This window comes from Apodemus sylvaticus, chromosome 23, assembly GCF_947179515.1.
Source record: "Apodemus sylvaticus chromosome 23, mApoSyl1.1, whole genome shotgun sequence".
In the NCBI taxonomy this organism is placed as follows: domain Eukaryota; kingdom Metazoa; phylum Chordata; class Mammalia; order Rodentia; family Muridae; genus Apodemus; species Apodemus sylvaticus.
In genome coordinates this window covers 29,461,522-29,605,700 of record NC_067494.1, presented here as the reverse complement: position 1 = coordinate 29,605,700, position 144,179 = coordinate 29,461,522, and the positions used below count along the sequence as shown (strand labels likewise).

Here is a 144,179-nt window from a genome sequence, read left to right as displayed (position 1 = left end):
AGGACACATGCTCCACTATGTTCATAGCAGCCCTATTTGTAGTAGCCAGAAGCTGGAAAGAACCTAGATGTCCTTCAACAGAGGAATGGATACAAAAATGTGGTATATTTACACAATGGAGTACTATTCAGTCATTAGAACAATGAATTCATGAAATTCTTAGACAAATGGATGGAGCTGGAGAACATCATACTAAGTGAGGTAACCCAGTCTCAAAAGATCAATCATGGTATGCACTCACTAATAAGTGGATATTAGCCTAGAAACTTTGAATACCCAGGACACAATCCACAAATTAAATGATGTCCAAAAAGAATGGAGGAGTGGTCCCTGGTTCTGGAAAGATTCAGTGCAAGAGTATAGGGGAATTCCAGAACAGGGAAGTGGGAAGGGATGGATGGAAGAATAGGGGGACGGAAGAGGGCTTATGGGACTTGCGGGGAGTGGGGACCCAGAAAAGGGGAAATCATTTGCAATGTAAATAAAAAATAAAATAAAATAAAATAAAAAAGAAAATGTTTTCATGAGATCAAGGTTGTAGATAAGCCTTTCTTAAATAGTGATCAATGGGGGAGGGCCCAGTCCACTGTGGGTGGTGCTATCCCCTGGGCAGTTGGTAACTGGTTCTATAAGGATGCAGGGTGCGCAGACCATGAGGAGCAAGCCAGTAAGCAACATCCCTCCATGGGCTCTAGGCCAGCTTCTACCTTCAGGTTCATGCCCTGTTTGACTTTCTATCCTGACTTCCTTCAATGATGAGCAGTGCTCTGATAGTGTAAGCCAAATAAACCCTTTCCTCACCCACTTGCATTTAGGTTATGGTGTTTCACCACAGCACTAAAACCCCTAAGACAGCCTCTGTGGAAAAACATGTTTTTACCACATGTGGCTTGTCCTTATGACTGAACACTTTACTCATGTGATTCTTCTTAAGGCTCAGCGTATCCAGTGCCTGGTGCTCTAAATAAAATTGGCTATTGCATGAGACTTTAGCCCACCTCGTGTTTAGGTTCTGCTGTCCCAGGTTCATGCCACCAGCTACAGGGATAAGCAACTAACCATTACTGCAAGTTTGGTCACTTAATCCCATGCTAGAGACTGTCAAGTGGTCCTACAGTCTGTCATCACTAGATTCACAATCCCATGGTCTAAACCACCTCTGGCTCTTTAGTCATTTCTTTCAGTAAAAAAAAAAAAAAAAAAGTTATTTTGTCTTAAAAAAAAATCTAGTCATGACTAAAAACACTTCTGTCATTCAGAGTCCATCCTGCTTCTGGGCTTTGTTTTGTTTCTTAGGTGCTGAGAAGCAGAGAGGGGCTCGTTGGCGAGTTCTGATGAGCCAGAGCTGTGGATAGTAAAAGCAGAAGAGAAACAATATTCACTGTGAGGGAACACTTTGTCTATCAACGTGCAGAACACAGCAGTTCAGTTACCCTGGTGATGGAAGGATGGAAGACCATCTCTCCCACTGCCCCATACCTTTCACCCAGGACTAGCATGTTTCTTAAAGTCACCCAGAAATGCCAAGCCTGCCTCACCTAGCCTTCTAAATTACATTCCGTCTTGAATATATATGACTCGATTTATTAACCTGAAGGGAAGAACTTTCTGTCTCTTCCCTTTTAATTTTATCTTATTGGATTTCCTTGTCTTTTCATTCTATCCTTCCGAGAGGTCTTTGGGCCTCCCAGTGTGCAAATGTCTTCCCAGCTTCCTATCTGAAATTAGACTACTAATATATTTTCCACGTCATGCATTTTTTTTTTAAAAAAAAGGAGAGAAATAGAAGCTGAAGGAAGAAGATGTGTGGTATTTCCCTGGACATAAACTGCATTGCCACCCAGGTAATATTGTTCACTGATTACAGGCACAGCCTAACATTTTGTCTCATCGGCTTGTGTGTGTGTGCTTTTGTTTTTATTTTCACTTGTTGCCACAGAGCGTTCCATACACTGGACACGGTGAGGAGAAGAGCCAGGGGGAGCCAAGTCTCTACACTTATATGAGCCCTTCCTGAAAGGCCTCTGAAATTCAGACCCATTGACAGGACTCCTCTCACTAAGTCTCAGCTGTTCATTTCATTGTCAACTTGATTACAGCAAGCTGGTTAGGGTGTTTCCCTAGAACAGTGGTCTTCCACTTTCCTAATGCTCTGACCCTTTAATACCTATCCTCTTTCTGTGGTGACCTCTAATCATCAAATTATTTTATTAATGCTTCATAATGCTAATTTTGTAACTGTTATGAATAGTATTGTAACCATGGGGTATGTAGCATGTCTGATATGTGGCCCCTCCCCCAAAGCAACTTGACCCAGAGGCTGAGCTGTCTGAGAGGCTTAACAAAACAAGGAAGACCCACCTGGAATGTGGGCAGCAGCGTCCCATGTGCCAGGGTCCCAGACTGAATTCATGTCCCCTTTCACCTGCTCCCTGGTTAGTGCCACAGTCTAAGCTCTAACCACTGCCGTGCCTCTGATCATTATAGACTCTATTGTATTGAATGATAACCCCTAATAATTCTCTCATGTCTTAAACTGCTTCTTATCACCAACAAAATAGTAACCATTATACAGTATTCTCAACAACAAGAACAATCTTAGCAAATCCTCCAGAACCTCATAATGTTTTTTCATTTTATTCCAATTCTCAAAAATACCCTTCATATTCTCCTTCCATTGGTCTAGAATGGAAGTCAAATGTTTTAGTCAGGGTTTCTATTCCTGCACAAACATCATGACCAAGAAGCAAGTTGAGGAGGAAAGGGTTTATTCAGCTTACACTTCCACATTGCTGTTCATCATTAAAGGAAGTCAGGAGTGGAACTGAAACAGGTCAGGAAGCAGGAGCTGATGCAGAAGCCATGGAGGGATGTTTCTTACTGGCTTGCTTCCCCTGGCTTGCTCAGCTTGCTCTCTTATAGAGCCCAAGAGCACCAGCCCAGAGGCGGTATCACTCACAAGGGACCCTCCCACCTTAATCACTAATTGAGAAAATGCCCCACAGCTGGATCTCATGGAGGCACTTCCTCACCTGAAGTTCCTATCTCTGTGATAACTCCAGCCTGTGTCAAGTTGACACACAAAACCAACCAGTACATCAAGTTTTCATTTTTTTAGATTTACTTTTATCTTTTCATATATGCATATGCCTGGGGGTGGGTATATGATTGCACATACTTGCAGAGGCCAGAAAAGAGCACCCCATACCTGGGGCTTATAGTTGCGGTGCTTATAGTTGGAGTTATAGGCAGTTGTGAACTGCCTATATCGTGAGGGAACTCAGCTGCCTGAATTGAGTGCTGGGAACTGAATTCAGGTCCCTCAACGAGCACTATATGCTCTTAGCCCCTAGGTCATCTCTCCAGCTCCAAGTTCATCATTTTTCAGACTTCATTTACCAAACCTTGGAAATCATTCTTTCTTTTTAACCCACAAAGATATCACAATGATCAATGATAGTGAAGAAAAGCAACTTCCAAATGTTCTTCATAATATTAGATAATTCATTTCTATTAACTTGTTGAGTCAGATGGTATTGTAATCTCTTTCCTCTACAGAAAGTCCATGGGCAGATTTAAGAAACTTCATTAGCTTTAGAGAAAACACAGCACAACAGGCAATAAGCAAGCCTGCTGACAGTGCCTGAGGTCCACACCTCATGTTTTTATCCATGAGAGGCCATGCCTTTACTGTAGACTAACAATATTTACTAGAGCTTATATTTGGTATTTGGTAGCTCCGTGGAGCAGCTCTTGGGCACTGAGATACAATGGGCGACATTATCAATCCTTTTGCTCACAGAGATATAAAACAATAAGCTCTGGTGGCAGTGAACATCTATAACACGGAATAAAATATCAGCAAGACTGTGAATAGTATTTTTAAAACTGATAAAATTTCATTTTTTTTTTCCACCAGTAGCCTATGTTCACTTTGAGAAAAATTTCATCCAGGTTGAAGGCTGGCGATATTTTAGGCTGTCATCCAAACACAAAGAGATTTTCCTGCAGATTTAGTAGATAGCCCTGCAAACTCTAGACTGGGCATCATAAAGAATACGGGAGAAAGCGGATAATTATGTAAAGCCAACATTTGAATGCATTGTGTGTGGCTGGCAGCCTTCTCCCGCCTCGCATTAATATTCACACCGGGCAGTGTTTAATGACGCCATTCAGTGTGGGGATGTGGAGCAGGAAGAGGAATAGAGGCAATCAAAAAATAATTTATTGCAATAGAAATATTCCTCCTTTTGAGGCATCGTCTGAAAAAAATAAAAAGAGGCACTTTTTTTTCCCAGTTCCTAATTTCACTAAATAGATTCTCTTTCCTGTCAAATCCCTAAGGTTTCTTTATGAGAAATATGAAATTGGTATGATAAAAATTCCTACCCCACATGTATCTCACTCAGGTGCCTCCTGCACAAAAACTCTAAATCTACCAACTGCCTGAAACAGGTCTGCAAGCACTTTCTGCAGATTGCATGCTGCTTCCTCCATGTGTTTGCGACTTTGCCAGGTAACACCACAGGAACACACATACTTTCTCTGCTGTCTTTGCGTTGCCCGACTCCCTTTATCCATTTTCAGTTAACTTCTACTGAGAAATCAAGAGTCTTCCGTTGCTTTTCCTCATGGAATCTCAGGCTAAGCTTTGCTTTCTTAAGAACCCATAGGTAGTAATGGCAGCCATGTTGAGGAGAGGCGTTCTCTTCAGTGGTGTGACTACTGGTGTGTTGACTGCCCTCCTGTAAGTAACATCGTTCAACTCACGGTTCACCAAGTTCACACACCAGCCACCACACACACACACACACACACACACACACACGTAGAAAGAGGACTAGTTAAGAAAGAGAGTGTCAGAAGGACTCGGAGAGGACAAGAAAAGGAAATATAAAATATGTATAATCAAAATATATTATTTACACGTATGAAATGAAACTTGCTACTATGTATAATTAATATATACAGATAGGAAACATTTTAAAAACCTTCTTACGTAAATATTTCCTAAGTCCTTCCAAGGCCATTGTCTTCCCATTATTAGTAAAGAGTATATATAATCTCAGAAGTTTATTGCTTTATTAAACACCCCAGGAAGGACTGGAGAGGGAGAAGGTCAGAGAGGGGAATAGTAAGTCCTGAACAGTTTCAAAAGGCGAAAGAACCTTACAAGGCCTGTGCTGTCCTCACTCCCACTTTAGAAATCTATGAACTAAAAGGTTACATAAACGCCAAAGCTTATCTAAAATGCAGAGGAGAACATTTAATAACAAAGCTAAGCCTATTTACATATATAACAAGAAGTAGAAGCAGTAACAAAGATGTAGCTCAAGAAATATCCAGTAACTTTTGAGTGACCCGAGTTATTCCCTAGCAAAAAAAAAGTTGGAAGGGACTTAGATTCCAGGACTAAGGAGGGTCCTTCGGTAAGAAGATAGTTGAGTACAAGTCACACACAAAAGAATGACAATAACTTAAGTAAAGCAGGATTTAATGTTCTTACACACAGACATCTTGAGGCTGCTGCTTAGTAGCGTTGGTTTGAAGATGTCAAGAACAGATGAAACGGTAACCTGGCTGTTCACCTCGTGCCATACCAAAGCTGCAGTGACTCTAGCAGTCACACTACAACCCTGTGACACTGCAGCTGCCGAATGAACAACAGGAGTGCTAAAGCTTTCTCCAAACCACTCCCTTCCCCTCCTTAGATTTCTAGTTAGGTCAGAACCCACTCACAGACAAGTGGTGCCAAGGAAGCAAGCTAAAGAATAAGTAGCAGGATTGTCAGAACTGGATCTGACTCAGGACGAGCATAGAACTGAACTGAGCTCCCCACCCCATCCCCATAGCTCGAGCTGAGGCAGGATGCTGAGATCCAGTCAGCAACTAGATGTGGGGTTGCCATGGCAGCCACAGGGCCTTAGGTCAGTAAACTTCAGGAGGTTAAGCAGACAGGATAGATTTTAAGTTCTGAAGGTCATGAGGTCACTGCCACATATCCATCTATGTGTGGTGGAGAGAGGGAAAGGGAGAAGGAGAAGGGAGGGAGGGAGAGAGAGGCAGAGAGACAGAGAGAGAGAGAGACAGAGAGGGAGAGACAGAGAGAGACAGAGACACAGAGAGAGACAGAGACAGAATTCATGTACTTTCTATCTTTAAAAACACTTGTTTTGTAAGTTATCTTTAAATAGGACATGAATGGACTCTCTTCAATACTTTGTCAATCAACAGGATGCAGGTTATAGCTATGGACCCCTAGCCCTATACTGAAGGTATTTGTGAAACATCATTTCTCTACAACCATACTTTTATCTTCTCAAAAGAAGTACGACTACAAACCAGGAGAACCAGGCTCTTCGCCCAACTCCCCATCACTGAGAGACTTAGTAACTATTGAAAGTGGGTCTATTTTCCAGCCTCAGAGTGCCAAGGTAGAACTATAGTCCCCTCTTACACCAATACCCAGTGACCTGAACACTACAAAAGGGCACACCTCATAGAGATGGTTGGATGGAGGCACTGGCCATGCAAGCAGAAAGACCTGAGTTCAAATCCTAAGAAAGCAAGTAGAAGCCAGAGACAGAGCCAAATCTGAGATCCTATTGTTCCTGTAGGGAGATCGGAGCTGAGACAGGGGAGTCTCTGGGAGTTCTGGTGGCCACAAACAACAAAGAGATCTGACCTCCGAATAGCATGAAAGGGCAAGACCAACACCTGTAAATGTTCTCATGGCATTCACACCCCTCCATATTCCCCACCCCGACATGCACACAACCACTATTAGATATGGATTTGCCAATTTATAAATCCCATCTCTTCTTGGGCTCTCTTCATAACCTAGGCCTTTTTGCTTTAAAATTAAAGTGAAGTCTCTTATTGCTTCACAATAAGCAGGAATACTCCTTGAGCTCTGGAGCCTCTGGGTGTGTGGGAAGATGTTCCCACGTCTTGGGTGCAGGATCTGGTTAAGTGGGTGAGCACACTGAACCAGGACCTCCGACACTTCTGAGTACCCTGATACTCTTGGATCTTGCTTTTAAGTTAGTGGTAGCCTAGCTTGGATGATTTGGACTCTTATTTTGATTTCCAGAGTTGCAGAAATTTAAAATGCAAAACAAATTTACTTAAGGAGTAAAAAAGGAACAAAAACAAAAAATAAATTAAGTGAGTAAGCAAGTCTTTTGTTAAAATTCAACCTAATTAAAACACCCTAGGGGACAGCTTCCGGTTCCAGATCCTTCACTTTCCTAATGCAGTCCATTTTGGTTGAATTTACTGGCCCTTTGAGACCTGAGACTTTCAGATCCTCCAGGCACATTGCCATCAAAGTGACAAGGCTCAGACCTTATTTCCCACTTCATACTTTGTTTTCTTCAGAAGACTTGTTGCAAGCAAGTACAGAGTTCCGTGATTTCCTCCAGTGAAAGTGGCCCAACAGGAAGATCAGTCACGGAAATAGCAAAGATGGTATCAGGCGTCTTCATCTCTGCGGCCCGCAGCAGGCTCTGCAGGGGAGGGGCGGGACCCCGTAGTATTTACTACAGTTCAGTGCATGCCATGTGTCCCCCAAATCTGGAAATGCATTGCTTGTATTAAAGTCCTTGGACATTTGAATAATGAGTGTAGCATTGAAGGTGTTTGTCGTGTGTGGCTAGTTATTCAACAAGACCCTGCTATGTCCAAAGGGAAAAGCTGCAGAAGTAAGTATCAAGGTAAAGTAAACAAAAATGTTTTAGCGTGACTGTGGACACGTGAGGACTCCTCCTGGTTGTTGTTCTCCCCTTTCCCAGATCCTCGTTTATAAACTGTCACCTCATAGTCCTGGGTTGTTCATTAAGCTGGTCAGATTGCCTATTTAAGAATGTGGGCTCAGATTCAGGTAACCTGTGGTGAGCGTGGTCTTTCCTGAACTAGAGGTGTGGTTGGGCAGTCCTCTCCTGGCTCCGAGTCCTGAGCGGTAGAAAAAGAGCTGCTTCCGGGCAGCGCCGCATCCTCTGAGTCTCTGCAGCTCCGGAGTGCAGCCCTTCCTGACACCCACTGCCTTCCTCCCATTGACCTGGGGCTTGCAGTGAGCTCTCTTTGACGCTGAAGTGGACTCAGATTGTTCTCTGCAGTGTGCACAACGAAGTGAGGTAGGGAGAGTCCTGCTCATCCTGGGAGACGTTGCTTCCAGGAGAGCAAGAAGGGAAGGGTAAAAGAGAAGGTTGCAAGTATTCTTATCACAAAGCAGGTTATGTTAGTGAAAAGATAGATGCGTCAAGCAGCTTGAATTAATAGTTCTATGTGATCTTCCTAAGCGATAACATTTTAAACGGCATACCGTCAACTTAGATGATAAAGTCTACACAACTGGAAAAATTAGACTAAGTATTATTGATCCTGTGTCTTCATCCTGAAGCCCCCACATCCCTAGCCATGTCTCCTTTTTTTTTTCTCATATTCTTGTGAGTTGTTTTTATTAGGTCTGATATGTCTGGCTGGAAACAGCAAAACACTGACAGTAAACACACATATTGTCTCTTTGCAGGATGGTTTGCAAACTCATGGTCCTGTGCCACATTCCAAACCAACAATGTCCACGTTCCAGATTGGTTTCTTCATGATGCCCTGGATACCCTCTTTGCGGTCTCCCGCCTACTGTCTTTTGTCTAAGAGCCCCTTCGTTGCCTTATATGTGTGTGGTGGGTTCCAAGTTATGTGTTCATGTAGAAGCCAGAAGGGTGTTTCAGGCATTGTGCTTCAGGAGCCACCCACCTTGTTTTTTGAGGCAGAGTCTCTCACTGGTCGGGGACTCACCAAGTAGACAAGGCTAGCAAGCCAGCAAGCTGCAAAGATCTACTTTTCTCTGCCTTCTAAGCACTGGGATTTCAAGAGTGTACTACCCCATGTGGCTTTTACAAAACATGGCTTCTAGGAATCAAAATGAGGCCCTCATATATCTCATGCTTGTAACTGACTTCTATTGAGTTCATTCCTGTTCTCAGACTGTTACTGATGGGCTCAAGCCAGTCTTAAGTCTTTCAACTGAGCCAGAAAATAGCTTTGAGTTGGCCAGACAGAATGATGTCACTTGACCTCTATACGCCTCCTCTCACCCTCCAGGCTCAGGGTCCAGTGCCACTGTCCTCAGCTTCACGCCTTCTATTTCCGGCCTCCATCCTGATTGGCACACTGTTCCCTTCGTCTTCTGTCGAGTCCTTCCTGCATCCTTCCAACCTTGGGCGCCCACTGTTGCCGTCTTACTGCATGTCTGCTTCTTGTGAAACTTCTAGATTGTCCCCTCAGGTCTCTCTCCTTGTAGCCTGAGAAGTAAGCAGGCGTGTCTATGAAGCTCTGCTGAAGTGACGCCATTCTGTTTTGCTTCTGGCATTGGCACCGACTCACTCATTTAGCCTGACATCAGAGACCTCGTGTGATGACACACCAACACACATTGCCCAGTGCCTACAGGCTAGGAGGCTCATTCCCTACGGCTCTGCACATAAATGTGGGGGAGGGGAGAGGAAGAGAGGAGGAGGGAGGGAGGGAGGGAGGGGCATGAGTCTTTATTCTCTTGCTCTTTCTCCTTTTTATCTTCTAGTTCTTCTGGGTTTTGTTGTTGATTTGTTAAGACAGAATTTTACTCTGCAGCCAAGGTGGATCTTCAACTGGTAGCAATTCTCCTGCCTCTGACTCCTAAGTGCTGGGACTATAATCATAAAACTGCCACACCTCGCTTCTTGTGTGTCTCTACTAACTTTACACATACACACACACACACACACACACACACACACACACACACACAAGTCACGATGGCCACATCTCATCCACTTCTAAGGAAGTTTCCTTACTGTCTTCACAGCAGAGTTCCCTCTGGTGTGCTGTTCTCAACACAACCACTGGATAAAGTTCAAGGACAGCCAAGTCTCTCCAACAAGCTGCTTCCCGAAGGCACAGCCATGAGACTCTCCAGGATCCAACACACCGGTGAGAAATCTGTGCTCAGACGTCTCTTTCATGCAGTCTCCCCACATCCCTAGTATGACCCCCTCAATAATTTATCTCATGTATTTATTATTGCGGTCTTGAAACAGAACTAGTCATATCTGGCTCCTATCCTTCCCTCTATATATTCCTTGAAGGCACCCTTGCCCAGGCTTTGTATACAAAGTCAATAGGTCTTACAGAAACAAGAATGCAGGCCAACTGTGGACAAGCAGTACTGACAATAGAGTTCGGGAAAGAGGTCATGGCCGGCTTCCTGAGGGGTCTTCAGGAATGAGATGGACCCTATCCTGAGCAGATGAGAGACGGGGGTCCGTGGATAGGAGGTGAGGCAGAAGCGGAGGAGAACCGGGTTTGCAAGGCATCGCTCCTTCAGCACAGGCTGAGGAAAAGTGCCGGTGGTATAGACAGGGTTAGTTTGAAGGGAAAGGATCCGCAGGGTTTCCTGAGCAGAGGTTGAGCGGTACTGAGAAAGAACAGTGTGGCTGCTCTTTCCAGCCAGGGCTCCCATGGTTCCCAAGGCCAAACGCCAATGTTCAGTATAGTTTTGACTCAATATATTAAACTTCCTGTCGAAAATGTAACAATTCAAATGGTAATAATGTGTCTCCTGACCATAAAATTAGAAAATTACGTCGCTGAACTAGAAACCCAGAATCCCATTGTTTACCACAGAGGGTTTTTAAGACCCAGCCTCAGGGAGCAAGATGGTAGAACCCAGAGGACTTGAAATGATGCCACTGGGGTAATCACCACTAGGTGGCGCACTCCATTGTTTGTTTGTTAAGCCTCTGAATCTGAGTGAACCTCTCCAGACACCAGGAAAGGAAGATGCTCCCACTAGGTCCCTGGCCCATGAAGGGGACAAAGGGAGGAAGATGACGGTTCTTAGAAACTACTGAGGGCCGAAGTGGACCATCTCACCGCTGGTAACATTAAGGACAGGAAGTGGGAGACTTTTCTTGTCATCATCTGCAGCTTCGCGCAGCAGTATCTCGGAGTGTCTTACCTAAGTATGTCTTACAAATGGCCTATCGACCCAGGATCTGAACACAGAACTCAGCACTCACCGTTATTCCGGGTCAAGGAGTTTTTCATTTCCATCATGGTATGAAAACCAAACAACTCCATGTCTGCCTTTTTACCTTGGCTACTAGGTAGGAAATTAGATGCACGTGAAATGTTCTTTAAGTACTTAATTCATTCCAAGTACATAGTAATTTTCTAATTGTCTCATTGTAGAGTTCATATTTTTATGTTTTTTAAAAAGATACAATGAAGAAGGCTTCATCTTGGAATCATTTGAAATTATGCACCTTAATTTTAAGCTTAGTTTTATTCTTAACAGGGTCATACATGTATGTATTGATTTTTTATAATTTTTGCTCCCTAATACCATCTCTTAATCCCACCTCATTCTCCTTCAGAAACCCTTCCTGCAAATACATCTCATCTCACTGTTACCCGTCACCTTCCCAGGGATGCTTTCTCCTTGCAAGATAAGAAGTCATGTTAAAATAGGAATAATCCAATCAGCTGCACCAAAGACACTCGGTTCTTTGAAGAGATAACAGCCCAGGCGCAAGCATGTTGCTGGAGTGGTTTAGCAGCAGATGCGATGCTCGTGAGAATGAGCTTGGACAGTGTCTTTAACTATCTTTGTTGACTGTGCTCATGGGCGACACTGGCCCTGACGGGGTGACGTCACATGGGAAGATGGGAAATGAATGGGTCGCGAGCCTCGGCAGCTGCCCAGGCTGAAAAGATAAGCGTCAGATCCGGGTGCTGGTGGTACTGTCCACTCTGGGTCCCTTCCATCACGGCCGGGAAGACATGGCAACCGGCTGCTAGACAGTCTACAGCCAGGAAGCGTGGAGATGACACTGGTGCTCGGATTTCTTTTCCTTTTGCTCTGTCTTCCTCCATCACAGCCCAGTATGAGAGATGGCGCCATTTCCAAGTGAGCCTTTTATTAAAGCTCTCTTTGAACGCCTTCATGAACACTCAGGGAGGTTGATCTAGTTGACTCTAAACCCCTTCATGTCAACAACCACTGTCAACCACCGCACATCCCTTCACAACATGGCTGCCTGGAGGGCGTGGTCTCCCTGAGCCTCTGCACTCACCCCCCACCCCCGCTCCCGACTCTAGCAGTCCTGCTCTTTATGACTGGTCCTCTTTTGACATCCTATATCTGGACCACAGCTCCAGATACTCCTGCAGCTCCCACCAGCATCCTGAGTAAGCCCCGGGGCCCCAATTTTTCCACTTACCTCCTGCTAGTCCCTGGGAATCTGACGTGGATACGACCACTCTTTCTTAAGGGTTACCCATGTCCTTTCATGGGACAACCCCAGCACTGAGCCATTTCTTCATCACTGGGTTTAAATAAAGGCGTGTAGACAGAGATTTGTTCCCTCTGTCTACCGTATGTACGCTGATGTCTGAGCACTCAGATATATCTGAGGGATCTCTGTGCTCCCGTCCTGAAGCCTAGTGCCTAGAATATTACCAGCACTCAACGAATGTCTAAGAAGTTGTTACTATTATTTCACCTTCAGCCTTAGTTACACCAGTAACTCACCTAAAAAACAGAGATTATAGGGCTACCGGAAGGATTCAGTGAATATAAACATACTGGACAGAATGTTCTCCTATATTCTAAGCACTTGAGACAATTTAAGCTTGTTTATAGGCTAAATGAGTGTTGGAGTACTGATAGTCAGCATTAAAAAATCAAATTCTTCATTCACCTAGTGAGATTTCTTTTTCTTTTAAATAGTTTTGCATTCAATCCACATCAACAAACTAATGTGGTAAGTTGTAGCAAGAACAGATTGTTATTGCACAAGGCACCCACCAGTCACAGACAGACCTATGACATCACTAGACATATGTCATGTATGGAGGGGCAAGACCTAAATCCCCTTCCCGCTGGCCCTGGGCTCACTCCTAGAACCCAGGGCAGCACAGGGAGTTTTTAGTAAGTGATGTGGAGAAAGCGACCTCATTCGCAGATGTAACCCGGCATCTGTTTCCGGCATCTGTCAGAGCAATTCCAATTATCTTCCAGAACAGATACCACCAGAGCTGATGCTGCCCTTGGCATTTAAAGCAAGGGGAGGTGATTCTGCTTCATAAAGCCATGCTGGCCACTTAGATTGGAGAGTACACCACATTTGTGAAGACAAAAATGATATCATTATGCTCTAAGGGGAGTCTGCAAGTTATGTACCAATTCCAACGGTCAACGAGTCAGAAAACTTGTGTTTTTTTCCTCCCAGGCTGACTTGCAGTTTTTTGGGGGCCTGTTCATGACAGCCAATGCCAAAAATAGAACCAGACCAGAGGTTCTATTCCACAGAAGCTTCTGAGTGCTTCCCACCAAGCGTGTCAAGGTGGACAAAACTGTGGGAAAATAATTCTTCCTAACATTCAAGAACTATGTGGACCTCCTATTTGGAAAATGGCATCCTTTCAGACACATAATAGGATTCTCCAGGTAAATGGCTGTCTACCAGATACAACCTCACATCACTGAGATACACCAAAGCTGAGAGGAAGAAACCTCCTGGGGGTATGGCTCAAAGCTTTCCTGTTGGTCGAGCATAGTTGAAGCTTTGGGTTCTATCCCTAGATCCACAAAACAGAAAAGGGACAAAGAAAAAAAATCCCCAGGCTGAAAGATATAGATTCCTCTGATGATTTTTAACAAGCTCTATCAAATAGGGATTTATGTAACAGTAAAAAAACGAGACAACAAATGTTACCCACTTCTCTGTCTGCCACTGTACCTTCTGTTACAATACAGTAGCATGTGAACAGAATTCATCAGGTCAGAGAGCAACAGTGTGCGTGTGCGTGCGTGCGTGTGTGTGTGTGTGTGTGTGTGTGTGTGTGTGCGTGCACGTGCATGTGAGGGTGTAGGTGTGGGTGTGGGTGTGGGTGTGAGTGTTGCTATGCTTTTGCAGCAGAGAGCCCTGGAAAAAAGGGAGGGGAGTCATGCTTGAGCAGCCATTACATGCTGAACCCATACTCCTAGCTTTGATCGTTCTGTCCTTGTGGGCTTCACACGGCCACAGTCACTAGTAGCTCCACTGAGACGATTAAGCTCTGATAGGTTAAGGCGAAAGCCCAGCATCACACAGTCTACAAGGTTGCAAGACTTAAGCTCAACCAGTCCTCACACACCAGCCTTTGCAGCATTTTTCTTAACATCGAGCAAAGATTAAAAGTGCACCCTCCCATCTGCAATCGTGGAGTTCCAATGGCGACACTGCACGCTCTGGTACAATGCCTCTTCGCAGTTCATTGTTATCTATTCAAGAAACATCCAATTGCAGACACGTTCAGTCTACACCAAACACGTGCATCGGAGCCAATGTTTTCATGTCATTCTACTGACACACATTTCTGGCACATTTGGGAGAACTAAACATTTATCAATATTTGGGTTTCACCAGAGTAATATGCATGCAACAGCTTCCCTCATTTTTGGAAGGCTTTAATAAACAAGTTCATAGTCACGGATAGAATACTGAATAACCACCTTACATCTGATTGTTTTTTTTCCTCAACTTTATTTTCACGTTAGGAAAAACGAACACTTTCCCCCAAGTCCTAGAAAAACAGGCAACCAAAGGCACGGAATAAACCTCATCATTGATCTATTTTTAAGTTAATAAATATTTAAAGGCATACATTTGTTGAATCTAATCTTAAAAATCAGAGCTCTAATGTATTCCCATGGTGTGGGTAAAACCTAATTTTAAATCTCAACCAGCATTTAAAATCCAGAAATATAAATTGTAAAATCAGAAGCAGAGCCTGCTCTGCTTTATTTAACCGCATTTTAACATACTAATTTACAAGTATATTTTCAACCTGCTTAGCTTTTTAAAAATAATATATATATATAAATATTAAAGTGTAAAATCTTAAGTACACAGTTTGATAAATTACTATATATGCTATATACACATACTCATGCATTCAGTTCTCAAATGGACACAAAGAAAAGATAGAATATTTCATAAAGTTGTCTTTGGTCCCTTCCCAGGCAATACTGCCCCATCTGAACCCTTAACATCACCCATATTCTGTCTTCACAGTCATGGGATCATAAGAGTGCCTACTGTTTCTTTCTGAGATTCTTCTGTGTTGCTTCATGTGCCAATGGTAACTGATTTAACTTTTTACTTTCTTAGTCTTCTAAAAGCTGTCTTTCCTGTCCCGAGGCCATCTTCCCTGTCTCACAAACCCGGCCAAGCGTCCCCACCAGCATCCCATGCTTCAAGCATTTCTGAGTCTCCCCAGACCAAAGTGTTTAAAAATCCATTTGCTCTCTGCCTCTTGCATGCATTGCTGGTTCTGGGGAGGAACTTGCAAATGTTGATGCCTGCACAGCCATTGGATGCCAGGACAGAGGAAGCAGAGAGGACAGACAGCTACTGACACGATGGATGAATGCCGACCAAGAGGCAGGCGTGGAAGATAGAGCTAGGGAACAAATGATGGAGACAAAGACATTCATTCTCACGATGCTCTCCTCCTCCTCCTCCTCAGTTCTCCTCCTTCATTCCTGCTTTTCTTCTACTCTTCCACTGTCTTCCTTTCATCTTTTCCTCCTCCTGACCCCTTCTCCCATCCTGAACATCTCTTAACCTCACACTTTTCTCCCTTCTCCATTTTTCTCTTCTTGTATTAGTTTATCCACCTGACAAGTGCTTAATGGAATCCCAGGCTTCTGAGTTTCCCAAAGCATCCTTCTGTCCTTCGCAGAGAGAGCGGGTAGAGTGGTGCTGACTACACAGATGTAGTAGGAGGAATATGGGTGGGCTCTACGGCCAGTAGAGAAGAAGAGCTGTGTGTGGGTGTGTGTGTGTGGGGGGCGTGTTAGATGGACCTATGTGCTATGACTTGAATGTGCAATGTCTCCAGAGGCTCATGTGTTTGAGCACTTGGTCCCCAGGTTTCAAGAGCATGTATGTGAATGAGATTCCAGCTATAGATTTTCATAACCAAGCTGCAATTCTTCATGATCTCCAGGGAGTATGCTTCTATTAACTAACAAATTCAAACTGCAGCAAAGCTGAAGTACTCACTACCACTGTGCACACACAGACACACAGACACACAAACACACACATGCATGTGCACTCATGAGCGTGTATACACACACATACACACACACACACACACACATGCTGGAAGTTATAAGAGTTGCTCCTTGCATTCCTTGCTGGCTTCTGACCAGTATTCACTTGACTTTGATTCCAGGTCTTTCAGATCCCTGGCTTGCACCTTACTCTGAGAGTTTGTATCCACCACTCCAGAACTAGGCCTCTCTGCTTCTGAGTAAATGTCATGTTGTCTGTGGGCCCCAGACACTCTCTTCATCCAACTATTTGTAGAGGTTCTCATCTCAGGGCATCCTCTGAGATCTCCCACAAACCTGATCAGCATTTCTGTAGCCATGAGATACTGGAGGGCAGACTCTGCTAAAATGTGAGCTCCAGAATCTGGTCTGTCTCTTGGGACCAAGGCTGCTCACAGGCTCCAGGAGAGCCTGAGGTTGGATTTAAAACAATGATCTTGTGTTTGAATTACCAACGTGTTATATTGGAATCCTAGCATATCCAGCTAATATAGGCTCAAAAACTATTGGTGGATACAAATTTCCACCCCAATTTTTATATGTAACAGAGAGCCATGCGAAGGATGCTATAGAATTACATCCATGACCATAGTTCAATCCAACATTGTCCAGAACGACAAGTGCTGACCAGAACCCAGTCACTACACCAAAGCCTGTAATGTCTTTGAACATAGTCTTCAATGAGAGGAGATTTTTTTTCCTATTATTTTGCTCCAAAGGGGTAATCACCTAAGAATCATAGAAATTGCGATGGATGAGAAGCTTCAGGTATGCTATCCCTTTTTTCTTTTCTATGTGTTTGTCCACCAGGCGCATACATATGGAAATGTGGACCTGCACATACACAATGTGCCATGTATAACAAGAGATTGTGCCCAGCATGGTAACTATTTCATAAGTGAGAAAATGATGCTCCTAGTTTGGAGAGTACAGCATGCAGTCTGTATCCTCCTGCTTCGTGGGCGTGCCTTTCCAAGGAAAACACAGTTACAGTAGTGTTCACTCAGACTGGACTCTCAGAGAAACTAAATCTTAAAGTATCTAAGGAAAATAACCGCTTTATATGAAGCAAATTCCTTCCAACAGTGATGCAGTCAGCATGCTCTTCTCTATGCAGTCTAGCACACATATAGAGTTCTCCATGCAGTCTAATACACATGTAGAGTTCTCTATGCACTCTAGTGCACATATAGAGTTCCCTATGCAGTCTAGTGCACATATGGGGTTCTCTATGCAGTCTAGTACACATATAGAGTTCCCTATGCAGTCTAGTGCACATATAGAGTTCTCTATGCACTCTAGTGCACATATAGAGTTCTCTATACACTCTAGTGCATATATAGAGTTCTCTATGCACTCTAGTGCATATATAGAGTTCTCTATGCACTCTAGTGCACATATAGGGTTCTTTATGCAGTCTAGTGAATGTATAGAGTTCTTTATGCACTCTAGTGAACATATAGAGTCCCCTATGCAGTCTAGTGCACATATAGAGTTCTCTATGCAGTCTAGCACACATACAGAGTTCTCTATGCGGTCTAGTGCACATATAGAGTTCTCTATACAGTCTAGTGCATATATAGAGTTCTCTATGCACTCTAGTGCACATATAGGGTTCTTTATGCAGTCTAGTGAATGTATAGAGTTCTTTATGCACTCTAGTGAACATATAGAGTTCCCTATGAAGTCTAGTGCACATATAGAGTTCTCTATGCAGTCTAGCGCACATACAGAGCTCTCTATGCGATCTAGTGCACATATAGAGTTCTCTATACAGTCTAGTGCACATATAGAGTTCTCTATGCAGTCTAGTGCACATATAGAGTTCTCTATACAGTCTAGTGCACATATAGAGTTCTCTATACAGTCTAGTGCACATATAGAGTTCTCTATGCAGTCTAGCACACATATAGAGTTCTCTATGCGGTCTAGTGCACATATGGAATTCTCTATGTAGTTTAGCACACATAAAGAGTTCTCTATTTAGTCTAGTGCATATATCGATTTCTCTAGCACACACACAGAGCTCTGTCTTCAGAATTTGTTTGGGCTGTTGTAATGGAATACCAACCACACTCAGGATAGTTCTGACAACAAAAATGGATGCCTCACTGTGAGGAAGCCAAGTCCAAGACCAAGGCGAGCAGGCTTGGCTCCATTGGGGTCTGCGAGAGAAGGGTGCTTTCCACACCCCTCTCCATGGTTAGGACACGAGCAGGCATTTTCAAGGTCAATGTTCTCTCTGTAGGCACATTTATCTGCAAACTTCACTGATTTATATGGATCCAAGTCATTTTGATGAAAATAAGCTCATTTGAAATTGATAACTTCATAAAGACAAACTTGAAATAAGGTTGTAACCTGAGGTGCTGGGGTTCAGAGTTCAACATATAAATGCCCAATATAGGCTCAGCTGAAGCACTACCAGGAGGTTTAAAACATGATAGCTTTTAGAAGAAGCAGAAGGATACATGGTTTTCAACATAGCACTCTGGGATGCAGAAGTGAGTAGATCTGTGTGAATTCCAGGGCAGCCTGGTCTGCATAGTAAGTTCTGGGCCAACCAAGGCTATAAAGTGAGATCCTATCTCAAGAGGGTAAAAGTTGTTCTTAGCAATTGGCTAATGTTCATTTCTTGGTTTTCCCACCTGCAAAATGGGACAAACAAATATGACATAAGGATACAGTGAATATGTATTTGAATAAATCCATACAATACTATGTAATTTTTATGTCAATGCCAGCTTAGGTAGTACTTTATATCATTTACCTACTGTATCTATGCCCCAATTTTTAATTGTCTACTAACTAGGTCTTTGAAAATAGTAAATTAACCTATTACAAAGTCATCTAACACTTAAAATCATAAACAGATATATAAAACCACAGCACTAAAATGATATGAAGAAACGCATGTCTCAGGCCTACACAGTAACTATTGTGATCACATGTTTGTCTAGACCCAGCATGGCTGTGTTAATCACACTCAGGTATGCTTCATTTTGTTTTGAGTCTGAGGGAACCACTGTAACCTCTAGCACTGTGAAACAGAAAAGGGAAACCCGGGAGGGATCTAGGTAAGTCCTGTTGGAATAAAAGAGCACCAAATATCACCTGGCCTGATTTTCTGTACACACTGCCACAGGTCCACCCTATCTGTGTGCCACAGCAAAACCCTTGTTGCAGAGGCCCATCAGCCTACAGACAGCTTCTTCCTTTTCTTGCACAATTCTGTCTACCGGAACAAACAGAACTCACCTGATTCCTCTTTCAAATGCTTATCCTTCCATTTTCAAAATCAACTGATTACTCAAGCCTATGCCTAACAGAACTACTCCAGGCTGGCTAGGTCTCCATATATGCATGCAATATGGTTTGGCCATATACACCCAACTCCTCTCCATAATTCCTCTCAAATTTACCTCTGATTCCCCATCCCTTCCCAACTTCGATTCTTTTTTTTTAAAGTCTAATTTGTGTTGCTTATATATACAGGGGTGTGCTCAACATACTATGGTCCAGTCCCTTAAAAGAAAACTGACTCTCCTTCTCCTGGAAGCCATCTGTTTTCGGTACCTCCTCAGCTAGGATTGGAAACTCTTGGGACACATCCCAGATACTAGAATATTGACTGGCTCAGTCTTGTGCAGGTCTTGTACAGAAAACACAGCTGCTGTGGTAAACGCTGTCATAAATGCCCAGGTCCCATCAAGTCCAGAAGCCTCCCCCATACACTGGTTCTTAGATGTGCCTTTCTGCATGTGCCCTCTTCTATGACTGTCCCTATGGGGAAGGGTATGATAGAGATGTCCCTTTGTTGTTGAGTGTTCCACAGCACTAACTCTCTGCACACTGACTAGTTGTACCTTTCTGTGTTGACTGGTGTCTATTATACAAAGAAACTGTTCTCATGCAGTCTGAGAGCTGCCAGGAACTATGAACAGACAGGAGTTTGATACTCTGTCCATTTAGCAACATAATAGGACCAGCTTTACACCTGGGACCTATAATCTCCTCAACCACGGGTTCTTGGTTCTCATAGGTTCTTACGTGTAAAGTACCAGGCATGCATTTCCTCTATGGAGTGGGCCTTAAATCCAATAGAGTTTTAAAAAATGGATTAATGTTGTTAAAGTCAGATCTGGGGAAATGGCTGAGTCACTAAAGCTCTCGCCTCACAAGATTAAGACCTAAGTTCATATTTACAGAACACTTGTAGGAAGCCAAGCATTGCAGTGTCTGACTGTAACCCAGTGACAGGGAGAAGAGAGGGTGAGACAGAGGACCTCCCAAACTTTACCTAAAATTCTAGGCTACTGAGAGACCCTATCTCAAATGCAAAGTGGAAGGCATCTGAGGAACAACATACACACACACACATGCACACACACAAATACAACACACATGTACACAAACACAACACACATGTACACAAGCATACACACATGTACATCCATAGATGTGTACACATGCATGTACATATATACACATATACATTCACATACACATAGACATATATGTATATGCATATAAATACGCATATATAATACACATATATACATACAAATACACACACATATTCATTCACATACAAATACACATACATGAGTGGGCACACACACACACACACATACACACACACACACACATACACACACACACACACATGCTTAGGCACATATCCACACTTGAACACAACACTTGTACACACAGAGACACAAGAATAAAAATAAAAAATAAATATTTAAGGAGAGATTCTTTTCATCTTCCTCATTTTCTGTCCATTCTGTCACTTATTTGAAAGCCTAGAGATACTTATTTTCTAAGCAAACTGCATGATACTTTTAAGACCACACACATTACTGGCAGATTCTTCACCATCTTTCCTGCCAGAACATTTTATAAGGTTAAAATGCTGTTAAAAAAACAGCAATGTGAACACAACATTGACCTAGTACCGAACATGACACAGAAAGCAGAGACAGCTCGTAGAAATACCCCCTCATGTGTCTCCATTACCTCAGGAGGTCACTAGTCAGTGGCCACTCCCTCAGAGCTTTGGAAGTTCTTACTGGAAAGTATTTTAAGTTTCCTATTCTCCTTTTAAATTTCATTAAGAAAGGGAGCTAGACTGCTCTCTATGTTCTAGTTGTCCACAAGGCACACCCAGAAATTTCACTAACATCAGTGCGGGCATTCTAGGAGACTTCCCTGGGATGCTGCCTCTATAGTGTTCATAGGGGGCTATGCATTTAGTGAATTTGCCAATCCACTCTCTCCAATGCCATGAAGCTGGAGCTTCATTAAGTCCATCCATTAAGTGAATCAGAAGAATTCTTCCAACCATGCTGAGAAAAAGATCTTTGGCATTTCAAGGAAAAGATGAATCAAAGCCAGCTTCCCCACTTGAAACCCAGAGTTGAAATTGGATCTCCTGTCTAATGCTGCTGGCACAGTCCCCGGTGTGGAGAACTCTCCAGAACTGCCAACTAAAATCACCCACCTCCTGAAAGTGATTTTGTGAATGCACAGCATTTAACCTAGCAGGAGGAAACTCTCTCCTGGCTGGGGCCTGCATGGTGGGTGGAGGAACGGACACAGGTCCCTCTGGCTCCCGTAACAACAGCAGAACACTTTTGCTCACCTTTTCAGTCATATTCTTCGGGATCACTGGAACTCTATCTAGGAGAACTAGAAGGCAGCACTAAGAATAAGTTTTCACTGATCTAAACACTGACTCGAGCCATATGTCCTGATGTGTAAGCACTATTTAAAAGAAGAATGTCTCAGTCAATGCTCTATTGCTGTGAAGAGACATTATGACCACAGCTATTCTTATCAAAGAAAGCATTTAACTGGGGCTTGCCTATAGTTTCAGAGGAGATCTTAGTTCATTAACATCATCGTGGGGATCACGGTGGGACTCAGAAAGAAGTAACTGAGAGTTCTACATCTGGTGCCTCAGACAACAAGAAAAGTGATACTGGATCTGGCTTTTGCTTTTAGAAAAAAAATTTAAGTGTTAAATATTCTTTATTTGATATCATACACAAAACACAGTAAATGCCTTTCAGTGGTAAAGGGCAGCATCCTTGACATAGGAAATTCTAATTAAAACAGCGTTGTCAAGAATAGACAGTTGCTTCCTGATGTTTGACCATTGCCAGTGAGTCTGCCAGTAAGAGGCCAGTGAACACAAATTGAAACACAGGTGAGTCTTATTTCTGAGACAGTGATAGAATTTCCCCAGTATTTAAACATTTTCATATACCTGGTCATATAAATCTAAGTGTAAAGCCATTTAATGGGTTTGAGGAGACATCCCCATTTTTATGGAAAGTAAAACATTACTAATTAAATCTAATCTTATCTTGAGAAAGAGAGAGCAGAGATATCATGGGTACAACTGGAGCTGTTACTTTAGAAAGATTATATCCACTTTACAAGAAGTCAGTTTTATTTGGACTTTGTCAGGACTGTCCAACAAAAACACGATCAGCTATTAATGATCAGAATTTGGCATATTAATTAAATTGTGCTATATATGAAAAGCTATGAGACATTTATTTTACAATAAATATGACATTGGAATTACTCATTAGTAGCCATTTTAAGATAAGCTATTAGGTCTACCCTTTCCCCCTTCTTTTTAGTTCCAGCAAAGTTCATTTTTGTTCCAGGGATATAATTTTGGGATTCTCCAAATACTCCGTCAGGGCGTCCTCTCCCCAGGTGATGCCTTTGTTCCAGTTGGTGTCTGTGTAAGAGAATCCCGCAGCCTGGCTTGTCTTCCACAGACCGTGGAGATCTGATCCAGTCTTATGTTTGCCTCCCTTTCCCACAGCGTGGCACTGGGCACACTTCTGAACAAAAATCTTCTTGCCCTTTTCAACATCACCCACTTTTAATTCACTCCTGGTTGATCAACATCACACATGTGTGACCCGAAGAGAGACATCCTGACACACTTCTTTCAACAAAGCCACACCCACTTCAACAAGATCACACCTCCTAAACTGTCTCAAGTAGTTCCCCTCCCTGAAAACTAAGTGTTGAAATATATCAGGCTATAGGAGTCATCCATTCTCAAATCACCACAAATCAGGAAGTGATGGGGTTAGGATGGGAGGGAACACCAACTACTACACTTGCATAAAAAAGAAACCAGTTTGACACAACTCACTTTGGTAGTTTTGCAATTTCTCCAGTTGTTAGATTTAAAATAAAGTATTTTAAGCCAACTGCTATGGCCAATTCAGACACAAAACTCTGAGCTGGGGAGATGCCTAAGTAGGCAAAGCATGTGCTATGCAAGCATGAGGACCAGGATTCAGGTTTGGTGAGAAACTGTCTCAAAAGGAAAGTGAGCAGAAATAAAAGTGGATGCCCACGCTGACCTCTGGCCTCTACATATACATGAACAAGTGCACACAAAGCTGCCCACACACATTACACACACATAGCACACACCACACACACCTTAAAACTACTTGTGTATCCTCCTCAGTGAATGCAATCCACAACAATTACTAGACACTAGTAACTGCCAAACTTAGAAATGCATACAAGCACCCTGCCAAGATGTCAGTTCCTCCACCAACCTTCCACCTCCAAGTGAGGGAAACTTGTAACAAATGAGTGTTTCACTCATAAATATACTAAATATCAATCTACCAGAACTCACAGGAACACTTAGTGGAAAGGTGTTACTCAAGGAATTGGAAAACTCAAGTTTGACACCGGGATTCATCTGTATCTAGTCTTGTGATATTGAGTGAATGACATTCTCTGACTAGGCTCCCAGACAACCAGTGTGAGGGGGCCAGGCCCTGGCACTGGGAGATGTGGTGAGTGGGACACAGCATACCTCCTGTTCAAGCCCCCACCCCCAGCTTCTACACAACGTGTTACTGTCAGGCTCTAATGAGGACGAATTTAAACACTAACCTTACAGCTTACACTAAGGGTCCTCTCGGGAGAATGGATGCCTCTAAAACTACATCAAGTCAAAATGAGAAATCCAATGAAAAAAAGATCCATTTGTCAATAGATACCAAGATTAACATCTATGGATACCTCCAAGATCACAAAAATTATCACGCTAAAAATATTACATTCCCCTAGACAACACATCCAAGGCCCTAAAATATTAAATGAATTACCAACAGCAGACTTCACTTCATTCATCAACCCTTAAAAATAACGTCATTTCTGGCTGCAATCACCCAGTGCTAACTTCAGTGGCTCGTTATGATGTTATTCCAAAAAAAGACAAAGCGTACGATTGGTTTCCTTTTTAAAGGAACTCTCATCTCTTTGGTGTCATCTCTATTTTCACTGAGCTTTGAAATTCACAGTGATTTGCTGAGTCTAGATGTATGTCCGCATTCCTCCCTTCCTCGTTAAAGCTACTCTACTTCAAACCTATCTCCATTTCACAAGTTCTATTCTTTCACTGGGCCCCCACTTTCTAACTAACACATTGCATTTTAGCCCTTAATATTTCTCTTTTCTCTTTCCATTTTTAGCTATCTAACCCCTACTCTATTGAACAAGGAGATTTTGTAGCTGGATTTGCTTCCAAAGCAGCACTTCAGACTTTTCTACAATGTGGTACAATACAGTATAGATAATTTTTTAAAAAAAATTAATGTGACTTTTTCATGTCTCTCTCTGTGTACTTGCACACCCATGTGTGCCCATGTGTGAACATGTGTGTGTTTGTGTATTCACCTGTGCTGGTGAATGCAAAGAACCAGTGGCTTTCCTCTTTCACTCTATCTTTTATTTTTTTCATAAGACTTACTTATGTATATGTGTGAGTCATGTATATGTGTGAATATCTGCATGAATGTAGACGTATTACATGTGTACCTAGCACCTGTGGGCGCCAGATGTGGGTATTAGTTCTCCTGGAACTATAGTTAACAGATGGTTGTGATCCACCGTGTAGGTGATGGGAATTGAACCTGGGTCCTCTGCAAGAGTAGCAAGTACTCTTAGCCCACTGGGTCTTCTCTAGAGCCTCCATATATTAATTTTGAGACAAGGTCTCTCACTAAACTTGCACCTTCATGCTTCAGCTGGACTGTTGGCCAGCACCCTCCAGGAATCCTCCTGTCTCCACTCCTACAGTACTAGAAATCCAGATGGCCACTGCTACGCCAGGCTTTCTCATGGGACCTGGGTACCCAAACTCAGGTCCTTATTCTTACGTGATGACCATTTTATCCACTGAGCCATCGCCTCAGCCCCCTCCCAAAGGAACTTTAAAGGCAAGAATTAACAGCCCTATCTACAACCATAAACTTTTCCAGCCTAGATAGTCTATTCAGAGAATTGAAACTATTTCATCAAAACTGATGTGGTCTCATGGGGAAAAGAGGGCATTTTTAAAAAGATTCTGCAATCTTTAGCCTGTCCAATCTCGGATGGGAGTGGATGATATTTAAGGTGAGAGATTTTGCCAGTTTTCAAGCTGTTACACAGTTCTCAATCTGTACTGAGACATTTGTAAAATGCAGAATATACTGTCTTTGACAAAGTAAGAGAGCACAAGTGAAGGGAGGGGAGTGGGCTGCTGTAATGACGGGTGGCGTGGACAGCTGCTCCGGGCCTGTGGAGATGGCGCACCCGCTCCATTCTGCTCGGTCTACAGACCTTCCTTGAGGATAATTGAGTGCTAATTCGAGTGAATGAGGCAATGGACCAACATGGGTTTCATAAAATATGAATGTTCCCAAGCACACATTCCTTCCGGCAGCTGCTACTTCAGGACAGCCCTGGAACACATAATCACATTCACGCCGAAGTAAGCTTCGTCAAGCGTATTCATTGGCCAACAGCAAGCCAGGATTAACCCCTTTACCCCACTCGAGACAAGAGAAATAGTCATCTCAGAAAGAAAGAATGCCACCCCGTGCTCACTGCCTTCGGATTTCATGCCTTTTTGGTAGCAGTGCCACAGTTGAGGATTGTAATCTAGAATATGGTCATCTTCAAATAATAGGAGCATATAGCTATTTGTGAAAGTTTGAAGAGGGAACCCTCAAGACTTACTAAAGGTCTTGGCTCTACAGCAACATTAAATGGATGTCTATATGATGAAAAACCTAAGTCACAAGTTGCTTAACTACTAATCTTCCACTAAAATGACCAAGGTTAACAGGAGTTAGAGAGCTGTTCAGCCAGATGTTTGCATATAATCCTAACAGTTAAGAGGTCAAGGGTGGCTTGGTCTACACAGTGAGTTCCGGTCTAAGCTCTATAAGATCTTATAAACAAATAAATAAAATTAAAGCATTGTGCTGATCATAAAGAAACATGATGATCTAAAATCAGAATGAAATACTTTCCAGTCCCCATCCAAAAAAGAAAATATATGATTTATGGTGTTTAGGATACACACAATAATGGAAATTTATAACCTGAAAGTTTATATGGCAGGCATGGGAAGGTTGCTGTGATTTATTTAGTCTTGGATTCTCATTTTTTAGTGAATAGACTGCCATCGTGCCTGCTGTACACACCAGTCCAGAATAAGAGACAGATCGCAAGTAAAAAGCTCCTTTGGAAGAGTAGATAAACAAACTCATCTGCCCGGAGTCAGGCTGTACATCCCACATGAAACCCATGGAAGTCTAAAAATGGTGTCAACGGGCTCTCATGGTCTGTCACTCAGAACAGTCTTAGTTCAACTGCTTACAAGAAAAACTCACGTTTGCTTTTTGAAGATATACCAGTACTGTTAATATCTCCTTCTTACCCGGAACATTCTAACCTGCTAACCTCTCATTCTAACCTGGAACATACAACCTGTCTGCCCAGGGCACCGTTTACACACACAGTCCAGGGTGGAATTGCTTTGGCAGTGTCTGATTTCCCTACAGAATTCTCCTTCTGGGTGGGCTCGCCTCACCTCTGCCCTCACCTGTGGAAGCTGTGCTTTGTTTTCCCACGTCTTGATTCTTCCACGTCTCGCAAAGATGTCCTATCACTACCCGACAGAAGATAGAGACCTGCGATCAAGCCCTGACAAGCTTCAGCTCATTACAGCCTTTTTTTAATCATCAAGGGTGACAACCCATGATAAATTCTGTCAAAACACGGGATTCTAAATGAGGAGAGGGAAGGTGGGAAGAAAATGAAACACTCTGAGAATAGATAATGTTTCTTTGCCTCGGTTTTGAAATTAAAAAGAAAGAAAGGCAAACTGGGGGCAAAGAGTGCTCTGATCCGGGAGAGGGAACCGGCAAGGAGAGATGACATGGGTCCTGGGCGTTTCTCAGTCCTGTTTTTGACCTGTCTTTATTTAGTCAGAACAGAGAACTTGTCTGAAACTTCAAATATATAATAATAGTAATTATTATTATTATTATTATTATTATTATTATTATTATTATTATCATTATTATTATACAAAAGTCTGGATCTCATACTTTAGATAGCTATTATGGTCAAACGCTACACCAGCAAAACAGATGCAGAAATCCCAAACCCTGGATGCCTGGCCAGTCTTTATCCACAAACCTGCTGCCTCTCGGTGAACTCTCTAGAACTGAGCAGAGGTGAAAGCAGAGAGAAGTGGCAAAACAAGGATGAAGATGAACACTATGGGAGCCATTAGAGGCCATCGTGGAAGGGCATATTCACGCTCAGAAGGAAGCAGCTTCAGCACCGGTCCCACCCACAGGAACCTCTCCACAACCCGGAGCAAAAGACACAGCCGCAAAGAGTATCTGCGTGCCTGCTGACTGGACCTTTGTTCTCTGCTGGTTACAGCTTCCTGCCTCGCTAACAGTAGCCTTCAAAAGACTAGGTAGTAGAGAGCACAGGGTGGAAACCCTGAACGGGGCATGGAACTCCTGGTCTGAATATCACTCAGAGAAGGAGCCATGCTGGGGTCTGGCTGCTTCAGTGACGTTTTTATTAATAAACTACAATTTGAGTTTATTAAGAAAATGTCTGGATAAACGTATTAAGCATATGCTTTAGGAGAGAGGGAAAGGGACGTGCAAGGGAAGGAAACTGGCACCCATCTGAGGGGAGCTCGGGGTGTCTTGACGGAGAGTACTACACAAGTAGCCCTTTGAGGGAGCAGATGAAAGAAAGGCCAAAGCCCAGTTTGGTGTATATGATGGAGTCTTCAGCTTTGCCTGAAAGACAGGCAGCACTAGGCTCCTTACCGCAATACTTCAGTGAACACTGAAAATCAGCCCACAATAGACTCTTCTTACTGCTAGGCCCAACGCAGGAGGAAAATCTCTTAAGTTGCCTCAAAAAAAAAACAAAGCGTTTGGATTTGTACTTCCTGCTTCCTCGTGTATTTCTCTCATTAAAATACCAGGTTCCATCTAGAAAAGGAGATTTAAAAAACTGAACTTTCCCCTCCAACTCTGATGAATTATGTATTTACATTAGATTAAACTTGTATCTTCTTTGGTAATTAAAGCTGAGATAGTCAATCAACAATTTATACAATTTCAGAAACTCGTTGCGCTGCATGCTTTTAACTCTCATGCCTAGCAAAACTGTCTGAAATTTTCAAGATATCCAGCCCTCGTCATCTGCAAATATGAACTTTGTTAACCCTGAAGCATCTTCCCTTCAGAATCAGGCTGCCTTTAAGAAGTCCTATAATTCCCTCTTACTTACTTCTCAGTCCATAGCAACTGAGCATCCCTTGCCACAACATTATCAAAATCACCGATGTACCGGCCTTGCCCAATCAAAGAGACACTTCGAGTGCTTTGACAAAATTCCCCTTGGAATTGGACCACACCCCGTCCACATGGCTGTCTGTGGTTCCATCCCCTGACTGGATCACTTCTGCTGACCACATCTCCTTTACTGTGCTCTTGATTGACAGCACCCCACTCCCCTGAATTCCCTTGGTCCTCAGAGATTTTTCTTAGGCATTCTCCTCCTTATAAACACTCATTCTAGGAGCCGATTCATTCAGAATCTCTCTCCTTGACCTACCACATAGACATCTCTTTTCTCTTCTGGGCCTCTCCCCTCAGGTGATATAGCTGGGACACATCTTTAGTATATAAATCAAAAGAGTTTGATTTGAGAAGCACAGAAGGTCCAGTAACCAGAAAAGGAACAGGTGCTCTAATCAAATGTGCAGAAGAGAGTATTGGTAACTCTTCAGGGGACCCAGAGAATGGACTCCAGGAGTGGGGTGAAATGACTGGGTTGTGGTTAAGTCTCTCAAATACAATACCAAGCACATGCCCATCAAAGGCAGTCTCCTCATCCTTGTAAGGAATTTAAGACTGGGTAGATAGATGCGTCAGTCACAGCTTTTCTATTTCCAAAGTCTCTGGTCTCTGTGGTTTGTTGCTATACTATATCTCCCCCACCCTATTCCTCACATATTCACACACACACACACACACACACACACACACACACACACACACATAGTGTTATGGAGAGAAATATTCTCTCTTGCTTTAAAAAAGAAATTCAAGTTACAAGTAGGATGCTACCACATCAGTGGAAGGGTAAGACTGCATCTGGGGGAAGGGAAAGACATGCGGTATAATCCAGGTTAGGCAATATGGTGCCTAGGAGGCCTTAGGACCAGTGGCCCACAGGAAAGAGGCCCCACCTCAGTAGCATCTGAGTGACCAAAGAACAGGGCAACTTAGTCACGTACAGGGGAGGAAGTTACCCTAGAAGGTGTCAGTGACTCCTTGGAGAATTCCCAAGGAGAGTCAGTGGAAGACTGTCAAAGCTCCTGTTGGTTTGGAGCCTAAGACAGAAAAACGCAGGCTGCCCCATGATATGTTCTAAGACAGAACCCCCATCCCCCACTGTTTAGCTATGGAATTCCCTGTGTGGACCAGGATGGCCTCCAACTGCTGGTAATCCTCCTGCCTCTGCCTCCCAAATGCTAGTATTACAAGCATGCACCACCACACCTGCTGCCCCTGAAAGTTTTGTCCTGGAAAGTAATGACTCAGAAAGAAGTTGTGACATGTCTAATAATGAAACTGTTGCTATAATGTTCTTGCTTTACTACAGTAAACAAATCACATTTTATCACACGATGACTCTTGGCTTTCCAGCTACAATGTTTAATTTTATATGTACACATTCTCGCATAGTGAGGTGATAGTCTGGGAAGCTATTAAGATCTTCCCAAACATTCCCAATTCATGACAGAGAATGCCACACATTTGAATGGGAAGGATTACCTGAAATAATTACAAATAGATTTTTGCTCACAGCAAACTCACAACAGGGCTCTCTTAATAAATAATCTCTTTTTACTCCAGAGTTGACTTAGTGAAAGGGATTAACTCATGATCTGAAAACAGATCCTAGCAGGACTCAAAGGACAGTATCCCAACAGACATCTGGAGAAGCCCCTGATTAATGAATAAATTAATTAATCAGATAGCTATACTCTTAGGAGAGAATTTAATTGTTTGGATAAAGAATCCTATTAATTCAACCTAAAAATCACCAGTCACACAGCTGAAAAAGAAAGGCCGGGTTTTGTAAAGTGACATCGATACAATGAACAATGAACGCTTTTCTAGAACATTCTCTGAATGACTCAGCAATTGTAACCTAGGACACTGGGGCTGCCATGAATCAGGTGACATCCCAGCTGGCCAGGATGACCCAGAAACTCCACATCTTGACCCCTGACCTCCCACTATGACAACTGACATCATGAATACCTAGCACCGAGTTCTCAGATGTTATTCATTTAGAGCTTGAGACTCTAAAAATTAAGGTTTGAATAAAGTCTCTAAGCAAGCTGAGAGACATGTCACCCTCTGCTTATACAACGGGTCCACAAAATCCCTCTCACACCAAGGCGGAGCACACACACAGATCCTCCTCTCCAGCACCAGCTTAGCAGGTGGTAAAGACATAAGCAAACAAAAGTAAAGAATGAGGTTGTCAAGTGTATAAAATCATTTTAATAGGAAATGCCGCCAGGGCGAGGCTCTGTGCGTGCAGGAGGAGTAAGTATCTGTCATGTGAGCACGAGGATTGGTATTAATGTCAGCTGGCATTGAGGCCTCTTGCCACAGCATGAGGCGAGGGAGGTAGGGGAACATCTGAAGGTGACTAACTCCTCAAGCTCTGGGTCTCAGTGAGAGACCCCACTTCAGTATATAAGGTGAGGATCAATCAAGAAAGGAACACAATGTCAACCTCCGGTCTCTACCCCACCTATGCCCACACAAACATAACCATACAAACATATACACACAGGTGGGGGGGGAGAGGGAAAGAGAGGGGAGACTGTAATAATAATAAAATAAAAATAAAGTAAACCTAACACTGTTTATAACACGAAACATTCTTAAACCTTCACAAAGTTTTTTAATAACAGCTCATTAGTGATCAGGGAAAGGGAGAGATTATTCAGTAACTCAATATTCAAATCAATTTTTTTTAAAAAACAGCACTGTTGGAGCAATTAGGTAATCCTAGTTTTGTAGAAAATATCTTTTTATAAAATGAACATGATTTCCTCATAATCAGTTAATACACAGAAGCCAATAATCCAGATTTTACAGGCCAAAATTATCAAGCCAAAGTTTTTGTAGAGTGTCAACTAGGACCTTAACCACAGACTTGTGGTTTTAGTAAATCTGAAACTGGAAGTAAATTTCTAATCCACTGTTAAAATACTAAGTTGAAACTTTAACTAATGTATAAGAGCTACCCTGGTAAATATGCAGTGAATAAAGACACAGGTGTACCCATAATTCTGTTCACACTATGATATATTGCATGATAAAAGTTACAGAGACTGTTAATAAAAATAAGAAAAGAAAACCTTTGGGGAAAACCACACAAACAAAATCAGAATTCCCGCCAAGAGTGAAGAGTTTAGGAGGATAAAAGAAATAGTAAAATAATCTTGTTTTCGAGACAATTTTCAGTTTCTTTGCCATGATGATGTGTAGCATATTTAACTATGAGCCTGAAAAAATTTTTGGTCAGGTTATAGACAAACACATCATGGAAACCAAATAAGATTTCTTTGTTAACTTTGGTAAGCATGATACACTCTCCTAAACATCAGCAGCACAGTCGCTGTGTCTTGATACCAAGATCCTAGTGGACTGGTGGGGTAGCCTAATGGTCAGGTACTTGGCTAGCATGTAGAGAAGCATGGGTTTGATTCCTATCACTACAGAGACAAACAAGCAAATCGAAAGATAACTAAGCTGCGTAGAAAGTATAAACTATTGTTTTCCAGGTAACAATACTGAAGTCAAGGAATGTGGATGGCTTGCCTATGAAAAACACTTCAGTCATTCCTCCTGGCTGGTGGCGAGTGCAGGAGCCCAGCCAAGAATATCTTACCTCTGAGGGAGACAGAAGATCAAGTCGATGAAGTCTGGACAGGGACCAGAGTTAAAACCTAAATGTTGTTCATTCTTAGGGAAGTCACTTCAAGGTTCAGACTGGCACAGGGAGGAAGCAGAGGGCATTTGATTTTTTTCCACCCAATATTAAAATCAACAATGTCCGTTCCTGTCATCCTTTGAAAAGTAGATTCCATAGATGGGGCAGACATTCCAATGTTTTAAAGGGCAGCTGGGCGGAGCTGGCCTCGTTGCTGGCTCAATTCCCATGGAGACCTGGTCACCAGTTGCCTTCACCAGCGGGGCAGTTATGTGTCGGGTGGTTTACAAAAGTTATCCTACCATATAGGGTTAACAATGTCCCTGAGCTTCACTGTCAGAGCTAAGGCCAAGTCAGACTCAGGACAAGTCAGACTCAGACTCAGGCTGGAAAAGCAAGTCCGGGCTTAGTGAGTGTTACAGAAAAACACCAACATGAAGAAAACATGAATAAAAGACTTAACAGAATAACACCCAACGCTGAAATGACTTCAGCTTTCCTTGGGAGTCTCCAACAAACTGGCAGCATGGACCCTGACTTTCTTCATATGACCAAAGTTTGGAGAGATGGTTCACAGTGATTACTTTCACTGCTCCTCAGTGAAGACTGTTCCCAGCTGTCTTTCCCTAAGGCCAGTTGTTTGGATGGACCCTACACCGTGCCCTGCTTCCTGATTCGGCCTCTTTCTCTTTTGTTTGCAGTTCTGGGGACCAAATCTAGACCTTCACACCAGATGGCAAGTGTCCTACCCCAAAGCTAGTCCTGTCATTCAATACTGGAAAGAATCATGTATTTTCAACAATCATGTCTGTTCAACGATTCTCCTTAAAGTGGAAACAGATATTACCAACTTACACCTTGGCTGCAGAATTGGTCCAGTGAGAACTTGCACAAGCTCCATCTCGTTTAGCTTTGCAATTCAGAACTTGGTGTAATTAAAATAAGTGACATCTGTAAACTTCGCTTATAATCTCATTTTACTTTCGATATTTTATGCCACCAAAACCTACCGCAAGACATGTTAATAAAAAGAGTGGGACCAGTGCATGCTCCCATCTGCTCTTTCCTAACCTCTGATTGAGTCTTGACAAGCAAAGCAATGAACAAGAGCTGAGCAAGGGAGGGGGACAAGCCCCGGGAGTGCAGATAATTCACACACGGTCTAATTAAGTTATAATGAAAGTGCTGCTCGTGGTACTTCCCTCCTCTACTACTGTTGCTTTTTATTTTACAGTCAGGGGGTGAGTTTGTGGAGAAAGTTAGCAGGCCTCCTGCAATGGATGCTTGCCCTAGCCTACAGACACAGATGGAACTTGAGCACAAGAGATACTGAAGAAAAGAACAGAACATGGTCCAATATGGAGTGCACGCTTTTGCGGGTTTAATTCTGACGAAACCTGTGTCTGAGTTTTGTCAGCCTCCGAAAGACCTTCAGGTAAGACAGCCTGAGTGATGTTGCACTCAGCCAACCGCAAATGATGGGTAACTGGTGTTCTCACACAGCTCCGGGGCTCTGCTTGGTATTTTGAACACATTTGTTGTAAAGAACAGACCAAATATATTAAGCGAGCATTCTGTAGCATAGATAAAGAGCTGCTGAATTCATAAGTTTGGTGGTAAGGAGCTTTTCTTGGTCCTTCGGATTAAGGTAGGTCCCCTACCACCTTGCTTCATCACCTATTTTGGCTTTAACATATTGATCACATAGTAATTTGCATACTTATTGATATGTTTTCTGCCTCTCTGCTGAGCTGGCAGTTTTGCTGGGCCTGGAAGCCAAGTCAGATTTGTCTGGCACTATAAATCCAAGTGTTTTCCTAGAGCGTGATATGGAATAGATGTCGCTTTCAAATGTTCAAGAAAATGAATGAATTGATGAGAGAATGACAGTTGATAGACAATAGAGCATAATAATAGTAATAGATAGACCGACAGATAGACAGACAGCTATAGGAGCACATAGTACAGGAGTCCAGGCCCAGATGCTAACTTCTGTTGTGACTTATTGAAGCCACTACTCTATACAATATTTCTGTGTCTGCTACATGGAATCAAGCCCAACAGCACGTGGTTTTAATTACCTCCACAGTACTTGAGGATTATACTATATAGTTTGTTCTTTTAAATCAACCCTCGTTGAAGGAGGATCGAGGTCTCTCAGCAGTAAATGGATCTGCTGAGATGGATCCTGGGCACGGTCTGAGAAAGAGAGCAGTGCTCACACCTGTTACAGCATCCTTCCTGTGACAGCATCCATGACGGCCCATGTCATGCTTGCCACGGCTAGCAACTTTATTCATATTCTGTCTTGTTTCTCGAGCATCCATTTGGTATGGATGCTACTGGCTGCCTCGCAGATACACAAGCAGGTGCACAGAGAAGCTAGTGTAGTTGTTATCACTATCATCTTATCGCTGGGGACCACCAGTTCACGCATCCAAGCTTTGGAAGCTTGGAGAACAGAAGGGAATATTTGCTTGCCCCCATTTATTATGAGAAGAATGCATGGCTGAAGCTAGGGTTCCGGCCTAGCAAAAGAAGTTTATGAGTCAGAAAGTAGGGCAAGGCAGACATCAAGAGGACCTGAAATGGGGGAGGATATGGTGGTGGATGTGGGAGGCTGGGTTGGAGCCAGAAACAAGTGCAGAGCTATGGAAGTAAGCTGAGCTCAAGCCCCTGCACACCAGTTTTCAGCCGTCAGAGTAAGTCTCCTGTTTGGGCCTGTGCTTGCAACAGGGTCGCCTGTGCCTCATCCTCCAGAAACATCCCCCAAGCCCTGCAGGCAAATCAGGGAACAGCTGCTTCTCCGGAGTGCCACAGTGGCTCTTACTGCTTCCTTCCCTACTAGATACATGTCTTTATCACATGCAGGAGGAATCCACAGACCACTTTATCCAAGACCCAAGAGAAACCAGGGAAAAGAGCAAGTTCTGATGATGTAATCTGGTGCTTCAATATAAATGGGCCAGAGAGATGGAGAGGGAGAGAGAGGGGGAGAGGGTGACAGAGACAGAGATGGAGACGGAGACAGGGAGACAGACAGACAAAGACACAGAGACAAAGACAGAGGGACTCCAATGTTCCGGTGCTTACTGATATAAAGGTTCTTCAAGCAGCAGAGCTTCTGCTTGAGGAGAGGACAGACCTCTGGGTCAATCAGAGATGGCCCAGGGATTCTAAATTTCACACTCTTGAAACAGGTGCTGGCTAAAGGCTGGAGAGGTCTCTGCATAGTCAGCCACCTTCTTAGTGCAGCCTAAGTCACTTTCCAAAAGTGTCACAGCAGCACTCCTATTCTTATTCTAAGCATGACAAGTCAAATTAGTGAGAATGTCCTATTTTTAAATTAATACAATTTCCATTTCAATGGAAAAATCAGCGGCACGTTATCCAGATATATATGACTGGGCTGAATGTCCGTCTTTCTAGCAGAAATATCCAAATATGAGCTGATCAGAAAGAAATGTTCATACCTAGGAACAATGTGTCAAGGAGGCTGATTATTGCTAAAATGTTCTAATAAACAAGCAAAAGGAGGGAGGGAGGAAGGGAGGGGGAGACAGGGAGGGATAGAGTGAGGGAGGGAGGGAGGGGGACAGGGAAGAAGGGAGGGAGGGATAGACGAAGGGAGGGAAGAGGGAGGGAGGGAGAGAAAGAGACAGAGACAGAGACAGACAGACAGAAATCTGAATTCAAGCCCTGGTTAACCTCTCCTTCGTAGGTTAGATTCTCATTCAGCCCACGCACCCTAAGACTCTTGAGTCTCTCATTCATAAGAGACTTGTAAGGAATGTCAGACAGTCAGGTAGCTATCCACTACAAGAGTCCATTCTGCATAAGAGTTATACCTTCTTGTTAAGCCGTTTTCTCATGAGTAGAATATATTCCAAGTCATCTGGGGAAACAGAATAGCCTTTTTAAAGGTAAATACCCCCCTCCAGAAATATCCACAATATTTGGCACTATTAAGCCATCATAATTATGGTTCTCACTTCAAATAAACTGAAATAGTAAACCAGGCCTTGCTCATGTTTCTAATTTAGCAAAGTCTTTATATACACCCTGTAAGAACAAGTGAAGTTCATCTTTTCATCTTATTCGAAATGTAATGTGCTGGCACTTAGCGAGATCTCTCACTGCAGTCTGGCAGCCTGAACACTCTATCTGAAGATAAAAATCAGTGCTGCCTCCAAGTTTCTAATTCTGATCCCATGTAGACATACATAGGCATGCACGGGCTTAGAACGTTCCTGATGTACACATTATTGCTGGTGTTTGGAAGGGACACCTTAAGAGACGTGTTGGGTAATTGTTTGGCTCTCATTTGCAGAGTGCTAACTACATGATAATCACTGGTATTTATACTATATTCCACCCCCAGAGTTCTAATAACACTAGCTAACATTTACTGAGCAGTTTCCATGTGCAGAGCTTTAGTCTAAGAATTTTTATATTTGCCAGATCACGTGACTTTTCCAGTGCCTACAGTTAGAATGCATCTGGGCTTCTTCCTCCTGCAGTTGGGCAGTGGAGTGTGGGCCTGCATTAGTGCCTTTCCAAGAAGCACCAGCGCTGCCAGGGACAGATGAGGACACAGGGATTGAAGAGGCTGGATAGCTCAGACACGGTCACACAGCCAGCAAATGCCCAAGCTGGTATTTGGACCCAAGTGTCTGGCTCAACTCCCAGTCCTTTATATCTCATTGTGGCTGTGTTAGATTTATCAGCATCTGAGAAAAGCAATGGTGGGCAAACTGGAGAGAAACAAGTCAAGAGATATTCAAACTTTATGGACTGTGAGTGTTCTATGTATCTGGGATTCTTCCTCCTGACCAGAGAAATGAGTATACAAGCTTTCTGACTGTAAGCAGTGCCCCAAGGCAAAAAAAAAATAATATAAACTAAAAATGCAGAATTAAGTCAGGGATCTCTACCAGAACATCTCGCCTACACTTAAGTGAATCAAAGTACTTAAAGTATGAAAACTGAGTACTCAGCCCTGACCTCAGCTTCTCTACACTGCGTGATCTTAAATCGTTCAAGTGTTACATCGATTCCCAGGCTGCTAGAGTACTAGGACTTCCATATGCTATTTCTGTGTGGCACCATGATATAAGAAAACAAATTCATTCAGGAAATGGAAATGAGTCATTGAGGGTGGGCACTGTGATTCATAGAATGCATGTATAAAAATATTTGAAAGTAAATTAGATTCATATCCATGTTCCCACCAAGAGTTGTTTACTATCATTTGACTACTGCTGAGACTAAATACAAAAGAAAGAAACCTGCTTTACATTTTAGACTTTGCCCCTTGGCCTTTGATAGTCTCACATTATTGCCAATTTCCTCTTAATTTCTTTCCTTCTCTTGTGTAAACTTCACAAGAAAAAAAATCTTTCATTCTAAGTAGCCTTTGTGCGAAGTGAAGTTCTAGACTTAAGAGGTCCCCGGTTCAGTTTGAAAAGTGCAAGGCTTCCTGGAATAGCATCACAAATATCTGGAGAGCAGAGTACCCTTCAGATCAGCAAGTCCTCACAGACCTGCTCTGCCACTGCAGTGTTAGGTGTGCAGTTGAGGAGAGGGGCTAAGTGAAAGCCCAGGAGATATAAACAGTTGTTCTGGTGGAACAGAGGGCACACTGCGTCAGAGTGCTAAGGCCCAGAAGAAGAAATGTTCTATCAGGTTTCATGGTAGCAGAACTCATGCTGAAGTTTGGTTCTCAATGGCACTGTGCTAACAGTGGCACTACGTTGACAGACGAGTGGATCATAACGGATCTAGACCTACCAGTAGATTAACGACTTTTGGGAGAAACTGTGTTAGGTCTCCTGAGACTGGATCAGGTCTCCTGGGAGTGAATTGGATCACGCAGGTCTGGATTCATTGCATCTGAGAGCAGATCCTACCATCACCTCTTGGTCTTTCTTGGGAGAATCCCACCCAAATCCAAGGAAATGCTAGCGTTTGCTGACAGATCTGTAGAACTGTGAGCCAATCAAGCCCATTGTTTCTGTGTTATCAGCTTCAGCTATTCTGTTACAGTAATACAAAATGCACTAAGAATTAGATCTCGAAAAAACTGCACGACAAAAGGGTAGATAGACTCTGTAGCAGAGTAGTTCCAGAGTACATGTTCTTATTCTTATTCACGTATTAACATACTCACTATTGCATGATAGCAGGTAATCTTACATTCCTTATTTTGTGAAATTTTAGATTTATTCTACTATTTTATACACCGTATGTCATTAATAACCCTTGGGGATTATACTTGCTAAAAAGCAGTGTCGATGACATAGGCCTTACTCTCCTAAAGTCTTTAATAAAGTAAGGAAAACAAGGGTTAAACAAATGATCATGAAAACGAATGGATACACTGAACCTCCACAGTGGAACTAAGTAGAAAATGCCATCAGCTTTTAGCTAGAGACTTTACAATTAACTTTGTGGGGAAGTAGGTATTTTTCAAAGCTCAGAGTAATAGCCAATGCAGAAGAAGAGAGATAGAGTCTGCGTTACTATGGTTATCTGCTAATAAATGGTTGGTAGACACTTATCCTAAATTCTGCTCTTAAAAGACAGGCAAGGGGGCTAGAAAAAAAATGGGGTTATGCTAATGTGTGTTTTACTACAGTCTCGCTTTAACCACACCAATTGGCTTTTGCTATTTCAATGTTGTAGGCTCTCTTATGTAATCTACACATCTCTATATAATCTATAAATAAATTCCAATAACCAAGGCTTGAACCCCATGATCATGACAGAACGTGAAAAAGATTATAATTTTGGAAAAAAAAAGACTCTTGTCAATTTGGACTTAAAAAAAAATCATGCTATAGCTGGGTATGGTGATACCCATGTATGTAATCCCAGAATATGGGAAGGTGAGACAGGGGATTTATGACTTTTCAGGCTCAATTGATCTATAGAATGAGACCTTAATTAGAACAAGATAAAATAAAAAGATTATAAAATAGAACTCGTGGTTATGTTTTAGTTTAAATGTGGAGTTTAGATAGAAAGATTTTAGCTTCTCCATTTAAAAATTCCATGTTAAAACCTATATATCTCATTTGTATTAATGTCCACACAGCCATTTTTCTTTTTATAAGGCATTGACATTTTCATTAAATATTTACCTAAAGGTGAAGTTTTATAAGATTTGGTAATTTTGAATGTGCTCACAATAGATTTTTCTCCACACCCATTTGAAATAAGTAAAATATTTCTGTCTCCATAGCTTTCCAAATACACACTCTTGACAAATTGGTTAGTTATGATATGAGACTAGGCAGTTTGCCCATAATTGAAGACATTTTGCCAACAAGCCACAGCCTGCCAGGGGAAGCCTCTCTGCGCTCTGAATATGAGAAGATGATCCCTCTGTAAATATCCAGGCTCTCTGCCCTTTCAAAGCAATGATTCCAGCCCACATGATTGGCAGATGCCTTAATTAATCATGGCGCCATGTGATGGCCACCCTTAAGGATAACAGCTAACTGAGATCTGAGCTCTTGCTCGTGCCTGGCCATTTTTTATTATGACCCCATTTCTTTTTTTGTCACAACCACGTTACTCAGAACAGAGACACAGAGAAGTTTTGATTTCATTCACAACTCATTTCTCCCACAGTCCATTTGATTAAATGGTTACTGCTTCCCTAGCTGTGCTCAGCCTTCTCAATGTGAACATTCTCAGCCTAATGTCCAGACAGCATTAGGACTTCTGAAAACCAAAGGTCTCTAGGAATTCAAATAACGTTATTCATATGCAGATAATGAAAAAAACAGACTGAGAATGCTGATACAATCTATAAAGAAAGCAGATTTTAAGAACTATGTTACGAAGTCTCTGGTCTAGCTAAGAAGGGAGTAAATTGCCACTCCTTGGGAATACTTTCTTGGGCCTTTTAGGAATGATTTGATTTCTTATGCTACAGTTGTAATTTATTAAGTGAATTCCTAGCAGTAAAACACAACTAATGCAACTGCAGGAGCTACTGAGCAGAAACACTTGGTTGTATCTCATTATGAGCTCCCGCACATTCCATAAAGTTCACCAGAGGCCCATCACTGCTCTTAAGACCAAATATTACTCTCTTTGGCAAGATTAATTATTGACATTAGGGGCATATATTCTGACTTAGCAGTCACTAGGAAAGAGCTTGTAGGCTACGTCTGCTGGCTGTACCTTTTCCCACCTCTGATTCCTCTGCTGATACTGATAGTAGCATTTAGGGTTATCTCCACAGTTACACATCTGAACCTGTCAAAGTTCAAAAATCATCCACTGGTCTCCATCCTTCTCCAGAACAGATCTTCCATCTAGGCACAGCTGTGACTGTCATCTACCTCAACTCGCATCCACCAGAGGGCCTTATGCAAGTTCCTGGGGCTTTGGGGATTGAGAGAAAGCACAGTAAGTAGGACTGTGTACAAATCTTAGATACACTCCCTTCGTCAAAGCCGTCATGTGTACTCATAAAGCCGCATGCTCTAAAGTATTAAGAGATATTGGTTGGTTACATCTATTTTTAGCCATGGTTGCTTTTGCTACGCCATAGTGATTTCTCTTTCATGGTTTCCTTCCTTCCAGTCGTATTTTCAGTAAGGCTTTTATGGCTGGTGTCATATCTGCCAAGAATGACACACAGGTGCATCTTGCCAGGCACTCATAGATCTACACCAATTATTTCTTTGAAATGCATTAAAAAGAAATGTAGACTCCCCATTTAGTTTTTCTAAGAAGGTTCATCATGCCAACAAAATGTGGACACAATTTTAATGGAGCAATGAAGCCACAGTGATGAAAGGCTGTGTAGTGGCTGACTCAAGACAAGGCAAGGGAAAGTGGGGGGAGGGGAGGGGCGGATGACGCCAGAAATGATGCTATCCAGGGCTCCAGGACTAGGGATCCTGAGAGGAAACATGTACAGAGATGAGTTAGAGACTAGATAGAAGCAGTAAAGTTACCTTACCAATAGAGTATCATGTGAAAGCAAAAGTCAGCTAAACAGTTGACGGATGCGCATGACTCCAGCACTGAAGAGTTGCTTGTTTGTTGGCTTGTGTCTTCATAATCGTGGAATGCCTGAAGGATGCCAGCCCTCCATAATAAAGGGAAAATGATAAAAGGACTGTGGGATTCCAATTAGAGAAAAGAATGGCTAACATGCCACATTTAACTTCCCAGTGTTTTCCCACCCCGTATATCTACAATAAAGTCAACACTTTCTAAAATAAGAGTACTTTAAGCCTTTTTAAAACATAGCAATATAAATGACTATTTTAAAGAATATTTTAGAAGTGGAGGAACACTAGATTGAATTGTGCTATGTATCAAAATCAAGTTCTCTTTTCCTTAAAAATATGTGTGTGTGTGTGTGTGTGTGTGTGTGTGTGTGTGCATGCGTGCGTGTGCGCGCACATATCTGGGTACACATGTGTGGGGATATCTATCTGTAGGGACAGGAGGTAAAGGCTGAGCATCTTCCTAAATCGCTTTCCACCTTACTCTTGGAGCATGGTCTCTCATTGAATCTGGGGTTCACTAGCTTGGCTAGATTGACTGGCCATCACACCCCAGGAATCCCCCATCTGCCTCCCCAGAGCTAGGATTAGAGGTACAAACTGCATTTTAGGTGCTGGTCAACTGAACCCAAGTTGTCATAATTTGAGCAGCCAACACTTTACCAAATGAGCCATCTCTCTATCCTCATCAATAAACCATTAAGGTAAATTACCAAGCTTTTATGAAGGTGTATGCTTTTTTTTTTTAATTCTATTTTTAGCATTATTTTCAAATATATTATTCTAAGCTGATGGAATCCTACAGATTTCTCCCACCCATCATTTTGCTGCTGGAGGGCAGAAGGGCACGTTGCTCTGACATGGCTCTGGTGAGAAGGTTTTCATTTCAGCATAGAGGGTCCCTGTATAGAACTCCCTGCAACTTGCAGGACCCTTCATTCAGGAGGATACTTCTGATTGAATATGCTAGCTCAGGCACATCGGAGTGAGCTGAGAGTAGGTATCATGTGTGTCGGCTCTTTCTCCTAAATGATAATGCTGTACTTCAAACAATTGGCTGCCACAATGACAACTGATTATAGCAAAAACAAAGAGGGCTTTTTTTCTGTGTGTGTGATGGGTCTTTAATAGGTTTTAAATAATAAAAATCACAATGTGGCAAGCTCAGAAGCACAGCAATTTCATTTCCCTTATTTAGAATGTAATCCAAGTTCCCACATTAATTCCATGCTGGGTGTTTAAATTTTAGCTAGCTGAGACTTACTGATTAGATCTGATACATCGTGTCATAGTATTTCCTTCTGTATCAAGATAACTATGGCTTAGGATTTAGCAACAATTCCCTTCAGAGCCTGATGTGGCATCTGGAGAAACAGCTGCTTGGCTTCATATTAGAGAAATATTCATGCAATGAAATGTGTATCCTTAAAACTAGATATGGATATTACACATCCTATTGTTGCTTAATGAAAGGGCATGCGACTTTAAGAAATCATTAACAATTCCAGTGTTTAGTTACATTTTCATTTTGCATAAAGAGACTCCTTCAGACATTGCTACCACACACATACTATCACTCACAGCTTGCCTGAGGCAAATGTGTCTTTTCTAGCACCTGCGAAGGTCATCTATCAGCTGCACAGGATGGCAATGCCAGCGTCACACACAGCAAGCTCCACACAGGCAGATGTTGCTAACTACAGAAGGCGGGGCCTATGATCACGGTTCTGGGCCAACTGCAAGCGTCACTCACTGCTGTGGCTAGGTACCTTTGACACCCAAAGGTCATGTTTTCACAAGGTTTGTCTCAAATTAGAACTGTGCAGCTGCGATAGAAACTGAAAAAAAAAAATCAAAATCGCTACGCTGTCTTTCTGCCTCCGTTCGAGAGGGACCTTTAAAGTAAACTTCCTTTCTATTGCAGAGCCTTCAAGCTGCTGCCAAGACCTTTCAAAGTAACACTGGACAGGTTGCTGTAGGGATGCACCAACCAGATGCACAGGTGACTTGAATGGGAAATCCCTTCACAAGGATGTTTGTATTCATTCACATAGAAAAGTCAGGTGCAGAGCTGGCTTGAGGAAAGCCAAGCACACACAGCACCTTTCTCAACTGCCATCTCCTGAACCTTTGGACAGCTGCCACCTTTCATCCTTAGACTGTACGACCACGCCTCCTCAGCCTAAACCTGGGACCTTCCTAGCTTATCCGACATCCGGACCCTGATGTCCTTTCTTTCTTGGTGATTGGCCCTTAGTGATTCTACTCACTCCTTCATCTTCAACCTTGGCCCATCAGCCCTCTCCTTGACACCCATCGCTTCCATTTGACTCTAGCCAACGTTCTACAAAGTTCTACACACACACCCCCCCACACACATCTGCAAGCCCTTTCCAGCTGTGGCCAGCCCAGCTCTCTTCCCTGCGTACTCATATGTTCTGAGCTGTGGTCTTTCTTTCCTCACGGTCCCCGCACCCAGGAAAGACTGTCACCTGTTGCCACTGAAACCACTCTCTCCGGGACCTCTAGTTTTCATATGGAACGCCATGTAATGTGCACTTCACTGCCTCCCATGACCTGTGACACTGCTGGCTGTCCTGTAATATGGGCTTGGTTTTCTCCCTTTATTTTTCATGATTGCCACATCTTGGTTCTGGTCTGTCTCCATCAAGAAGTATTGTTGTTAGGGCCCATTATATCCATTCCTGTTGTTTATATTAGTGTGTGACTGTGGATCCTCACTATGCACACACACACACACACTATAGACACATACACAACACACCCACATGCATGCACACACATGTGCGCCTCCAGTGTGAATCTTTCTCTAGAAATACAGGTATCTAAGGCATATCTCTTCAGAAAAAACTCAAACTCAACATGTTAAAAAAAATGAGTACATGACCCCTGTGTTTTCACATGCACAATTTATGACCAAAGAGCACTGTCTCGGAGTGCCCTGTGCCAAGTCATGTATCTCTGTTTCTCTCTCTTTATCTAAACCAGCACTGTCAAACAGGAGTCTGTGAGGAAGAAATGTGCCACTTGTCAAGGCTGTTCCACTACATCTAGAGCACCTCTCCTCTGAAGTTCTTAACCCAGGAAGTCCATTTGGAGAAGGGAAGAGGTCAAAAGTTAAAAAACAAAAAACAAACAAAAAACAAAACAAAACAAAACAAAACAAAAAAACAAAAACAACAACAACAAAAAAAAAAAACCAACATTCTCTCTCTAGGGTGAAGAATAGGAATAACCAAAAGCCACAGCAGGGATTTAGCATTAAGAGAGCATCTTCTTCCTGACCTCCTCTACAACTCACAATTAGCACATGGTACAGCCACATCTCACTCCTAGATCTAGTACAGAATTTGAAAAAAATCAGTTTAAAGCCAGATGTGGTAGTGCACACCTGAGAGTCCAGCACTCAGGAGGCTGGTCTGGTATGCAGGAACTTTCAGATTACACAGAGAGGCCTTGCTGAAAAAAAAAAGTTCAGTTTAGTGCAAAAAGGAATTTCATGCATTTTTAGGAACTAGAATAATTGGATATAAGAATTCACCAAGCCTATGTTTGTCAAGAAAATAGAATATACACTGAACTGGATACTTTCTATGAATGCCTAGACCTGTACTATCTCATGCATGGAACACATGGCTATTTGAATTAACTAAAATTACAAGACTGGATTTCTTAGCCAAAATGTGCTAAGTAGCCACAGTGCCAATCCCAGTGGACAGAGGACAGCACTATTACCATTGCACTAAGTCATACTTGGTGGTGCTGGCCAAGATAAGGAGCAATAGAAAATCAGAAGAGTAGCAATTAGCATGAACAAGAAACAGGTTAGAACAAGAGAAGGAAGGCAGTGGTGAGTTTTCAGAGAAGTGGATGACTTAGGGACTTTATGGTATAATTGATGAGATCACAAGGAACTTTAAGGAGGTCTCAGCAAATGTAGCCAACCACTGGCTAGTATGAGCATAGAATTCAGAGACAATTGAGTCAGTTTACCCTCTCGTGCATGCCTAAACTATACCATGATCCTCCCCAGTGCTGGCAATGACACAACCAAAAGAGTTGTGGCCCAAGAATACTAAGGAGGTAGTTTGTTAATGATTTACTCTTTTGTGCAGGAGGATCTCCCTATCATAACCTGATGACCTCGAACTTGCATTGTAAGATCCCTTCATGAGGAGAAGTAACCAGGTCCAAGCTGACACACCCATAAGATGGCAGATGCAAGGTATCATTTATCTTAATGGATATGGCGGTGTTTCGTATACTCAGGACATAAAAAATATGTTGGTTCCATGAATGTCATCAGTTGTAAACTTAAGTTGGTCTGGTATTGCTCTGTATTCTAATGCTAAATTCTGTACCCCAAGATCTGGTTACTCATGATGAGGAGATCCTCAAGTGTCCTTTACTGGGGAACTAAATGATGTAAGGGAAGGTAGCAACTCCCAAATAATTTACCACAATACCTAAAAGATGGTTTGGAAATAGGCAGTTTTGAAATTCGATGTTCTCTTTTACTATCTGTAGCATTTATGAATCTGAGTCCTGCTTCACAGAGATGGTAGACATGTTTCTTTTCTTCATCCTTTCCTCCTTGGTAGAGAACCATCAGACGCAAACACTGTGCACCCCTGGCCAAGGGCAAAGGGCCTCATCTCTGAATCTCTCCTCGCTTCACGTTACTCCCACCTCCTGGTCATCAAAATTATCCCTGCTATTTGCGAGTGGAAGACACATCACTTTACTTCCTCAGCACATACCACAAATTTGACTCAAACACCATTCTGTTCCGATGAAGATTGCCTTCTTCTCTGAACGTCTCGTCCACACAGCACTTGGTTTTCACTCCCCCTGATGTTTCCTTGTAGCCTACTGTAATCCCTGTAGTATGCACAGTTGAAGACGTTCTCTATGTGTGTGGTTTAGTCATGAATTTGTGCTTTTGAAAATCATCCTACAATCTCAGTAGCATGATTATAAATATGGAAATGAATATTTTAGTGGTAGCAAATAATCACTGGACATATATAATATATGGAGAGAGCTAGGCAAAACATTCACATAGACTTAAGATAGCTAAGGTATAGATATAAGGTATAGAGTATAAAATATACCCTAGGCAAGCCAGGCAACAATATCTTAGTAGTTTTTCTTCCTTTTTATTGATGGACTATTTTATCATATTTAATAAGTATGGTCTGGGTCTATACCATGTTGCATGTATTATTCTTGATGCTACATATAAAATATCAAGCATTATTACCCACATAACTTTCTGCCTCTGCCAATTATATTGTCCTATGTCTACTAGAACCAACTCAACCATCAAAGGGAAAGTATATTAATCTTTTTGTAAAAGTATATAATCTCTCAGAATGTTGTTTATATTACAGAAGAAACTCATTTGAAGAAAATTCCTTTCAATGATCAAGGTCTTATGAAGGTATACTTTGAAAGGGAGAAGATATGATATTGGTTGGAATTAATTAGTGGGTAAAGTCCTTATACAACTACGAAGGACTCAGTTTGTTTCCCTAGCACCTACACGAAAGCTAAGCAAGCTAACACATATCTGTTATCCCAGTGACTGGAAGTAGAAACCTAGAATCTACTGGACAGGCTATCTAGACAACTGCTAAATTCCAAGTTTTAAGACCCTGTCTTAAAAACTAAGGTGAAGGGCTTTCACTAGGCTTGTGTGGGAACAGGTCCATTGGTAGTCAAGCATGGATAGAGAGAACCAGAGGCCACACACCTCACGGTTCAGCTATTTCGTTTTAATAGAATCAGAAAAAGGGACAGGGCCTCTGTGTTATGTATGCATTAGTGACCCCGCTGGGCTTCATTGAGCACTTTCAATCTAATCAACATGCAGAATGTTCTAGTTAAAATAAGTGGATCACGAAACAAAATGAAACATCATAAATCTGGGAGAGGGAGCAAGAGAAAGGAGTGGGGGTCAATTGGGTTGGGGGAGGACAGTGAGAAAGTGTAGGGGAGAGAGGGGCCAGGATGACTTTATATGTATATAAATTGCCAAAGACAAAACGTAATTAAAAAGTAATAAAGTAGTATGCAAATCAAACAATTATTCTAACTCTGCACTGAATATGAACAGCTCCCTGATATTATACAAAAACTGATTAAATACAGCTGTGTTCAACTTACTATGATTTTAAATTTTACCTTATTATTGTGTGTAGAAAAGTGATTAAAGGCATTGTACCCAAATAACTGTCATTTTTTAAATGAAACATTGTGATTCATTTTTTGTTTCTCAGATAACTCAGCTCATTAAGCAAATTTAAAGGTATATATATATATACATATATATATATACATACATATATGCTGAACCACCAACTTCTATATAAGCATACACACACACACACACACACACATACATACATCTACACATTGGGAGAAGAAAGCCATCCCTTATTAAAAAGACATATTCCAATGAAACTTATTGTGGCAGGATTAAAAGCCTCATTGTGATCTATAGAGGTAAAATCAGGAGCATCACACAGAACAAGCTGCTATTGCAACGCAAGCATCGTTTTCTTTGAGGAAGTAGTAATGGCTATGGGGGCATATATCATAGATGCATACAAGCATATGCATATATAGAAATATAAAACCTATTTTAGTTTTCATTGGATATAATATAAATGGAGCGGTATGAGATATTCTAATAACAATAAAACTAGGTAGGTTTTATATCAAATAAAAGATTAAGCAATTAATAATGACCAGTTAAAAAATTCAGAGGCAGAACCTCCCAAACATTATAAAAAACAAGAGAATGCTCTCTTCTGAGAAACAGGAGATGAACTGCATAGCTCCTCTACTTCTCCACCAATGCCCGTCTCAAGTGAGCTTTGTAAATGCATTTCAAACTCTCCTCCATGTTTGGCAGAATCAGAAAGTTCCCTTTGTTCTAAAATTGCAATAGCACATCTATATTTTGATAGACTGGGCCTTTGTAATAGTATACTTGATGCTAGATTATAGTTTTCATCAACTTATTCTTTTTCAATTATTGGTTAAGATTACACACTGGCTTGTATTATGAATGTACTGTACATTAGCTTTACACATATAGTCAGTTGCTATGCGCCTTTCAGAAAACACAATCACTGAAATTATATACAACTTAGCTGTTTCCTGTCCTGAAAATGGTTACTTTGGTTCACATCAATTTTTTCTCTATAGATTTAAATGTAAATATAGACTTAATTTTTCATTCAGAAATCACTTTTTGGCTAACACTTTCTTTGTACCTCCCAAACCAGGAAAAGTGCCAACGTTTTTAGGCTTGCTTATTCTTCAACTGTTCTTGGAAGAAGATTAAAGCATGGCAAAGGGAAAGCAGATGAACAAAGTTTATAGGGTAAATGAGATATATTCAATTCATTTCACCATTAGTTCTAAGAAAGTTTAAAAAGAGAACAAGAAAGGAAGGAGGGAAGGAAGAAAGGAAGGCAGGAAGGTAAACATCAGGCAGGAATGCTAAAAACTTGAGGCAATAATTTCAAAGTTCCACAAATTGAAGCTTTCATTGTACTTATTGAATAATTGCATTAACATCTAACATGTAATGCTGCTGTGCTCTGAATGTGATGTGCACAATGAAATAAATGACTCTCAAGCAGTAGTTTAACATGGGCATTGAGGTGGAAGAGGTCAAGAAGCAATGGAAGTCGCATTTTGTTATGGAACTAACTGAATGGTTACTGGTTCTGGGCTACACAGAGCATACTGTAAGACTAGAAAACCTTGGGTATGAGTATGAAACTCTCTGTTGGCTTTGCTGTCCTAGAAAATATTACTACTAGGTGTGGTGGTACAGAGTTTTAATCCCAGCACTCAGGAGAAGAGGCATGAAGATCTCTGGGTGCTCAAGGCCATCTAGTGCTACACAATGAGATGAGACCCTGCTTCTCTCTCTCTCTCCCTCTCCCTTCTTCCCTTCTCATTCATGTGTGTGTGTGTATGTGTGTGTTATTAATTGGTATTATTAATTGGTATAATACAGAGAATTAAAGAAACTTTCTTGTTAGAATTACAACTTCCAAGAGAAATTAGTTTTCTCTTGGAACTAGTAAGGCACCATTTCTAATGGAGATTTAACAATGTTCCTTGGAGAACAGAGAAGAGCAGTTAAGAACAATATCATAACTGAGATTCCATTTCAGTCCCCAGTCAGAGTTAGTGTGTTTCATCTAGAATACCGCTAATCTAGTAAGGCTTCTTCTTATCAACACAAAGACTATCAAGACCAAGAGGTGAGTGATGTCAGTTCCCACCAGGACTTAAATTCTGGCCATTCATTGACTCACCTGCATAAAACCTCCCCAAGAATGGATGGACACTTTGCTGGGGTTGTTAGAAGAATTAAATGGAATCCTATATAGCTCATTCTTAATAATAAAAGCACAACCCCTTTCCCCTTCGAATGCAGAGTTCAGGACCTATCTCCCTCATCTCATAGCCCCTCCCCTTTTCTGCTCTCCCACACACATTCTGAGCGTCCCAGACAGAAAAGTGTTTCTGAAGGTATTTTAAAACTTTCCAGTGTTTTAACAGACCTCCAATACTTAAAGTCAAGCTGGTAAAGTTGCAGCTGCTCCTTGAGATAATATGTATTATACAGACATATAAATTACACACAGAGATATAAATATGTGCATGTATGTGTACAGTTTCTTATGCTGAGCAAGTAGTAAAAAAAAAAAAAAATCCCTGTTCTAGAGAGGGCAGATATACAGGCATTAGAGGGCTCAGCTAACATTGGGCATTGTTATTAAAAACAAAAACACTCAAGTAAGAAATTATTATTGTTCCACAGGGGAGTGTGTGTGTTAAATTCTATAAAGAGATATTTAAATCATTGCTTAAAGACTCTCTGTGAGCCAGGGGTCTCCATAAAACACAGAAGCATGGCAGTAAGCCAAACATTATCAATACGAATTATACCTCTATGGGGTAAATCATATCTGAAACACACTATGGACTGTTAGCACCGGCGCAACTTCCAACAGAAGCAAAAAGTTATTTTTTTAAAGCTCATGGCAAAATTATGAATACATCTCCATTGGCATAGACAAGGATGAGTAAAGAAAAATCACGTAGTTGGTCAACGTTCCTTGTAACTTAGCAGACAAGGATAACTCATTGCTGTGCATGCACACATTTCAACATTTTAAAAGCTGGAGGAACAATAGAAAACCACAGTCCATTTTCTTTTTTTTTTCTTTTCTTTCTTTTTTTAATGTCCTGGGGATTATGGGCAGGGTCTTATGAATGTCACACAGGCAGTCTGCATCTGTAGCACAACATAGTCTGTTTTGAATATGATTTTACCTTATGCATGTCAGCAATGTCATAATGTCATTGTCATGTCTGGTAACGCAACTGCAGAGCCACAAGCTCATAATACTTCAGTCAACAAGTCATGTAAAAGCCACTTGAGGAATGAATGGGTTGCTGTTCAAAAACCTTCTGCAGTCAGCCATGAGTAGGCTCAAGAATGTCCCAACATCTAAACTCAGAAGGGTTTGGGTTGAATCCAGGGCCATAGACCCCCATAAGTGTTCTGTAGCAGCATATGTGAGGGTCAGAGAACTTCTGAGGCCATCAGCGTCATAGATAAACATGAGCCAGGATTGATTCACACACACACACACACACACACACACACACACACACACACACACACACACACAAATGTTGGCATAATCACCATGCATTTACTTAGTTTTATGTTTATTAGTGATTATGAAAAACTAGTCAAGGAGAGAAACAAGCATCTCCAACTCAGAAGAGCAATGCTACAGAATCCATGAGGGCTGGGTGCCTGGGCGCTTGAGTGTCCCAGCCCTGAACCAGCATGTACAAACAGTAGAACATACAGTGTAAAAGGCTGACTCTATCACCTTAAGGTTTAATGATGGCCTTGCTGTGTTTTGGCCTTACTGGGGACCTGTTGCTCACTTTTTTCATTCTGATTGTTTCCTTTTGGAATAGGACTATTATTCCGTGGTACTTTGAATGGAAATGACCCAATAGTCTCATGTAGTTGAATGTTTGCTTCCCAGTTGAACTTTTCAGGAAGGATTAGAAGTGTGACCTTGTTGGAAGAGGTGTGTCACTGCGAATGGGCATATATATCAGTCAATCAGTCAGTCAGTCTCAGTCTATCTATCTATCTATCTATCTATCTATCTATCTATCTATCTATCTATACTATACTATATATCATCTATCTACCTATCTATTATTTATCTACCTATTTTTCTATCTTGTAGGCAAGATATGAGCGCTCAGCTACTGCTTCAATGATATGCCTACTTCCTTGTCTACCACCATGTTCCCCATCATGAAGTTCATGGGCAAATGCTCTCAAGCTCTAAGCAAGTCTTCAGTTTAATGTTTTCTTGTATAAGTTGCCATGGTCATAATGTCTCTTCACAGTAATAGAACAGTGACTAAGACATTCTATGCCTGTCTTATCACTGAATTTTGAAAACAGATGTTTCACATCAAGTTTACAGTTGAGGAGCATCTGGCTTCAGTATAAAGCCCATCTTTGAATCTCATATCTGATTAAAATTATGAAAATGACTCCAGGCTTAGACATTTGAGTTGGGATAAGTTAAGACTATGAGAGCTACTGGGATGGAATATACCTCACATATTCTTCATATAAGTTGAAGTGGATTTGGAAACGTTTCAAGCAGAAAGCAGTGCTTTGACTGTATGCCCTCCAAAACTCATATTGCCAACAAAATTATATTAAGAGGTAAGAACTTCTGGAAGAAACCGTCTCAGGGACTTAGCTCTTGTAAATGAGATTAAGACCCTCACAAGGGCAGTGGTGGCCTTTAATCCCAGCACTTCGGAGGCAGAAGCAGGTGGATTTCTGAATTCAAGGCCAGCCTGATCTACAGAGTGAATTCCAGGATAACCAGGGCTACACAGAGAAACCCTGTCTCGAAAAACCTAAAAAAAAAAAAAAAAAAAAAAAATCACAGGAGGCTTCCCATCTCCTTCACTTTCTTCCCATTCTGCCTTCAGCCATGGGAGGTCATGGCTCGGCATGACCTTAGCATCCCCACGGATAGTGCTACTCTCACCCACAATTAAACCTGCCAACACTTTGGTCTTGGGCTTCCTAGCTGCCAGAGCCTTGCAAAAATAAATGACCAAGACTTAGGTATTCTTTTACAGCAAAATGGACTAGGCAACATCTTTAGTGGATCTTCTCACACCTGAAACATCCGGCACCCCTCTTTTGTTCCAGGTAATTCTTTCCAATCTGGTCTCTCTTGGTTGCTTGGTAGAATAGTGTTTATATTTGATTCTCGCAATAATTTTCACTTCCATGGACACATAAAGGTCAAGAAGGCAGACTCAAAGTGACCCTATGGGAACTTAAATTTCAGACTCTTGGTTATTAGACATGTGGCTTTGGATAAGTTACCAAAGATTCCTATTGATCTCAGTTTCTTCAGCTATAGAAGGGGTATAATTCATAGAAGAAAAACGCCTTTGCATAGTCATTGTGAAGATTATGTCAAGGGTTTAGTTGTTCTGCAACTGACTTATGAACACAAGCATCTTCTCTAACATATATTCAAACAGTTTTTAATTCATAAGACATAAACTTCCCTTTTAGGATCCCTACCTGTGTATCTTTCATGTATCAACAATGCTTAACTTCTATTTGCATCTTCCCTAAGTAAAAGATCTTCTACTAATAGGAGTATATGGTGTTTTAAGGACATAACCTGACTTTCAAGTGTTAGAACAGACTTAGTGACTTGTCTAAGGTCACTGGGATTTGTGAACCCAAAGGCTTGAGACCTTCCCCTTTCTTGCATGTAATCTGTACAATATAAAAGGATGTAAGAAAGCAGACATATAATCACTGCTGAATGCCATGATCACTTGAAATCAAGTCATCATAATTATCAGTAGCTCTGAAGGGCACAAACTCAGGTCTGAACAACTACTCCTAAGTACTCACCTTTCTGTTGGTAGGAAGCCATGGTAATCTTATGGAAAAATAACCTTTTAAATGGACAAAGCTATAAAGAACAAATCAGAGTGTATCCAAAATGCTAAGAGGATTTTATCCTTCAAAACATTTTTTGTAACCAAGCTGTGGTGGCGCAAGCCTTTAATCCCAGCACTTGGGAAACAGAGGCAGGCAGATTTCTGAGTTCGAGGCCAGTCTGGTCTACAGAGTGAGTTCCAGGACAGCCAGGGCTACATAGAGAAACCCTGTCTGGAAAAAACAAGAACAAAAATAAAACAAAACATCTTTTGTGTTCATTATGGTTTCTATTATTCTAAAGAGACACCATATCTTTAGTAACTTTTATAAGGGAAAACGTTTAATTGGAATTTGCTTACAGTTCAGAGGCTTAGTCCATTTTTGTCATGGAGGGAAGCAATGGCAGCATAAAGGCACACTTGATGCTGGAGAGGTGGCTAGGAGATGTACATGTCGATCCACAGGCAGCAGAAGGTGACTGTGAGCCACACTGGGCATAGCTTGAGCATAGGAGACCTCAAAGCCTGCCCCCCACCGTGACACACTTCCTCCAACAAGGTCACACCTACTCCAACAAGGCAATATCTCCTAATAGTGCTACTCTCTATGCATTCAAATACATGAGTCTATGGGGCCGTAACATTTCAAACAGCCAGATATTTTTATTTTGTCCAACAGAAACCATAGATTAACATGTCACAGGCAATAACCACAGTGTGACCAGTTTTCATTACAGGAGTGGATTGACCCTCAGTTTTAGTTGTAGGAATAGAAGACATTCTTCTGACAATTCAAAGATGAAAACTACCAAGAAAATAAAACCCTGATTTTAATAATGTCATTTTATTAATTGATGTCTCATCATCAGTTATTTGATAGGGAATATACAATTTTAATTGGTAAACCATTGAAACATGATTTTTTTATATGTAAGAAAACTGGAAATTTAGAAAGCCTGAATAACAATGGAGCCATGCAAGGTAAATGTCTAATAATGGGAAATGTAGTTGTCCGAATCTGAAGGTAAATCTGTCCTGCAAATACAGAAGGCTCAACGTTCTGCAAGTTTTTTGAAAGCAGGAAATGCCCTAGTAAAACCAACTTATTGACTCCAGAGTTCAGTTTCTTTCAGCATGTGAGTTCATTAATTCATTCACTCACTCACTCAGTAACATTACCAAGAGCCTACATGGTACCAAAATGTAGAGCAGAATGCGAGGAAGCACCACGTTTGATCAAGCTTAGTTGAGACTAAGCAGACATGGCGGAGGTCCCCAAAGATCTCAGGCAATGTCACTTCATTATTTCCTCCTATAGACCTCCTGCTACTCACTTACCATCTGTTTCTCAAATCTTTCCCGGGGAATGTTTGGCTCTTCTCTTCCTAGAATGCTTTCACAGATGGGAGAGAGAAGGCGGAAGAGGAAGTGACCTAGACGACTCTACTCACCAGGAAAGCCAAGACTGGATTTGGGCTTTCTGATTTATAGACAAAAGATTTAGGACAAAATTAAATGCTTGTTCTTCTTCCCAAGGGACTATTTTGTGACTGTTCTGGGAAGACTGCTGAACTTTCAGAAAGAAGTTCAAGTTAAATTGATTGAACTGATAGAGATATGAAAGACTGCTCACTGAACACAGAGTTCACAATCAATGCTCATTACTCAACCAAGAAGCAGATGAGATTCCACAGACATCCTGTTTTTGGTGCAAGAATGTATTTTAATATAGAAGATGCTAGCCAAAAAAGATGTCCATAATTACATGAATCTACTCTGTCTTCAGGGGGAGGGGATAAGTCTAGGAGGGAGCAATGGTAACTTCTTCATTTAAAATTGTTTAAGATTTCTCTTTTAAATTAGCAAAAATTCTCTGTGGGGCACCAGATGGCCTGGAATCAAACGAGGGGCACTCATTATCCAGATTCAGATGAAAGACTTTTTAGAAGCTGCCTGATGTGAAATGTTTTTCACTAATGACATAAACCATTTATTCTCTCTAAAACTCCATCGGTGAGCTTTGCTGCGTGCATGCAGCTTTCTAACTTAAAATAAAGGTGTTTCAATGTTGTCCATCAAGATCATGAACTTTTCTAAATATGCTTATGAAATCAAAGAAGACTTGGATGTGAAATATTGGGTTTCTTAGCCTACTCCTGATTCCTGGAGAGCCCTGGGACTAAATGGACAAGTACTAAGGCTAAGTCGTGAACCCATGGTCTAAGATCAAACTCAGTGCATTGTTCAAACTCAGTGAACTCTAGAAAAATGGGTCATTTTTAAAGATGTCATAACACTCTTTAATTATATGTACTGGAACCTACATTGGACAAAAAAGCCAAGAGTAGGAGACTTGGGAAAAAACAAACTACATCTTTACATTAAATTTGCTTTCATCTCATATTCAATGTAAATAAAAACAATGACTAGAAATTACTAAGGCACATATAACCCTAAGCACTGCCACTAAACTTCAAACTAATGTTTGGGGCCTATGATAAGCAAATAATATAATTATTCTGCTGGTCTAAGGTCCTCAAGTCCTAAAGCAATCATGTTTGGGTCTGAATTCAGGAGTCACAGTCTGGTGCTGTCTCTATGACACGGCTTATCTGCAGGTGAATTGCAACAGACCTCAAGTGGATGCAGGGCTCTAGGAGTTCCAGCAGGTTCACATGCAGAGAAACTGCTGCAGGACCCTTTCTGCCAATCAACACATCCCACCACTCCTGGTGAGGAAGCCTTTATGAATACTTAACAGTACACAAACAAAGGTTACTCTGTTCACATATAACCTTCCCACAAATCTACCTGAGCTCTTACGATGACGGACTTACTTGTGGTTTTACATGCACTGTAGGTGACTTGCTTTGCAGCTGGATTCTCCGTGCTGACCATCATGCAATTGATCATAGCATAAGCATTCATATATTACCAGTTTAAACAATGTACATGTTGTTGCCTTCATCAGAATGTAAAAGACTACAAAAGAGGCCAAGCTGGAACCGCTGTGAAAGCCATGACATTTATTGAAGGGGAAACATATGTTTGCAAATCACAATGATGCATACATCATATGGTTCACAGCAATGTCCCAATTATGCTCTTCCCAGACTTGCCACATACAGTCCCTCCATAGAAAAGAAAGAAAGAAAGAAAGAAAGAAAGAAAGAAAGAAAGAAAGAAAGAAAGAAAGAAAGAAAGAAAGAAAGAAAGAAAGAAAGAAAGAAAGGAAGGAAGGAAGGAAGGAAGGAAGGAAGGAAGGAAGGAAGGAAGAAAGAAAGAAAGAAAGAAAGAAAGAAAGAAAGAAAGAAAGAAAGAAAGAAAGAAAGAAAGAGGGAAAAAGGTTATTTTGTCATTATGTTTACAAATCCAGATGGTAGTTTTTCAGTCAGAAAGTCTGCTTGATCCCTTATCTCAACTTGTCACGAGCTCTTCGCAGGTCTAAGGACCCTTTCACAGCGCTAGCATATCAGATACCCAGCACATCAGATAGTTATAGTATGATTCATAACAGTAGTAAAATAACTGTTTTAAAGTAGCAACCAAGGCAATTTTATGGTTGGGGGCCATCACAACATTAAAATAAGCCTGCATTAAAGGGTCACAGCATTAGGAAGGCTGAGAACCACTGACGGAGAAGAACATGTTGACATCTCAGCCCCTCCACAAACCTCTGTATAGGGACAACTTTTCAGTGGAAGATTTGAATAACCCAGCTTGCATCTCATCACATGTTCAGCCAATGAAGCAGCAACTGCAAAAAACCGCAGTCTGTCTGACGTCCATCTTATTTAATATGCCACCTTGCTTTTGAGACTTAATACAGCATTTCATTTTTGGAATAAGAAAAAAAAGCCACCTAATAAAAGATATTACACAGTCTATATCTATGAAAACGTTCAGTTTAAACAGAATATTCTAGAAACCAGAGCCTAATGTTCAGAAGTTCATGAATTGCATTTTGGCCCAATGGAAGAAATTTGAGGAAAACTGTAAAAAGAAAAAAAAAAACTTTTTTTTAACAAGAATCAATAAGATGAAACTTTATTTCTAGAACTTAAACAGATTTTAAAAAGAAAATATCTATTTTGATAAGTAAAAAAAGGGAAAAGAAGGTTGATCATTTTACTAAGCTACCTGCCTTTTTCGCCCCCTTTGCAAGTAAGTGATAGAAATTTCTAAACTTTTGCTTTTTGATTGTGCAAGGAAGTTACTGGATTTTATCGCATTAGAACATAATAAAGCCAAAGCAGTAGAGGATTTTAAAATTAAGAATCTGATACTGTAGAGAATCTGATGTAAGAATATGTAATTAATGGTAAGACTCACTATAAGAGTGAAATCAGAATATTCTAGAAACCAAAGCCTAATGTGGTTTTGCTCTGAGCAATCTGTGGCTTAGCAAAGAGTCTATGTATGCACGCCTGTGGTTCTATTCTGTGTTATTAGCTTATCTCATGGATGAATTTTCCAATCCTTGGCACTTGGTTGGGACCAAGACTTGTCCATTGGAGACTGGGTCTTCGTTTCATTTTTGTGTCCCAGGCTCCAATACTCCATTTTATTCTCTTGGATCCTTGAAAGTGTGTGGAATAGCTCATCAGCCTGGACAAGTAACTTTTGCACCAACTTAGATATTCCCCATGGTAGATATGAATGAAGCATTCCCCCACATTTTGTTTTCTTCAACTCAAGAGACCCATTCGCAATACTCAATGATTAAAAATATTCAGACATGATGGAGTCAGTTCTGAGGCAGGGGTCCCTGCTCACTGGTATGATGCTTTCTTTTCACAGCTTAGAAAAGGGCTGACTGAGTCCTTGTCATCTGCATCATTGCTTGGCCAGATTCATTGCAGATGCAGATGCGGTGACAAGGGAAGTCACTTGCGCTCTTACCTTGTGCAATACAGGGCCATACACATCTACCCCACTCACTCTCTGAATGTATATATCTGATGTTATGGAAGAAGGAACACTAAGAAAATATCTACATGTGTGCCATATGACAACTTTTCCAGATAAGAAACGTGCTGGTCTTTATAAATATGATCACTTTTTTGTTGGGGGTGTCAGGGGGTTGTGGGGATAGGGGTGTTGTTGTTGTTGTTGTTGGTGGTGGTGGTGGTGGTGGTGGTGGTGGTGTGTGTGTGTGTGTGTGTGTGTGTGTGTAGGCCAGAAGACAACCTCAGATGTTGTCCCTCAGATGCCATCCACCTTAGGTGTGTGAAAGAAAGACAGGGTCTCTCATCAAGTAGACCAGGCTAGCTCCAGGGATCCAACTATCCTCACCTTCGTAGCACTGGATTACAAGTACTTGCCACTGTGTTATTCTTTATAAATGAAGATTCTTGGGTCTAATTTAGCCCTGTGTGCTTGCCAGGACAGCATCTCCCTGGCTGAGCCACCTCCCTAGCCTATTGTAGTTAAGCCAAATTCTCTTCATTCAGCTGCTAATCATTCACTGAACTCCTATTGTGACCCGCACAAGGTAGCTTTTCTGAGCTCAAAAGAAAGCAAAAGTCCCTATTTACTGGACAGCCAGCGGCAGGACGTGTCAATATATGCTTGAATTCTCTAGTTAGTCTTAAAGTAATCTCTTCCACATAAGAGGAAATGAATAAGTAACTGAAATTCAGGAAGGGAGTTGGGGAGAGACAGGGAGCGCCTGCTAATGCATTGCCTAAGCCAAAGACTGAGAATAGATATAAGCTGGAGACCACTTAAGCCTCTTAAGAAGTAGAGGAGTTACTTATTTTTGCCATTTCTGGATGAGAGAAAAGAAGCTTTAAGTTTCGGAATTATTGCAATGATTCCTCAAGCTGTACTCCAGCTTGGGTACCTAGCAGCGTCACCACAGGAAAACAGTCCTGAGGTAGTTCTAGGATGTCAGCTGCAATCTGTATAATTTCAAAGGAAAAACTTAATGCTCATTGTCTTCCTTCAGATAAAATTATCAACCACGTTGCAAACTTTTCTAAGAAATTGCTTGATCTGAACTGAGAAACTATATTGTAGCCAAAAGTTCAGGGTGTTTTTTTTCCTGAGATTTCTGGCTTTATTCTCCCTTAAATTGCTATTTTTCTATGTCTAGAAATCTATCTGTCCCCTTCCTCCATTATTGTGTGAATGTGTGTGTGTGTATGTGTGTGATTTTGTATGTGTGTGTGTGTCTGTGTGTGTGTCTATGTGTGTGCACGTGGAGGCCAGAGATGTCCTCTGCAAGCAGACCTTGATTTGGTTTCTTTGTTTTCATTGTTTCGACACAGGTCTCTCACTGGCCTATAACTCACCAAATAGACTAGGCAGCTTTCTAGCAATCCATGGGACCTTGCTCTCTCTTCCTCCCCACTGTGGACAATCTACCTGCATGTCACCACACCTGGCTTTTTTATGTGGGGTCTGGGGTTCAAACACTGGTCTCTAGGCTTGCATGGTACAAACTTGACCAACTAAGCTATCTCCATAGACCCACCCTCCTGTTTGATTTGCTTACTGAGACAGACTCTGATTACATAACCTAGGCTAGCCTTGAACTTGGAATTCTTCTGGGATTATGAATGTGTACCACCATACTGGGCAAAGCAACATTTTGCAGAAGTGAATATCTTCATACACTCCTTTTTTTTTGCTATTATTTTCTAAACCTCTCAACATTATAAACTAATGTCACTTGACTTAATTTTCTGGAAACTATGAATCTTTGACATGATCAAGATTTGCGTCTTTCTGTTATCTTTTCATCATCACATTTAGATATTAAGGAAATCACCAGTGCTTAGATAAATGGGGGAAACAAAAAAAAAACACAATGAGAAATTGACTCTTGAAGATAAGTCCCTATAGATGCAATTCAAGGTCAGAACTCCTGTGATGTCTTCTCACTTCATGTGGATTCAGTACAAAGGAGTTACCAAACTTCTTTTCATTGCTTCTCTTCCCGAGTTTTATTCTTCTAGCTTTACCTAAGACATCTTTCTGAGCCACTGGCTATTCCACTATCCTAAATTGTGACTCCTAACTTAGGCGGATTATTGTTAATTTCAAATTCTAATAGTGGCATAGAGACAAGATTTAGATTTAGCCAAATAATTGAAGTCCGACATCATTCAAATTGAAAATAAAGCTTGAAAGTACCCAAAGGCCCTTTTTGGTTGCAGAAGATTTTATTCTATTGCCTCTGGGGAAAATAATAGATTTTTTTCAGAAATTGGGTCCTTGCTAGCCACAGTTCAACAAATGCATACAAATGCACATCTGCGAAATAAATCTGCCACAGATGTGGCACCTGGAAATGAGGTCTCAACCAGGAAGCCATTTATTATCACAATAAATCATATCAGTAATCTATGCAGACACCCACACCTTTTTTTAAAAATCTAACAGGTATTTTACAGATCAGCTTATTTGCAAAGGTGACGAGCACTTGATTGTACCTCATAAGGGACAACTCACATATGCTCTTAGAACTTAATTTCCTTACATTTGTATTTAAGCCTAAAAAAGGCTTTGCACAGTGCCTAAATTCATCTCTGAAGGCAGCTCAAGTGGTTAAACTTTAGATTTGAAAGAGAAAAAAAAAGTTTCATGCCATGAGTGCCTCTGGAGATGTAATCCCTTCTTAATTGTCTACCTATTTCTAGAGACAAAGTGAATATCAATCTCTTGCCTTTAAGAGTTTCCTGTTCATGAACATAATTATACTGAGGCAAGCTTGTGTCTTTGCTGTACTTCTGCGTGGTGAAAGGATGGTTCCACAGTAAAATACAGCTGAGGGTCTCTCCAGACTTGCCAGCCTCAGATGCTTGTTAACATTGTTAAAATCGCCGGGAGCCTTTCCTCAACGAAGTTTAGACCCCATCATCATGGTTGTATTTTCTTAGCAGAAAAGTAGACTACCAACACCCAGAGAAAATAATGATGAAAAAGAAAAATATAACACTCCAGGTTTCCTTTCCCTTTCCTACCCCTTTCCTTTTATTTTCTGTGCATACAGATGTGCAGACAAGGCTCCTTTTGCTCACGGCCTTGGACCACGGCCCTGCCCACCTCCTGGTATCAGAAACATGTTGAGGGGGTATGGGATGGGAGGAGGCAACTTGGGAAGTTGGGCAAGAGCAAAGAAGACTATAAACAGCTGACATGTATCAGGACATGGTACTTCTGATGTAGCAGTCATCCCTCCACCAAATTACATCTAAAAAGTCAGAAAATAATTTCTTCCTTAAACTGTCAGTTATGGTTATACTTCTATGTGAAATCACTATATAAAGTACCTAAAGTAAGAGTTCCTTCACCAAACTAGTTTACATAGAATTATATGGAATAGTGTAACTTAGTGAAAACAAGGCCTTATAAAGTAAAATAACATGTATGTTAAGAGAAAAAATGAAAGATACTTTTCTCGAGATAGAGGCTAATTTGAAAGCTATACAATTAAGTAGCTATTGTAAGAAACCTGCTTTTATGTAGTATACTCGAAATTAGTAAATTCCCCATGAGTCTTAGTCAATCCTATCTATGAGGATGGAAATTTCAAAGAGCAAAGGAGAGAAATTCCAAGAGATGTATCGGACTTCTTCCCACATGCAGTGTCCATTGAAAAGCACGTTCAATATATTTCCAAAGGCGGTCGTCACTGCCTTACTCCTGACTACAAGTGAATTACTCGGCTTACTAAGTTGATAATTCCAGAATTTTCCGAGCAAAAAGTTAAGCTCATGAGTGCTTGCAGAGTCACCATCCAGTTCCCTTTGTGAAAGAAGGTTCTAAATACGCCCCTGTCCAGTCTTCAGCACCGCATCAGTCCGCCACGGGCTCTCAAAAATGATATTTAGCGGTTCTGTGATGACTTCGGCCAATTCATTAAGTACTCTAGGATGCCAGCCATTGGGACCTGTGGATTTGAACATATCTGGGTTACTGAGGATATGTTTTACCCCTTCTTCCCCAAGTCCAGCTCGGATGACTGCTCCTGTCTTCAAACCAGGCTTGCACCTTTCTGGTTACCATGCAGACTTTTGAGAAACATCTTTTAGCACCTCTTCTTTTTATGAATTCACTCTCTCCTTTAAGCTAATAACGGAAGAACAACACATTATATTTTCTTAAGCCTTTGGTTTACTTTTAAATGGTCTCCTTTTTCTCCTCCCCTCTGTGTGTCCCTTGTAAGAAAAGGAAAATGAAAATCTCACATCTACCTTATAGTAGTTCAGATTTCTCAAGTGCATGATTCAATAACGCATTAGTAACTTTTAATAACAGAGCCTTAGTCAACATTGTTCAAAAAGGCTCCAAATATAAATGGCTGCCTATCTCACGTGCAAACGCAACTTTTTAATTCAACTTGTAACTGTAGGCACTAGTGTTAATTCCGAATGCATCTTCCAAAATAAGGATGATTCACAATCATCTTTAGTCATTATCATTTGTATTCATAAACAATGATTTCTTCTGCAAGGCATTTCAGAACTGTAAGCTAGACGGAGACAAATAAGGATTTCTGTGAAAGCAGTAGCAGAGCAAAATACTTTAGCTGTGCAGTCATTGGTGTCCAGGGACTCCGGTTTACATTGCATTAATCATCTCTAAGGTCTTACAGGTGCTGATAGTTTTAACCCCTTTATTGTCACACTGACTTCTCTGAAACTGAAAGGCAGGCACAGATGACAGGTTTGTGCCCATCTGTTATATGCTGAGAATCCCCTGACAGGCTCCGGATGGACAAAGAGGAACAGGAAGGAAGGAGCGGTTAAAGAGACAAAGACACCCGACACTTGTCTCTCTCTGGTTTTCCTGTTTCTTGGATCCAACATGGGGTTTGGGGTTGTTGGTCTGTTTGTTTGCCTTGTGTTTAATGTTATTAGAAATAGTTCTTTGGGGGAAAGGTTAAATGTGTGCTTATTTTGCTTTGTTTCCTCCTCTATCTCAGTTCACCCTTAAACTGAGGTTTATTCTTTGAAATGTAACAAGTCCGCTCGAACGCAAATCATTTTGCAGATTCCACAAAGCCTCTTTTAAAGAATGAGTCTACACATCTCTCTAAGATCTCTCAGATCTTTCTCCCCCTTGCTCTTACAATGGCTGCCTGCTGACTGTAACTCATAGCTAATATGCCATTAACTATTAGCGCAGGAAACACTATAATCAGGCAATCTAAGCGGGTAGGAAGCATTCCTGGCCAAGCTCAATCATTTTCCTTCCCAGAGAGAAAACTATTTATAGTCCTCTGGTTTGGTATTTGGCTCTCACTTAAGAAACCTTACTAATAATTAATATATTCAAAAAGTCACCTTTAAAACAATCTAACTTAATTCAATGCCTCTGTTAAAAGCACTTCCTGTTACCATCTGTGATCAAGCAATGTTTAATCTGTCTGGACAGGCAGAGTTGTTGGGATGCTCTGGAGCGGTATAGGGGCATATGGTGAAGTCCTGAAGAGGAGAGATTAGTGAAACACACAGAAGTTAAAATTGCTTCATTTTTTTTAATGCTGTCGTATACAAATAAATTACAGGGTATTAACAACAACTATCATATTTACTGTGTTGCACAAGGTAACTAGCTGTTAGTATTAGGAAGAAAGCAAGCTGTCAGAGCCTCAAGTTAGAATGTAAGCAGTCATGAGGAGAAAGGAAGACCTGGCTGAGAAAGGAAACGTTCATCATACACCTACCCGGGGGCGAGGCAGAACTCAGAATGAAGTCAGCTGAATGGCCTTCATGCCCTCGCATGCTCCACAGTCACGTGGAGAGGGTCAAACCTGTAGACAGTTTATCGTGCTTCAGATACTGACACCCTCCACATTAAACTCGTCTGGAGACTAGAAGCGTGAACTCACTTCACAAATCTAACCCCAATCCAACAACCTCCAACATCTCTCCTGTTCTTGGTTCCACAGAGCAAAGCAAATTCATCCAACAAGCCCAGTCTTGCCGTTCGCTCTTTCTCATTCCCAAGGGAAGGGGGTAGGAGGCAGACAAACGGGCTTTCCACAACTGGGGCATGAAGAGTTGCAAGTTGGGAGAGCTGTAGTAATTAGAAGAGCCAGTGTTGCCTCACGACCTGGGAAATGTTAAGATTCTCCCTGTTACTGATGCTGTCTGGGCCGATAGACACTAATATCCTGCAGCCTCGTCCTCACAGGTCCCGCTCAAGTGGAATAAACACTAGTAGACTCAGAATCTTGACAAGCTAAGCAAAAGATTAAGACCTCACTCGGCAGGTGGATTTCTGAGTTCGAGGCCAGCTTGGTCTACAGAGTGAGTTCCAGGACAGCCAGGGCTATATAGTGAAACCCTGTCTCAAAAAACAAAACAAACAAACAAACTAGAACAAAACCAAACCAAGACCTCTTAGAGTCAAACATGCATTCAGGGGGTATAGCTCTCTCTTTCTTTTTTTTTTTTAATAGCACATTTTCCCCTAAATTACCTGGCATTCTGATACAAGACAAATGGGTCACTTTTCACTCCAGCAAGGAAAGTATCAATATAGTCACAATCGTTTAGGACTTCTTCCTTGGTAGTGAGCAAGTGGACCTAACAGGCCAGAAGGTGAGATGAAGATGTATCTCCACGGTGGGTGGAGAGCTCACCTAACATTTAAGAGGTCTAGCCTTCTATTTTCAGTACAAGAAGGGTTGAGATCGGGGAGGGGCAGGAGGAGAGGGGGAGGAAAAATGAAAAGAAGACCCATGAAAGTAATAGTGTACCTGGTGGCCTCTCAAACGTCTTCAAATCCAATCTTGGGATGAATGAGTACTACATTGGTCTCAGGCCTTAAAACAGCTGGAGCTTTCTTGTGTTTAAGGACCAGATGTGCCGAAAGATTAAAAGAATGGCACGAAGTCAAGTGGGGTGGCACACGCCTGTCCTCCCAGCTCTCAAAATTGGACAGAGGACATTCGGAAGATCAAGGCCATCCTCAGTTACATTGTGAGCTGGAGACCAGACTGGCTACAACAGACCTTATCTCAGAGAATGGGGGAGACATCGAGAGAGAGGGGAAGGGAGGGAGGGAAGGAGGGAGAGAGGGAGGGAAGAAGAGAGGGATGGGGAAAGAGGAATATTAAGTTTCCTGATGGGCATGGTTTCATACATCCATATTCTCAGTATTTGGAAAACAGATGCAGACTAATTTCTATAAAATGGAGACTTGACCCCAACCATAAAATCATTTTGTTGTTACTTCATAACTGTAATTTTGCTACAGTTATGAATCATAATGTAATATCTGATATATAGGATATCTGGTATGTAATCCCTTTGGGGTTAAGAACCCCTGTTCTAAGCAAAGTCCTGGCTTTCCCAGTCCAGTAATAACAGGAGATATGGCATGGTTGAATATCAAAACCTTAGCTTTAGTAGGTCATGAAGCTTTAAAAAAAAATGTCACCAACTACCTAAGGTTTTCCAACTTTGGTTGTCTCCTTTTATCATGTAGGAGACAGTATCAAATTCCTTATAAGTTTTTCTGGGAGACAGCTGCCACCCCTGTTCACTCCCCAGTATGTGGAAAGTACAGGGATACTTAATTGTTCAGGAGGACCACTTTTTTTGTACTTGAAAAACTAAACATGGAGACTGTGTGACTTTGGATTTGCATTTGTGGTTGTTCTTTTGAGTAATGCCAACGTGGAAAGCTCTGGTTGCCTGTAATAAGGGGAAGAACCACAAGCTCAAAAGAACAACAGACGTGAAGCTGCCTACAAATCAGAATAATCAATTGGGGAAAGTAAGATCTCAAGAAATCTGGATTTATAAGTGGATTTATAAGTTCTTTGTGGTTTGGACTGTGACTCCTGCCCTCTCCCCTAAACCTCCTTTCTCAGATTAGGGTTATAGCATTGGTAGAGATTGCCAGAACTCTCTATAGTATATCATCCTGACATATAAATTCTCATCAAAATAAGCTCTTCTTAGGTAATTTTAATCTAGAAAGTTACTTTCCTTCACCTGTACAGAAAAAAAGTGTCATGGCTCACTAAGCTCCTATGGGTCCTGATGGTCATTTTTAGTTTTTCCCTTCAACCTGCTGCTTGAGAAATGCTCAGACTCACCTCTGGCCCCAACAGGAAAGAAGAAGTGATTTAATACTGTACAAAGAACTGATATATAAAACATCTTTACCTGTCTTCTATTTTAGGGAGACTTACAGAATAGACTTCCTTAGTCTATTCTATAGACTAGAATAATGCCTTCTTTTCCTTTAGAAACAAATATGTAAAATGTCCTCTTTCAAATGAAGAACAGGTCTTGTTGATTATCCAATCTGTCTCCATCCCTGTTGATTTAATGTTCCCTTTCTGGAGCAAATTAAGTAGATTAGCAGGAACAGCCTCTCCATGCCTCCTCTGGACACGCATGCATTTCTAATCTTCACTTCCCGACTTATCTACAGCTTTTCAGCAAATGCAAACTCTCCTAGAGAGGCTGCCGAGGAATTTTCCTACATGCTTATTATTCATAAAATTCTCAGAAACACACTCGGAGGTTAAAAAAGCAAAAACATCTTTGTCTATGTTATCCTCGGGGCATTAACTGATGTTATAATTTTTCCAACTGAACAGTTATGTAAATTCACAACTTAAAAAGCTGCTTTGCAGACCTCATCCCCGAGCACTCTGACTGAGAGGACTTCCCACACACAGAAGAAACACCCAAAGGCCTGTGGCCAGCCAGGGACAGCCAGTACTGCAGGAGCTTCTAGAGGCCTGGAGTCAGAGCCTCATCTGAGCTCCACCATCAGCAACAAAGGCTCAGGAATGTAACTTCGGGGGAGATTCAGCCTGGAGCTTTCAGTTGATCTGTAATAATTAACAGCCAGTCAGAACAGGAACCCAAGGTTAGGTCATCTCTCTTTTCAGAGCTTTAATAGTACGGCTGAGAATGTGAAAAGGAAGTGAGTTCAGAAGAGACAAGGAGCTTAGCCACAGTTCCAGACAGTGGTGGGGGGACAGTAGGGGTAGGGGATGGGGGGAGAAGGGATCCCATGGTGTTGACCCAAGGTGATAAGGACTGCTGAGATCAAGATTGATAATGGGAGTGGTGGGGGATGGAGAAGAGGTTCTAGAGGGAAACTGGGTCACACCTCAGGAAGACTCAAGAGACAAATGACCAGAAGAGCGCTGAGACTGGCACACCCGAGGTCAGGAGAGAGACAGCTCATGAGTGAGGCTCTGCTTCCTTCTGTAGCAGAGGCAGGCCAAGGCTGGCTGCAGGAAAGGCAGTTGGGGTAAGAACTCGAAGGAGATTGTCACAAGACTGAAGTCCATCCTCCCAGACCACTTCAGTGGGGACACTGGTCTCTTATAAGAAAGCTAGTCAGGTGGGATGGCACAGTGCCAGGGCTTTTGGAGTTTCTCTCCACACTGTGATGCCACACCTCCAAACACCATCCAAAACATGATCAAAGCCCTAGCCTGTGAGTACGACACCAAAGACTGGAAATTCCAGGATGCACGGTTTCGAGTGGTTGGCCCTCTAGTGAAGTCTTTTGAAACCCAATTACTTGGTGACTCCAATAAAAGCTGCTGGTGATGTTGGTCTCTATGCAGTGCTCTGGGCCCCTCACCCTCTTACTCCTCTTTACCTATCCCTGTCTCATTTTCTTACTTGTAGTAACTTCATGTCATCTGTTACTATTAATTAACAATCTTTGAAATCACAGTTAGCATTAGTGTCTGTTTTCTCTTACTCCACTGATCACAAATATATTTGTCACAACGGTAAGTACCTAGCACATACTAGGAGAGCTATTATCCACTGCTCCACAATAGTAAATACACTATTACTATTTACTGGGGGAAATTTCCCTACAGCAGGCACCGCGTCAAAAATGTGTATTTGCATATAATCTCTCCTGCTCGCCCCACATCAACTTGATAGTGAGCCAGAACCTAATCAATGAATAAAGAAGCTGAGGCTTTGGGGTACAGATACTGCTCTGGGAAAGCTGCTAATCTACGGCAGAACAGTTCTGCCCCATGGCAAGGTCCACCTTACCAAATGACATACATTCAGGGCATTCAAGTTTGCCACCCATAGTTAGTTGAGAAGCATCCCTAAAGCGGAAGCTCAACGGGAAACTGGGTGTTCTATAGTTGGAACTTATCACAGATCTGCGTTGAACTCATTGGAGTTTTAAGGTAGGCCTGAAACCCCATTTCCTGGTGAACTCATATGAAGGAGCGAGGAAGTAGAGACATACTAAAAAGAAGACCACATGAAGGGAGAAGCAGGGATAGGAATGGACCACGATAAATCCACCATAAATTCAGAGAGCCTAAAATGGCCATCAGGTCCAGAAGAGCAAGGAAGGATACTCCCTTCTGAGTCTTTAGAGGGATCCAGGCTCCTGGCACCATGACCTTTTACTGCAGGCCTCTAGAAGCAGGACGGAAAGGTTCTCTGTCACTTTAAGCCACCAGCTAGTGATAGCTGTTACCTCATCCTTAGGGGATAAATGGAGAGGACCTTTCACCAATAGACATGATTTGTAAAGTGATGTTAGGGTTGTAACTGCTTTGTTGTTTTTAGAAGCATATGCAAATGTGATTTTTACTGAACAGGAATTTTATTTTCATACAGAATATATAATGTGATGCAAAACGCCTATTTTGTTTTTCCACCACTATATATATATAAAACTTTGACCTCTTCCTATTCTACACTTGATATAAACTGCTTGAATTATGTAAATCACATTTATAAGACAACATTAAGGACTGTAATATATATATATACATATATATACATATAATATATATCACATGGTAATACATCTCATTAAAGAAAAAACACTAGGAACTATCAAGAGACAGTTTTCTAGATTTTGCCTTTTGTCATTAACAATAAATATTGTCTTTGTTTCTCTTGAAGTATGGGGTTCAGGGGCTAGAGAGATGAGTCAGGAGTTAAGAGCAGTGGATCCATCAGTGTCCTATAGCCACACGGCTGCTCACAATTGCCTGTGACTCCAGCGCCATGGAATCTGACACCCTCTTCAGGGTTCTGCGCACACACACACACACACACACACACACACCAGTGCAATGGAATCTGACACCCTTTTCAGGATTCTGCACAAACACACACCACACACACACACACACACACACACCAGAGCAATGGAATCTGACACCCTCTTTAGGATTCTGCACACACACACACACACACACACACACACACACCCCAGCGCCATGGAATCTGACACCCTCTCCAGGATGCTGCACATACACACACACACACACACACACACACATACATGCACACATGCACGCACACATACATGCTTGATCTAACACACACACACTTGTTCTGATACATACACACATATATGCTCATTCTCACACAATCACATACCCTCCCATACACACACATATAAAATTTTTAAATTTCTTTTTGAAAGAAAAGGAAAATACTGGATTCAATACTATTTCAAGTAGTCTTCTAAATCCCCCACCGTGGATACTTCTGGCTCACCCACAGTAGCTCCCTCCAGTGAGAATGGCACTACATGGAAAACAACGTTCAGTAAGAACAACAGACAGCACCGTTGTCTGCCAGGGACACAGGTCCGTCCACATTTCCAGTGCCCACAGAAGAGTGCCACATACTTCCACGCTGTCATTCAGAACTCAGAAAAACAAAACAAGTACACCCAAGCTGAGATTACGTGAAATCGTTATTAATTCTATTGCTTCAACGAGGCTCTAATGATGGAGAATGGTTTCTTAGGGATTGTGGCAGTGTGGAGGTCAGGGGTAAAGTACGGAGACAGACTAGCATTCATGAGGCAGCATTTGTGCCCACCATTTCTCTGCCAACAGTGCACACATCTACACATGGCATTCTTGTGACATCATATCTCAAAGCCTCCTGGAGGGAAGCCTCGGGGGTCTCCAGACCACACTTTGAGACCCCCTGTGCTGCTTCATTCCTAGACACCAAGACCAGAGGGATCACAAACACAACAAGTCTCAGACCAAGTCCTGAGTCTGGAATAGTTTATCCTTTCACAAGACAGCACCTCCTGAACAATCACCGCACACCCTTCTAGCCTCCCTCCCACGTGGCTTAGTCCCACGTGACCTGGGACCTTCCTGTCTTGAAGGTGAACTGACCTTTCCTGTCTGGTGAGAGGATTTGCAAAGATGGCTGCTCTGCTCACAAACGCCTGCCTCTCTTGGGGGGTGGGGGTGGGGGCTTAGCTTGCCAGCTTTGAAAGTAGCAAGCACTTTTGAAGTGACTCGGGCATTTCTGAACACAGGCAGCCTCCGTTATCAAAATTACCCATGCTCTCCTACCACCAGACTCAGCCCCCCTCAACCCCCCAAATACTGAAGCGTGACCTCTGATAGGCCTTGACCTCACCTGCCAAATTGAAATGGGCAGGGAAGCAAGGCAAGTGTCATAATCCTCTTTAGCAATTCCATCCCGGGCATATTTGCATGTTTAGTGGCAGCCTGAGGCCAGCACTGGGGGCGGGGGCATCGTTTTCCACTGCTCTCTTTGTCTCTGATTTTTGGCAGGGCAAAGGAGACCCTTCAGACAATAGCATGCTCTCATGGACTAGCAGCCTGGGCCTGTAATAGAGCAGCGGGTACAAAGTCAACGGAACCACCCTCAAAGGGCTGACCTCACCTAAATGAACTTTGAGGAGGTGTGAATGGACACCTGCAACAGCCAAAGATGTAAATCAGGCCGTCTTTCATCAAGCCCCAGAGGTCTCACCCGTGCACACTTTCAGCTAAGACAGTGATGGTACCCAAAAGAAGTGGGAGCAGAAGGTGAAATGGGCAGCTTCTCCGATAGCTCAAGTCCCTGTGCGCTCACAGTGGGCGCCACACAGAGCATGCGCGGAGATGTTCTGATGTGAACGCGGAAGCAGAGCAGATAGAGGACCGGGAACAGTGTGCTTCAATGGCCAATCAACTTCTAGGTAGTTCTAGAACCATCTTATCCTTTCCTTACAGAGCAGTTGTGAGACCCCCCTGGTGGGGGAGGGGGGAGTCTGGATACAACCTGTCACTTCCTAGATGAATGGTCTGCGTCCAGCCATCCAACCTCAGCACTCTTTCGGCTTACTCTGTCACCTAGGAACACCACTGTGTGCACACATCTTTGCGGGGCTGCGGCAAGTTTCGTCCAGAACAATATCTACCATCATGTAATCGTCTTCCCTATACAGAAACATGCAATTATGCATTTTTGTTCAATCACTAAGGAATGTAAACTCACCCTTAAGGAATAATTGATTCCCAGGCACATCTTCCGAACAGAACCGTAATGAGCGCTCAGCAACATTATTGAGTTAGTCACCCACAAACGTTATTAAAATAGATCATGAGTGATGCGCATGCTTAAAGCACTGTTTAGCCATTAACTTTTAAAAATTTTCATTTAGCTTTGTGAAGCATGCCCTATAGAACATATCTGTCACAGACATAGTCCTCAGCTTGTTGAAGCAGAAAGATCTCTTTAATTGTTTTAAAAACATAGACTTTCCCTCCAGGTACACGGGTGTATGCACATGCGCACATACGCACATTATAACACAATATATGTATTTCCCCCCTATGGTCTTTTTTATTGAGAAAAAAAATATTGTTTTAGAACTGACCAGGGATTCATGAACTTCAAATACATTTATGTAAAACATGATGTTTATGGAGCACGTTGGTACCAAACAGGTTTGAGATCTCTTATATTAACTTAAGCCTCTGCTGCCTTTACATTGGGAACACTTTCCTAGTAGAATGGAATCATTATCCACTAAAAATGGGTTCTTAAAAAAGAAATGCAGATTTTTCTAAATTAGCAAAAAGGTTAGATAAATGAAAGCCATGTCCCAGAATTTTAACCTCAAATATGACATGAGTGGTCTCTCTCTACTTGTACAGGATAGTATATATCAGACAGGAGCGTTCTACACTGATACTTGAAGGAGCTAACATTTTTCTTTTAATACAGAGTGGTTGGCTTGATCCCACCCATTCTTCCCCAGCGGGGTCTGGAAATATCATTGTTTGCCCCTTCAGTAATCTGCCCCACTGCAGCAAAGACATTAAATAGAGCTGCCGGTAATCCCTGATCAGCCCTTTGGAAACAGATTCCAGACATGAAATAGAAAGTCCCGGCATCTCCTTGAACCAGGGAAATGTCCCCAAACAAAAACACAGCCCAGAAGGCTGGATACATTTCAGAAAATTTACAGTAGGATGAAAGGATTTTAGAACCTCCCTTGTCTGTGTATCACAGGATCCAACCCTGAGCATTGGCTTTTGTTTATCAGAAATGTACATTCGTGTACATGTGTGTGTGTGTGTGTGTATGTGTGTGTGTGCTCACATGCATACACACCCCTGCTGTGATCACATGTATTAACACTTTGTTTCTATGTTTTTCATTCCTGTTGAAACTAAATATAAAGTAACCTTTCTCATGAAAGAAGCTGTTTTTATATCTTCAGACATGATGTGCGAAATCATGCTACTTAACACTACATTACATTTGCAGATCATGCAAGTTAAATAAAGACACCTTGCAGGCTTCTTAATATAGACTCTGCTAAGATTAGTTAAGCATCTGACACCTTAACATTCAGACTGGGGTGCAGGGGGAAAAAGCCTCAGTTAGAAATCACACTTGCATTGCAAGTACTTAGAATTTCATGGTTCACTTAAGAGCATCACAATCAGGAATTTAATTATGTCAAAAAGGGAACGGTATCTTTCTAACAGTTCAGATCTGTTCCTCTTTAGTCTTTTCCCTACACCACAAAATGAACCAGTCCTTTTAATCTCCATGGACCCCTTTCCTGATATATGAAATAAAGAGGTGATTTGAAAATACCCTCTGTCCTCCCATGCTGTGACTTTCAAGTTTTCAAGGACAGAAGAGGAAGGAGAGGAGGGCCAGAGCCAAGGAATTACTGGAACATAGGCAGGTCCATCCGTAAATTAAACAGTGTTTACTGTGATTCTCTCCCAAACAAACAAACAAACAAAAAATGGTTCTAACTCCAAGCTGAAGAGGAACGAAGTGTTTTAGGATAACAAGACTGCCAAACCCCTTGTGCTTTAACAGTTCAGATTTTTCTAATGTTCTGCTTAAAAAGAACATTAGAAAACATTAGTCCCACTCTAACCACTTGGGTTGGGGATGTAGTTTAGTTGGTACAATGCTTTTCTGGAATACACTAAATACAGGGTTCAGTCTCCAATACTGCATAAAACTGGGCAGAGCAGCACACACTGTAACCCCAGTAGCCAGAAGATAGAAGAAGGAGAATCTGAAGTTCAAAGTTATTCTAGTTCAAAGTTCTAGTTATTCTACACAACTTGAGACCTCAAGGCCTGGCTGCATCTTAGAAAGCTTATCTCAAACCAGCAAATATAGGTTCCACCCAACTAAGACTAATGTGTTATGTCATGAATATACTATGATTGCGTGTCCAAGGCAAGGAAGTGACATAGGTCAGAATCAACAAATCTAGTAAAAAAAAAATAACTTCTAATTAGTTATTTCTAATTAAAATAGTCATATTCTGGAGCTACTGCAAATACACAGTATGATCATTTACTCGACAGAGCTACAGGAATAATTCTCTGTGGTGATAAGGCACTGCTGTGACTGGCTCCATTGACGTGGAATCTAATAGAAGGTTGGTTTTATTCCTCTAGGAAGCAAAGCCTGAGACAAAGGTCTGCAGGCAGGGGTTTGGGAGTACAACCCCTGAGCAAAGGAGGGGGAAGAGGAAGAATGAAACAATAAAGAGAAAGCCAATACAGGTTGCAGGAGGGAATGAGCCACTTGACTCCGTGTTGCCCAATTGCAGGACCTTTTCCAAAAGCATTAGCAAACACATCTCAGAATACAGAATACGGCATGACCAAAGTAAGGAGGGAACCATTTCTCCACTGCTCCCCTCACCCACTTATCGAAGCCATCCTTGGTAAGTATTAATGTCCTTGCACTTCCTGTTTATCCTTGTGAGTGCTCAGTCAGCTCCTGCAGGGGGTGCTTGACAGAGTGAGTGAGGCTGACGTGAGTCACCACTGCTGGAACTAAAGCTCATCAAGAAAGCACAGGCCTAAACCAATGAGCTGTCAACTGGTACCTAGGTGATGTCAGCTGAAGTAGGTGTGAAATCGCTTGCTCAGCAGTGGCTAGACCAAGACTTAAGGCCACGATCTTCTGAAGTGATGCGCACAGGCGCCAGGCCATCTGTATCAGTCAGGGTAGTCCAATTATGCTGCAGTAACAAATGACCCAGCATTTCAATAGTTTGCAACAAAGGCTTATTTCTCACTCATATTATTTCTCCCCAGTCTACTCAGGGTCAGCTATAGTTCTGCGCCGCTTTCTTTGCTGAGGTTCAGAGCTGACCAAACCAACTCTATCAGGAATATAGCCACGACTGAGATTGAGGGAAAAAGATTTAAATTATGACCTTCTCGAAGGTTTGTAAAGATGCTGCTTAGGATAAACCCAAATCATTTCACCATACCTTTTCCTTAACCAAAGCATGTCATAGTGTAAAGGGTAAGTAAGGGCTCTTACCAGCCCCTTCAGGGACAGTGAGGGTGCAGTGATAGAACACCCCACATTTAGACTGGAGAGGAGGCTCAGTGGTGAAAAGCTTTCTGTATGTGCATGAAGGCCTGAGTCTGGATGCCCGGCACCACACGAAAAGCTGGCATGTGGGGCTGCTCTGTAAACCCAGTGTGGGTGGGCAGCTCTAGGCCATTCAATAGCGGCCCAGCTAGCTGAACTATCAAACACCAGGTTCAGTCTCAGGGCTGATCTCAAAATATAAGATGGACAGAATTAGAGGAAAAATGTAGATGTCTGGACATAAACACACACAAACATATACAAAACACACAGACACACACAGACACACACATATATATTTATACAGGTAAACACATACACATACAAACACACACAAACATATACAAAACACACATACATATATATATATATATATATACATAGGTAAACACATACACATACAAACACACACACACACACCACACATACAACAAACACACACACACATGAAATGTGCCATACTGTGCCTTCATTTGGGGAGAAGAAAGCAGAGAATAGGAAAACAATTAGTTCTGGGACCCGCGTGAAAGCTTACTCATGGTATCATGTTTTTTCTTTGAGCACAGAGCTCAAAGGAATGTTTTTAACTTAGAAATTTAAAAAAAAAAATCCTAAAACACACATGTTTCAAAAATATAAGCTGCTTATAAAAGAAAACAGATCGCCGGGCAGTGGTGGTACACACCTTTAATTCCAGCACTTGGGAGGCAGAGGCAGGCAGATTTCTGAGTTCGAGGCTAGCCTGGTCTGCAGAGTGAGTTCCAGGTCAGACAGGGCTATACAGAGAGACTCTGTCTCAAAAAAAGAAAAAAAGAAAGAAAGTAAAAAAGAAAAAGAAAACAGATCAATTCCACTAGATTCTGTTTCCAATGAGATAATAAGGCATGAGAATACCTTAGAGGGGTATCTGAACTCATTTAAATACTACATGTAAATTTAAATATTTTATAGCTGTTTAGTCAGCCTTGGTTCCTAGAAATCACAAATGAAGTAACATTGAAGCAAGTTAAAAACAGAACTTGGACAGGACTCGGATCTCCGTATTCCCTGCCAGGGTGCGGGTGGTAGCCAACATAGCACTTATCACGTTATATTCTAGTCCGATATAGACAGCAAGCAATTAGACATGTTAGCAACTGAGATAACTTCAAACTCTTGTCATTTCTGTAAAAATCTGTAAGAAGTGACGCAACAGGGAGAGATTGGGTCAGTTCACAAGAAACGATCTCTTTGAGGAGACAGCATATACGAAAACCATTAACCTTATGCGTAAAAACAAAACATGTTTTCTGATATTAGTTAGAAGCACTATCCTCCACTCTAGAGGACATTGTTACTCTCTTGTGATAACACCCTCTGCTTCATTTTCAATCTGCACTCCTCGTCAAATGAATCCCTTTTCATTCTCTCTGTGTGTATATGTGTATGTGTATATATTTTTCCAAATATACATATATACATGTTTCATACATACATATATTTCTTATTGTGCTTATTAAGTGAAATCTTATCAAAATTGTTGGTAATTTTAAATCTGCTCAAATTATTTTATATGACATTAATTGTTTCTTGTTTTGAGTTCTGTTGGTGGGTGTTGGTTTGCTTGGTTTGGGGTGTTTTGGGGGGGGGGTCAATTTCGGTGTTTTCTGTGGACCAAAACCAAAATTTATCCTTTCTCCCAATCAACTTCAAAGACTCCCACAACTAATGTTTGTTGAATTTCTTTTTCAATCTGCACTTGGGCAGAAGATACACAGGGCTCCACAGAGCAAGCATTTGTCCTTCCTAACTTGTTCTAGGGAAATGTGTGGTAGACAGGGTTCACTGGCAGACCCTCTGATTTTTGCCGTTGAAGCTTTTGTCCTTCCTAAGTAAGTGTAAGAAGGACTTGGGAATGCCCAGTGAGGTGTTCGCCCAGAAGATGATTACAGTGTATGAGAACAAGAAAAATCACAAGGGTTAGCCTAATCTAATACTGTTAATTCTTCAACTTGTTCCTCTTGCTGGAAATTGGGAAATGAGCTTGAAAAGTCAGCTTACCATTGCTATTTTGACCCCAGTGGAGGCCACGGGAAAGGGAAAGGAGCCAGCTGCTCTATACAGAGTGTACTGTGCTATCAGCCAGCAAAGCATAGGGAGCTCACATCTACAGCAGCAAGCAACTGAATTCATCTGAAAACCTAAATGAGTTTGGAGGAACAGATTTCTTCAGCACCTCCATCAGAGTCCAATCTAGCTGATGCCTTGAATCTCACTCTGAACAGGGAACTCGATCAAGCTCTGAGCTTGCCCAGAATTTTAACCTACAAAACTATAAGATGATAAATGGGTATTATTTTTAGCCACTAAGTTTGTGGTAATTAATTATGCAGTAATAGAAAAGGAATACAACATGTAACTGGATTTATCAACTTCAGTGTTCTGTTAAACAGCTAAATAATGACTCTTTCCCCTCTTTTGAATGTGCACCATTAATTCTCCTGAAAGGAAGGAATTCACCTGGGACAGAGTAAGGAGGTCAGTGATGAAGAGGCTGGACCCAACGTGGGACAGACTAATTGGAAACATCATCAGCCCACTGAGCCAGGTACACTTAGGGGGTGCAGCCAATGACTGTAAAGAAAGACTCAAAAAAAAAAAAAGACCAGGATAAATGACCATATACCAAGCTACAGTGATAGGAATCGGAGAAAAACCAACTGATTTTCTTTCCATTAATTAGCATGTGGGTCGGGAGTAGCAGGGAGATCATATAATAAAGATGTCACATATTCATGATATTTTCTTCATTGTGAATTCATGAGATTATAGGCTGATATTTCAGAAGCATTTACATAATGAAAGACATGAAAAAGCATGTCCATCTGATAGTGTTTTATCTCCCCTTTCTCTGCAAAGAAAGACTTTTAGTTTCTAGCCTCACTTACCAATAGATGCAGGCCCATGAATGGAGTTACGGTCTAAGAGATGCAGTTAGAAATAACCAGTTTCATCCAGCCTTACTCTTAAAAAACAAACAAACAAAAAAACCCCACAAAAAAAACAAACAAACAAAAAAACAACAAAAAACCCCACCATAGGCCAATAGTTCTGGATAAGACAGTGTTGAGATGATAGGTCACAGAAGAGAGGCCACATGAATTCCAGAGCCAAAAGATAGGAAAAAAAAGCCTTCTCAGATGCCAGCCCAGGTCTCTGTCCAGCTCCAGATGAGTATTTGACATGCTACGGTTTTAGAGATGGAAGAAGGACCAGGTGTTTTCTCATTAAAGCGGAGCCTGGCTTCTCCTGAATACTCATAAATCTTCTCCACTGTGTCCTCCACAGCTTGATAGAGTCTGTTTTCTTCAGATCTTTTTCTTCATTTAGTGTAATGCCTAAGCACCAAAGAGGAGCTCGTATATCAAATTTAGTTAGTCAGTACTGCAAGTTCTAGGCCAAGCATGGGGATGCATACCTTTAATTCCAGCAAAACTAGGAGGGGAAAGCAAATTGATCTCTGTGAGTTTGATACCAGCCTCATCCGCATAGTAAGTCCCAGAAACCCCTATTCTGCTTCATCTTTATAACTAACGTGAATTTTTCTTATATACAACTCTAAGAAGCATATAAATCCCATTTTTTTTTAATTTTCTATATTCTTTGTTTACATTCCATATGATTTTCCCTTTCCCGGTTCCCCCCCCCATAAGTCCCATAAGCCCTCTTCCCTCCACCCATTCCCCTGCCCTCCCCCACCCCCCAGCAAACCCCTCCCACTTCTCTGTCTTGGCAATCCCCTACAATGCTGCATCAAGCCTGTCTAGGACCAGGGAGGGCCCTCTTCTTCCTTCTTGGGAATCATTTGATATGTTAATTGTGTCTTGGGTATTCAGAACTTCTGGGCTAATATCCACTTATCAGTGACTGCATTCCATGTGTGTTCTTTTGTGAATGAGTTACCTCACTTAGGATGATAGTTTCCAGTTCCAACCATTTGCCTAAGAATTTCATGAATTCATTGTTTTTAATTGCTGAGTAGTATTCCATTGTGTAAATATACCACATTTTCTGTATCCATTCCTCCATTGAGGGATATCTGGGTTCTTTCCAGTTTCTGGCTATTATAAATAAGGCTGCTATGAACATAGTGGAGCATGTGTCCTTATTGCATGCTGGGGAATGAATAGCCATTGAACTGAGCACAGGGTCCCCAGTGGGGGAGCTTGAGAAAAGACCCAAGGAGCGGAAGGAGTTTGCAGCACTATAGGAGGAACAACAATATGAGCCACCCAGTACTCCCAGAGCTCCCAGGGAGAAAACCATCAACCAAAAAGTACACGTGGAGGGACCCATGGCTCCAGACACATAGACAGCAGAGAATGGCCTTGTTGGACATCAAAGGGAGGAGAGGCCCTTGGCCCTGGGAAAGCTTGATGCTGCAGTGTAGGGGAATGCCAGGACAGGGAAGCAGGAGAGGATTGATTGGGGAACAGGGGAGGGGGGAAAGGAGGATGATAGGTTATGGGAATTTCGGGGGGGGGGAACCAGGAAAGGGAACAACATTTGAAATGTAAATAAAGAATATATCTAATAGAAAAAGATAAAAATAAAAAAAATCCCATTTTCATATGTATGTAAATGAACTTTTAAATCAGTACATGATTGCTAAGCATAAGAACACTAACTAGCTTCCTCCAGGAAAACCAAAGAAATGTACTTATATCCAAGAACGTTTCCCTCCCCACTGCTTCCATCCCAATAGAGGAGTCTCATTTAAGGAAGGTTAGCATGGAAGTACAACATATCACAATTACAAGCAGCATTCGCTTAGCATGGTAAAGACCCATGGCGAAAGGTTAAGATTGTTTTCATGAACAGTCACAAAGCACGTTCACTGTTTGCAAACCAGGAGGCAGCAATGAGCAGCCCAGGCTCTCGGGTTCTCTCACCCACTTTCCCCATTCACTTGAAATGAATTTCCAAAACCCTAAGAAGAGACAAAGGGCTAATACGTATTCTTTAATGTACAAGATTATAATTAACCTAACGTCTGTTTCAAATTTACTATTATCTATTAAGAAATAAATAATTTTACAGCCCTCTAATGTAGCTCTTAAGCTTTAAATCACTGACCATAACTAATAAGCAGTTAATAGCAAGAATAGACTAAACAGAGCCACAGACCACAGTTTCTCTGGGCATAAATCATCATCATTTTTAATGCAGAGGCAACAGCAAATCTCTGTAATTACTGGGTGCATTTTGAATCATTTTTATTATTACTGCACTGGTCCCATTAAAAATCCAAAACACTGAACTGCATGGAATATAAAACTGGAATTATGATACACTACAAACTCTAATTGAAATCCATAAATTTCCTACTAGTATTCAGAATTATTTTGTGGCCAAAAGAATTCCAACTCCGCCAAATTAGAGAATTAACTTTGAAAGCGTTTGCTCGTTCTGCAGCAACAAGTAAGAACATTTCATACTGCAAGATTTGAGGTGGGGGGGTCCATTTTGGAGCAAAACTATCATGAGATCTACTTCCTAGTCACTCCAGATTTTATATTTCTAAAACCAATATTGCTATACAAAAAAAATGAAATAGAATTAAAGAATTTAATACAATATACTTTATGCATCAAAGGTCACCAACAAACCCAGCTTGCCTATCACAGGCAACTCTAAAAGATCCTGCAGTATCAGCACCCAAATCCTCTCTGTGAGAATAATGAAGGCTTGGCACTAACTGCAGAAGGGGAACAAATACATCATGGCATCTCTCTTATTTATGTGAATGGCAGAAATGAGAATGCACGGTGCATACTAAAGCCATTGTGATGGGCAGCCATGCTCCAAATATAACTTTAATGGCTAATAACAATAACAGACTCATAAAGCATCGTAATACCCCTCTGATAAACATTTTTGATAACTATGGGCCAAGTTGTTTCACTAGGCGTATGAATTTGTGCAAGTCTGTTTCCACAGAATAGTTGCTTAGGCAGGAAAAGCTGGTGCCTCAAAACTGTAAAAAAAAACCCTGTCTGGTTCTGCTTTGGACCAGGTTTCAGATCATTGGGGCAGGGGCTTTTGAACATTTCCATATAAAGGGTGGAGATAGCTTGATGCAGGGAACCTGAGTTTGAACTACACAGGAAGTTTATTTGCTTTGTATATTTACCTCACACACATCACCTGAAGGAGACTTTACCCAATATTTTTTCACATGAATCAGTTTTATAGTGTGGAAGTTTTCACTTCCGCTGCTACTCCAAAACCTTCAGATTTAGGAGAAGCTCGGGCTTTTGACTTTTGGATGGCAGATGCTTTACTTGCATATCTTTTAGACAGGTAAATAAATACTCACTCAGTGCTGGTACTTAGATAAATATATGTGCATATATTATTTCTATCACATGATGATCTTGAAATACAAGTCATCTTATTAAAATGCAAACTTCCTAGCCAGGTGTAGTGGTGCATACCTGTAATCCTAATACTGGAGAGGCAAAGGCCAGATGTCCAAAGTAGTTCTTAGTTCATGACCACCCTGGACTATATGAGACCCTTACTCAAATAAAGCAAAAGAAAAATAACAGACTTTGGAAGAATTGATAACTACAAAGAATTGGCAAAGTATTTGTACCCCCTACTCTCATCTGTTAATCTCGCCACTAATCAGACAGAATTCTCAAGGTCATCGCCTTAAGTTGATCTTAAATCATGCAGTAAATATTTCAAATTCCTCTCCTTTGTTTTTGTCAACTGTCAGCTCATCACAGGGTTATTCTTTGTGTAGGGAGACAAAGAAAATTGTGCAGAATTCTAAATGCTTATCTGTCACTTATATAATGTAAGACCTATATGTCCTTCCTCAAGTTATTTAAACTTAAATATTGTGAATTCTACTGACTATACTCTGTGTTGCTTCATGCACTTCAAACATGCCAGCACTAATATGAACTATCTGGACGTTTCAATAGTGAATTTTTTGAATGTTAGGTGTTTCTCACTGTTACATAAATTCAGCTAAGTTCTAATTCTGACGTCAGTATCATGAGAGTGTTCCTCAGCCTTGATTACTCCATGGAATCATTTTAAGTTGTATTAATATCTCTAGGGGTCAGAATGGGGGGCTTTGTTTAAGCAAACCAACACAATAAAAACTACTAAAGGAATGAATGAACGAATGAATCAATCAATCAATCAATAAAAGATGAGGGGGGACATGACTTCAAGTCTCGTTTTTTGTCATTCTATGATCTCGAAAGTCATTAGTTCAGTGGTGTGGCATAAGACTGACACTATCCAGTGGTTTTCAGACCAGATAACTCAAGGTGGTTTGTTTTTTGCTGCTTATCTCAAACATACATTTAGATAAACAGCTGTTCACTGTTGGGGACAGACAGATTTCTCAGTAACTTTTTTTCCACAGGACTTACATAAGGGAAAATAACAACAATACAATCAGTCCGTTTGCCCCTGGCAGGCTAGTTCTCTGAAAATGTTCCCACTTTATGTGGGAGAAGTCAGGCTTGAGAGAAAAAGCTGTCCCCTCCCCCCAGACTGAAAACTGGAACAGCCAGCAGCATCTGAGTGGCCATCTCAAATGCTACCTCAGCTGCTGTTCCACCCCTCCATTCTAGGCACCAGAAGCTGTTGCCACACTAGGTGACACAGAAGGTGACATCCACACAGCCTAGGCCACGATAGTAGATTCTGTTAATCTAGATGTCTCTATGAAATACTGTCAATGTGATTAGCATGCAAATGGTACATTTTAGTTGGTTTCCTATGTTGCTTTGCCTGATTCTCCACCCCCGTACCCCCCCCCCACACACACACTTCTATTCTTTCCTCTCTCCCTGGCCCTCACCCCTATGCCCTCAGGATCTAGGATTCTCTCTTCTGCCTTCTTACTATATGTGTTCTACTACCTTAATGATGTAGGGAAAATGCTAGAAGGACACCTAACACTAAAAAGTAAAACAAAACAGTTGTTAAGTGTTGGGCTGTGCTTTCTCAGTGGCAGAGTGTTTGCTCAGCACACACAAGACACTGTCCTTAGTCTCAGCGCCGAGAAGAAGGGGGAGAGCCTAGGCAAGTATGTTAGAGGCGAGTAATTATCCGCATATATAATAATATGAGCAGGCTTCATCCAGTCAACTGAAGGCCTTAGAGAAAACAAAGTTCTCCCTGAAAGAGGGAATCCTGCTCCGAGGCCGCCTTCAGACTCACATTGCAATGTCAGCTTTTCCTCGAGTCTCAGACTGTTGGTCTAGGCCTCAGTTGTATGACACAATCGCTTAAGAAGAGGCACACAGACATTCTGTGGTTGCTTATCTAATACACTGTTGGTCATCCTGCCAGAGTTATGGGGACCCTCCTCCAGTTGTCTCCTGTCACCACTGATGAGCACGCAGTGCTATTTAACTTTATGAAGAAATACGGCAAGCTGGCTTTCTTCAGTGTTTTCTAAGCTGATAGGAAGCTGAGCCAGCCGTGAAGTTTTAGTCTCGTGGGCTGCTGCCCATACATATCCTTGATCTAACTTTGACTTCTTTTCCTTAAAGGTTTTTTAAGCATCACTCCCCAGAATCCTGCTTTCCATGGGCTCAAGACTGGTCTGAGTCCAAGCTTCTATCATATCTGAAATTCTCATGTACCGACAAGGCCCTTTTTTGTCCAAGAACACTGATGACTTCTGGGTCCTGGTTGCATTTCTTCACTCAAGTTTGACAACAAAGAAGTCAAAAGCAGTGACTGCCACAATATGAACCCTGGTGTGTGTGTGTGTGTGTGTGTATACATGTGTATATGTCTATATATGTGTATATGTGTGTGAATGTGTGTGTATTATATATGTATTGTCTGTGTGTATGTGTGGTATTTGTGTATGTGTGTACTGTGTGTATATGTGTGTATATGTATGTGCATATGTGTTTGTGTCTGTGTGTATATATGCATGTATATATGTGTTTGTATGTAAATGTGTATATATATATGTGTCTGTGTATGTGTGGTGTGTGTATGTGTGTATATGTATGTGTGTATATGTTTTCATGTGTATATGTATGTGTATATATGTGTGTATGCATGTAAGTATGCATATGTGTGTATGTATGTATATATGTATATGTATGTGTGTATGTGTTCATATATGTCTGTGTGTGTGGTATTGGTGTGTGTGATGTTTGTGTGTGTGTGGTGTGTGTGTGTGTGTGTGTGTGTGTGTATTTACTAGCTTGAAGAGGAAAACTGACCCACTGCACACACACAAGGTGCCCAGCAGGCTGTTTTGCTTGGGTTCAGCTGACAGCGTGGCTAAGCCACAGGGCTGCCTTCACATCTTATGGAAATAAGACGACTTAAAACAACAATTATCCTGATAATAATCTAAGATTACAATTAAACACTGTCATTTCAGGCAGGGTATTTTAAATGCCTATTTAGATCTCTCCTACAATTTACATAATCACAACTGATCATTATGGCTTTAGTGTAATTTCATATGTGGACTGGACTTGATTCACATAAACAAGAGTAAAGCATTCTTCTGAAAAATTAGAAGAAAAACTGACAACACTCTGAAGCCTACAAAAGTTATCTTAACTCTAAAATTGGACAGAAATAAAAAAGAAATGTTTTTTGTTTTTTCGGTTTTTGGTTTTTGGTTGTTTTTTGTTTTTTTTTTTTTTTAATTTTAAAGGTTTGAATGTTCTGAAATAAATGAAATTGCTATTCTGGCTTTATTATCCAAACTTCTCAAACCAGAAAGGATCTGGGAGAAGGCAGTCCAGGTTTTATAAACAGGATATTATTTCATAGGCTACAGTCAAGACAGTAGTTTATATTTTTAAACAAGGCTAATTCTAAATGAAACCAGGTCAAGTTCAGAGGTTAATGTGGATTAACCTGGATCTGCATCTCATGATTTTGCAGTTCTCAGAATAACACATTAAGACATCAAATAGAAACCACAGAGAAGGTTGATTATGCAAAACGCCTCAGGCTCAGCACCCAGAATGTTCCTGTTCCGCCATCGGGTGCCACTGCCCTGGCCACACTAATTCATCAACTCCACTCCCAGGAGGCTCTGCGAGCCAGCTCACCTCCTTTCAGCTGGTGTCTTTTTAGCAATTACAAGAACTCTCCCACTTGCAAGGTTTGCCCCTTACTGCTGTTCTGCTTATTAAATTAATTGCAGGGATCTCTATAAGGGCTGCAAGACTCAAAACAAAACAGCAGCCCATTTGAAAGTAGGGAGGCAGAGGATGGGCGGGGTAGCTTGTCCCTGGGATGCCAAGGGAAGGAAGGAGCTGGTCGGCCCCAGAAGGCACTGCAGGCTGCCTCCTTCTTGCTTCTCAGCTCAGGGGAAATGAGAACTGACATGCCCTATCACCAAAGGGGGAGAGCGCCCTCCGCACCTGCCTCCTGAAGGCTCCACACAGACCTTGCTCCTCCAAGGAAAATGTTAATAATAAGTGCAGGAACTTGCAGCCTGTGAGTCAGTATGCATGCTGTACATGCATGCATACACTTACACAGCATGGCGGTCTTCTCCTGAACCACCGAGATGCATTCCTCCTTGGATTCCTGTCCATACTGCCTCTACTTATAGCTAAATGTGCAAGGCTAATTAATACTGAACAGAAATCAACTATACCAGTAATTTTCTTACTGAGATAAAACCTAATTCATTTATTTGATAGTTCTGTTGCTGGGGTGGAAAATATACTTTTGATGCCAGAGAATTAGATTTCCCATATACAATTAGGGCTAAGCCATTCTGAAGGAAATAGAAATACAATGATTATTCTAAGAAAAAGTGACTGAAGATTTACAGCATACATATATGAATATATATATATTCTCCCAAACCAGACCTAAAATAAGAAAGCCCTGTTCTACTAACATTATTCTTTTACACTTTTAAGACTTATTTATGTGCTTGTGTGTACATGTGCAGAGGTGTCTGTAGAGACCAGAAGTTGGAGTTACATACAGGTAACCTCAAGCCTCCTGACAGGAGCATTGGAAACAGAACTCTGGCCCTTTGCGTGAGCAGTATGGATTGAACCATCTCCCCAGCTACTTAAGTTTATTCTTTTAAACATACTACAAAAGTGCATGCATTTTAGTGACACTGTAAACTGAGGAAAGTCTGAAATTATAATATTTTATATGCTTTGTGTTATAAAATATTTCAACGTACCCAACCCAATTTTAATGAATTATCTTAATATTTTGGAACTTGTATTCCTGTGTATGTGGTAGGTATGCAGGGGCCTGTACCAGTGCTTATAGAGGCTAAGCAAGGTCATCAGAAACACAGGAGCTGCTGTCACAGGCAGGAATGGCCCACCTGATGTGGGTGCTAGGAACAGAACTCACGCCTCTCTGTAAGAGCAGCACATATTCTTAACTACTGGGCCAAGCCCCTGCCCCTGAAGATTTTTAATGTCCTAAAAATGAGCATTAAACTAGCAAAATACTGTATGAAAACCATCGGTGGTAAAATGGCGGCTTTTCTTTGAAGTAAGACGGAGTCAGAAACTAAAGACTCAGCATTTTCTACAACTGGTACACTTCTCTTACGTAAATCTTGTGCCAGGCTTCCGATGAAGGCATCGATAGTGAAATGAGAGGGGCGTCTGATTGTCCTGTGTCTGGACAAGACAAAGAGATACTTTAATTGTTTCATAAAACAAATAGGTTTGGGTAACTCTTCAGATCTGACAGGTGCCTAGTCCTTAGAAGAAATTCTAAACTCATTAGGAATATGAGAAGCCTCCCAACAGCCCCTCTCCCTGACATTTGGTCCCAGAGTATCCCCCAAATTCTCATGTTAAAGGTTTGGTCTCCAGGTAGGACAGCTAGTGCCAGTAGGGGCTTGAGACATTAGGAAGTGTGGTCTGGAAGAATTAGTCATGGTGAGGTGTATTTAAAGGGTATGATGGAAGCCTGGCTCATACCCCTCCTCCTTTCTCATCCAGGGAGGGAAGATGCAAGCAGCTCTGAACTTTACCCATGATGCTCTGCTTCACCACCTGCCCGAACCAACAGGTCAAGTAACCATGGATTGAAATCTCTGAGTCGTGAGCCGAAATCAACTGCCCCTCCCTTTACAATATTGATCTCAACGTGTTGCCCCAGTGACAGGAAGCAGGCACACAGCCCACATTGGTACTGCTTCTCATGTCATCGAGCTAATATGTTTCTCTGCCACCACAAAGGAGGCCACTCACCCCTCTAAATCGAAATCTTGCCATTGCTTTTGGAGACTCTTTCGACACTCATCTTCAGCAAAGTGCTTAACAAACATACAAGGAGCAGCATACAAAATAGACAAGCTCTGCACGCAATCCACAGCCTTGCCTACAGTGTCTAGTGCCTAGGCCACACTACAGCTCCCCAAGTGAGATCTGTTACCTATTCTGTACATTACAGTTCCGATCCAAAGAGTCTTCAAATCACAGCCAAAATGAACAAGTCTCTCCTTGGCACTCCCATAGAACTCTGTTTATATTTCTTCTTGGCATTCACATCACAGTAAAATGGTATGCTTATATATGAATGGATTTTATACATATGCATATCTACGCATGCCTATCTTCCTCCAGATTATCAATTCTCTTAGGGAAGAGTTAGACCACAGCCTTTTCTGAGTTCTCCCACAGAACACCTAACAGTGCTTTGCGTAATGCAATATAATAAATATCCGTACATGTACTGAATGCAATCTTCAGTATTAACAATAACCAGATAATTTGCTAAGGGTGATAGGAAGCAGATGTATCCAAGCCTGAAGAACCCCAGACTTACACAGAACTTTCCCTGGATCATAGTTGTCCCTGCATCCTCTGCACGTGTCCATGCTTTTTAATTAAAGCCACCAAGTTCGCTATCCATGCTCTGTCCCAGAGATTAATTTCTGGCAGTCTATTGGAACAGAACCTGTGAGTGGCATTGATAAACTAGCAAGAAGCTGTCGGGTGTTGTCTCTGGATCTGTGACTCTGTCCCTGCTTTGGGAACTTAAGACTGGTTTAGAGGTGATGTCTTATGACTACCATACAAACATCTTCTTTCCAGGACACAGATTGACTTTCTCAGGGGTGTTTTTCTACTTGCACATGGCCAACAGACCAATCCTGCTCAAGAAGCAGAATCTGTCCAGTACAGTCAGGGTTTGTGGACAGTAAACAGTTGTTGTGGAGTGGATCTAATGCTACTTGTATTAATTAGGCTCCCCAAATTACGCAGGGAACCACAGGACTGCCTGTAAGACACTGAGGGTCCCTGTCCCCAGTTGCTTCTGATTCGTAAGAAAAGTTGCCGGCAGCCAATGGCTGGGCAGGAAGACAGAGGCAGGAACTTTCAGATACTTGGGCATGGATGTGTACCAAAGAAGATGGATTTAGAATCGCCTTGCCAGGAAAGGAATAGGATGCCGGTTTGAGAGCTGCAGAAGACAATATTGCAAATCATGTAGAGCCAGGGCAGAGTGGACCCAGCCTTTTCCCCAGCTCCCACACTGGGTTTAGGGCAAAAAAGATGGAATAGATTACTAAAAAAATAGATTTTAGTAAGTAACAATTCAGGAGTATCAGAGGGAGGTTTTAGCAACATGGAATTTTGGAGTGCTGCAGTCATTAAGCTAATTTAGGCATATTAAATATAAGGCTGGGGGGGCGCGTGCATGTGCGTGCGTGCGTGTACGTGTGCGTGTGTGTGTGTGTGTGTGTGTGTATCATTCAAGTATACAGATCATTTGGGCAGGCAGGGAGGAACTCGTGAAGCCACCACAGGGGGGATTAGAGCAGATTAACATACCACCGCTACAAACATTGTTTTCCTCTGACTTCTTCATTAGACTGTAATATAGACATTGCCAGTATTGATCCCACAGTAACCAACCATATGGTTTATGCCTTAATTAAAATCTACAGTACTCTCTTTAAAAAGCTTTGGTTTACATTCGACCTTCCACAATGCCAAGACACAAATGGGAAAAAGCCAGACTCACACTCTTTGTGTTCTCGGCTATCAATAAACTGATTCCATGCAAGCTTTCCCATTGTGTATTAGTGTTCCACCGGTGTTTATTTTTTCCTTTAGTTTCAAATACACACACATGCATGCATGTGCACATGCATATGAATGTCCATGCACACACACACACACAATGTGTGATATATATATATATATATATATATATATATATATATATATATATATATTCTTTTTTCCCTGTTATCCTGTCTCATCCTCCCCCCCCCCCCCAACCCTTTCTTCCACTGAAACCCTTCTTTCCAAGTTCACTTCCAACTTTCATGTGTGTGAGACTCAGAATTTAAAGAGTCGCTTGCATGGGCATGGGTAGGAGGTTATTTACTGACACAGGAGCAGATTAACCATGGTGGCCCCACAGTACTTATCACAGTAGATGCAGTGCCTGTGACGTTGTCTGTTTCCCAGTGAGTCTAGGAGGGTGCAGGCTGAAGTCTCAACTTTGCAGTAACTCTACCACATCACAACTAGGAAAAAAAAACTGCTGACAAAAAATGTTAAATGAAGGCAGAAACGAGATCACTCAACAACATAAACATCAATTTAAATTTTTTTTAAAGATTTATTGATTTATTTTATGTATGTGCATAAACTGTCGCTCTCTTCAGACACCCCAGAAGAAGACATCAGATTCCATCAGATGGTTGTGAGCCACCATGTGGTTGCTGGGATTTGAACTCAGGACCTTCAGAAGAGCAGTCAGTGCTCTTAACCCCTGAGCCATCTCTCCAGCCCCCCAATTTAAAATTTTAATAGCAATATTCTCCAAAGTCTTTTGCACTGGGCCTCAATAACACATAGTGATATAATATGCCTGTCTCATGTCAAATAGAAATGAAAGCGACTTCCACGTGACAGACACATTGAGTATTTACTGTGTTCTAGGCGTTTTTAGGTACTCCATTCAAATTAGTATTTTTATATATAGGAAAGCAAAGGTAATCAGAAAATGTTCAATGCTACCAGACAGCACAGCATCATTATAAGCAGAAACTACTAACAGTTTTTACATTTTCATTTTAATTAGGGATTTTATGATGGTTTTTGTATGTTCTTCTACAGCTTTATGTCTTTGTACAGGCTTTTAAAAAAAAGTAACCTACGTATGATTGTTTATTCTTTAAAGTGAATTTGAACAAAAGCATGTGGTCATATTACCATCACCATAATCAAGCTGTGTTATCACTGGCATCTCAAATATCTGCCCTGGGCCCCTTTGTAGTCCATTCCTTCCTTCCATCCTGGTCCAGAGCAGACACTGATCCACATTCAGTACAGTTTCCTCTAGAATGCCACCTAAGTGGAATCGGATGCAATCTTTTGTGTGTGGCTTATTTCATTTGATGCAGTGATGTGGGGTTTACCTATGTTGCTGGAGGCACTGGGCAATGTGATTCTTTATATTACTGAGTTTATTCCACACCAAGAGTACATGGCTATCTGGATTTTTGTACTATCAAGTACATGAGCATTTGCGTTGCTTCCGCTTTGGAGATATTTTAAGTAAAGCTCTTGTACATATTCATAGATAGGGTTCTAAAGGCCTCTGTTTTGATGGCTCTTGGGGAAATGGCCAAAAATGGGGTGCTGCTTGGTTGATTGAGGGATTTATGCTCAACTTTGTAAGAAACTACACTACCCTCCAAAATGGTTGACATTTTAAACTAGTATCTTCCATTTTTATTTTTAGCTTCCATATTAAAATTTGTATATATAATTCCAACTTTTCAACTACTTCCATGTCTAGTTATGTTAACCTTTTTCTTTGTAGCTCAAATCTTCTTATTTTCTATCTCATAATTTTTGATTGAATGCAAAATATTTTATGAAAAGAATAGCCAAGCCTTATATAAACTGCATCTATTTCTTAAACATGCCTGTTTCTTCTGCTGGCTATTATTGGGGTGCCTTATTCAAAGTGTGGCTGTATGGCCACATCCAAAGAGTGGTGGGAAGGCTAGCGATGTATCTATGTTAGCAGAATGCTTATTTGGCCTACACAACATCCATGGACCAATCCCCAGATCCATGCAGATGAGGCATGTTGGATCATGCCTGCAATTCCAACACATGGGAGAAAGAAGCAGGAGGAGCAGAAATTCAAGATCACCCTTGTTACATTCAGTAGTGACTTGTTCAGTCTTCACGAGTATGCATACTTTCTGTTGTCAATAGCCAGGTTTAATCCATGGTTGTCAGACAGGGTATAGGGTGTATCTGTTGAGACTTGCTTTATTTTAGTTTCATGGAAAATTCCATGAGCTGCTGCGAAAGAAAGCATATTCTTTTGTATTTGGTACAGTGTTCTGTAAATACCTTCCAGGTCCACTTGATTTATAACATTGCTTAACACCAGCATTTATCTGTTTAGTTTTTGCCTGGGTGATTTGTCTATTGGCAAGAGTTGGGTATTAAAGTCACCCACAATCACTGCAAGGGTCAGTATCTGATTTTCCGCTGTAGTAGTATTTCTTTTAAGAACTTGGATACCTTTGTGTTTTGTGCAAAAATGTTTAGAATTGTTAATATCCTCTTTGATAAGTATATACATCCTTACATATCTCTTCTGATTAATTTTAGTTTTAAGTCTATTTTTTTCGTATGTTTACTGTTGTGATTCTTATGTGTTGTGGCCATTTCTTTTCTGGTCTTGTGTATTTGGTGTTTTTTACACAACTTGTAGCTATGTGTACCTTGATAGCCAACTCTTTCTTTAAGTTAGGGAAATCTTCTATGATTTTTGTTAAAAAATACTTTCTGAGTTTCTTCTGGATTTTGTCTCCTTGCTTTCTTCTTACTGTTCATAGCTTTGGTCTCTTCATGATGTCCCAGATTTCTTAGCTGCTTTGTGTCTGGATTAGTTTTTGTTTTTTCCCTTTCTTAGATTTATCATTTTCTTTGACTAAGGACTCTGTTTCTTCTTCTTTGTCTTCCATGCTCCATGCCTACGATTCTCAATTCTATGCCATGTCCTTTGTTGATGAGGCTTACCTCAGAGGTTTTTATTTGCTTCTTACATTTTTCATTTCTGGCTTTGTTTCAGTTTGGGTCTTCGTTGGATATTCTATTTCTACTTTCATATCTCAAACTGTTTTATTATTTTAGTCAACTGTCTTTTTTAGGTTTCATAGTTATCACTAAGTGATTAACCTATATTCTCTTTAAAGTTTTTGAATATACTCAGAATTGCTGTTTTGACCTTCTTGTCTTGTGCTTTGGTTATGTTGTATCTCTCTAGGCCTACTGGAGTTAGGGGTATTGGGTTCTGATGGAGGCATATTGTCTTGGCTGTTCAGAGTTAACATGATTGACACATTTCTAGGTGTTGTTATCTACTCTTGTCTTTCTTGGGGGAGCATCCAGTTCTTTGGTTGCTGACCTTAGCCAAGTGTGACAGCTATAGAGAGTGCTTCTGCAGGTCAATGGGTGGCAGAGAACACTAAAAAAAGTCTAGGAGAAAGGGACTATTGGAAAGAGTTAGGGGAATCTGGTCCATACCAAAAGGAGGAGACCTTGGGGAATGGAATGCTGGGAGAAGGGACTCCTGAAAGTAGGTTGCAAATCATGTCTGGAGAAATGGAGATGAAAGGGTTAGTGGAATCCTGGGTCTTTACTAAGAGGTAGAGTCTCCAGTGAATGGAGGTAGGTCAGGAGGAAGGACAACTTTAAGTAGGTTTCTACAATACCAAGATCTTAATGAAGGACAGAAAAGATAGTGAAAATCACCTACTTGACTGTGAGACCAATGTGGTTACTACTCAGCAGAGGGCACATGGTCAAAAGTTTGGTAGTAGCCTAAATTTATTTCACAGATAAAATTTAGGCCAAGTCTCATCAGAGCTATTTAACATAACAACTAGCAATTTGGTTCAGCTTACATCTCCCTTACATAAAGCCAAGGGGGAGAGCCTGTTTCCCAAGTTCCTAAGAGAGTCTAATGGAATTTCAAATATTTACTCTCATGATTATTCAAAAGCATGACGGTATAAATTAGCTGCTTATTAGAAAATGTTAGGTATATTTCAAAGCAGATAAATAAACAAATGTATATGCCAAAATGAATTCTTTCAAAGTAATTTTTACTGAGAGACCATAGTCATGCCAACAGTAATGTTTACTCATAGGATCAGGACAGAAGAATAATTCCCTTGTGGATGTCCACTCCTCATAAAACCAGACTAGATAATTTACAACTTGCTTTTTTATCTTACTGTTTACTTAATTGTTGGGATTGGGATCTTATAAGGAAACTACCCACCAGCTAATTTTTCTACCATAATGACTATCAAGTGTTTCCAAATTTTACCCCAAATGCCAAACAGCCATTCTGGATACTCAAAACTGTAATGTGTATTATAACAGCAGCCCAATTAATGTCTAGGACTGGCCTACAAAAAGCATTATTTGACTAAATGACTGCTGACTTCATATTATTTTATGTATTATCAAAAGGAAGGAAAGCCTTGGATCTTAGGAGTGGGTGATCAACTAACATAGAAAAGCCTGGCTTTAGCAGTCTCTGACATGATTAGATCTACCACAGTTCTGAGCTTTGCTAAGAAAGATAATGTTTTGCTCTTTGTATGACCCAGTCACAACCATATATAGGTAGTAAAGACAACCTCTTCACATAAGAGAACATGGAACAAGATTTAAAAAACCCAAATTTAGCAGGAACTTTTCTTATCAAGTTGCTGTGATTTAACTTACACATCAGTTTTTCCTGTTGTCTATCATATCTAAAACATGATTTGAATCAATAAAAGAATCATATGCTACGTCAAACATAAAGCATGGCTCATTCTATTATATCACAGAAATTTGCTTAACATATTACTAAGCTCTTTTAAAAACATTAAAACCTATAGGCTATATCCACTCTCTTCCCATGCCTCAATAGACTGAGAACATAGTCAAATCCCACAATGCAATGCTTTCAAGCAGAATTGCCGTCATGGGCTCTGATGTCAGTACATGGCTTTCAGGTGAATTTGCTGATTGTATGTCTTTTGCATATTTCACTCAAGCTCTTTAACCTTCGTTTTGTTCATCCAGAAAATAAAAACAACCAAAATAAGCTTCTGCCCCAGAGGCTTGTCATGATATTTGAATCAAGCAATGCTCTACAGTTCTCCCCTGAATAACAACAGCTACAACTGATAGTACAGTTATGCCCTGGTTTATCCCCAGCCCACTGTCTTAGTTGTACAAGGGTGACTTACAAAGCAGATCAAGGTGGGACTTGAAAATAGCCTTTTGGTTTTCCAAATTCATGAGGTTAGAGAGGAAAGGAATACAAACTTTCCCTCCAGATATGAGGAGGAAAAACAAATATATTCATAACTGATTAACATATGGTCAGATGAAGAATAAGTCTAATTATCACAATACATAAAATCAAAACCCAATGCAAACATCTTCAGAGAACACCTTTAGGTAACTGGAGAGCTCTGGCTTTTCAGTATACCTGCCGACAAATACTATCATCATCTTCTCCCTTCCTTCTAAGATCTTTTTAAGAACAATTTAGCATATGGCTTCCAAAACAGCTTTCTTAGGTGTGACTACAAATATCAAGATGGTTGTTTTATTTTTGGACGCAAGGTCTCTTGTAGCCCATACCAGCCTGGAAGTTGTTACATAGCTAAGTACAGTGAACTCCTGATTCTCCTGTCTCTACCTCCCAAATATTGACTAATAGGCGTTCCCAACCACAAGATGTGAGGGATCAAACCTACCAAGTGAACTACTTCTCCAAGCCTGGTTAGACACTTCTTGTGTCTAACCTAACATGGCCCAGCAGTTCACGAGTGTCCACCATGTTTTAATAAGTTATCAGAAGATAGAAGATGCAATTCAACACATTTCCAGGGTAAGTGTATCCATTCAAGGATCCCATTAACAGAGATCTAGCTCTGGCCCAAATTGCTATGCCAAAAGCAGCAGTAAAAACTCTTGATTTAAAATGACACAGCAATAAAACCAAGCGTGAACATGGCCAATCTAATGGCAACTCTCCACCGCCTCTCTGTAATGAAGTAGGTCTCCAAGAGTGAATTACTTTGCATACCCTCTGGCTCCATTCTAACGTATAATGGATGCAAGAGGCTTCTCCTGACCTGTTTCCTTGGCCACAAACCGAAGCAAGTAGTGATGCAGTGCAGTCTGTCATCCCAGGTGGTGACTAATCCCATTCTCTCTTCAGATGCCTACAGATGACAGGCTCTTGGATGTAATTAACGACTTATCAAATTATCAGCTTCCACATTAGCTGGAGCTACTTCGCACCTTAACCTAATCCTGTAGGAAGCACGTCCCAAGCACTGCTCTGGGGGGTTTTATGTCAAATATTTTCTTTTCACGGAGCTCGTGTATAGCTTTATTACTTTCTGGCCATGAAAATATTGCTACTACTTAAAGCAGTACTATTTTTGTCAATCAAGAGCTTCCCAGAGGAGTGCTTCATAACACAGCGGGGTTGCATTCTGCCGCGTTGATACATGGGTCCTTTAAAGTGGCTATATCTTTATTGTGTGATTGATGGCTAGCGTGGGGAGTGTTGGGTGTATCCATTTTTGCAAACTCAGCTGACTTCAGCTCCTGATTTACACATCTTCTCCACAAACAGAACATTCCTAGGCTCCATTTTTAATCCTTGCTTCACTGACTTTTATTTTTTATAAAGCATATCTATCCATTTGACCTTTCAGTAAAAGTTTAAATAGAAATCGAGGTGTGTTAAATTGGTATTCCTTGGAGAGTTTTCCAATTCTACCTTTGTTACACATTGAGCTGTTACTGCTACGCAAAGCCAAATATTTAAATTAAAATGAATGCCCCTTCCATTTTCCTTATAAGGGTTTTCAATTTAACATAGCATCTGGCAAGAAGCCCCAGCCTGTATCTTCCACTAAAAGGCCTGGGTGTTAGCTGGGAACAGAAAAGGGCAGAGGGGCATGGGAGCAAAGACAGAGTGGATGGCGGCGGGGGGTGAAGGGGACATATTTCCAGAGCCTGGAAGGAATTTCCTTAACTACATAGAGCAAAAAGAAAAAACAAAAGCATTTCTTACTATGAAAAAATATCCAGTGCCTCTCACCAGAGTCTCTGCTTTTTGGTTCAAAACAATATTACTGTGGAAGCCAAAAATAGCTAGTTATCACTTATACCCCCTAAACAGACTTCACTATTTAAAAAAAAACCCACTATTGTCATAAAGTCAAATATGACAACATCATGACAATGGTTGTTGAGGGCATCAAATGTCTAAAGATGAATACCAAGCATTACTCACACAAAAAAAGATACTATCGAAAAAATTCCATAAAGACCGGATAACAAGATTCTTATTAATTCTGTATCTCACACCCTGATTGCTTCAAATGACACTTATGTCATTACTCAAAAAGCTATGTAAGACTGCTTCCACATTGGGAAGATTGTTAGTTGAATACTTTCTCAACATGGATCCCAATAAGAAAAAGAAAGGCTTAGCTATTTTTAATTTGTTTTCTATGTGTGTGTGTGTGTGTGTGTGTGTGTGTTTGATAAACTGAGGCCAATGCAATAACACTAGAAAAAAAATTGAGAGGTGTAATTTCAATAAATAGGTGAGACAATGGTGTGCCTAACATAAATTATAAATGGAAGTAGCATATTACATCCTATCATGAACCAAGATAAAATTCAGACAAAGTAGGCAGTTTTAAGGAAATCAAGAAAGGTGTTTATATGCATGCTCACTGACAATGGAGTTGAACAGAAGTTTTCTAAGGATGAAAACAGTCACAGAAAGTAAGGTTGGTTCTCTTTATCCATGCAAAAGAAAGTATATAAGGCAATTGAAAATCAAGTAAGGCAATAGCTTCAGCAGCTGTAACAGGATCAAAAGTTCGTTTTGGTTGGCTTCATTTTTGGTTTGGTTTAGTTTAGGTTTCAGAAATATTTCCCTGAGTTTTTGTGTTTCTCTTTGTTTTGTTTGAGACAGGGTCTATGCACCCAGGATGGCCTAAATCCCTCTATGTAGATAGACTGAGGTCCTTGAACCATCCTTCTTTCAATTCCCCAGTTGGATCACAGGGTACGTTTTGAGTTGAGAATGGTCTTGCTATGTTGCCGAGGCCAGCTTGGAACTCCTGTGCAGCCTGGGCTGAGCTCAAACTTGCGTTCTTCCCCTCTAAGACTCCTGAGTGCTGGGCATCATAGTCAACAAGTTGATCTTGTTACAGATTTAAAAAAAAACAAATTAATTTTAACTCTGAAGGAATGATCTTTTCTCAACAGAATGGCAAAGAGATAAATAACTAAAAAAATGACCTTAGGATTAAGAATAATTTACAATTGTTAAATTATGTATAACAATAAAAAATAGCCAGTTGTTTTGAATGACTACCATGTTAGGTATCATAAGGCCCTTTTCATATAATATATTTCATTCACTCATTACAGAAGCTTGATAAGTGAGTGAGATGATAGCCATTTTGTGAATAGGATTCAGTAGACCAAAACTACGCCTCCAAATAAATAATAAATAAAATATTTTAATATATACTTCCTGGATTCTTTCAGCTTAGAAAAATAGCTTTAAAATTACACATAAGAAATTTAAATCCATGGGCACATAAAAAAATCTATAAAATTGTAAACAAACACATTCTTACATTTGCAAAAAAAAAAAGTATTTACAACTTCTATTAGAGCATGATTCACATCCTTGATATATAGAAAGCACCAGGAATATAACCAGAAAAGGGGAAAAAAGTGTTGAGAGTAGGAAATACATAGCTGTAATTATAGGAAAACCACAAATATAAAGGGGTATAATCTGTAATTGAAGAAATACAACCTAGAGAGTGGGAAAATGGCATTGCCAAATAACAAAGATTATAAAAGTAACAATACCCACAGGTGTCAGAACAGTAAGAGAGAGAATGTCACAGTCAAGAATGACCAACTGAAGACATGACATGTTTGGTATTAAAGTCACTTTTGAAGTAGGGCATAACTGGGAATATGTTGGTTAAAAAGGTATGAAGTTTCAATTAGGATAAATTGTAGAAATCTATTAGGCAGTACAGTAATTAGTTAATATTAATGTTTTGTATGTGTAATAATTGCTAGGAGATTAGCTATTCAATGTATTTATCACAAAGACACGATATATAAGGGATATGACGAGAAAACTTAACCGAGAGAATCATTTCAGAATGAACTCACATATAAAAATACCACACTGCACACTATAAATACATCCAATTTTGTCAGCTGTATCTTCACAATGCAACATAATATTAGTTTTCACATGATACTTGCTGACCAATTTTGTGTGTTTTATACAAACCAGGCATTCCTACACCTTGTATTAGCTGATTTTGTGGGTCAACTTGGCACAAGTTAGAATCATCAGAGCAGACGGAGCCTCACCTGAGAAAATGCCTCTGACATTCAGCTGTAAGGTATTTTCTCAATTAGTGATCAATTGCAGGGGCGGGGTGGGTGGTGAGCAGCCCCTTGTAGGTGACGCCATGCCTAGGCCGGAGATCCTGGGTTCTATAGAACCCAGGAAGCAGGCTGAGGCAGCTAGGGGAGCAAGCCAGTGAGCAGCATCCCTCCATGGCCTCTGCATCAGCTCCTGCCTCCAAGTTCTAGCCCCATTTTAGTTCTTATCCTGATTTCCTTCTGTGATGAACATCATTGTGGAAGTGTAAGCTAAATAATCCCCCTCCCCGCCCCCCCTGCAATTTGCTTTTGGGTCATGGTGTTTCATCATACCAAGGAAAACCGTAAGACATATATGGTTTTAAACATGAAATTTAATTTAAATACAGTATCATGCTAGACATGTGAATACATGCTATTTACAAATTCCCTTGATCTGTCCACCCCATTGTTCTCCAAATTTCCTCAGTACAGTGGCTCTACTCTTCAACATTTAAAAATAAATCCCTGTAAGCAGAGTGATTTACATTGCCAATAAGAACACCTTAAATCTGTAAGGCTCATTAATATTTACAGAGTAGCCTCACATATATCATATTGCTGAGTTAATGCTGCAAGTCTATGAGATGGATATGGGAATCATTTTCAGCAGAAATAATTCTTTTAAAGTCATCAGGATTTTTATACTTTACACCAATATGGAAACGTGCATCTCAGTTGCTGCCTGTAGGTGTCATTGAGAACAAAATGACTTCCCAATGGGAACCAAGAGGTGGCTCCGTGGATAACAGAGTTTACTACACAAGAATGAGGACTTGAGTTCATATCTCCAGCACTCATGAAGAAAGCCAAGTACAGCTATGCACACATGTAACCCCACAATGGGGAGGAGGGAGGGAGGAGGATCACTAGGGAGTACTTGCTACCAGCCTAGGTGTGGGTGCAGTAAGAAACACTGTATCAAAGGACGTAGAGAGGAGAGGAGTGCAAGACACCCACATGTCCTCCTCTGATTTTCATAGACACACACATGTATGTTTACATCACATAGCTATACCACACTCACACACGTATACCCCTACATGAGAAAGCACATGTCCTACCAATAATCCTTAGCAGTATCAGGGATAAGATATTTCTTCCAGGCAGGGTTGAGGGGACTTATGTGGAGCTTCAGGGGTCTGCAAAAACATCAAGTTCATAGCTCCTAGCCTATGTCTTTGTGGTCTACATGAATTATGGGATGCACACACTCGCAGTTACACAGTTGACCCCACACTCACAGAGTGACTCTGAGAGTCCTTTAAGGAAAGAAAACTTGGGGTATCACACCTGCATTGTAGCACCACACACTCCCAAGAAAAACAGTCAATCCAAAACTGTAGCAATAGTTGCAGGATGTATAAAAGCTAAACAGTAACACATGAGCTACTTCAACTCTATTATTCCTATTACTTCAACCCTATTGGTCCTATGTGGCCACTTGGAGTTTATGTATTAAAATTTTTAAAGAGTAAACCAGAATAAAAAGTGCAAGCTGGAGTAGCGAGGTGGAAAATCTACTCAATAGATGGCATGTTTCCCTTAAATTTGAACACTTTAAAATTAAATTATTTCATTTTAATTTTTAATTGTTTTAAAATTAAATTATCTCATTTTAATTATTAATTGTTTTGATAATTAATTGTTAGATAAAATAATAGTGAATTAGTGCATGACTCATACTTAAAATAACTTGTCAGATAAAGATGAAATATTGAATAATGATTTACCGGCACCAAGCACGGTAGGTGCAGCTTTAGTCTATGTTCTTAAAAGAAAAAAAAATCTTAGAACTCGTCATCACTGTTCATTATGAGTTTGGTTAGTAGAGAAGGCATACCAATTATTTTTCTTGTCTTTCCGACCTGTTTGGAATGAAGTAGAACTCATTTTGTTTATGTTTGTAACATTATGGAAATTTAACAGTAAGATTTTTAGAGCTCCTCAGACCATTTATTTCAATTAGAAGTGGTAATGAGATCTCTTTAAACTATTAGATGTCACTTAGTCTTTATGGAAGACAAATTGTACGCTTAATGCCTCTTGGCATGCTCCACACTCACTGGTCTTTAATAGTTTCTATATTGACTGAAAACAAATATCGTTTTATTTCCTCTCCTATTTTTCCCCAAGCCTGAATCAGTGATCAATTTAAAGGGCCACATTTCATAAAATGTAGGAAAGAATTGATAAAATCCATTCACCTCAATACCAGGAGTGGTAAGCAGAGGTCAGCCAGGGGATACATGTGGCGTTGAGCATTATCCAGACTATGGGGTCAAGAAGCTACGAGCACCGCAGTCCCTAATGCACTACTCTTCACCTCAGTAAATACTCTTCCAAGTTTCCCCGCGTACCACTTGCTATTTTAAGAGCCAGTCCCAGTCTTCATCATGTGCCAGACCTTGAGGAAAATAATCACTTCATAGCATGCCTTACCATGTAAGAGCAGACACAAGTCTCGCTTTGTGACAGGGCACCCTGGATTATCTTCCTTTGCCTTTAGCGCCATTTTTCCCCTACTCATGCGAAAGAAGAGCAAGTTGAACACTGTTACGACTTGACTTGGAAGCAGCAGGAAGGAATTTGCAAGAACATAAAAATAAGCAAATGCCAAGCCCTCAGGATACTGTGGCACCATCTGAATCCAGATGAATCTATAAAGAGCAGCACAGTTAATGGATTTCTCTGCAGTCCACCGCAGTCTACCCTTGTGCACCACTGACACCTTTACCGTAATTACCTTGTGGTGATTTTTTTTTTTTATTTGAAAATGCCATGCAACTGTTATGGGCTACAAATCCTTCAGAAAAGCTTCCATATTGGTAAGCAAGAATTCACACTAAGGGCATGTTTCTTGTCACAAAAATAAAAAAAAAAAGGGGGGGAAGGGGGGTTATAAATGCCATGCATTCTAAAAGCCACTTTATACATCACAGCAAAATTACATTATTTTGCTGACAGATTCTGCTTCCATCTCACAGTTTATTAATTATCGTCCTCTTAATTGCCTGATTTGGTTCCAGTTACAGGAGATATTTACCCCAAATCAGATCTACCTGAGAAGAATCAGAGCTTGCCACCGCAAAAGACCATCCCAAAGCGTGTTTGTGCCTGTGGAGTGCAAGAAGTTCTTCAGATACCTGGCAATACTATAATCTTCCAAGTGAATCATTTGAAGATCACAACCCCAATTTTCAATAGTTTTATTTTTAAGAAATGATTTTCCAGATAAATGGGTATTACCAAATCCCCCTACCTTTGGTGTCAGGAAGCCATTCCATACACAGAGCTTCAGAATTCAGTGGCATATAGTTCTCTGTGTGCATTATACACCATAAGGAACCTGAGCAAACCTTGATAGAAGAGCAGCTAGGGATGACTTAACCAAACATTCACCATAAGTCATGCTCTTCATCTGCCAAACACTCTCCTGAATGTCTGCTAATACAGCTCACCAGAAGCATTTTGATATCAGCTAGCAGCACCAGCACCATACCTTCATTGCCTGACCTAAAATCAAATGTGTGCTTCTCTAGCCAGATGTGACGATTCGTGCCTGTAATCCCAGCGCTCAAGACATGGAAGCAGGCAGATTCTCTCCAAGTTCTGTGTTGGCTTGAGCTACAGAACATCCCTTCTCAAAAAACTAAAAATTAAAAATAAATTGTATGATTTAATTTTCCTGTTTGTACGATACTAGGGTATAAGTTTGATGGGTTCCTTTAACAAATATTACAGAACTTAAACCATTCTTCAAAAGTAAAAGAATAGCATCTGTTGAAGGCATGGAGCATTTAAGTTCCTGAAGTGAGGAACCAACTCTAAGATCTATGGGGGTGCCAGCAGAAAACTCAAGTGTGAGTAAGGACTGTCTAAGATGAAACAGAAAAATTAACCTCTCGCCTAAGAGTTCAAGGCCCGTGGTTTCTAAACTAGATTTCCAAGACAGATACAATTGCTTTAGCTTTGGCTTTACCCAGACAACCGAAAGGAGGTCACAACTATGCTGAGTGAATTGTCACCTGAACTTCCCAATTACCACAGCCTTGACTGTGAAGCCAGATGGGTGGTTTGCTACCAAAGGCTCAGACAGGTGATAAGCTCACTTGTGACTATAAAACTACACCTAGATCAGAACAGGGATCCTAAGAACAAAGCTCACAGCCAGACTCAACACCCTACTTCATATGACTTGGCAACTGGAACAATCACAGGAAGAGAGGACAACCAGCTGCCACTGAAGGGGAATCGGGGGCACCGAGCCAAGCCATGTCTAAGGTTTGGACCCCTCTGAGTCGTTTGTGAACTGGAGATTTATAGGAATCGATTACTTCTCAAAGATAAAGTTTTTCTTGGCTAAAGTAACAAATGAATCTGTGGCCCATGGGATTCCTTTTCCTATTCAAGGATTTTATGGTCACAGAAGCTAATGTTTGTTTATTGATAATTATTATCCCTCTTATTAAAATTCTCTCTCTCACACACACACCCTCAATCTATATATCACAATTTATTTAACAGAGATCTTGATCACGTATCTCTTCCATCTTACCTCGCACTGTTCCTGGACCTTAATGGCTTGGACAAGTGAGCAAGATAGAAACAATTACTCCAAACCCCCTGGTAATACATTTGCAGATCAGAAGGTGCAAGACAAATCTGACAAAAAATATGCAGAAGGCTTTAGTCTCAGGAAATGTTCCGTTTGGGATGGTGCTTAATAAAGTACCTCTTTAGACAAGGAGGATAAGTTGTAGCAGCATGTGTCCTCCCACAACCGAGAAAGAGGCATAGTGTGTAATGCCCAAAGTGCTTCTCTGCAAATGAGGCTGCATTTGGGTAGGCCCCTCCAGCCTGTTAGGATGCAACCTGAGAAGCTGCTAGTTAGAAGTCCCCAAACAACAGAAGGTCTCCAGCATCTCCAGTCTAGAGTTAAGTCACTCAGTCACTTTGGCCATGTGATCTGATGGTTGCTTGGAGTGCTGAGGGCGGACAATGAGAAACTGTCTGGAGCCCTTGGCAAGACCTTGTTAGGTGAATCACACTGTGAGCCCTTAGGATTTTTCAAGCGACGTCATGCTACTCCCTCAGTCTTGAACGTGTAGCCTCCAGAACTGTCAGAGAACAAATTTGCATTGTCTTCAACACCAAACACCCTGTGTGTGGTATTTGCTGGAGCAGCTCTAGACAGACACGATGTTGATCTCATAAGTTCAGGACCTTGAGCTCCTCGAATCCACCTAACAACCCATGAGGCAGTCAATCCCATTGCTTTTTCCTGCAGTGCTGCCAAAGGTGACCTAGCACAGACTAGAACTGGGACTTAAAATTAGCATCTAGTTTGAGCCTGGGTTCATAACCATTATACTACAGTGTCCACCATGGGATAGAAAGGCACAGTACTGTTCTCTCCCGGGGAACCCCAAAGGCCATATAACTCACGGAAACCATATGCTGGTGACATTTGGGGGAGCAATGTCAGGACATTACTTCCAGAGCAGATAATAAGTGATGGAAGACAGAAGCCTCTTTAGTGGTGGCTCAAGTGCTCGCCATGCCTGCTTACACTTGATAGTTCATAAGGAATTGATTTTGATTCTAGTGGCCGGTACTCCAGGAAGACCCTGGAAACGAGCACCTCCTTAAACCAGACACAGTGAGGAACCCACATAATTCCTCTAATCCTCTCCCCACTATATAACTCTCTTTCTTCATGTTCTACAGGGCCAGCGTTTTAATTCCTGATGCTTCTTCAGTATTTCTTAAGAAATAAACTCTTGTTTTTTTTAATGCCATCATTAGATACACTCTCCTTTTCACCACAACTGATTCTTTTGGTCACCGAAATAAACACAGGCATAAAATTCTCTGATGTCTAATGTTTATAAAAATAGCACTGATCTTTGATACGGTACAACTACCATATATCAGGTACTGTGCTCAGCACTGCAAATACAAGCAAAGATCATTTCTATGTAGCATACTGTCATCCTAGGCATAGGGACTAAGTTATGGTATGCATTCGATATTGGTTAAATGAAAGAAGGATGGGTAGGTGGGTGAGTAGAGGAACAAACAAACAGTTTAAAGAAGGCAAGGATGGATGGATGGATGGATGGATGGATGGATGGATGGGTGGATGGATGGGTGGATGGATGAGTGGATGGGTGGATGGATGGGTGGATGGATGGATGGATGGGTGGATGGATGGGTGGGTGGATGGGTGGATGGATGGGTGGATGGATGGATGGATTGATGGATGGATGGATGGATGGATGGGTGGATGGATGGGTGGATGGATGGGTGGATGGATGGATGGGTGGATGGATGGGTGGATGGGTGGGTGGGTGGATGGGTGGATGGATGGATGGGTGGATGGATGGATGGGTGGATGGATGGATGGATGGGTGGGTGGATGGGTGGATGGATGGGTGGGTGGATGGTTGAGTGGATAGATGGATAGATGGATAGACGGATGGATGGATTAATAGATAGATAGATGGATGCATGGATGGATGGATGGATGGATGGATGGATGGATGGATGGATGGATGGATAGATGGATAGACAGATGGATGGATTAATAGATAGATAGATGGATGCATGGATGGATGGATGGATGGATGGATGGATGGATGGATGGGTGGTTGAGTGGATAGATGGATAGATGGATAGACGGATGGATAGATTAATGGATAGATGGATGGATGGATGGATGGATGGATGGATGGGTGGATGGGTGGGTGGATGGGTGGGTGGATGGATGGATGGGTGGATGGATGGGTGGATGGATGAGTGGATGGGTGGGTGGATGGGTGGATGGATGGATGGGTGGATAGATGGATGGGTGGATGGATGGATGGATGGGTGGATGGATGGATGGGTGGATGGATGGGTGGATGGGTGGGTGGGTGGATGGGTGGATGGATGGATGGGTGGATGGATGGATGGGTGGATGGATAGATGGGTGGATGGATGGATGGATGGATGGGTGGGTAGATGGGTGGATGGATGGGTGGGTGGGTGGTTGAGTGGATAGATGGATAGATGGATAGACAGATGGATGGATTAATGGATAGATGGATGGATGGATGCATGGATGGATGGATACATGGATGGATGCATGCATGGATAGATATAACAAATGCACAGGTGGGTGGACAGCGGAGAGCTCACTTACTTGAGGACTCTACAGATCATAAACTGTCAAGAGCATGAAGAAAACATCAGCTCTTGTTTTTCCCCATATCTCCTTCCCACAGTGTTCCAATTAGACTGAAAGAAAAAGAAAAACCTCGAAGGATCTAGACTGAGGATATTTGAGGATATTAGTTGAACTGGAAAAACTAAAGTTTGCCAGTTTCCAGTCTGTCCTGGTAATGTCACACAGGCAGAAGGAATTCTTGGGAGGAACAATATTTATTGTCATATCAGCTTCTGCCAAGACCCCAGGCAAAATTCCAAAGGACACAGCATGTCTTCGCCAAGATCTCGTTCTTTCTAATACTCTGTGCCCTCCACACACACACAGAGGTCTTCATGGCAACTTTGCCTTTCCAAATTCCTTCATCTAAGGCTACCTCCTCTGAGAATACCTCACAGCCTTATTACCACAGAGCCTTGTTAATTTAATTTATACTAACATGTGAATGACAATTATCACCCCTACAACATTATTAAATAAGGCTATTCTAATTCAAATAGCTTCTTCCACTGGTAGAGAAGACATTTTCCAGGGACGAGCTATAGTAGAAGTCTATCCAGAAGATGGCTCAGAAGGTGTGGGAGGTCACTGAGCAAACCTGATGACCTAACTTCAAACCCAAATAAAAGCTGAGGAGGAGAGCCAACCCCAAAGCTTCTGATCTTCACACATGTGCTATGGCACATGCAACACTCTCTTAGGCACATGTCATATACAGAGTGACAATAATGAACTAAAAACTTAAAAGAGCTCTATGCCCCATTAGTATCCTACCTGGCTGCAATATCCAGTTTCTCTGCATTGAAACATTATGACTTCTAGTGTTTTCCAGAATTCTGCTCCCTCCTCTGTCTCTGCTAACATGCCCCATGTTCCCAGTTCATGAAAAATAGCTCATGGCATCCTGCTCTTGGAATAAAAACAATGCTACAGTTATTATTGTGGATGGTATTGTATGTCTTTTCTGCTAGGACCCCCCCCCCCACAGTCTTGGAGGAAAAGATGCCTGTATCCTTTTAATCACAGTAAGCTGGAACCTAAGTAAGGTATGGGGTAGAAAAGATTGGTCACAAAAAAAGTTATATGCATAAAAATGCACATGAAAACTATATTCATTTATACTTGCATATTTGTGCATGTAAGTATAGCCCATTATAGAGGTAGGGATCACAGCAATGAAAAACTCTAAGAGGAGGCGCCAAGGGACTCATCTGTGTCTTCTGACTGAGGCCTGTTATCCCCAATTTCTTGGCTTTCCAATAGGAAGGAAAAACAAGAAAACCTTTCTTTTGACTTAGAGTTTAGTTCACTGATCAGGAAACCTGGGGTGTTTTCCTGATGCAAGTCCTACAGTCCTTTCAGGCCATTCTTGAGAGAATTCCTCAACTCACAATTCTCTGCAGAAGCTTCACTAACCCCACCATGACCACCTTTGGCATGATGATCTAAGCCACACAGTATTTTCATTGCAGCACAATGTCCCAAGGATTGGCCATGCTTGTGACTGCCAGGAGGAGTGAGCTGAATTCCCAATCTACGTAATGAGCAGTGTACATTCTGACCATGACCATGATAGAGCCAATGCATGGAAGAAAATCAGAACTAGAAAGTGATTACATTTTAAAGAAAGGGTCCCCCAGCTCTGTTCATGGGAGAAATAGTTGAATCAGAAAACAAATTCCCACACAACAGAAAATCTAGAACTTCAAGAGGCCATCATATATAAATAGCAAATTCCAAAGAAACAACATGACCTGTTACTTAATTGTGTATTTAGTTTTATATGCATTAATTATGCTTTAATTCCTATGTTAATATGTGCTCTTCTTTCATACAATGAAGTTCTTCAAACCCATTCATTTGATCCCCAGAAGGAGCACCTCGAAGAGGGTAATGAAAATATTACTGGCCCTAATTGGTTCTTCGATCAGTTAAAGAAGGAAAACTAAGTACATATAGAAAGCAAAATCAGCTGGGTGGTGGTGGCATATGCTTTTAATCCCAGCACTCAGAAGGTAGATTCAGGCAGATCTCTGTGAGTTCAAGGCCAACCTGGTGTACAGAGCTAGTTCTAGGACAGCCAGTGCTACACAAAGAAACCTGTCTTTAAAAAAAAAAAAACCAAACAGGACAACAACAAAAAGGAAGTAAAAGCGGGCAAGTTTTATTGTTAAGCATTATTGTAATGGGATATTTAGGTAAATGGGATATTTAGGTAATAGGTGGCACACACCTATACCTAGTACTTTGGGAGACAGAGGTAGGATTGTAAGTTTGAAGACAGTTTAAGGTAATGGCTTAACTAAATAAAGTTGACAGAAGTAACTCTTTACACGGAAAATAAACAATGTCAATGCAAGCTGAAACTTTTTATACAAATCTACAAAATGTGTTGCCATTAGGTGTGCTGTTGGTCACACCTGTGATCCCAGCGCTCAAGAGACAGAGACAGGAGGATCAGGAGTTCAAGTCCAGCCCCAGCTATACAACGGGCTCCTAAGCTACAAGAGATCCTGCCCAAGAAAGACAGGGAAATGCACTGCCACGTGACTTATTGATCTGAGCAGGGATCGCAGCCCAAAGCCTCTGCTCAAACATTGCATCTGTGCTTTAAACACTTTCCGGCTTGTAAAACTGATGTTTGTTGGGGCTTGTCTGGTTTTGCCTTGTAAGAAGAGAACCAAATGCATTGTTTTAATGACGTCTACTCTCATGCCCGTCCCACGCTCACGCATCCTCTTAGCAACACTGCACTACAGTACTCCTGAAGATTAAACCGGCCCTAGCTAGTACCTGCCTTCTTTTTGTTCAGGGTTTGAACTGAGCCTTCCCACGTGCTTGGTAACGCATCTCTTGGTGCAAGCTTTCTTTACTTTCTGGTATGTTAGGACCGAACGTCGAGCTGGCCTCCTGCTCCTTTGGTACTGGACTAAATTTCAGTCCCGCCGACCGTGATCCTTCTAGCCACGCTGGACATCCTCAGGCTAGTACAGCATCTGATTGAGCTTCTCCTGGTCCTAGCACCCATCGATGGTCCTGTCAGAGCAGGTGGCTGGGACGCAAGCTTGAGGACAATCTTCTTCCTAACCTATCCTCCTTATAAAAGCAATTTGTATTTCCAGGCAGGTGATCGCAGTGGCCCACCCCCACCAACCACCACCTGCAGGTGGGTAATATTAAACGGCTATTTCCTCTTTCTGTGTCGACTTTGTGCACCAGTAACCCTTGAACTCCTTCCATTAGGCATTAAGACCTTCCGTTGAGCCCTCTGGGGCTAATGTCACCCACACAACATTTAGACCAGGTATTTCCTCCTGTGGCATTGTGTTAGCACTCCGAGCCTGCTGTATGCACTCCGAGCCTGCTGTATGCGCTTCTGACAGCTTTTCAACTAGGCTTCTCCAGGCCTCTTGTTTTCAGGCTGAGATGCTCATTTTTCTGTAAGTTCCGGGCTATGCCAGCCAGATGTTACCTGTGCTGTCAGCGTCTCTGCCAAGTTGGCACTCTCTAGGAGGGCAGCGTCAGAAACTAAGCCAAACCAATTCACTTCACTAAGCCAAACCAATGCCCTTGAAGCTAGAGACCCAAGCTCTGGTGCGAAAACGCACTTTCTGGTACTTAATTGTTCAAACCCCACGCCACGTGTCTGCCCACCTCACAGAGCAGCCATGAGGACTTGTAGCCTGCTCTCATGTGTGAAAATTTCTTTCTAGGCACTGAAATGTCACTTCCTCCTGTTCTTCCTTACACATGTCCACTTGGAGTTTTGAGAAAACTCTACCTTCCTTTCATCGGATTCAGTAAGTCGAACTAGTGATACCACGAACCCCAAATTACCCCATTTGCTTAGCATCTCATTACCTTGGAATCCTTAAGCTTTGGGGACCTCTCTTCTGTGAATAGGCACGTGTTTTGTGTTTAGTACCCCCCCCCACACACACACAGGTTCATGTTAATGGTACACGTCTTCAAAACATGGAAGAGAGAACCCCAGGCCCTGAATTCTCCTACTCCTTTGGCAATAGTCACCCACTCCTCTTGGAAGTTTCTCAAAACTCAGAAGGAAAAAAAGTAAAGAAAACGAGGAAGGTTGAAAATCAGGCAGATGTGACCCATCTTTTTGGCATTCTTCCAAGCCAGACACTACTAGAAGCATTAGGATTTCCAGATGGCCACCACAAGCAAGCACCCATTGCCCAGAACCTGACAATCGAGCCCCTATGCCAGGGTGCTGTATACCGGTTAAGTAAGAGTTGTCTACATGCAAAATCAGAATGAGCAGCTATTATTAGTGACGCCAGTTAGGAAGGAATACATAGATAACGCAGAAAACTGGAGAACCAGATACCTCCAACACCCTGGTTTCTCAATTGTCACCTAGACTGACTGCTGAGCCACTGCAGAAGCGCCAGGCCTGGTCCCCTCCCGCCGTGCCCAAGGTCGCCCTGGCGGCGCCTCCTTACCTTGCGCGAGTATGGGGGCTTGCTTAGGTGGATGCCATCGCGAACCAGCTTATCCCGGATCATGATCTTCAGTTTCAGCTTAGGGTAGCTCACCAGCTCCCTGCTGCGGGGAGCGCTCGACTGGCCACGGGGGTCCCCGCGAGTGCCCTGGGCTGAGCCGCCACATGGCTCCCCCCGGCGGCCTGGGGGCACCGCTTCCAGCAGCGGTGCGGGTGGCACCGGCTGCGGTTCGAGTGTGAAGTAGAGGCCGGCAGCGGCCGCGTCCTGTTCCCGCAGCCGGTGCACAGCCTCCAGGATGCGCCGGCGGTGCGCGGGAGCCAGCACCCCGATGGCGTCCAGGTCCGGGTCTCCGATCTGCTTGCACACTTCCAGGTCATCGTAGCCATTATCCACGAAGGATTCAGCGTACTGAGGAAGCTGTAACGCTTTCAGCCACTCGTAAACTATGTTGGTGCACATGGCTGAGACTCGGAACTCGCCGGCGAGTACCCAAGTGACACGGGCGGCACCAGTTCTTGCAACTTTTAATCCTCTCCTGGAAGGGGGTGGGAAGAAGAAACCGCAGGAAAAGTTTCTCCGTTAGTGGTTAGGCTCCGGCCGCAGAGTCAAAGCCATAGGAAGCAGCCGGGGAGGAATCGAGAGTGAGCGAGGAGCGTCTAGCAGCGAAGTGGATTCCCCGAGCAGGCGCGGCGCTCGCGGGCACTGGCGGCTGGGCGAGCGGCTCGGCTCTGCGCCGCCCCTGGATGCGCGGCCACCGCGGGGAGGGGCGCGCAGGCGGGGCCGGGCACACCCCTCGCACCCGCGCGGGTCACCGTCGCGCCGTGCAGCCCAGGAGGTTCCCCAGCTGGGGCAGTCCGGGGGCTGCACGCTGCATGTCGCTTTCTGGCGGCCTCCGTGGACGTCTGCACCCGGGTCCCACGCCGTGGAGGCGGCACCGCCGGGCAAACCCGTAGATGATGGCGAGCGCCTGGTCTGTGCGCTTGTCAGTCACTGTTGTTCCCGGGGTCACGGTGACCTGGTGTCTAGTAAGCTTCCGGACTCCGGTGGCTGCCCTGGATATCTTTCTGCATTTCTTTTGAATCCGATTTCTCCAAAGTCCGAGATTTTTCTTCGCTCAGTTCCCAAGCCAGTGGTGGCTCTCGCCTGGCTGTCCAAGGGCAGGACCCTGTCACCCCACTGGTCTGAGCGAAGCTGTTGAGTCCAGTGTCCCTTCTCCTTTCCCGATGCACGTAGAATGTCCCTTCAAAGGAGCGGGCTGCTAAGTCTACACAGGCACGGCGTGTCTGCTTCTGTGGTCCTGCGCTCTGTGCCCCCAAGCAGCTGCGTTTTGGCAGCAGGGTGGGCGCGACGTGTGGACTGTCCAGCCTGATAGGCACGAGGCCCCTCCTCGCTACAGCTAGTCACGCCGGGTGAGCGTCGGGAGGGGCACGGCTGCTCCCGATGGCCTCTCTCTCTTCCAAGGCCGTCTGATCTGCGAAAGTTTGGGGTGGGTTGTTACTTTCTCCTCGGCCAGCGCATCCCTACCTGATCGGCATCCCTCCCCACCCCCACCTTCCTTCCCGCCACACAAGCACACCGCGTTGTATCAGATCCCCTCAATCTCTCCCAGCCTTTTGCTTTCTATGCACCTTTTATCACCGTCCTTCTGTCCCGGGTGGCTCCATGCCCAGCGACAAGAGAGGTTTTCTGCCTCCGAGACAGGGATCACAAGAGACTCCCGGTCTCTGCCCCAGGTTCGCGTGTTAATCGATACACCACCATGCAGCTTGTGTTAAAGAGAACCTGGGGCATGTAGCACTTCTGCCTAGATGAGAGTAACAAAATTAACCGAGATTCCCCCGGTGTCCATGTCCCCGCTTTGAATGGGGGGTGGGGGGAAGACGACGACCAGAGCTCCTGGGCCTCATTTCCCTGCGTGTGATCTTTTTTACGGAAGATGAAAGAACCTCAAGAAACCTTGCAGACAGCAACAATTTCCCTTTTCACAAAAGTAACATTTAGCTTCACTCAGGAGCTAGACCTAGCCAATGCCTTTCCTGAAAGAGTCCTTCTGGGGCTGTACCTGTCTCTAGTTGTGACCCTGATGATGACACTACCCTACCCATCAGTGGTTTTAGAGTCCTTCCCCCTGGCTCCAGGACCTTTGGTTGTGGGTAAAGGACTCTCTGGGCTACGTTTCCTCTAAATGAGGGGAGCTTAAGACCCTCTTGGGACAGACACTGAGAATCAAATTCTCTCTCTCTCTCTCTCCTCCCCTTCTCCGTCCCTCCCTCCTTTATGATCTGGAAAATACCTGATATGGGCGCACCCAAAATGCTTCCCTATTTCTACAGTTGGGGGGGAGGGGGCTGGTTCCTGAGTCCCAAGCTCCTGGATCCAAAAGTCTCACATTGAAAAATAGCTGCCAGGAAGAACCTTCTATTTGGGAAGAAGACAAATGCAACGCGGGCAGTGGTGGAGCTGTGTCTGCCCGCAGTCCTAGATCACCTTTTCCAGAGCCTAGGTCATGGTTCTAGTCCTGGGGCAATGCTTGGGTTACCCTAGACGCTCCCTACCTAGCACAGATTGTAACTAGTCCTCTGTTCCTTGCCAAAGCAAGCTCACAGTGCCCTCTAGTGTTCAAGTGATGGAATTTTAAGGCGTTGCCCAAGTCCCAAACTTGTTTTGTTCAGCTGAAGGAAGAGGGCTTTGTGGTTCCTATTCGCCTTCTTATAGTACAGATAATGTCCTCACGTGTACCTTTCTGTCTCAGTGCTTTCTCATGAAAAGCTTTTTGGAGAGGTGGATATTCTAGTACTTTCAAAATAATTATGCTGCAAGGGAACAGAAGTTCTCCAAAAATACTTCATCTCTTCGGAAGTTAGTATTGTATGCCAGGCCTCTCCATTTATGTTCAAATATATGTGGCTATTGGTAGTATTATCCGCTATCTTACAGAAAAAGGAGATACATCTGCGAAGCATTCTCTCCTCATCTGCACACTGTAGTGGAATGGGTGGAGAACTAGGAGGAAAGCAACCCAGAGCCAGGCTTCCTGCTACGGGGTTTCCAGCTTCCTGGCAGGTGCTAGAGGGACCAGCAGGGAACCTTGGGCTGGTTATAAAACCCGAGTCTCTTATTTATTTCTGCTGTTTGGATGGTTAGAAAAGGAAGCTTAAAGCTCTTGAGTTTATTGCCCCGGTTTTTCTTTCCCAAGTTGTTTGAAAAGTCCAATAACACTACTTAATAGTCCTTTGCTTTCTCAAACGCAGTCTCTTCCCCTCCGGGAGCTTCGGGACATTCATTTTGTCTCGGTAATCTTCAGCAAGCCAGTGAGTATTTTTATTTCCATTTTACAATTAAGGAAACTGTATTGGAGGAAGATGAATGGCTTGCCCAAGGTCATATGGTAAATCAGGATAGGGACAAGAACAAACCTGTCTTGTTGAAGCCCCTCCTCTGCCGTAGGCAACAGGGATTCTCCCTTATTTATGATCCAGGCACTGTCCAATTAGGAACTAAAGCGTCCTGTGTTCTCGGGAGGGAACAGCTTTTATGAATTAATCATTTGTTAATCAGTCATAAATACGGTCTCCCTTTTGACCTCTCCTTTTCCTCTCATACACAGTTCCCAGGCCTGTTCAAGTGATGGAATTTCTCTGTGTGAAACGGCGGCTCCCAATAGACTTCATGTATTTGTGAAGTCCCAAATACAGAGCTCCTATGGTCTATACTTGTCTCTGCTTCCTACGGAGGCACCTGACTATAGTCCAGAATGAAAAGGCAAAAATAGTGATGGGAGGGTGGAGAGTACACAACTCGGTGAACCGAGTAACTTGCTGCATGGAGTCTAGATCCTGGCTCCAGATATCCCTGGTCTTAACTAAAAGGAGTTAGACTGGATTCGGGGTCCTGTGCTGGGGAATGGGGAGGTATCAGAGTCAGGTAGATCCCGGGCAAAGTCCAGGTTCAATAAGAGACCCTTGCTTGGTAGCGATCTGTGAAGTCTCTAGATGCTGATTTATGGTCTCCACACATGTGCACACAGCCAGTCACCATGTACACACACACACACACACACACACACACATACAGAGTGAGTAATTTTAAGATTTAGAAGCCTTCAGGAGCTACAAGGCCGTTCCACAGCAATTGCAGCATCCGAATTTACATAGAGAAAATAGAGGTTCAGGAAACTCACGTTTGCATATGTGACAGAGCCCAGATCGCTTCCTCTTGGGCATTATCTTCTTTGATGTAGCTATTGTCAAAATTGTATGTATTCATCTGATGTTCATGGAGGAGACAGTGTCAAACACCGAAGCAAAAACCAAGCATACGGTGTTTCCTCATTGATGGGAAATAGAGAGATCTCACCATACAGAAATTTAACTGGTAGGGTTTAAAAGTTTGCTTGTCTTGCTTTGTTTTGTTTTATTTTGTTTATATATGTGTTCTCCCATTCAAGTACTAACCAGGTCTGACCCAGCTTAGCTTCCAAGGTCAAACGCACCCAGAGAGTGTGAAACTGGAACTTGGCATTGGGAATCCCTCTCACACACTTTGGTTTTTAAAGTGGCTATTATACTCCTAGTCTTAGCCTTAAAGCACTAAGATAATTTACCTCACAAACCTTGACAAATACCTTTACTTTTTGCAATAGATAATGCTTTCTTAGACTTTATTTTTTTCATTAAAGAAAAAATTTCAAAAAGTAAACTCTACTGATTATTATTTAATATATTAAGGTTTGAACTCTTTTTGTTTGATTGATTCATTGGTTTAACCTGGTTTTGTTTTTATTTGAAGCAGTAACTCCTCTTTAAATTAAAGTCACTAGTAAAATAGATTGTGGAGAAAGTTTCTATTTAAATATCACTTCAGAACTATTTTGCAATGATAATAACTATGGAACATGCAAAGTTAACACTGACATTCTCAGTGTAATTAGTGATAATTATATTCAGGTTTTAAAGTCTAAATACCAAAAAGCAGCTTTTCTGCTCCGTTACTAGATTTAAGGTTGCCAGATGAAAAAAAAAATTAATTTGTTTTGAAATCTTCCTGGTGTTACATAAGGTTCCATACTCTTTTACTTAGAAGATAAATGTTCAAACCTAATGTGTATAAAAATTAAATTTCATTAACATCTATTAAACACCAGTCCCCTGGGTATCTAGCCTTGTAAAAGTCAAGCATATATAATATTAATCTTAAAATGCTTAACATGTCTTGCCTCTGCTTAAACCATCAGCAGAAAGCATCTAAAAGGCCTCGTGCCACAGGGAGAAAGGGGTATAATGGGCTTGAGTGATGTAACAGGCAATCTGTTCTTCAGTGACTGGGAGTGAGGTGTGGGGTTGGCACCTTAATTGGGGGCAGGCTGGGTGGGGGTTTGTGTTAACAGGCCTGGGCCGTAGATGTTATAGTTATGTGTGACAACATATTTGAAGAAGGCAGCGACACGGAGCAGTGGGGAGCAGCAGCGGGAGGCCATTAGATTATGGCTTGCTATTATAACAGGCCTTTCTTTCTTAAAGCAAGGGAACAAAAGGGGTAGAGAATATTCTGGAAGTCTCTGGCTTAGAGGTCAGCAAAAGGAGAACAAGAGACTGTATTTGTGGTAGAGAATAAAATGAAACCCACAAAAAAAAAAAAAAAAAACATTCCTTGTCCTATTATCTATCTCCAAATAGTGTATATTTGAAATACACCCCAGAGATGACCCAGAATTTCTCAAGGTAAAAACAATGGGTACAGGATTCTGCTTGGTAGCACAGGTAACACTTGAGAACACCCCCTTTTTTCCTTCCTTTTCTATTTCAAACTAAGCAAAGTGAACTTAGCACTTAAAAGTTAAGTTACGTAACTTCCACCAAGCAAAATGACATTGACAAAAGCTCTTTGAGGCAAGCAAAAAAAATCAGCTAAATGTGAATCACAACAACAAAATCATTTGACTTCAGTACAGAACAGTTGCTCCCGGGTGACGGTTTATCTCCAAGCAAGTGTTAGGAAACCTGACTTCTGACTTCAGGGCATTGGAACATACTCAGTTCCTGAAGACTGGAAGGCATCAATCTTCTCTCTGAAGACAATAGAAGCTTGTGTATTTACCAGAACATTTTGATTCCTTACATGGGTGCTGGTCTCACTAACACCATGGTTTTTTCTCTGCTTCTACATTTGACTCCTCAGACCTTCCTCTTGAGCCATTTTGGTTTTGAAGAACAGAGCCACTAGATAAACATCTTTATGATAAAAAGTAGAAACTACTTGCAACTACTGGGCCAGCCTACAGGACAGACTGCTCTAAAGTGAGGGCCCTGGAGCAAGAATGATCAGGTCTTGAGAACCAGATTGTTCCCCTCAAGAAACAACAATGATAACAAACTCTACAGAGCCGAGGAGACTGTCATCAACAGACTCTACTTGGAGCGGGACTGCTTACCTCTTACCCCCTGCCCCAGCCCTTCCTGACTTAAACCCTGTCAGTCACAGAGGGACTTCAGATGGAGACCTCTTTACCTGTTCTATCCACGATGGCCACATGGATTAAATCACTTTTCTCTGTATTTCACTATTTCTTATCTCTTTAACTAGTGTGTTGAGAATGGTTGGCTGATCTACTGTTGTGGGAAATATTTTTAAAAATTGGCTTTTGTGGTGCACATCAGGCAAACCCACACTTGGCTGCCATACCTTTCTCTCTTGAACCCAGACGAGCCACCACATGAAGGAAAATACAACACAAACTTAGTTCAGAAACAATGGTAACTCAATCTTTGGGCACAACAACTAAAACCTAATCTTGGAAGCCTTATTAAAATCTGATTCAGCTGGCAATGGTGGTGCACACCTTTAATCCTAGCACTTGGGAGGCCGAGGCAGGAGGATTTCTGAGTTCGAGGCCAGCCTGATCTACAGCGTGAGTTCCAAGACAGCCAGGGCTACACAGAGAAACCTTGTCTCGAAAAACCAAAATAATAATAATAATGATGATAATAATAATAATAATCTGATTCTTCTGATGGTGAATCCTTGAGGATCTGCCATGATAGCTGGAAGCTCTAGCTGCTACGTCTTACCCTTCTGTTGTCCCAATTCCAAAACAGCTTCACTCTCTTCCTCTGTCCAACCCGGAAGTCCCACCTACTCACCCAGTGATTGGCTCCTTTATTCATTAGGGGACTGATTGACAAGAGCAACACTAGGCCCATCCACAACAATCTACCCTGTTGATATTACCAGAACTTTTAAGGTCCTAGCCTTTCCCGACACACCTAACAAGCTTGCCTCAGCCACCTGTCCCTGATAAACCAATTTGACTGATAGTGGTGTTGGGGGTTGGTCTCTGACTTCCACATACAAACCATGACAAGTGCACACTCACCCCCACAAATAAATAAATAAATAAATAAATAAATAAATAATAGAATTTAAAACACAATAAAATAGGGAAGCACACACTCAAACTATTCAGGCAAACTGGTTGTTATCTAACAATTAACAACAAACTCTTTGGCAAGGTGAAGAAATGCAGGTACTCTTGTAACCAAGGGTTTAAGCAATGGAAGGTGATCATGGCCTGCTGCCACAACGCTATAATCCCAGCTACTGGGGAATGCCAAAGCAGATAGATGGAAAGTCCAAGGATAGCCTGATCTACAGAGAGTCTAAGGCCAATGTGGACCAATTAGTAAGGCACCATCTAAATATAAAATGTGAAAAGAGAGTCTCAATTCTAAGTGCTGACCTAAATGAACCCCCACCCAGCAAAATACAATGATTTAAAGAGTACCAACTAAGTGATAAGATGGACACAAGTCCATAAAATATGGGAGCATGTTTTTTTTTTTTTTAATAAGACTTCAATTAGTGAAGAAAAAGTTGCTCACATTAAGGCAGAGTGACTAGCGCCAAGTTTGGTGTATTTGGAAAGTCAATGAACTGGAGCAGGGTAACCCAGGGGAAGGGGACAGTCAGTGACTGGAGTAGAAGGAGAGGTAGGACCAAGTCCCTGAAGGTACTAGAACTTACTATATTCCTGTTGTTGGAGCTCCTAGAGGTCAAGTCACCAGGGCAATCAGAGCTGACCCAACATTTAGCAATAGAAACCCCAGTGGTCAGGAGTTGAAGCAGTAAGACCAGTTAGGAATTGAGTTCATAGGCCCTGAAAGAAAAGCACCACTTGGACTTGGGCATGACAGTTGTGAAGATAACAAGAAACCCACAAAATCTGTGGAGTTTTTGTAGTACTTTCTGGAAGGAGAAAGAAAAGAAAGGACTTAAGGGTGACTCTCAAATCTTCAGCATGAGTACTTCAGTGAATCACGGTAAAGCTAGGTTGTCAATTTCATTGGCTCTGGACCCAATTAAGAGATACGCTGCTGGACTTATATACAAAGGATTTTTTAAAAATAAGATACTTGACTTGAGAAGAATTACCCCTAAATACGGGTGGTATACCATCAGGTGGCAGCCAGATAAAAGGAAGTCTGAGGAAAAGGGTTTTTCTTCTTGCCTGCTTGCGTGCGCACCTTAACGCTGAGTTCACTCACCCCCTTATCATATTCAGCCATACTATCTGCATCCACCCCCTTCCGTCAACACCACACCTACTGAAGCTGATGCTGTATTCCTTAGCTGATATCAGAGCCCAGCTTCTTAGAATTTCCAAAATGAACTGAAGACCAGTGGCTCACCACGAATCCTGCAGGTCTGACAACACGAGGCTGAGACTGTTAATGCAACCAGTCATGGGTATTGAGCATTTACTATTGTGGTTCTCAACCTGTGGGCTGAGACCCCCATGAAGGTTGCATAACAGGTACCTTGCATATCAGATATTTACATTACATCATAATTCATAACAGTAGCAAAAGCTACTGTTATAATATATCAACAAAATGCCTTTATGGTTGGGATCACTACAACATGAGGATCTGAAGGTTACAGCATTAAGAATCGCTGGTCTACTAAGTTCTCAGCCTCTTACATGTAAAAACAGTCATTGGTGGCCTACCAAGACAGTCACAGGCTAGTCTAATAGATCCCTTTAGCACAAGTGCATCACGAATTCTACAGGTTTCCTTCCCCAGGCTGGCAGTCCTGAGTTGCATAAGAGATCAGGCTGAGCATGTCATAGCAAACAAGCTGGCAAGTATAGTTCCTGCAGTGTCTCCACTTCAGTTCCTGTTTCCAGGTTCCTGTCCTGACTTCCTGCCCTCACTGCCCCTCATGAGAAACTGTAGCCTATAGACAGAAACAAACTCATTTCTCCCCAGATTGCTTTTGGTTATGGAGTTTTGTGACAGCCACAAAAACCTAAGTAGGACAAATGGTGATAACTCTTGAAAGCACTAATTCAGATAAATCACATAGTAGGCCACACTGGTAACCTTGGTAGTCCAGAAGGCAACTTTCCCCTTGGCATTGTACACAGTGGTTACAGTATATTGGAGGAAGTACCAACCCTGACATCAGAGAAACAAGAACAAATTAAGCACACCTGATGGAATTCCAGAGAATCTATCTAGGAATAGAACACCTTAAAGGTGTCCTACGATAGAAAAAACTTCAGATCTTAGAAGTCTTTCCTGAAGTCTAAGATCAGTAAGCAAAGACATTTTACGAGTCACTGCCTGGGCACAGAGATATAACTTTCAAGTACAAACGAAATAAAAGAAAAAGGAGCACAGAGGCTAAATTTGAAAGGGAGACTTTCTTAAATTTTATTGCATTAATTTAATTCTATTCCTGGAAATAATAGAAAATGACTCTAAGGTAATTTCTTTCTTTCCAGAAAAATCCAAGCTATTGTGCTTTGATTGGTAAAAGGAAAGTATGAGAATCACCATGAGGGATTTATAAAATATAAAACTATAAAGGAGACCTTTTCCTGAAGAGGGAGAAATTTAAGATCCTTGAGGAAACCTGTGTTTTTCAGAAGCACCACTAGATTAATGGAGACAGGGGTTATTATTATTATTTTTGACAAAAAAATAAACCCTAACCTTAGAGCATACATTAAAATGGAAATCCAACAAGAAAGACACTAGATGATAAATAAGACCTCAGTGATAGATTGTTGTATAACCCTGGATGCATCTCTGTTCATTCATCTTGTGGTTCCTCGTGGAATTGTGAAGTGGGGGAGGCAGACTCTTTGAAACAAATGATGTAAATGTGTATGTGTGTGTGTGTGTGTGTGTGTGTGTGGTGGAAATTCTGTGTCTCTCTTTAAAATATGTACAGCTTCTAAACAGAAAACACACAGCACTATTCAGAGAAACTTATGGTGAGACAAAGGAATTAGCTAATAAAAGCAAGACCCGGGGGGAAGTGGAGGGGTGGGGGAAACCGGAAACCGAAGAGATGGATCAGTGGTCAACAGTCACCATTGATTGTTTTTTCAGGGATCACGGCTTGGTTTCCTGCACCCACATTGATAACCACAACCATATGGGGGTTCTGACTCCCCTGCCCCCATGGGCATTCCCACTCATATGCAACACACACACACACACACACACACACACACTTTTTAAAAATTCTTTATCAATACGGAGTGATCTATAAACAAATTGTTTTAATATAATTTTGATTCAGATAAATTCTACTCTTCTTTAAAGTATTGTAGTCTAAGATTTTTTTTCCTTCTACAAGGATTTTGATACAGTGAAGTGAAATGGGAAGCGTGGGATGTTTTCAATAATTAAAAGAAAAATGTTAAATATTTGCAGTAACAACATACATTGATAGGCTACATTGAAGAAAGATGCCAGACCCTGCAATCTCTGCTTGGTTTCATTCAGACTTATTGCCTTGCAGTAGCGGGGCACTGGTTTCTCCGGCTATGCACCTCTGGCTATGATAATCCCCACGTCCAAAAGCAGCTTGGGAAGCATAGGGTTGAGGTGGCTCATATCCCAGTGAGGATCTGTCATTGAAGAAAGCCAACAGGAACTCACACACTGCACAGCAAGAATATAGATGAAGGAACTGGGCAAAACCTATGAGGGAGTACTGTTTATGGGCTTGCTCCCCTATGCTTGTATAGCCTGCTTTATATATATATATATATATATATATATATATATATATATATATATACACACACACACACACACACACACACACACACACACACACACACACACCAGCTAGAATCACTTGTCTAGAATCAGCACCACCCCAGTGAGCTGGGCCCTACCATATCAACTACTTATCAAGAACATGCTCTAGGGACTTTCCTAAAGGCAATCTGATGAAGACATTTTCTCAGTTGAGGCCCTTCTTCTCAAAGGACTCTAGTTTGTATCAAGATAACAAAACAAGATGAAAATCAAACAAACAAACAAACAGAAAAAACAAGCAGAAAAACCTAACAAGGACAGTTTCTGTGATGTACCGTATCTTAGTCAATTCCTATTGATGCGAAGAAGTATCATGACCAACGCAACTGTTACAAGTGAAAGCATTTAACTGGAGTCTTCCTTTCCTTATAGTTCAGAGGTTTAATCCATTATTATGGCAGGAAGTATGGGTGACACACCGGCAGGAATGGTGTTAGAGAAGCAGCTCAGAGCTATTGATCTCCTGGCAAAGAGACTCTGGGTTTGGCACCGACTTTTGAAATATTTTTTTGTTTTTTGGGGTTTTTTTTTGTTTTTTGTTTTTGTTTCTGTTTTTTAACTTGTTACATTTATTTGATAACTTTTATAAATAATTTAAATACATATAAGAGGTAATTCCTTTTTTTCTTTTCTTTTTCTTATTGAATATGGTCTTCATTTACATTGCCAATGGTAAAATCTTTCACCCCTCCAGACTTTTGAAATCTTAAAACCGGCCCCTTAATGACACACTTTCTTTCTTTCTTTCTTTCTTTCTTTCTTTCTTTCTTTCTTTCTTTCTTTCTTTCTTTCTTTCTTTCTTTCCTTCCTTCCTTCCTTCCTTCCTTCCTTCCTTCCTTCGTTCGTTCTTTCTTTCTTTCTTTCTTTCTTTCTTTCTTTCTTTCTTTCTTTCTTTCTTTCTTTTATTCATCTTTGTTTGTGTGTGTGTGTGACTCTTTTTTATGAGATATGTTTTTATTTACATTTTTAATGTTAATCCCCTTTTCATGTTTCCCCTCCGAAATCCCCCCATCCCATCCCCCCTCCCCTGTTCACCAACCCACCCAATCCCACTTCCTGGACCTGGCATTTGACTCTTATTTATTCTCTATATTCTTTGTTTACATTCCAAATGATTTCCCCTTTCCTGGTTCCCCCACCTCCCCACAAGTCTCATAAGCCCTCTTCCTTCTGCCCATTCCCCAATCAACCCCCTCCCACTTCTCTGTCCTGGCAATCCCCTACAATGCTGCAAGTCTTTACAGGACCAGGGCCCTCTCCTTTCTTCTTCTTGGGAATGATTTGATACGTGAATTGTGTCTTGGGTATTCAGAGCTTCTGGGCTAATATCCACTTATCAGCGACTGCATTCCATGTGTGTTCCTTTGTGAATGAGTTACCTCACTTAGGATATTTTCCAGTTCTAACCATTCGCCTAAGATTTTCATGAATTCATTGTTTTTAATTGCCAAGTAGTATTCCATTGTGTAAATATACCGCATTTTTTGGATCCATTCCTCCACTGAGGGATATCTGGGTTCTTTCCAGCTTCTGGCTATTATAAATAGGGCTGCTATGAACATAGTGGAGCATGTGTTCTTATTACATGCCAGGGAATCCTCTGGGTATATGCCCAGGAGTGGTATAGCAGGGTCCTCTGGAAGTGTCAAGTCCAGTTTTCTGAGGAACCTCATAAAATCACAAAGTTTCTGTAAGGCAAAGGACACTGTCAAAAGGACAAAACACACTTTCTTCATCAAGGGTACACCTCTTAATCCTTCTTATCCTTTCAAATAGTGCCACTGTCCCATGACATGAATATATGAACCCACGGAGACTTTTCTTACTCAAACCTCAGCATCATGCTTCAAACTGCAGGATATTTTGGAACCAGCCCTAAAACTGGGATTTTAGTTTAGACTCAAGATGTTGGCTTTTCGTGTTTAAAGCTTTAAAATAATGATGCGGGATAGTAAGATGGTTCAATGGGTAAAGATGATTTGCCATGAAAACATGGTAACCATAGTCCAATCCCCAGAACCCATATGAATGTGGGAGGAGGCAACTGTCCCCACAAAGTTACCTACACACGCGCGCATGCGTGTGTACACACACACACACACCACACCAGGCACATATATACATACAAATAAATACACACATTTTACAATAATTTCATAAAATGATGACAGGACCAATATTTCATTGAATGTGTATGTATTGGAGTTATAGGAAAAAAATTGTGTTGTTATTTTTTTGGATATTTTTTCCCCTAATGATCAAACTCGCCTAGAGAGAAGGTAACAAGATTGTTAACAGTGTTCCCTTTGGATGGCAAGGTAATTAGTGGATTTTAATTTCTTGTTTATGATGACCGTATCTGTACCTCCTGTCATAAACAACCATAAACAGATGCTCAGTGTTTGCGCGCTCTCGCGCGTGATCTTTTCCAGGAAAATTTCCTCTGGTTATTGTCTCACTTTTTAGGCAGAGGGACTGCAGAGATGGCCCCACAGGTAAGAGCACGGGCTGCTCTTCTGAAGGAGCCAGTGAAGTATTGCTGCTCTTGTCATTTTGCGTCATTATTTGAAAATGTATTTATTTGTGCACATGTGTGTGTGCCTGGTACAGCCCCCCCTCTATCTCTCTGTTTCTCTGTCTCTGTGTCTGTCCCTCTCTGTCTTTGTCCATCTGTCTGTCTGTCTGTCTGTCTGTCTCTCTCTCTCTCTCTCTCTCTCTCTCTCTCTGTGTGTGTGTGTGTGTGTGTGTGTGTGTGTGTACACTCAACCTTGTGAGGACATTCCACCTCTCTCATTCCACCTCCAGGTTCAATTCCCAGCTCCCACCTGGTGGCTCACAACATGTCTCCAGCTCCAAGGCACATACATGGTTCATAGGCACACGTGCAAAGAGGCTCACACACACAAAACAAAAAATTGTAAAGACTTTAATTTGAACAAATAAAGAAGCAAGAATGAATTCTCTAGATGGGAGCTGTGAGCTGAGCAGGGTTGGCCTTGATTCCAGCATCCCAAGGGGCTGAGTATTTCTTCTCCCTGTGTTTTCTACTTTTGTTTCTCCCTGAGCACGGGCATTTCAGGGAACAGGTGTGCTTCTGGAAGCCCAGTTTACTCCAAAGTCAATGTGTTTCACAGAAATATATAAGAAGAAAGACTATACATTGAGGGACTTGAGTACCCCTGGTGTTGAAAAGTTTGCTAGGGGAAAAGGTAACAATACTGTGTGCATGCTCCCCAGCCAGGATGTCACAGAAGCCAGTTTGAGCTGACTCAGCTCCCTTTGGCTATTATTGTCTATGGTTTTTTTTATCTGGGGGGGGGTAGGCTTGATGAATGACCACCACTGTATTTATACCCAGCTGAAGTCAGTCACCTTCTTTACTTTTCTTTATTCTTCTTTGCTGCCCATTTTTGGGATGGAATTAGTCTAATCAAAAGGGATACTGATGCTGGGTAAGGTGTATGTCTTCATTCCCAGCACTTGGGAGGCAGAAGCAGGAGGATCTGAAGCCTAAAGTCAGACTCATCAATAGTCTAGCACGAGACTATCTTAAAATGTGTAGGTGTGATCAGAGGACCTGTAATCTCTAATCTCTATCTATCTATCTATCTATCTATCTATCTATCTATCTATCATCTATCTATCTATCTATCTATCTATCTATCTATCTATCTATCATCTATCTATCTCATCATATCTATTTAGCTATCATCTATCTATCCATCCACCTACCTACCTATATCACCCATATCTATCTATCTATCTATCTATCTATCTATCTATCTATCTATCTATCCTAAAATATGAAACCTGTTGTGCCTTGCTACCTAGAGTGAAATCCATTGAAAATTCATTTGTGTTGTAGGGATTTGCAATAATTATCTATGAATTGGGTGAGGGTATTTAACTATAAGACCCATACCAAGATTTGTCAACATTGGAAATTTAGGTCATTTTTATTCTTGGCCTTAATGAACATCTGGATGTAAATCTCTGTGGTTGTATGCTATGTTTTAGGGGTTTTTTTGTAACCCCCCTAGGAGTGTAATGGTATGTATAGGACCTCTCTATAATAATCCCTGAAATGATTTTAAGAGGATCAAATTATTGGTATTTGGCCAGTGAGTAGGAGAGTTCAATACTCTGTATTGAATGAAATATGTCCTGTGAACCTGTGTATGAAAGGCTTGGTCCCCAACTGGTAATGCTATTGAGAGGTGAGTATATCAAAAAAGAGGTGAGTATATCAAAAAGTTTTAACTTCAACAATGCATTCACGCATTGATAAATTTATAGGTGAATGGAAAATTAGGAAAAAGAACCTACTTGGAAGAATGTTCCAGAACCTTCTTGTAGGTGTGGGTGGGGCACTTTTGGGTTTGCTCTTTATTGCTATAATAAACAGCACTACCAAAACCACTTGTAGAAAGCAACTTGGAGGAAAAAACTTCAAAGCAACTTGGAGAAAAAAGAGGGGTATTTTAGTTTACAGGTTATAGTGTGTCACCAAGGGATGCCAAGGCAGGAAGTTAAGGTAGGAACTTGAGCAGGAACCAGAAGAAACCATGAAGAAATGACTAGCTTACTCCTCTCACTTGCTTAGCTACCATTTTTATACACCCTAGGCCCATATACCTATAGATGGACTTGGCCACAGAGGAGTGTGTCCTTATAAATCAGCTATGAATTAAGGAAATGTCTTATAGACACAGCCGCAGGCCAGTCTGAACTGGAAAATTTACTACTGTGGCTCCCTCTTCCCAAGTGATTTTTGGAGTGCCAAATTGACAGCGGAAGCTAACAGCAAATGCTGATTACTTTCTGTCTCTGTGATAAAACACAATGACCAAGGCAACTTATAGAAGAATGAGTTTATTTGGCCCATGGTTCTAGGGGGTTAGAGTCCACAGTGGTGGAGACTGTTGGGCAGCAGGGGCAGGCATGGTTGCTAGAGCAGAAAGCGGACATCTCATTATCTTAAGTTGAAAGCATAAAGCAGAGAAAAGAGACCTTGAAATGGTGAGGCTTTTTAAACTGTCTAAGTCCACCTCCTCTGGAATACTTCCTCCAGCACGGCTATTCCTTCTCCACGCCCTGAAACAGCACCACCGAATGGGGACTGTGGTAAAAAACACGGGCCTATGGGGACAATGTCATTTAAACTACTACAGGGGCATGCCTGTGAAGGTTATATCTCATCCCAGGACTCTTCCCCTCCTACTCTCTGCCTATGTATGCATGCAGAGAGCCAATTTAATCTGCTTTATGTTTCCTACCCTAATGCTCATAAAGAATGAAGCCAAGTGTTTATGCACAGACTAAAAGCTCCGCAGCTATAGGGTCCAGAATAAATCCTATTTCCTTAGCGCAACATTGAATGAAGCAAGCAGAGATCTGGGAGAGCTAGGGTTTGAAAATGGCTATTTTGTGTGCAATTGTATAATTGTAGCCTTGGACACTGAGACATGGTAAGTGTTTCATGAATGGTTTGGGAGTAAATGAAGGTATAACAAACAATAGTGGATTTATTATGGGTTGTCTTGTCAGCTTGAGAGATAGTCTTGCTATAGAGAACAAGGTGGCTTTGAACTCCTAACCTTCCCTCAGCTGCCCAAGTGCCAGGATTTTAGCTTTGTCCATACTAGACTTATCAGTGCTTTTTTTTGTTTGTTGTGCTTTGTCTATTTTTTTTAAATAAACAGTAGTGACATACATGGCAGAGAAATTTACAAGGTATTTCTAGGCATACCATGTTTATGCTAAAGAGTTTGCACAATTTGGGCAAAGTTTTGGTAAAGGAAAGATTCAGTGAAGTGTATAAATAGAAACATTACCCGATTATTTTGAAATCCACGAACGATATAATTAAAAAAAAAAAAAACTAGGATTTTTCAAAGGGCTGTATTTGAGCTATTTGGCCCTCTTGGTCTGTTCTACAGACTTATTTTGCTTTTATTTTGAACACCCAGTGCCTCTTATATTTACAGATTTACAAGGGAATGATTCCAGCAGCCTCAGAGAACTGCGCGATACCATGAGAAGCGGTGTCGTTCTTACTAACTCTTTGTCCCATTTTTCTAATTTATCCTTGTCATTTCTTCGCTCCCAGTTTAGCGGCCCACATTTCACAGCCTTCTGCCTAGAACGGCGCCTGGACCCTCTAGATAAACTGGCAAAGAACGATGCACTGCCGTGTGAGCTCCCGAGGAAGGTTACCTTAACGCTCCAGCATAAACTTAGAATATTAACAAAGACAAAATAGCAGATTCAATTATAGATGTGGAAGCCCTCTGAGACAGCGGGAGGAAAGGAAGACAAAGAAACATTAAGTCTTAAAATAATAAAAGTATGAGTATTTCACAGTACAATGCGCTTTGGAGAACTTTATCTTTTGTAAGCCTCATTCACTTGAAGCTTTGAAATGAGCATTTTTTTTCCCCTCTCCCTTTCAAGACATGGAAACCACGGCTCAGAAGAGCTGCCAGTCAGCTGTGGCCGTGTACTCATAACGTGTCAAAGGAGCAGTCTGTGCTGTTCCAGCTGTGTTGAGTTAATGTGCTAATTGGTTCTTGATCAAAAATTATTAGTCCACTTGAAGCAGAGTTTGTAACGCATTCCAAGGGCTCGGGTACACAGGAAGGGACACCAAGGGCCTGTAAGTGGGAACCCTCCCATAATGCTCTTGAGCAAAAGGAAATGGGTAAGATACAGAAAGAAAAGCCAAAGACCATTGTCCAAATAAATAAACACATTTTAACTATATCTCTGTTACCTGCAGAGCCATCTTGCCAGCCCCATGGGTGAATTCTTAAAAAGTCAACATAAAGTAAGAACGGAGCCATCGAAAAAGCAGAGGAAATATCAACGGAAATAAATGAACTCTCCGAGTGCTGTTGGTGTGTCCATGAAGCTATAGTGGACAGACTTCTGATGGGTTGAAGAACTTTGCCTGTATTCAAAGGGATGGTCTTGTTACAAATGATACAAGACATTAAAATTAAAGAGGTCCTGGTGTTTGGTTGTCCAACTCTTCTGATAACATCGCCGTTATAAAACATACTGTTTCTTTATAGCAGTCTTGCAAAATATTTCAGAATTTATGTTTTATATTAAAAAGCTATTTGATTGCTTTTCAGCTACCCGACCAAAGGTCAATACCCAAGGAAATATTTGACCCCAATTATATAAATTTAGAAACAAGCAGAATTTTAAAAATGAAGATAAGTTCTTATATGATGGAGACATATTTCATGAATAAACATCTTGTGAATTTTTAAAAGTACAAGAGAATTAATATCTTATAAAAAATAAACGAGCAGAGCCTACTGTGGTGGTTAAGTCATATACACAGAAAAACAGCTTACTTCTTTAATATTTCAGTGTATATCTAGAAGATAGTCATGAAAATTAAATTAAATTTAATATTGTGTTGTGAAACCATTTGTAATAGAAATGAAGTCTTAGAATATATATCAAAGAAGAACTGCGTTTATTTCCAATGTTTCGAAGCAGAGCCACATAAATCAATTATACTCATGGATAAATTACTCATTTGTATTCTAAGCATCTGTATTTTTTATAACAACCTGATTAGATTTTAATTATGAGCTTTAAGCTGGACAATCTACAAAATGGTAGAACTGTAATACTTGAACTGTTTAAAGAATTGTTTTCTTAAATATTTTGTCCTCAGGCTTAGATCACCACAAGATTAATTCATTATAATTTGTAGAGATAACATAAGGTTTGTAAATGTTTATAAGTCATTTGAGTACATTATCCATTCATATGTGTTTGTGTATCTGCTAGGAAATCAAGAAAATCTCTTATAAACATAAAGATGGCCTGTGAAGCCATTTTCTATGTCCAAAGTAAAAAACTAGATTCTGAAATGAATATTTGTGTCTTAAAATGGTAGACAGAGAAAAAGGAACTTCTCACATATGCATCTTCTGGTTATACTATACCCTTATCTACAGGTACTAACCTTCTTTTTATTGATATAATACATCTTAAATTATCAGGAGACATCTATACAGAGCCCTGCCATCAAGGGGCCCTCAGGACCTGAAATGTTATCTCTTACCTTCAGTAGCCTCTCATATGTATGTGTGTGTGTGTGTGTGTGTGTGTGTGTGTGTGTGTGTATATATATATATATATATATATATATATATATATATATATATAAAGCATTCATGTATTCTGCTAATGCTTTAGCATAACTTTGGAATGAAAAAGCAAACTTATCTTTTTCTCAAAATACTCCTGCTCTCCTGGCTCTTTTAAGGTTTTATATTCAGGATGAATTCACAGACCTTCAGAAAATGTCCTTTAGGTATTGACCACAATTCATTTAAAGATTTTTTTTTTTAAATTCAGACAGTCTTAGGCCATCACTTTATATTGTTTATAAAGATCCTGTTATTGCAGTAATATATCCTAGAGGCAAGCTAATTAAGTGCCTTTTTGATTTTAGCAAAGTGAGAACAGTTAAAAAGGGTAGAGTCTAATTTGTTTTTTAAAGTTAATGGAGCCATAGACTGGAGGAAAAGAAGGTGGCAAGGAGAGAGACAGTGAGGACAGAGAACAAAAAGACCCCACCCCCGGTTGAGCTATTTCCTTTGTCAGAGAGGAGGAATGCTTGTTAATTAGGAAATGCTCATAAATCTGCCTCAACTGAAGTGCCCAGTAGCCCAGGATAATGGAATGAAAAACAATTTAAATCACATTAGTAGCTAGGAACTGAATAATGCATTTTCTGCATTCTCATCTCTGTGTGTCCTATTACTTCAAGGCTACAACTTGCTCCTGCATCTTCAATCAGTAGAAGAGAAACACTGGGATTACAGTTATTCTCACCCCAAGCTTCTCAGTAATAAACAGCATTTCCTTAGGAAAACATTCCCCTTCTGATGCTGGCTACTGCCTTATGGCTTGATTTTCGAAGGGCTTTAAAATTATTGAATCTGCACACACACACACACACACACACACACACACACTCACGTGTACACACACACACACACACACACCATGAGTTTTAGATAGCGTTTTGTGATGTATGACCAACAAAACAATTCTTTCAAAAAAATCAAAATGATGGCTTAAGACAAACAAAAACGTATGAAATATTTTCAAATTTAAAACTGTGATGTTGCCTCTGAGCTCTTTTAGAATCAGAATAAGGAGAACAACAGGAGCAAACCCTATGATATTCTCATTTTTATAGCAATCGTTGCTTACATAGGTATAGTTATATACACCTTATCTCGCTTATATAGGTATTGTCACTTCTACAGTATTTTAAAGTAGAATCTGAATAGTCACCGATCAAGTGCATATACCCCACCCAGGTGTCAGAACTCAGGGAAATTTAACAAACTATGCAGGTTTGTTGTCAGAGAAAACCTGTGTTTTGGAGCAGAATTATTTCATCCTTGCACTTATAAGGTTTAGTGATGTTGCAGATGTGCACTGAGTGACAACGCGAGATAGGAAAAATGTTAAAATAACATCTTAAAAATGATCAATACTAATTGAGGACTCCACACAGTTAGGAATCACTGCACTTGTAGGACTGTGAAAGGTAGAGTGTTTTGCACCCCCAATCCCCCCATCCCCATTGAGCTAAGGCTAGAAGTCCCAGAGACTTTGAAGAAACTGTAAGAACTTCCCCTGCTCCGGGCAGCAGGCCCCTGTCACTAGCCTCAGCCCTCCTCCCTCATAGATTTGTGGCCATAAGTCACATAAGCGCAATGCCCCAAGCCCCTCCACAGGTAGAGGACTTGACCAAAACAGATCTCCATTTTAATGAGGTACCTAAAGGCCTGGAGGGCTTAGCCAATAAGCTTCCCTTCTCAGTCATTCCTCCCTGCAGATAGTATTTAATCTCAGGCCCACCCTGAGAATTGGGGTATAGTTTACACCCCCACTTTCTGTCACGACAATAAATGCTTTAAAACCATGGACTCCCTTTTAATGGGGATCCGCCATGGGGAACCATGGAAGAAGGCGTTTGCCTATAGGAGTCTAGTCACCTGTAGAAGGACTTTCTGCACTCCCAGCCATGACTGCCACCAAGCTCAAGCCCACCTCAGCTGACACGTCAAGGATTCTCTTTGAGAGACCAGCTGGAGACACAACACTGGCCCAGGGCAGATCCAGCCTGACTGCCCCCACTCCCACTCCGTTCGCAGCTCTTGCATGACTACCCTTGCTGCCTGGGTGTCTAAGAACCTGAGAACCAGACAGCCCTGGCTTCATCACAAGCCTAGGGAACCCCAAGCCAGCTCCAGCTGCCTTGAGCCTCAGACTGTGCTTCTCCAACCCCAGAGTTTTGTCCCTGGGCTTCCCTATGGCCCCACACACCCAGCGACAGCCCAGAGACAGCACGGGATAAGTGCGTCAAAATTCCAACAGCCTGCCTCCCTAAATGGCCTGTGCCCAGTGGAGGAGCTTCACATGCAGGTGAAACATCAGCAGGGGTCATCTAGTCTCCCTTCATTTTTCAAAGCTGAAGTCTGGAAGGAAGGGAACGAATAAAAACTCAACCAAACGTCATGTCATATCAAATCCAGAACCTTCTAGTTTCATTGGGAGGTGGTAAAGAGATACTCATTTAATTTCCTATCAGGTAATACTACCAAAGAAATGTTTAAAAGAAAGAATTGCTTAAAAAGTAGGAAGTTTGTGACAATATATGCTTGAACTGATAAGGACAAAATTATTTTTAAAAAATGCAAAAGAGAACATCATGGGAATGTAGAGAAGTTGTCTGTGATTTTTGCCAGTCTTTGGAATCCACTGAGCTGTGAACTAAAGACCACATATAATGTAACCAGAGTGGACATTTGTAAAGTTTACTCTCACATAAACCGCAACTAGCCAAATACCATGGCCTCAGAAATGGGGTGCAGTAGTTACACTTGTGTCGTTGTGGTCACTCTATGTGATTGGAAATTGTAAGGTAGAAAACATTGGAGCTCACAGTTTGGAAGGTCTCAGTAAATCTTGGTGGGAGACGCGTGTCACAGCAGCTCAGCAGTGCATGGTGATGGTGTTGGGGTTCTGTCTAAGCTCCACCCCACACCTATCTGTCAATAGCCAGGTATGCCCCGCCCCATAGATCTGGCCTACTATAAAAGGGGCTACTTGCCCCTTCCCTCTCTCTCTCTCTCCACTCTCCCACGTCCTACTCTCACCTCTCTGCCCCTTGGGCTCTCCTCCCCTCCCCACTCTCTCCACATGGTCACGGCCGGCCTCCACTTCTCTACTCTACTCTCCAACCTTCAATCGTATTCCTTCTGCTCCACAAAAGGTTCATCTTAAAGACTGTTCATATGGTTAACTCATGTTGTTATCTCTTTAATAAACTTATTAGCTATAGAAAACCTACCCAGATCTACTGCTCATGGACCAAATAGGCTCCATCCAGATAAGTGCATCTGCCCAAGTTCTCACTTTACTACCTTTCCAAAGGGTGGGATTCCTCTGGGTTTCAATTTCTGGGTTTCCATTGTACATCTTAAGAAAAATTTTCCTTTCTCCCAAATGTACTTAGTCTTATTCCCTACCTATACCAATGTGTTCCAACATCTTGTTAAGTCCAGGCCCTTGCCATATCCAGGACAGCTCCAGAGAAGCAACCTCCAGATGCTCCAATCTCCTCTCAGCTTCTCTAGACACAGACAGTTTCTACTGGACCTGTTCTCCTGACCTGTCCTCAAATGGCTCCACAGACAGACCTTGAACAGCAAGAAAGCAGCCAATTCTCCTGAGACTGGACAATCACCCCCCTATACCCCTTTCTCTAGGTTCCACAGAGATATGTCGCCCCAATGTCAGCATGAAGCAGCCACAACTCAACGATGACGACCCTATTCCTGCTTTTCTGCTTCACCGTCACCTTTTTTATTTTTGTTTTTTAATTAAACAAATATTGTAGAATGTTGGTATTCAGTCTATGCTCCACCCCACACCTACCTGGAAATAGCCAGGTATGCCCCGCCCCATAGATCTGGCCCACTATAAAAGGGGCTACTTGTCCCTCCTCTCCCTCTCTCTCTGCTCTCCCACATCCTACTCTCACCTCTCTGCCCCTTGGGCTCTCCTTCCTTCCCCTCTCTCTCTTTGTGGTCATGGTCGGCCTCCACTCCACTTCTCTACTCTCTACTCTCTCTCTCTCTCTGCCTTTCTCTACCACTAACTCCCATCCTCTACCCCGAATAAACTCTATTCTATACCATGCCTGTGTGCGTGTGGTCCCTCAGGGAGAAGAGGTGCCTGGACAAGGCGTGTGGTCCCCCACACTGCCGTGCCACACTTCCTTAACCCCATCCTCTCTTTTTAAGCCCCTTCAGATGGAGCAAGGAGAAAGCTATTCTCATGGAGAAGCAGGAAGCAGACTGAAATGTCAGAGACAGGGGCTGGGAGTAAACCTCAAAGGCTGGACAGATAACCTACTTCCGTCAGCTGGGCCCTACCCCCTAAAGGTTCCATGATCTCCTCAGAGCACCCTATCATTGGGAAGAGGCATGTGCAAACACACGAGCCTGTGGGAAAAGGTCAGATTGAAGCCATGACACAGGGTAGAACAGATGTGGGTGTGAGTGGCAAGAGAAAGCCAATTGTCCTTTCCAAGTGTCCTACTAAGAAATCGGAATTGAGGAAAAGTCGAAACCCATATTTCCTATGTAGCAATAAGCAAAACTAAACAGCAAACACATGCCCAAGACGTTAGCAGGCTATGGGTTAACAGATTTCCCAAGGTCCTGGCAGACATAAACTCTTCTTGGAACGCCTTCAAACTAAGCCTGATACAGGTCCTGCAATTGAGGTCCTGAGAGGAAATGGAGGACAATGGTAGGTTCTGAACAGGATTGGTCTGGGTGCAATCTGATTGTTGCTGTTGTGTTAAGAGCAGACTGACTATTTTTAAAGGTAGTTAGTGGTGCAGAGCAAAATTCCAACAAACAAACAAAACATTTTTCTTTCTGCCGCTACCACAATATACATCACTTCCCCTGTTATCAATGCTCTTATCACCATCAGAATAGAACATTTGTCACAACTGGTGAACCTATACTAATACACCCATCAATACCAAAGGCCACACTTTATGCTAGGGTACATGCTCAGTTGTACCCATTCTGTACGCTTGAACAAATATCTAGCATGTAGCCACCATTAAGTGTCATGAGAAGCATTTCCACCACTCTAAAAATTTCCCATACTCCCCTCCCCAGCCTCAGACAACCACTGGTCTTTTTGGTGCTTCCAAAATGTTGTATGGTTGGGATAGATAAAATGCTACATCCCCTTCTCATATTGATTCTCTTTTAGTACTGTGTGTAAGTTTCCTCTATGACACTTCATTGTTTAACCTCGTGTCTCTTTTCGATGCCGAATACTGTGGAATCGTGCAGACGGCCTAGGGTCTCATCATTTGTTTATTAAAGAACATCTTGATTGTGGTTGAGTTTTGGCAATTGAAAATAAAATTTCTATTTATCTTGTGTGGGTTTTCAACATGTATTTTCAACTCATTTGTGTTTTTACCAAGTAGGGAAATTTCTCACATATATAACAAAATATATTCTGTTTTATAAGAAACTGCCAACCGAGGTCATTTTTGCGCCCCCCCCCCCCACTCCACACTGTTTGCTGTGGTGAATCTGGGCTGTTTATGTGACTGGTGCTGTCTTTATGGCTTCTGTCTACACTTGCCCTGCGGCTTGCCTTGTGGTCCCCTTATTTATTCAGTGCATCTTCCTGCCTGTCCTGCTTTGGCCCATTTTAAGAAACTGAGTTGTTGATTTCCTCTTCTTGAGATTTATGCGTTCTTTGAATATTCTAGATAATAGACAATGGTTTTTCTGAATTCCATATCTGTCTTTTCTTTCTCTCTCCAGTGCCTCCCATTGAATAGAATATTTTGGTGTTAATGAAGTCCACCCCATCATTGTTTCCTATTAATATTGTATGCGAGTCAGTGCTCAATCCAAGATTATTTATGGTTTCCACTATGGTATCTTTCTAAGAGTTTTATAACTTTTGTTTTATATTTAGATTTGTGATATCATTTTGTGTTAAAGTTATTTAAGTAGAAATGACTCAGTATACAAAAATAAGATTTTAGGGGATGAAATATAATTATACCCATTAACTATAATATATACAATATAGCAACTAAATATTAAGAAACATTGCCTATGTAATATTTTCAATAAATATTTAAAACCCATGAAATTTATATTCTAAAAACTGTAAAACTTAAGAAAATTAACTGATATAGTGAAGAGGTCTCCCATGTACATGAATCAGAAGACCTAATGCTATTAAGGTGAAAATATTTCTCATGTCAATCTGCACATTCTTCCCAATGCCTGTTAAAACTGTAGACTATTTATTTGCAATAAAGTTTCAAAAATCATATATATATATATATATATATATATATATATATATATATATTCAAGGAAATAAGAAAAGTCAAAGAAAAAAGAAAAGGAAGGAAAGACAGAAGGAAGAAAAGAAAGGGGAGGGGCAAATTGATAAGGAAAGGAGAGGATGATGTTGAAGAATATTAACTTCCTGATTTCCAAGTTGCTATAAAGTCTCAAGGGTGATATGATTCACACTGACATAAGGATGAAATGAGAATGTTTTACAATGATTAGTATCCAATGGAATATTCAAACTAAAAGTCGTTCAAAAATAACCACATGAATTAAATGCATTAAAGATTCCTCACACAGGGCAGCAAAATGCAGTTTGTCTGAATACATTAATAATAAACTCCGATTCTCCAATAATGTGTTGCATTAAGGGAAGAAATCAAAGCACTTCCCTTTGGTGTCATTTAATCAAGCTCAAGTTAAGAGTTGAATTTGCTACTTCATTTACCATATGTCTTCTGTTCCTCATCCTCCATCTGTTGTAAGAGTCCGAGCCCACCTGCCTGAAGGCTGTCTTGTACATCTGTCCTTTTGTCTGTCTGAGTGCATCTTTTCCTAACAAAAATCTTGGTCCTGTACTTATTGAACAGCACGAAAAGTATGACATGGACAAAGGATGAGGAACATTTACAGAAATGTTTAACAGTTTTACAAGGGATTAAGTCACTGGCTCCAACTGACCCCAATGGCCCCTAGAAACATTATTGATCATCAAGCAACATCCAAATGTTGGTGCAAAATCTAGAGTGGCTATTCATTTATAGTTGAAGATTGCTTTCAACTTCTATTTTCACTCAACAAATGGCTACTCAAACACACATGCATTTCTCTGGGTCAAGGGCATGGAAGAATATGTAACAATATCAGAGATGTGCATTAACTGAGATTGTAAAAGCTGATTATGTGGGAAATGTAAGGCAAGGAAGGTTTTTTGTTCCATGGTTCTCTTTAAAGAAGGTTAAATAAATAAGCTGAGTACACTGTAGGATAGCAGTCTTAAGTCGTGAGTGACCTCAAAGTACATTATTGACTTTGGTACCTTATTGACCAAATGTACCTTGACAAGATACATTATTAACTTTGGTTGTGAGGTCCAGTAAAAGTTCTAACCTCTTAGAAAGTAAGAGATATTTTCATCATTCTACAGTGCCACAGTAACAAGTGTTTGGAAGAATGTAGCAATCTTGGAACATATATATACAGTGTTCATAAAATGAAACAATGTACCTGGATTGACAGTTTCCCTAGATGTTAACATAAAATTACCATATGATCCAGCTACTCACTTGTGAGTACATATATGAAAACGTGTGTTTGTGCGTGTGTGTGTGTGTGTGTGTGTGTGTGTGTGTGTCTCATAAATAAAATATAATTTAGAGAGACAGACCATAGTCAAGTGGACACATTAGAAGACCTATCATACACACATATAATTCACAGCAACGGGTTCTGACGAAATTGAAAAGATATTCATTTTTCAAAGCAGAAATCCTAGTAAATGTTAGAAAGTGCTGTTCTATCTACTTTTCCTCAGCATTTTCCTCAGCAAGCAGCCAATATCCTCACCAATATCCAAGGATAGGAAAAATAATTAACCAAAAAGAAAGTTGTGTCTGTTCTCAGATATAATCACAAGGTTGACGTCCCAACTTAATTTAACAGGCCTGTTCCCCCTCCTGAGCCTGCACATGACAAGAACGTTGGGAATGCTGATTACTGTGGGTTCCACTGTGCTGCAACTGTCATATTTGCACTTCATTAGTGCTTCTCTTGTCAGGATGCTCACCCGGTGGCTCCTGAGTAAACCGATTCAACCGTTCTGAAACCAAAAGGATTAAAGAGCTGGAAAACAGAAATTTGAAGTATGTAAGGCAATCTAACAGACTAGTCAGACTTAGTCACTGTCCTGCAAGTCAGATGGTTCTGGAATTGTTAAGAAAATTAAACGAAGATATATTGTTAAAATGCAAGAAAAGCAGGTTTATCCACTGAGGCCACATTGAGCAGGACAGAGATCCAGCAATCCCCGTCCTCTCCATCTTCACAGTTCTAACATGAGGATGAAATTTAAGTGGATGACAAGAGAGATGTATAGTTAACAAGTTATGCACAAGGTGTGATCCTGGCCATCACTGATATTGTCTCTGTTCCTGCCAGAGCCTCTGGCAAGTTGGTGAATTGATGAAAGGTTTCAGCCTTTTTCTTGTCCCAGCATAAGTATCCTGGAGAAAAACCAATTCCTTGAGTACCTATTTCAATGGCTCAGATTCAGGGACACACAGGTCACATTCCTTGCAGGCATGTTTGTTGTACCATTGTATCTCAAACCCTTAATTCCACTACTAACTATTCTAGACGTCACATTCTGAAAGAAAACTTCTAAGTCAAATTAATCAGTGCTGGATAGTTGACCAAGTACCCATAAAATATGATAGTATCAATATATTATCATATTGATAGTATACCTTGATAATGTTGATATATATGATATTTATCATATTGATATTGTCAATATCAATAACATTGATATTATAATGAATAACATGTAGGTGAATCTTGATTGTGGGAAGGCTTAGGGTCTGCAAAGATTTGAACAGCTGAAACAAACGATCCATCATCTATGTGGTATGGGAAATGCCCAAAGAAACACATTTCCATAGCTGTTCACCCTCCTTAGGCTTCTGTTTCCTTATCTGTGGGATTTGAACTGTAACCCACTGACATCACACCCGCCTGGAGTTGGGTGCGTCACACTCTGAGCCCTGAGTCTATCAGCAAGGATAAACGTCACTTCCGTGATATATATGTTCCACGAGAGCTGTAAGGTGACAATGGCGGGGCACTGGGGCACAGGTGGGCTTGGCTTCTTCCACAGCAACACTCTGGCTCTCATGGAAACAGATTTCCACAGCCTGTCACAGAGATTTCAAGTTTGTTAACTTAGGTGGAGGATCACGCTTTCTGCAAACACTGCAGGTAATTATGCCATAGGCAAAGTATTTGGCATACACTGGGATGGCAAGATTAATAATGGTACAAATCAGCGTTGAGGCTTGTTGCCCACGCATAAAGACTTGAATTTGATTCCTAGCAGTGATGTGAAAAGATGGATATGGTAGTGTAGAGAGTCTGTAATCCCAGCCTTGGGGATCCAGATGTGGCAGATCCCTGGGTCTCTTGGATCATTGGTCTAATCTAATTAACAAGCCCCAGGTCCCAGCGAGACAATCTGCATCATAAGAGAAGGTAGGCCACTCCTGAAGAAGAACATTTGAGATTGACCTCTGATCTCCACACCAGCACACACAAGTAACCCTGCTACAAATTGGTAGTATTGGTGTAGATTGGTGAGACCATCCACGTCACAGCACTGAATCTTTTGTTGTGAAAAACAAAGACGATATTTATGTAAGAGGTTTTGAGTCTTTGGGTTTGTTTAGAAAAGTTTCTGAGGAAGGGATTGGGTACAAGAGTTTTACTTAGATTTTCTGAACTTATTTCATTCTGAGGGTGTTTCCCCCAAACTAGAAAATATACCTCCTAGGCTGCAAATTTCCGAATTTAAGCTGATTGCTTTTCTTAATGAGACCCAGAGGCAACGCTTCTGTATTGCTGTGGAGACGAGATGAAAAACAGGACCAACTGTGAAAAAAAATTTTTTTTTGACTCAGAAGGAAAAAAAGGCAGAGGATTTAGAATCCAGTGGATGATCCTGAACGCAACTCAAGAGATCAAAGAGGTGGCTCCAAGAACTTCCAAACTATTTCTGTTACTACCTCTGTCTCAGTCCAAATACTTGTTCAGGGATACAAGAACCTAACCCCACCCCCACCCCCATCCCCCACCCCGCCAGTGTCCACAGACCCAGAAAACAAGTTTGCTGTGAAAATTAAGGGAGGCTATATGAGCAAGCTTCACTGGAAACGGAGGAAATTCACAAAAGGAGAACTTGAATGAAATCCTTAGTTCTAGAAACTGATGGACGACTTTACGTCACGTAAGTCTGCAGAGGTAGGCTCTGAGCAATCGGACACAACGTTCACAAGATAGGTTTTTGTTGACCAGTGCGTAAAATATATCGAAAATATTTCTTGGAAGAAATATAGAGCAAGATCACACCTGTAAGTGAATGGAGTGTCGGAAGTTTCTCAACAGCAGTTAAAGCCGAGCGTTCAGAGGGTGGCACAGCTGAGTACAATGTAATAAGTGTAACAGACGGACGACGCACATCCATCCCAGCCTCCCTTCTCCGCACCGTCCATTCCAGGGCCACTCCATTTGTAAAGCTTCTCCAGTTTGGTTGAAGTGTCACAATGCTCCAAACTATGCAAATCTGGACCCCTAAACCAAAGCAACTTGTTTCTCTAAATCCTCGCCCCGCCCACTCTCGTAGTGTCTCAGAGGCAGCCTGACTGCTAGGATGTGATACGGCCGACTCATTAACCACATCGTGGATCTTCCCTTTCCTCAGAAACCTGTGAGAAGGGTTCTCCACTCTGCCACATAGGCCTGAACTCAGAGGATCTGCCAGGCTCATGCCTGCACATCTGTTTCTAGAGCTATTAACATCTCTTCTCTATGCATCAAGCCTCTAATGCAGTGGTTTGAAACCTCTGGGTAGTGACTTCTTCCGGGGTTCAAATGGCCCGTTCACAAGGGTCACATGTCAGATATCCACCACATCAGATACTTACATTATGATTCATAACAGTTGCAAAATTACAGTTATGAAGAAGTGACAAAATAATTTTATGGTTAGGGGTCACCACAACATGAGGAACTGTGTTCAAGAGTGGTCGTGTGAGGGAGCCTTAGAATCACTGCTCTAATGCAAAAATAAACCAGTCCTTCTCAGTGACCCCAAGCTTAAAACCTTTCAATAAGAAAAGCTGACTCTTCCGGTTGAGGCTCCAGCAGCCTACCCTGGAGGAGAAATTTCCTATGTGACCTCAGAGTATCTCATTCTGTGGTGCTTTTATGGTGTCATGCATTATCTCGTCAGCCTTTTCATTACTGAGAGAGAGGCTCTATCTATGAGTCACGAGGGAGAATTTGTCATAGGACACTAAGATTAATTTCAATTTTGGCAGCAGAAGGAGTGAGGATGTTCAGAGCAGGTGAAAAGCCCAGGGGAGTCGCTAATGTAAGTGTGGGTGCACAGGAAGGGAGACATTGGGCCGAGGGTGACAGGCAAGTATCCATGGGACAGATACGTCACACTGGTGTGTCTAACAATTGAATCCATTGGACTTCAGAAAGATCGTCTCTTAGGCAAGGAATTTTAGGTCACTTCACGGGTCCGATTGGAACTGCAAGGTCCCTCTGACCAGGAAGTGAGTTTTAGGGGCAAAGCTTGATGGCAGAGAGGCTTGGTCACCTGTCCCCAGCATGCCAATTAAAGAGACAGTAGCAGGGGAAAAAGCATTGCGAGCTAGTCGTTCAATGCGGTCATGTTTGTAAGAGTAACAGAGACAGGGCGGGGGTGGTGCTTTCTTGCTGATGGGCATCAGGGATTCATTGAGCCCTCTTTGCTGTCACCGGAGCTGTATTAGTTCATGCATGTGCACCCATCGCTGTACTGTATGTTCACACATTGACTAACACTTTCTCCTTACTCTTCATTTAAATGTTCTGTAGGACTCCATTAGACAGGAAAGGAATTGTTTCGGTTCCTGTTATTTGGAGCAGAAAGAAATAGCTTCTGGCTTCAATATTATCACAAAAACTCCACTCTTGCTCTTTGATTTAAGATCCATCAGTAACCGTTACGTACTTTTAAACATACAGTACTCGACTTCAGAAAGTCTATAAAAAAACAAAGCTATGCTTTTGGGGTGAACCTTGTCGATTATTATGCATGTGGTTTTGGTGTTTTTTTTAAATGACAAAAAGCAGAATAATGAGCTTGGGGTATAGCTCAGTAGTAGAGCCTTTGCCTAATATGCAGAAGGCATTAGGTTTAATTCTTAACATAAAAGAAATAATGACACAATAACACCCACAACTGATGATAATGATGATGATGATGATGATGATGACGACAATGACGGTGATGAATCTAAGTTTAGTATGGTGGTACTTGTCCATAATCCTACCAGTCAAAAGTCTGAAACAGATGAATCAAGAGTTCAAGGCCACTTTGGACTAGACAGCAATTCTCAAATAATGACATTATTAGATGTCATTATTAGCTGTAACAGTATCTATTAAATTATGACAATGTTTAAAACTATCAAGAAAAAATAATTACAAAATAGGCCAAGTCCCATCCCTCAGAATCCAGAGCAGCAAGTGATGTTCTAGACTATTCTTTTTGCCTATATGCAGATAAAATAAGGCATAAAAGAGTAAGCAGTTTTTATGAAATAGCAGATCACAGAATTGATGCAATTTATGAGAAATGGCTCACTAAAATTTTCTCAACCTTAAAGGAAAAAAATGGGAAAAATCTCTGAACTTTAGTTATTACCTTCTTATAGAAAAGTATTCTTTGCTAAAAGAGTAAGAAAAGTAAAGAGTAAGTTGTTGTTTTTGTCTGTTGCTTTTCTCATATCACTAAGTTGTCGCTGCTTGCTTATATTTAGACATGGTCCACTGTGGCTTTCATTGTTTAATGTTTCCAACTATGAACTGCCCTCCTAGTCCGAAGCTTTCTCCACATACTCCATGGCACACTCAGCACCACTGTCTTCCAAGATCCTACTAGGACGACCAAGTTAAGCTCTTGTTAAAGGTTCTGGTCCCACTGCTTTTCTGGTCCAAAGTCCCAAAGTCATACACATACCTCCCAAGCCAGCATAGTCAGACCTGTCACAGCAAAGTCGCACTCCCAATACCAACTTCTGTTTTAATCACTGTTCTACTAGTGTGAAGAGAACACTAGGACCAAGGCAAGTCTTACAAAAGTTGGGGGCTTGCTTATAGCCTTAGAGGATTGGTCTATTTTAATTACAGTGGGGAATACGGCAGCAGGCAGGTACACATAAGTTCTTAAGATGTATCTGAAAGCTACATCCTCATACAAAGGCAACAGGGGAGAGAGAGAGAGAGAGAGAGAGAGAGAGAGAGAGAGAGAGAGAGAGAGAGAGAGAGAGAGAGAGAAGGTAAGTTTGGCATGGAGTTTTGAAACCTCAAAGCCCACCCACAGTGACATACTGCCTTCAATAAGACCATAACTCCTAATCCTTTCCAAACAGTTCCACTAATCGAGAACCAAACATTCAAACATGAGTCTATTGGGCCATTTAAACTACCACAGTGGGCATCAATGGATGATCTCCTAATCTCACCAAATTTTTTGCATCTCTTTATTGGTAACCAAGAGCTTTAATAATGAGTGGGTTTTTTTCTCCCTCCATAGACCCACTTATTCATTCCCTCATTTATTTATATCAATATACACTGTGGTTTCTTATTTTTTAAAACTTTCATTGCATTCATTTAGTATGGAGTGCAGGTCATAGCCTACATGTGCAGGTCAGAGGACAACTTGCGGAAGTTGATTCTTTCCTTCTGATTTGTGAGCCCAGGAATTGAATTCAGGTCATCTGTCTTGGCAGCAAATATCTTTCTCCACTGGTCCATTTCATCATTCTGTAGTTTCCTGTTTTATTCCATGGCAAATAATTACATACTTATGCCACCAGACATCACCGACTACTGGGACTGTGGCTTTTAAAAGAGAACCACAAACTGGGAACTGGGCGTGATTCTGTTCCTCAACAGAATCATTTCAGAGTCAAAACAAAACCTTCCATCTCTGTACTCAGGAGGCTTACGGCAACCTCTTAATCCAAAATAGATTCAGTTCACCTCTACAACTTCTCATGAGCTTAACGGGACCAATGATGTTCAAAAGTCTGAAGTTTCTATCAATTCAAGTTAGTCTTTTAATCAAAATACTCTACAATGAAACAATATACAAACGTCAGAGGGCAGATATTCCCACCTCAAAGAAGAAGCACAAGGAAGATGAAGCCAAAGCTATGGCCATATCCAGACAGACACAACACAAAGGACGGAAAGTTTGCCTTTGCTCTGTTTCAGATAGACCTCAGTGCATCTTGACAGGGAAACAATCATAACAATGGCTTTGTCCATGGCAGTGAAAACACAGGG

The 144,179-nt window shown here is 41.6% G+C and overlaps 1 protein-coding gene and 1 pseudogene across 1 annotated transcript; both read right to left on the bottom strand.

Moving 5' to 3' along the window:
- Positions 1-22,738: 22,738 nt before the first annotated feature.
- On the bottom strand, positions 22,739-33,437 carry LOC127673698 (cytochrome c-like; annotated as a pseudogene).
- A 23,216-nt stretch (positions 33,438-56,653) lies between these two features.
- On the bottom strand, positions 56,654-111,831 carry Samd5 (sterile alpha motif domain containing 5). The gene is made up of 2 exons (XM_052169820.1): positions 110,486-111,831; positions 56,654-62,548 (listed from the first exon to the last, which is right to left on the bottom strand). Exons 1-2 carry the CDS (start codon positions 110,942-110,944, stop codon positions 62,486-62,488), a joined length of 522 nt encoding a protein of 173 aa, XP_052025780.1. The 5' UTR covers positions 110,945-111,831; the 3' UTR covers positions 56,654-62,485.
- Positions 111,832-144,179: the final 32,348 nt, after the last annotated feature.

Excerpts from the sequence above, each read along its gene's own strand:
- Samd5 (XM_052169820.1), bottom strand. The coding sequence starts at position 110,944 with ATGTGCACCAACATAGTTTACGAGTGGCTGAAAGCGTTACAGCTTCCT. Across the intron at positions 62,549-110,485 it reads AGCCCCCATACTCGCGCAAG|GTCCCAATGGCTGGCATCCT; the intron begins GTAAGGAGGCGC and ends TCAAATCCACAG.